Raw genomic sequence first — 144,179 nt, forward strand, 5'->3', positions numbered from 1 at the left:
GGATTTTCCAGGCTACAGTACTGGAGTGGGGTGACATTGCCTTCGCCGCAAAGGGTCTCCTGTGTTGCTTAAATACTAGTTGGGGAGAGAGAAGCATTCACTTAAATGTGAACGTGAAAGGCGCCCCCTGTTGAAAACTACCTGAACTTCTGATTCCTGAATCCATCTCTGCCTCTGAGAAAAATTACAAGTGCTTAAGATGGTTCAAGGGCAACCCACTCCAGTACTCTTGCTTTGAAAATCCCATGGGCGGAGGAGCCTGGTAGGCTGCAGTACAGGGGGTTGCGAAGAGTCGGACACGGCTGAGCGACTTCACTTTCACACTTCAGTTTCATGCATTGGAGAAGGAAATGGCAACCCACTCCAGTATTCTTGCCTGGAGAATCCCAGGGACTGGGGAGCCTAGTGGGAAGCCATCTTGGGGTCGCACAGAGTCAGACACGACTGAAGTGACTTAGCAGCAGAGCAGCAGCAAGATGGTTCATAATAAGGCCTCTCTTCTTGCTTTAGCTTCTGCACTCCAGATTTTTGGCTGCCATCCTGATTTATTTAACATCAGCTCATTGTCAAGCTCCTTCTCTCCATTCCTCCTGGGGTTTGCACAAGTTGCTCCCTTTGCCAAGCAGATTTTTCCCCACTCCCATACTCCCTTGACTAAGTTCTTTGGTTCTTATAAGACTTAAGGAAGGATGAGGCGTCATTAGGCAAAAGTCATTTGCCTAATGACCTTTGCCTAATACTGTCCAGGGTACCAGCTGGAAAATGGGAAGCTGGAATGGAGGACCGGTGTCCTTAGAGACCACGTTTTTAAAAAGAATTCACCGTATTTCCCTAGTATTCAGCACAGTAAGTGCTAAATTCTCTTAAACTATGTGTTAAAAATATGTGGTGAAATGCAGCCCTTTCAGGCAGGCCACAGCCGAAGTTTCTTCAGCTGCTTTGGCTTTCCTGTCACAACCTGAGGACTATTCTCAGCCAGGACTCCCAGGCTGCTCTCATTCCCGTAACCTCGGGTGCATGTGAAGCCTAAACTGCGTTCCCTCAGAGGTTCATCTACGTCTGACCTGTCTGGCCCCTGAAGAAGAGAATTCGCCTCAGAAACGGGCCGTGCGAAGGAGGAGCGTGCGAGGCACACTAGTTCAAAGCCAGACGGCCAGCAATGGAAATGCCGGGGCTTGGTGACAGCTACATGGGTCTCTCAGGTCGTCCTCAGGCCCAGCCCCCGCGGAGTGTGTCAAGGCCTGAGCATGAGGAGTCGGCCGCTTCGCCTCAGAGAAAAGAGCAGGGCCTCTCGCCGCCGGCAGCGGGAAATCTCGCCTCGCGCGGGCTCCCGCAGGCTCCCACGCGCCTTTGCGCGCCCGCGGCCCTGGCCGACTAAGAGGCGGGAAGCCTGGTCCCGCCCCCAAGCTCCGGGGAGGGGCGTGACCGCTGCAGGCTCCGCCCACGCGGCGCGCACGGCCCCACGGCAACCGGCACAACACAACAAAATGGCTGCTGCGCCGCTGGGCGCCTGAAGGGAACTGCCGGCACCTCTCCGCCCGGCCTCGTCCGGCGGGCTTGCTCGGCCTCGCTCTTTCGTGGTGAGTGCCAGGCCTGGTCTAGGCCGTTCTCCGGCCTCCAGGCGGAGCGGGTGGGGACCAGCGGCGAAGGCGGAAAGGCCTGGACCCAGCGAGGGATGGATTCGGGGCGGGGGCGTGTGCCTGGGAGTTGGGATTGGATGGGAAGGAGGGAGGGCCCGGAACCGGCGTGGGGCGGGGGAGGAGGATGGAGGGAGGTTTGGATTAGAAGTGAGGAGGTCACGGGGTGGGGGCTTTGGGATGAAGGGCCGGAGTGTGGGGAGGTGTGGACGCGGGGGTTCGGCGAGTGAAAGGTAGGGTCCCGCTGCTGAGCGGAGCGGGGTGGAGGTGTGCCAGGTGTCTGCGGGGAATGGCTGGGATACAGGATGGTGTGGGTACCCTGACGGGCGTCCTGAAATCGACCGGAACACAGTACATGGAGAAAAAAGAGAGTTGGGATATGGGGAAGAAAAAGAAGGGGAAGAGCAAATACTTTGTCGTATAACGGTTAAGGGACAGGTGCATTTTCAAGTCAAAGCTTGGCTTCACGTCTTGATTCTGCTACTGTGCTACTGACCGTCTGTGAGATTTGGGCTTGCTAATGTTTTCTCGTTTGTGAAAATGCTCGCTGACTGCTTTTGAGTGTACCTTGTGTGCCAGATTCGGTTCTACATCCTTTAGTCCTTCCCATTAACTGATTTAGAATTTAAAATAACTTGAACGAGGTCATCATTCCCATCTTAAAAGTGATGAAACTGGATCAGAGAAGTTAAATAATTTGTCTATGTCACACAGAAAGTGGAAAATTAACCTTTGAACTCAGACTTAATTGTAGAACCCAAGCTCTTAGTTCTTAAGGATACATTGTCACTTATAAATGAGGTTAATAATTATCATAATATACATTATCTGCAAGAATTTGTTTGGTAATGTCTTTAGAGTGCTTAGCACAGGCCTTTCTTCACTCATTCAACAAATATTTATTGTGCACCAAATCATACAGCCTCTACTGTATTGTAGCCTAAACTCTAGAAGGAGAAACAAGCAATAATCAAGTTGTTTCACAAATAATCATTTAATTCTACTTGTAAGGTGTTGGGAAGGATGCTATTTGGGGCAGAGACCTGATCCTCTTGTGTGTTTTGAGTGTGGAAGTCCTGCCTTCCCAGCCCTGTATTCTTAGAGCCTCACAGTTCTTGGTGCCTTAAAGTTGTGGAATAGAATTGAATGACTGAAAAAAAATAAACTAATGAAAAGGTTTGGGAAGCTTTTTTTCTCCCATACTTGAGTAGCATGGAGAGAGATGTGAGAGGAGAGCTCCGGATGTTAATAGGATACGGAGGGACACAGATGTCAGGGTGTTAGAAGAGAGAGGCACGTAGATAGCCAGTTGGGTTGAGATGAAGTGGAATGGATGGAGACTGGAGTGTTTTGTTTGAAGAGGGGATAATTAGAAGCCAGAGTATTTGAATGAATTAGGATGTCAGAATATTTGCTGTGATGAGCAGTTTGGGAAATCAGGATGAATACAGAAATGTGGAGGCAGGGCACTGGAGAGAATTGTAGAGAAATGGAGAAGACTAGTACAGTGTTAGGGAAGAGACTTTGTGGGAGAACTTGGCAGTCAGAATGGGATGAAGGGTGGGAGGCAAAGGTTGACGAGCACAGGATGGGAGAATTGCCCTTGGTGAGAAATAGGAGTCAGGGTATTTGAAAGGACTAGTTGGAGAAAAAGAGTGTTTAAATGTGTCAGAGGGTATGGGATGAAGTCGAATTATAGGGAAAGTACTGAGATGTGATTAAAGGGCTAAGGGGTGCCATGGAGAGGGATATGGAGGTCAAGAAATGGGGATGGATATTTGCTTATTGGAGTAGCTGGGAAGAGAGATGGAAGGTTTGGGAATTATAGAGATCTGCTTCATTTGGATGGAGAAGGCAATGGTATGCCGCTCCAGTACTCTTGCCTGGAAAATCCCATGGATGGAGGAGCCTGGTAGGCTGCAGTCCATGGGGTTGCAGAGTTGGACATGACTGAGCAACTTCACTTTCACTTTTCACTCTCATGCATTGGAGAAGGAAATGGCAACCCACTCCAGTGTTCTTGCCTGGAGAATCCCAGGGACAGGGGAGCCTGGCAGGCTGCTGTCTTTGGGGTCGCACAGAGTCAGACACCACTGAAGTGACTTAGCAGCAGCAGCAGCCTAATTTGGAAAAGATAAGAGATGATGGAATCTTAGAAAGGCTGGATAGAGGTGAAGGTGTAGACTCTACTAAGCTGTGGTGGAGGGGATTGTTAGATCAAGGCCAGTTTCTGAATCTGAGGACAGGATGCTCAATCATATGACTTTGATTATCACATCATTCCAGTGGCTTTCTTTTATTCTGCAGACTTACCTTCTGGGTTTTCAAAATGTATCTCCAGCTCTGGACTTGTTTTGATTTCAGTTTATCCTGCCCCTTCACACACACCAGCCCTGCCTCTCGTCTCTGTCTTCTCTTTTCTATTGCTCGGCCTTTCTGTTGTTTATGTAATTGCAGACCGCAGCCTTGGTCAAGCAGCATCGCTCGCTCTCTCTTAAACTCGTGGTTCAAGGTTTTACTGCTGCCAGGTGTCCTTCCTCAAGTACAGTAAATCCTTAAGCCCATATTACTGAGTTAGCTCTTCTGTGAGATCGTATGTCCAGGCTTTACAGGGGCTATGGCGACCCAGGGAGGAGGTCTGGGAATGCACTGTGACTTCAAAGCCATCATTTAATCTTTCAGGTTACAATTCATTAAAGGAAGGAGTTGATTTTGATTTCTGGAATCCATTCTAATATATTTATTTAACTCTATTATTGAGTAGGGCAGAGTTTTTCTAATCAAGAGAGATCTCATGATATTCTAGTGAGGCCCAAAGAGTCTTGGTCATTAGGATGTTGTGAGAGGAATTTGGGATGGTTCAATATTTTAAGAAGTTAGAGATAAGACTAAAGTGCAGGGTATAAAATAATTGTGTTGCATAAAAATGTAGGATGTACATGCATTTTTAAACCAAGAAACTAAAAATGTGTATAAAGCATATCTCTGGAGCATGCAGCATGCTGTCATTCTAATCTTATCATTTTCTGTCATGCTATGAGATAGAGAAGGACATACAGAAGTGGGAACTGGGCGCTGTACCACTCCTCTTTTATTTTTTAAGTCCTTTGCCCTTATGAAAATTGTATTTAACTCAGGAATGAATAAAATTGTGTTATTAAAGCACATGCCTCTTAGCTCTTTCAAGCTTGAGTATATCGTTATTTAGAAAGAGAGCACCAGTACAATCTAACACAGAATGAGGCGTATTACAAAGAGACTTTTTGCCTTGGCAGAATGTTAAGATAGAAATTGTTTGCCACACTTGTGAAATTAGGTCCTAAAGCTTTGTGGTTAAGACATCAATAGCAGTTGTGTGAATTGAGGGAAGCTTTTCTGACCTTTGTGGATGATTTGACATGAAAAAAACTAAAGAGAAAGTAAAGACATAGATTTGCAGTTTAAAGTGATCTAGATTGTAGAACAAGGCAGTTGTCCTTGTTGTACTATATACCTGTGAAACAATAATCACTTTTTAAAAAAATTTAGCAGGTTTTTGCTACCTTCAAACTAGTCTCCAAGACGCTAGATCGTGAGTTCAGTGGTGCTTTCGTTGTATTAAATTTTCTGTTTTTCCTTCAAAAAAATTAAAATGTTTTAAAAAGCTACCATTTATTTTTATTTATTTTCCTTCCTTCCTGTTTTTATTTTATTATTTCTTTTGGCCATGCCTCACACAGCCTGTGGGGCTTAGTTCCCTGACCAGGGATCGAACCCACAGCCCCTGAATTGGAAGCATGGAAACTTAACCACTGGACAGCTGGGAAAGTCCCTGGCATTAGGATTTGAGCTATCCAAAAACTTTGGGTTGCAGATTACTTTTCTAAAAATAGTTTGTGTTTTGTCTCCACACTTTAGGGCTTCCCTGGTGGCTCGGTAGAGAGTCTGCCTGCAGTGCAGGAGACCCAGGTTCAACCCCTGAGTCGGGAAGACCCTCTGGACGAGGGAATGGCTACCCACTCCGGTATTCTTGCCTGGAGAATCCCATGGACAGAGGAGGCTGGTGGGCTGCAGTCCATGGGATTGCAAAGAGTTGGACCCAACTGGGTGACTAACATCTACACATACACACACTGCATTTTCAGTAGTGAGGGTATGGGAGATTATGGATACTGAGCAAAGTAGAAGCATTGTTAATGCAGCTTGTTCAAGACCTATACATCTTATAACATTTTTTGGTCTAAAAGTTTGGCAGATTTATAATTTTTGCAGTGTGCTTATAAGAGCAGTTGTATATCATGAAAATCTTTTTTGCATAAACCTGACTTGTAAGTTAGGACTCTTGGTATTGAGGACTGATACTGCTCATGAAGATAGCCTTTTGTTGAAGTATTGAATAGCATTTTATTGTTTCTAGGTTCTTTATGAATAATGCATTCTATAAATAGTAATTATCTGCCATCTTCTAAGCTCTGTTCTTGGCCTGGAATACATCAGTGAATAATATCGCTACTTTCGTGGAACTTAAATTCTACTAGATTAATTGTGTGATTTGACTTACAAGTTAATTTGAGAGAAGAACTGATTCTCATCATTACTCCAGCTAGCGTTCTATCTGAGTTTGGACTTTTACCTAATACCACTGGATTTGGCAGTGATTTCTTGGATATGAAATCAAAGGCACAGGCGGCAAAAGGAAAAATAGACCAGTTGGATTTCTTTAAAAATTTTAAATGAGTATCAAATGACAATATCTCAGGGACCTCCCTGGTGGCTCAGAGGTAAAGAATCGCCTGCCAGTGCAGGAGACACGGGTCTGATCCCTAGGCCAGGAAGATCCCACATGCCACAGAGCAGCTAAGCCCGTGTGCCACAACTACTGAGCCTGTGCTCTAGAGCAGAGGAGCCCCGGTGAGTGAAGCCGGCGCACCCTAGAGCCCATGCTTCGCAACAAGAGAAGCCGCCACAAGAAGAAGCCCCCGCACTGCAGCTAGAGAAAAGCCCAGGCAGCAGCGGAAGACCCAGCACACTAAAATAAACAGTTTTATTTTTTAAGACAGTATCAATTAGTAGAAAGGAAACCACAGGGTGGGAGAAAACTTTTACAAATGATTTATTTGACTAAAGTTAATATGCAGACTATATAGTGAGAACTCCTGAAAAGGTTAAAAAAAAGAAAGACCAAAGGCAAGCATTTGCACCAGAAATTAGATATAGAGGGCAGTGCGGCTCCAGCCCACAGAGTCTGGGAAAGTAGTGACAGATGTGAGGCTAGAGAGACAGGGCCACATCCCGCGGGCTCTCATAGATCGTGATAAATATTTCATTTATTACAGACCCATAGATTAACCTTTTAGATAGATCACTCTGGCCACAATGTAGTGATGGAAGAGGAAGGGAAGAGAGCTTATAGACAAATCAGCTAGAAGCTGTTATAGTAGTCTGATGAGTGTGTGAATTAGAGTAGACGAGAGGGGAGATGGAAAGAAGGGGACTAATTTGAGGGATACTTAGGAAGTAGAATTGACAAAACTTGGTGACTGATTGGTTTTGGGAAGAAGGAAGTGACTCCCAGTTTCTGGCTTATTCCCAAGAGCACTGTCCACTCGTAAGGGAACGCTGGGGGAGGAACAGGATGGGAAGAAAATGAGGGCGGGATGAGGGAAATGATACGTTCAGTCTGGACATGTTGATTCAGGATGCCAATGAGATGTCAGGTAGACAGTTGAGAATAGGTGTCTGGACTCAGAAGAGTTGGATTGAAAATATAAACATCAGTAAAAAGGTGGCATTGGGAATCATGGGTGTACATTAGGTTGTCTCAATTAAGTTTAGAGAGAGATCAGAGGAGACCTGAGGAGCTCTGACATTTAAAGAGTGAATGGACGCGCCTTGGCCAGGAAAGGAGGCTGAGGAGTGGCCAGGGAGACGGGAGGAGAGTGTGGTGTCCCAGAAGCCAGAGGAAGAAACTGTTGCAGGAACGAGAGAGCACTGATCAGCGTGAAATGCTGCTGGTTGTCAAGTATTTCCAGCTTTATGCACTCTAGAACTCTTTGTAAGTAGAAGAGGCACTGTGACTAGTTTGGTCCCATAAACTGAGAACGAAAGTGACAGATGAGGCTTCTGGCTGGAGTACATGTCAGTACAAGACCTTCTGGAGGTCTCTCTTCCCTCTGGTAAGGTAATCAGCAGTGTCTGAAATGATGTCTGCTTCCATCAGCTTGGAGTAGTGTGGGTTCTAGCATCTATAACTTCTGAATTTAAAATTTTGTAGGCTTGAAAATTTTAGAAATAGACTAATAGTTTTGATAGCTCTAAAAATTAACATTGTTAAATATACTGGAAACTCTTACAGGTTTTGATGGATACCTGGCTTTATTCTTGCAATGAAGAAAGGTGCTCAGCAAAAAATTTCCAAAACAAAGATGCCATCATCATCTCACTCTCCTAGTCCATCATCTCTTACGTCCAATATGAGATCTAGGTCACTTTCACCTTTAAACGGATCTGAGACTCTGCCTTTTCATTCTGGAAGACAGTGGTATGAGCAAGTCGAGATTATAGGTGAAAACACTATGCTTTTGGACCACCATGACCAGAAAGGTAATGCTTTTTAATCTACAAATTTCACCAAATACTCTTCTAAGTACAGATGGAAAATATTGAACTTACATTTTTGGTCCAACTATAACATGTATCCATCCTACTAGTAACTTGACCCATTGTTTTTGACAGAAATTGTCTAAGGACAGTGGAGGATGGAGGCTTCCGGTTGAGGGCGAAGGGTTAGAAGAAGGGTTTCCGGAAAGAGGAAGCTTTATCTCCTGTGGCAGGAGAGTACTTTAAAGTTCATGTGCCAGTTTACCATCGTCCTTGGTTGAGGGGAAGGCATATCTGCTCACTTCAGAATGGAGTGCCTTAATTCAGTATAAACATGTTGTCCACCCCTGGGCTGTTCCAGGCTGCTTATCGGCAAGCTACCAATCTGTGAATGGACTGATTCTCACATCAGGGACACATATGAATGTTCACCAAGGTTTTTATGTTTTTCTTAAAAGCATTCTGTCAGTCTAGGAATCTGTTTTCAAAAATGGGTTCTTTTCTTAAGAAATTTACTTACTGTGATTAAATACAAAGAAAACTTTTTTGTGATTTCTTTGCTATGTCATGAAATCATGGTCATCAAATTCTATTGATGAATACTGCTGCTGCTGCTGCTAAGTTGTTAGTTTAAAAAACTAACATTAAAATACTGCTAAAAACCTCAGTGCTGCCCATACTTAAAAGTATAAATTTTAGATTCATCTGCTAGGTTCAAGTCCTAGATTTGCACATTTTTAGCTGTAAGAGTTGAACAAATTGTTTTTCTAATTTTTTTTATAAAGGAAAATAGTAATTTCTATCCCAAAGGTTTGTTGTACAAATTGCATTTTTTAATGTAAAGCATTTAATACAAAGCTTACACACAGTTAATATTTATGAAGTATAACTTATTGTCATCATTATGAAATGCTACATAAAGTAAAATATTAGTTAAATATTCCAATTAGAACTAGCCAGCTGTTTTTACAATTGCGTGGTCTAAATTTTTGTTGTTGTTGTTTAACATTAAGACAGTTTGTTTCTCAAAGTATTCATGTCTTCCTCTTTTGATAATGATCTGTTTGCATAACTTCAGAAGCTGATTCACATGCAGGAGTTCGATATATTACAGAAGCCCTTGTTAAAAAACTTACTAAACAGGAAAATTTGGCCTTGGTAAAATCTCTGAACCTTTCACTTTCCAAAGATGGTGGCAAGAAATTTAAGGTAGGTTACCAACATTTCTGAATACAGACATTATTTTAATTTTTGTGCTTTAAAATGAAAAAATAAATATATATGGGATTTACAGTACTATTTCATCCTAATGTCGCTGGATTTGTTGCAGATCTTTTACTGTTTCTAGTGACAGTTCTCCATCAGAAGTGTGAAGTGTGACTTCTTCAAATTCATAACCTCCTGTTATTCTACATGTTAGTGATTCTCTCTAGAAAGCGTCAGCAAACTACAGTCTAAATGCCAGGTTAGGCCTACTGCTTGTTTTTGTTAATAAAGCTTTATTGGAGCACAGCTACACTCATTTATTTCCATATTGCCTGTGGCTGTTTTTGTGTTACAATATCAGAAGTAAGTGATTGTCAAAGAAACTATATATGCCTCACAAAGCCAAAAAATATTTACTACCTGGCCTTTTGCAGAAAAAGATTACTGATCCCTGCTCCAAACTGTTTACTACTTTATTCTATTCATAAACTATACACCATGAGTACACTGAAATTTAATTTTTATTTTTTTAATAAAAATAATTTCTTATTTATTTTATTATTATTTTATTATTTTGTTTATTATTTTTTTTATTATTTATAACTTAATATTTTTGGTTGGAAAAATATAAACTTAGATGCCTCCAGTCACAAAAATTAATTCCAGGAGATTGACAATCTTAATGAAAACAAAACAAAAATCAACCAACAAAAGCGCTATCAAAGTATTAGGAAAGAGTGTGTTTTTAATCTTAGAGTTGGGAAGGCTCTCTAATCGAACACTAACCCTAGTACCACAAAGAAAAATACTGACAGATTTAGCTTACATAAAGATTAAAAAGTGGTGTTTAACGAATTATTATCTTTTAAAAAGTTAAAGAAAAACAACAAGCTGGCAGGTAGTGTCTTCAGCATGTGTAACAGTATCCGCATAATATAAAGAGCACCTGTGATTCAATAGAAAGAGACACCAAATGGTAAATGTGCAGAGGATAAGTCTGTTCACAAAAGTATTATAAATGGCTGTTAACATGAAAGTATATTCAGTTTCATTACTGTCAAAGAGATGAGAAATAGAACAGTGGTTTGATGCCATTTCTCATCTTGTATGTCTAATAGATAAGAATTAAAAAGATTATTTCAGCATTCAGAAAGATGTGAAAAATGGATCTTCTCATTTGGTCTTAGTGGATGTATAGATGGGTACAGCATTTTAGGAAAACAGTTTGATAGTATTTATCAAAATTTCAAATGTACTTATTTGATCCAGCAATTAAGTTTATACTAACTGAGTTTATACTCACCAACATAGCAGTTCTATTTCTTGATGTCTGTTAATATTTACACATGTATCCAAAAGTATCTGAAAAGTAATGTTTATTAGGCATTATTTAAAATAGAAAAATTGGAAATAACCAGTTGTCTGTCAGTAGGGAATTGCTTAAAAATTATAGTGCAGTATACCATGAAATGGGCTTCTCTGGTGGCTCAGTGGTTAAGAATCCATCTGCAGTGCAGGAGTTGCAGGAGACATAGGTTTAATCCCTGGTCAGGAAGATCCCCTGAAGGAGGGCATGGCAGCCCACTCTAGTATTCTTGCCTGGAGAATCCCATGGACAGAGGAGCCTGGTGGGCTATAGTCCATAGGGTCACAAAGAGTTGGATACAACTGAAGTGACTTAGCATGCACGCACACCATGAAAAACTTTCAAGTGTCTTGGAAAACAAGAACAGAAACAAACTCCCAGAACTCTTACGTATTAATGTGGGGAATGGTCCAGTATATTTAATGGAAAAAACAAATTCTGAAGTATTTTTAGTAAGGTCTCAAAATACTTTTTTAATTCATTAAAAATACTTTTTTAATATATTAAAAATGCTTTTTTAATGAATAGAAAGGTCTGTGTGTATATACGTTGGTCTGTTAACAAGGGTTACCTTTGAGCAGTGAGATTTTTTGGTGGGGAAGCTGAACTGGAGACCTGATGAAGAGAGCTTTTTATGTTTTGTTTTAAATTTTAATTAGAATATATTTATGTTTTATGTAATTAAATAGGAAAAAAGGAGACATCCTGGAGTTTAAAGATTGTAAAAATAAAATACCAAGTTAGTAAATCCTTACTGTGTGGTTTCTATATACGCCAGGTATTACATTAGGCTGTAGGAATAAATATAGAAGTGAATAAGCTTAGTTTCTGATTTTGGGAACTTAGTGTGAAAAACGCCTATTCTGATTTTGGGAACTTAGTGTGGAAAATGCCTAGAATTAAGAGGAGAAATATTGAGGAGGAGTCAAAGGAAGTGAGTGGGTCTGGGAGAGACAGACCCAGTGAAAAAGTCTGAAGGCGCTGTTGGAATAGAAGATCCAAGAGTGTGATGGATGGAGACCAGAGGAGGAAGAACTTAGGAGAAACATATGTGCTGTAAAATGTCAGAGCAACATCTAACAGCATGAAAACTGGGAAAAAGTTGTTTGATTTGGCAGTGTAAAAAGCCTTCTCCATTCTTGAAGCCCACCAGCTTCATTCTTTTAGGGTCTTTGCTGTTTGTTTTTTTTTTCTGCCTGGTATTCTCTGTCTCAAGAGAAGACTCTACACATGGACATCACCAGATGGTCAACACAGAAATCAGATTGATTATATTCTTTGCAGCCAAAGACGGAGGAGCTCTATACAGTCAACAAAAATAAGACCAGGAGCTGACTGTGGCTCAGATCATGAACTCCTTATTGCCAAATTCAGACTGAAATTGAAGAAAGTAGGGAAAACCACTAGACCATTCAGGTATGACCTAAATCAAATTCCTTATTATACAGTGGAAGTGAGAAATAGATTTAAGGGACTAGATCTGATAGAGTGCCTGATGAACTATGGACGGAGGTTCGTGATATTGTACAGGAGACAGGAATCAAGACCATCCCCATGGAAAAGAAATGCAAAAAAGCAAAATGGCTCTCTGGGAAGGCCTTACAAATAGCTGTGAAAGAAGACAAGCGAAAAGCAAAGGAGAAAAGGAAAGATATAAGCATCTGAATATAGAATTCCAAAGAATGGCAAGGAGAGATAAGAAAGCCTTCCTCAGCGATCAATGCAAAGAAATAAGAGGAAAACAACGGAAGGGGAAAGGCTAGAGATCTCTTCAAGAAAATTAGAGATACCAAGGGAACTTTTCATGCAAAGATGGGCTCGATAAAGGACAGAAATGGTATGGACCTAACAGAAGCAGAAGATATTAAGAAGAGGTGGCAAGAATGCACAGAAGAACTGTACAAAAAAGATCTTCACGACCAAGATAATCATGATGGTGTGATCACTCACTTAGAGCCAGACATCCTGGAATGTGAAGTCAAGTGGGCCTTAGAAAGCATCACTATGAACAAAGCTAGTGGAGGTGATGGAATTCCAGTTGAGCTATTTCAAATCCTGAAAGATGATGCTGTGAAAGTGCTTCACTCAATATGCCAGCAAATTTGGAAAACTCAGCAGTGGCCACAGGACTGCAAAAGGTCAGTTTTCATTCCAATTCCAAAGAAAGGCAATGCCAAAGAATGCTCAAACTACCGCACAATTGCACTCATCTCACACACTAGTAAAGTAATGCTCAAAATTCTCCAAGCCAGGCTTCAGCAATACGTGAACCGTGAACTTCCAGTTGTTCAAGCTGGTTTTAGAAAAGGCAGAGGAACCAGAGACCAAATTGCCAACATCCGCTGGATCATGGAAAAAGCAAGAGAGTTCCAGAAAAACATCTATTTCTGCTTTATTGACTATGCCAAAGCCTTTGACTATGTGGATCACAATAAACTGTGGAAAATTCTGAAAGAGATGGGGATACCAGACCACCTGACCTGCCTCTTGAGAAATTTGTATGCAGGTCAGGAAGCAACAGTTAGAACTGGACATGGAACAACAGACTGGTTCCAAATAGGAAAAGGAGTACGTCAAGGCTGTGTATTGTCACCCTGTTTATTTAACTTATATGCAGAGTGCATTATGAGAAATGCTGGGCTGGAAGAAGCACAAGCTGGAATCAAGATTGCCAGGAGAAATATCAATAACCTCAGATATGCAGATGACACCACCCTATGGCAGAAAGTGAAGAGGAACTAAAAAGCCTCTTGATGAAGGTGAAAGAGGAGAGTGAAAAAGTTGGCTTAAAGCTCAACATTCAGAAATCGAAGATCATGGCATCCGGTCCCATCACTTCATGGGAAATAGATGGGGAAACAGTGGAAACAGTGTCAGACTTTATTTTTTGGGGCTCCAAAATCACTGCAGATGGTGACTGCAGCCATGAAATTACAAGATGCTTACTCCTTGGAAGAAAAGTTATGACCAACCTAGATAGCATATTGAAAAGCAGAGACATTACTTTGCCAACAAAGGTCCGTGTAGCCAAGGCTATGGTTTTTCCAGTGGTCATGTATGGATGTGAGAGTCGGACTGTGAAGAAAGCTGAACTCCGAAGAATTGATGCTTTTGAAGTGTGGTGTTGGAGAAGATTCTTGAGAGTCCCTTGGACTGCAGGGAGATCCAACCAGTCCATTCTGAAGGAGATCAGCCCTGGGATTTCTTTGGAAGGACTGATGCTAAAGCTGAAACTCCAGTGTTTTGGCCACCTCATGCAAAGAGTTGGCTGACTGGAAAATACTCTGATGCTGGGAGGGATTGGGGGCAGGAGGAGAAGGGGACGACAGAGGATGAGATGGCTGGATGGCATCACGGACTCGATGGATGTGAGTTTGGGTGAACTCTGGGAGTTGGTGATGGACAGGGAGGCCTGGCGTGCTGCGATTCATGGGGTTACAAAGAGTTGGACACAACTGAGCGACTGAACTGAACTGAGTGGCAAATAAGGGTGGTAACGTGAAAGCTGAGTAGGAAACAGGTGTTGTGTGAGGTGATTTGTATCATATAAAGGAGACTGAGCTTGTTTCCAATGGAAACAATGAAAACAGTGACAGACTTTAATTTCCTGGGCTCCAGAATCACTGCAGATGGTGACTGGAGTCATGAAATTAAAAGACGCTTGCTCCTTGGAAGAAAAGCTATGACCAACCTAGACAGCATATTAAAAAGCAGAGATATCACCTTGCCAACAAAGCCCCGTCTAGTTAAGGCTATGGTTTTTCCAGTAGTCATGTATGGATGTGAGAGTTGGACTATAAAAAAGCTGAGCGCTGAAGAATTGATGCTTTTGAACTGTGGTGTTGGAGAAGACTCTTGAGAGTTCCTTGGACTGCAAGGAAATCCAGCCAGTCCATTCTAAAGAGATCAACACTGAATATTCATTGGAAGGACTGATGCTAAAGCTGAAACTCCAATACTTTGGCCACCTGATGTGAAGAACTGATTCATCTGAAAAGACCGTGATTCTGAGAAAGATTGAAGGCAGGAGGAGAAGGGGACAACAGAGGATGAGGTGGTTGGATGGCATCACCAACTTGATGGACATGAGTTTGAGCAAGCTCCGGGAGTTGGTGATGGACAGGGAAGCCTGGCGTGCTGTGGTCCATGGGGTTGCGAAGAGTTGGACACACTGAGCGACTGAACTGAACTGAGTGTGTTGAACGTAGATTCCAGTGGCAGGGAAACTGGTGCACTGGTATGTTGCCATTGCCTGGTGCCACATCTGGCATGTAGCAAGTGTGTAGTGAATATCTGTTGAATCGTGACTGTTTTTATTCTTTTTTTTTTTATCTTTTGGCCATACCACACGTGGCATGTGGGATCTTAGTTCCCCAACCAGGGATCAAACCCATGCCCATTGCATTGGCAGCTCGGAGTCCTAACTGCTGGACCATCAGGGAAGTTCCAAATAGTGACTGTTTCTAAACTTGAGGGAAGACCCAGGAGAGAGAAAGGTTGAGGATCCAAGAACACAAGGAGAGGAGATGGGGAACATTATGGCAGAGCATGAGTACCTTAGCTGAACTTTGAAGAAAGGAAGGGAGAGAGGGAGAGGCATAGAAAAGTGGAGAAGGAGGAAAGGACTGATGGAGAAATTTCTCGCTGAACAGTCTTCAGTTTCTTAGTATGGAGGAAGTGGCATCTCCTGTAGGGCAAGAAAAGTTTGGCAGGTTGGGGAGAGTGGCCCCTCCTGACCAAAGAGAGCCACACCAGGGTACTGTCCAGGGGAGCAGTAATGGCTTAATCTCCGGTGACTGATCAGAACAGCCCCTGATGCATATGCTTATATGTCGAGCTTATGTCAAGGCATCTGTTGTATAAAGCATTTATTCATTTGTTTCCAATTAGTATATCGAAAATTTGGAAAAATGTACTAAGCTTGAAATACTGAATCTCAGCCATAATCTAATAGGGAAGATTGAGAAGGTGGACAAGCTGTTAAAGTTACGTGAACTCAACCTATCATATAACAAAATCTGGTGAGTAAAGCCTCCTCCGGGTGGCACTGCACGGTCTTTGTCTTTGGTAATGAGGTGGGTCCACACTGCCCGTGTTACTGCAAGAAGCCTTTGGAAGAGCCAGCACTTTGGTTACTCACTTGTAGTCTAGCCCTTCACGTAGGATAATTGTCATGTTTTGGCATTTCTAAAGTACAGAATAATACCTAGTATTACCAAAGAAGGAGCTACACTTTTTGATTACCAAATTTTATCTTTGTTCCATTTTTGACAGGAAGTTTTCCCAGCTGCAGTCTGTGATGAACTGCCTTATTCATTAAGAAAGTTGGCATGAAGCAGAGTGTTTTAACCCTGTCATTTTGATCCTAAAGATATTTTGACCTGTTTTGAGCCTATGCATTTTATCCTGATGTTCTTTGCTCATTTCTGTAGTAAATATGCCTTCAGTCTTGTTTCTACTTCATAATATATATTACTCTGAGAAATAAACATAATAAAACTGACAGAGGCTAAAAGTACACATAGAAAACTCGTTTTAGGCAAAATGATACAATTGTCAAGTGTTGAAAATCTTTACATCTGTATATTTTCCCTCCACGTAAGACTTGGTATATATAATGGCCAAAGAACAAAACAGCCTAACTGTAGCAGAAGCTCTAATATGGAAAAAATGAAATGGTGGGAAAATATGATTAATGGATTAAATCCTTAATGTAAAGTTTGTATAAAAAAAAATTGATCCTGATGAAAATATTTTCAACAAAACAAAACTGTAAGTAAGTTTGCCCAGTATAGAGAATTGACAAACGAATTAAATTGCAATCAACTCAGGAAAATATTTCATCAATGAAAATTCACCAATGCAGGTGATAAATGTTTTCTTAAATATTGACTAAAACATCTTTATTCATAAATACAGTACATTCTGGGGTTCCACCCGCTCACAATGGCAGCCGTATCTCATGGCTGGCATAGCTGATCTTTGGTGGTGACTTAAGGTCGTAGTTGAGGACCTCTTCTCGAGTGCAGGGCTGTGGAAGCCTGTAGAAGGCTGCATAGCAGGGTGTGCTGCTGAGCTTCCTGGCTCTCCCCTTGCTGTCCACTGGCAGTCTTCACAGTGTTTGGGGAGACTTTCCCAGGCGGCCTCTTCTTTTCTGTGTTGTGGGACACTAAAGTCCAATAGGTAAGATAGTTGGGATTCCTGGGCAGGAAAGTAATGAAGAGTTTACTGGAGCTGTTCTGCTAAATTTGTTTTTAGCCAGTATTTTAAAATTCTCATTTGTAAATTATAGTTATGAAAAGCAACTCCACATAAAACCAAGCCTGTTTATTTTTAAAATACAATGAAGGGACACTATCATTGTACTTACTAAGTTTGATTTTACCCTTTGGTTTCTAGCAAAATTGAAGGCATAGAAAATCTGCACAATCTACAAAAGCTGAACCTTGCAGGAAATGAAATTGAGCATATTCCAGCGTGGTTAGGGAAGAAGTTAAAATGTTTGCGAGTCCTCAATCTGAAAGCCAACAAGATATCATCAGTAAGTTGTTCAAAGTAGCAAGAATATTTACATTTTTTGGACTTGTTGAGGTAAAAAGATTAAAATCTAAGTGTTTTTTTTTTTAATGGGACTTCTTCTGATGTCCTTGACCAAACATCAAATATAACTTAGTATTCTCTATGGTAATTAAATATACACAGACCTGGTTTTGCATGATTACATGGTAACTGGGAGTTGATCCCATAGCATTTTCCCATCTTTCATTTCACTTGAGCCTCTGAGTACTTTTCTTACAGAGACAGTGCAAGGGTTATTTTTATAATTCTGTGAATTAGGCACCATTTTTTTATTCCCATTTTTAAGTAAAGTCTTGGAGAGGTTAACTCTCAAGTTAACCCAAAGTCTTTCAGCTTGTGCCGGAATCCATGTCACTGAATGCCTGGAGCAGAGTTCTTTTTTTTTTTAATTTATGAGTTAATCTGAATTAACCTTGATTATAGTATTAAGTGTTACAGGAATTGTTAATCACTAGCTTTTTGTAGTAAAGCAACTTTATCACGGTTCATATAAGCTGATGGTGACATGTATTTTTCTCTGTCATAAAATATATGAGTATATTTTATAATTTTCTTGTAACATTTATACAGTTAGATATTCAATAAACATTGCAAAGTGAAAGCATTAATTTATTTAAATCTGTATTAAAATGGAAACAATCCTCCTGTAATTTAAAGAACTTAAGCCTTAGAATAGAAAATAAAAGAGGTGACTTCTAGTATGGGTCTAGATTTGCCTTCTGTGATCTTTGGATAAATTTTCATCTGTCTAAAACTCACTGTTTAAATTGGAAAAAAATAGTTTCTCCCCTGCCTTCTTTATGGAAGTGGTATAGGGCTCAGATGGAATGATAAAATGTGAAAATAAAAACTTTAAGGAATATAGCCTTAGAGTTATTTAGTATTTTACACTTTTACCGGCATAAGGTAGTAATAATAAGTAACTTTTGTTTAAGGCTGTGCAGTGTCTCTGCTTTCCTGTTTCATCTTTATGAAGGTCTGATAAGGTGACTCTGCCATTTCACTGTGGCAGCCCAAAAGACTCAGACCTGAGCTCCATGCCACGTTACACGGCGTCACCGTGGAGATCTCGCAGTTTAGCGGGTGATGGGAGGAGGTAGCCAGGAATTCATCTAACATGGCCACACACGTTCCTAAAGTAGTTGATCCCTAGATAGTACTGTTAGCTATCAGGAAGCTCATTCAGTAAATGCTCATCTATTATTATGTCTAGTTTTGTCCACTCTCTCGTCTGTTCGTGTTTGAATTGGCTTCAACGAGAGCCTCCGTTCAGGGAGATTTGTCTGCACGGGCTATTAGTAGTAGTATTCTCAACCTTTTAAAATCCCTCTCTGGATAAATGTAAAACCTCACTTCAGAACTGTGAATGTTTCTATGTATCCTTATTTCTTTTAAATCAACTATAACAGTTATCTGAAGATTTACAAAACTTCTTTTTTATAGCCATTTATGTTTTTGATTTGTTCATTCAGTGTAATGAAAAGATAATAGGATTAGAGTTACCCAGTCTTGAATTCAAATCCTATTTCATTCACATATACTCTTTGAGCTTTGAGCAAGTCACCTAAACTCTTTGAACCTCAGTTTCATGATCTATAAAATTCAGATGCTATGTCATAGGTTTCTGTGAGGAGTCACAGATGACATGGCATGTGGAAAATGCCAAATATTGCTCTTGATACATTCTAGATCCTCACATATTCCTTTCTGTTCTCCCTTCAAACTACCATTGGATAATGGGTGTTATGAATAGGTTCCTTGTCATGATAATAGCAATTTCCTTGACTTATTACTTTCCTTATGTATGTTTATGATGTTTAAATTCAATTATGCCAATAATATTATTAATATCATTTTAGCTCCAAGATGTAAGCAAGTTGAAACCACTTCAAGATTTGACTTCTCTGATCCTAGCTGAAAATCCAGTTGTGACCCTTCCCCATTACCTTCAGTTCACCATTTTTCACCTCCGATCACTGGAAAGTTTGGAAGGTCGGCCAGTAACCACTCAGGACAGGCAAGAAGCTTTTGAGAGATTCAGTTTAGGTAAAGTGACATATTTTTTAAAAAACTAAATTCGGATGGGAGAGGAATTTATTTTCAGAAATGATCCAGAAAAGATATATTTGTTATTAACTTTATAATGCTATTAAAATTTGCATAGAAAATGGCACCACAGATCAGTGAACTCAGCGAATACTCATCAGGCGTGTGCTGTGAGCCAGGCTCTGTATGTGGCACTAAAGATAGGGCTAGCAAGATGTAAGGCACTGGCCTTCAGGCAGCTTCTGTTTCAGTGGAGAAGACAGACAAAAGACAACTAAACCCAGATAAAGTAACAGAGCTGAACCCCTTTTATGGAAAGTGGTGTAAAGGAATGGCTGTCTGAGGAAATGACATATAAGCTGAAGGCAAAGGCGGGAGAGGATGAGGGAGAGGGAAAAGCTTGTACTTTGCCATTGGGAAGATGCTGGTGAGTTAAGAGACAGAAAGAAGATCAGTCTGACAGGAGGATAGCGCAAGTTGATGGAGAGATGGGGGCGAGATGACACGGGGCCTGGGCTTTGGGTGTGTTCCAGGCGCTGCAGAAAGTACTGACAGCATTTAAGCAGGTGTTATATGTTAAGATTATTTCTGATGCAGGATGGAGAATGACTTAAAGCAGGGCAAAATGGTGATAAAGGGGCATGTTGGAAGGCTATTGGCTTAGGAATGTTGGTGGCCTGTATTTAGATGATAGATGTGGAACAGACAGATCCACTTTGGAAGTGGAGTCAGCAACACTTTCTAATGGATTAGATAATCCTCAGGCTTCTGGCTTAAGTAAGTAGTTTGCTGGTAATATTGTTTTGAAAAATGGGAGAACTTAGAACTCTGAGTTTGAATGTCTGTGAGGTAGTCAAGAAGAGAATCAGAAATGTGTGTCTGGGGTTCAAAGAGATCTGTCCTAGAGATGTAAATTTGGGAGTCGTCAGCATAAAAATGATACTTAATTCCATCTGAATCAACTAGCTCTCTCGGGCAGGGCAGCCGTTGGGGAGAGCAAAAAGGGGAGCCAGCTTAGAAAACAGAAAGAGAGGCCATCAAGGGAGGACAAAACCAGGAAGTAGTGGGTTGCAAAAGTCTGAAGTTTTCAGAAGAGGAAGTGGTCAACTATGTTGAATGTCACTGAGACGAGAAGAAGAAAGATGAGCGCAGAGAAGGGCTTTTGACTGGCAACATAATGATGAGCTCAACAAAAGCAGTTAAGTAGTGGTTGGAACAAATGCTAGATTATAGATTGAAGAATGAATTGGGAGGAAGACATTTAGATAAAGATTTGAAATTTCCTCCCACAGTTTCTCTCCCCTAGTACCTAATAAATGAGTTTTAAAAAGTTTAAAAAATTTTCGCCAATCACTTCCACACCAGGAAATTGTCAGAAGCATCAGAGCTGGTAATCAAAGACACAGAACATTCGAGAGCGAAGTGGAGAGAGAGATCGTGGCTTAGTTTCTTTGGTCCTTGGGAGGCCAAGGAGATGAGACCAGAGGAGAAGCATAAAGACTGTCTCTTGATAAGTGCAGTGGGACACTTTCTCCATCAGAAGGAAGAGAAGATGTGTGTAGGTGTTAGTTTTGTTGCTTTGGTGGTAAGAAAATGAGGAGTTTCTTCTGGTGGGGTCTGTCTAAAGTATGAGATCATCAACTGAAAAAAGAAAATAGAAGTATGGGAGTTTAGAAGGGAAGAGGAGGTATGAAATAGCCTAACACAATAGTTATGTAATAGTTACAGGCTATGAACCTATATGTTCAACCACTTGAAACTGACATTAGTCCTTGTTTATTGATAAAAACAGCAGTTTCATGTGGTTTGATCCAACACTTGAGAAATGTGGTAAACTTTGATTAGTTTGGGATCCCCCTAACTCAACATTTGTTTCCCAGAAGGTGATGTTTTGGAATCATTAAAAAACATAAATGATGCAAAGGGAAGTCATGTTGGGGGAAGTGTTTAAAGTACTTATGATTCATTCTCAACTCTGAATGTTAATTAGGAGCTTTTAGTGATGCTGAGCTCTTGGGATCCAGTGGTAACACAGACAGATGCAGTTTCTGCTTTCATAAAACTATAGTGGGCAAGGCAGACACCAACTCCCCCTGTGACGAGGGCCACGGCAGAGGTGCAGGGTGGCATCATAGCATTCCTGAGAAGCATCTTATCTGGGGAGGGTAGAGTCGGGGCTGGGTTCTCATAGTGTTTTATTTTAAAAAACCAAACCTAGAAGATGCAAAAGAGGCCAGTAGGAGATGGAGGAAGACAGTTCCAGGCAGAAGGTGTAGATGAGAACAGGCATCAGAAAACTGAAGAAGTGGAATCATTTCAGAAATGTGTGCTTGAAAACAGGACTGGAGAGGGGATTTGGGACCAAATCATGAAAAGCCTTGTCAGTTCTTGATGTAAACCTTTTGGATCCTATCCCAAGCATCATAGGAAGCCTTAGAAGGATTCTTAAGATGTCTTCCCTGGTAGCTCAGCTGGTAAAGAATCCACCTGTCATGAAGGATAACATGGTATTTTATTTTGTAAGCATGCTTGCAGCATCCTTTAAAGTGTAATCACTAATATCAAATAAAATTTTGCATGTTTTTTTCTAAGAGACTTGAAAAAAGCCGCCTCATTTATCAACACTAGTTAAATGCTAGGAATTAAAATGTTATCTTTTAAAATCGTTATCCAGATGATTACGCCTTCCTTCCTCTTAGTATAAACCACTTTCTAGCTCAAAATAGTCTTTTTTTTCCTAAACCATAGTGAATAATTTAAAAAGTAGAATTGTATTTTTACTGTTCTAAGACTTCTTTTGCTGTTATTTAAGAAATAGTCCTGCCTTTCTTCAAGTAGAAAATATAATGATTCATAAACTATTCAATTTGTACTGGTAGAAGAGGTAGAAAGACTGGAAAGAGACCTGGAGAAGAAGATGATGGAAACTGAAGAGCTTAAAAGCAAACAAGCACAGTTCCTTGAAGAAATTAAAAATCAAGATAAATTGAACAGATCATTAAAAGAGGAGGCTATGCTACAAAAGCAGAGCTGTGAGGAGCTCGAGAGTAACCTTACCACGAAAAATGAACTGGTACGTCCGTGTTTTACATTGCCGTGACTGTATTCTCTTGAAATAGAAAATTCTCTGTTCTTAGGGCTGAAAACACAACTTCCTGGCCGTAGAATGGGGAGGATGTGGTTTAACGGAAACAGCGTGCTGCAGTCCTGACGCGTCGCAGTTGGCTGCGCGCTGCGTGGTACGGCTGCCCAGAAGACGCGTGCTGTCTGCGACTGTGCCCGGAGCCTGGTAGTCAAAGGGCTGTTTCATGGAAGAGGGGCTGGAGTTACTGATGAAGCTCCCACGAGATAAAATTAAATGGCAAATAGTATTATAGGGAAGCAGGTTTTCATTTGGTAACGAAGAGGAAATCTAATAGCTGTCTTGAGATAAAATGTGATGACTCTGGATTGTGTTCCTCTCATTGAAACAGACATGTACTCAGGGTTTAGGAAAAAGATTAAAAAAAAAGTTAGGGAGATGACTAAAATCACCTTACAAGACTTTTTCAACCTAGAGAATCTGATCCTGTAAAATTATTAGGCTACTTTCCTTGAAGGAAAAAATAGCTGATGGTACTCTTTTTTCTTTTTTTTTCATTTGACAGTTCTTTCTCTGATCTAAGCATAACTTTAGAGAACTATATTTCTCATATAATTAATAGAATCCTTTATACAGTTAATTTTTTTTTTTTTTTTGGCATCCCTCTTTCAAAATTAGCATTCTGGCTTAATTACTTGGTTTGTTGACAAGAATTCTGCCTAAACACTTGTATTTTTAAACAAGGGGGCGGAAAAAGCATTCCCTTCTCTGTGTGGAGAGAGAAACTGTTGCTTGAAGTCTACACACCTCTTTCTTGAGCGCTTCTTTATCAGTGGGGACATGGTAAAAATCAGGACAGCTTCCCCAGCTCTGTTAGCCAAACATTCATAACGTTTGTGGCTTTCTTCACATGCCTTTTATTCGAAGGTAGTTTCAGGTATGCCTACCGTATTCTGAAGGCACATTATATATGATGTTAATAATTCAGTGATTGTCAATGGTCTTATACATACATCTGTTGCACTCCTTTCCAGAATAGAATGGATTGATAATTAAGTCGTTGAAGACGTATTACAGTCAGTTTTATTTTAGCAGTGAACTCTTTGTGCCGTCACTTAATGTTTGTATTTAAAATACAAAAAACAGTACTTACTGTGGTAAGGTTTTGATATCACATTACATTGGTGAACATTTAATGAATTTTCCTGAGTTACTGATCTTTTTTGGTAATATAAAATTCACTTTTATTACTAAGATAAAGGAAGATTTTAATTTCCATATGCTGAGATTTTCCATGCATGTTAGTCAACCTGTTGGAAACCTTGGCAAAGTATTGTATGTATTTATTTATTTGTTTTTAATTGAAGGATAATTGCTTTCCATGCTGTGTTGGTCTCTGCCAAGCATCAACATGAGCCAGCCACGGGTCTACCCATGTCCCTCCCGTTTGTGCTCTGTATCTGTGTGCTATCCCAAATTATGAGTTCTTGCACTTACCTAGTTTTCTCTTTTGTTTGTTTATAATGTTGCTATGTTTGTGCTGTAAATAAATGTTTTGTAAGTCATCAACAGTTTTTGCTGTTTCTTTTCTGTAACTGTTTTTGGTTAGAAGGCAGACTGTGCTGTTCTTTAAGTCTTTATGTTATTTTTATCATTAACTATTTAAAATACATTATACACAAAGTTAATATGTTTATTATAACAAATTCAGACAACACAAATGTATACAGTGGAAAATGAAGATTTCATTCTTTCCTATCCCATTCTTTGGAGGTGAATATGTATCCATTTTGTTTTCTATGCTTATGCAATATATATTAATTATACATGTAATTGAATATATATACACATATATATATATATACCTTTGATGTTTTCTGATTTAAAAAGGATCTTACTGTATATTTTTTAAAATTCTGCCTCTTATTTTTTATAAAAATAAGAGTATATCATTGGACAGCTCTCCCAAACTACATGCACATGTACTTGTGTGCACACATACACGCACACACGGAAGTTCTCTTTCTGTTCAGTCTGTATTGTGTTCCGTTATGTGGATTTTGCGTAATTTATTCAGTCTACTGAATATTTAGGTTGCTGCCACTTTTTTGTTATTAGGAACAGAACTGTAGATAAAATCTTATTTAAAAAAAAATCTTTATGCCTTATACATTCATACTAGTAATTCCTTAGCATAATCTCTGTAAGTTTAAAATTTTTTAATTTTGATAAATATTAATGTACCCCTCAAAAAGCTTATAATTGCTTCACACTTCTATAGGAATGGGTAAAGGAACCCAATCAGTTGATATTATTCAGTTGATATAATTCAGTTGATATTATTTTGAACTTGTAAATAGGGTAGAAAAAAAAATAGAATCTCACTGCTTTAATTTCACAATGTTTTTAGTTATTGAAGTACTGCATATATGTTTATTAGCTATTTTATATTTCTTCTTTAAATTCATCTTGTTTTACTTGTTATTTTATGATTCCAAAGAACTGTTCTATGTTTTAAAAAAAGAATTCTGTGTCTTATTTTAAGAACCTACATTTGAAAAACAGTTTCCATTATCTTATGCAGAATGTCTGGTGGTAATATCATCTATAGTTGTAAAATATTCTAGTTTCATAAAGTAATTCCTCATGTAGTATGCGGATTAACTTCTAAGTGAAACATCATAGCGTTGAAGGAAAACTTGGTGGTCATTTAACCTGTAATGGTCCTTCTCTCCTGCCACCAACAAATAATTAACTTTAATATTAATATTTCTCATTGTCTTTTTCAAGTTATTTAAGTTATTTAACTCTTGTTGTTTCCTCAGTTTTAAAATGAGGACTATTTACCTGCCCTATGACTAAGTGAGGTTATGAGTCTGAAAATGATTTAAAAGGAACTAAATTAAGTAATATGGTAGTAAATTTGAAACTCATAGGTAGGATAATGATAAAATGCGTCCATATAAAAATAATGCAGGTGTTAGTAAACATATCTTCCTAAGGTAAGCTGTCAGTAAAGAGCAACTTACATTGTCACAGCCTCATTCTCTAGAATTCTCCAGGTGACGCTGTCTGTCTGCTTCTTCCTCCTTTTAGCCCTTGTCTCGGTTTCTTGCAGACCCTTGTCTGCCGATTCTTTATTCTTCCTTAAAGGTAGTTTGTTCAGGGCTGAATTGTACACTGTTTTTCATGGTTTGCATGATAACTTGTGTTAATATACTTACGTCCATTTTAAGTTTTGAAACTGGCTTGCCTTTTGAGAAATGTGCTTGTGTGTGTACATATTTTTTTTTAATGAATGTATACATAGGAGAGTGAGTATGAATGTGGGGGAAAGAATTTGTATTATTTTTCCTACTGGTAAATATGTTAAATTCAGTCAACTCTTGATTATCCACAACTGATACTGTGACTAGCCTACTTTCCAGGGCCTTAGACTCCCAGCTGTTCTCATTTATGCATTTCTTCAATGGACATTTACTGAGTGCTTACTCTATGCTAAGCCTACTGCTGTAAAAGACACAGAGCACAGAGTATTTACTGGTAAAGTTGGCCCTCGAACAACATGGGAGCTAACCCACGTATAACTTTTAGTTGACCCTCAGTATCCTTAGTTTCTTGGTATCCGCGGATTCAGCCAACCACTAACTGTCTAGTCCTACAGTAAATACTATTGGAAAATACGTGTAAGTGGACCTGCTCAGTCAAACCCACATTGTTCAAAGGTCAGACTGTATTTGCCTGCAGAGGCCAATTCATGTATCCTCCATGGTTCAGTCACATTTGTTTTTCCCCACTGCCACCAAAGAAGGCAATGGCAACCCACTGCAGTATTCTTGCCTGGAAAATCCCATGAACAGAGGAGCCTAGCAGGCTACAGTTTATGGGGTCGCAGAATCGGACACAACTGGGCAACTCAGCACACTGCCGCTGATCTTTGAGGAGAAGAGCCCAAGAGTCGTTGACACTGTGGGTTGTGAGTTGCTTTCTTGAGACTAGGGACTCGTGAGCACTGGTGAAAGCATCTGTGTGGGTGATGTGCTTGGCACCCACAGCAGGACACGGAAGGCAGTGTAGTATAAGAGTTAGATTTGAAATCAGGAGACTTGGAATTGAGCTCTGCCTCTTCCGCTACCAGCCGGGCAACTTATTTAACCTCTCTGTGCACCTCCGTCATCTCATAGGGTGGTGGTGAAGATTTAGTGAGATAGCACATGCCAGATGCTTAGCGCAGAGTCTCGCATACCGTGAGTTCTCAGTCAGGATGGCCTGTTATCCACGGTAGCCTTTCTTCCCCTCAGGTGGATAGTCAGGAGATGACTGAAAGCTAAATCATGCACGACTTTGATTTCGTGGGCCTTATAAAATGTTTTGTTTATGTTTTACTCTCTTCAGCTTGCGTTTTTGTATGAAAGAAATTTTTCTGCATGCATATTTTTTGTCTAGTGTCTACTATTGGATGCTGGGGGCAATGAAAAAGCAGAAATCACTTAGTGGACCTTTGAAATAAATCAAGAATTGGTTTAATAGAAAGGGAGCTGGTACTGGTAGTTAATAAAATATTTAATTTCTACCACTATTTAACGTCTGACAAGTCAGTTAACCAATCTGGGATTCAGTTTCTTTTTTAAATTTATTTATTTTAAATGAAACAAAGATGAGTGTTTTTAATGATAAAAGGTACAATTCACAAAGAAGATATCATAAACCACTGGACACCTTAACAGCAAAGAAACAAAGATATATAAAGCAAAAGTCAGAAGAAATATAAGGGAAAAGAAAAAATACATAATCATATTGATACATTTCTCTGAGAATATTTTATCAAGTGCAGAAAAAATAAGAATAGGAGCATCTTAAGTGATGTCATTAATAATTTAAATATAGTAGATTTATATTTAACTACTCTATATTAATCATATCCTACACAAATATATTTAAAATTTTTTATCTCATGCATTGTTATTAGATGTCCATAGGACATGTAGAAAAACTAGCAAAAAGATAAGCATTACTAAATTTCAAAAAGTAGAATTCTTTTTTTGTGTGTGTGATTCAGTTATATATATATGTGTGTGTGATTTTGTAACACACATATATATGTGTTATTTTAAAATTTATTTTCCATATTAGGTCATTACACGGTATTTACTGTAGTTCCCTGTGCTGTATAGTAAACCTTTGTCGCTTGTTGCATATTATTTTAAATTAGAAATATAGCATTCTATTCATACTGTCAAACGTGGAATCAAAATGTCATAAATTTTTTAGTTAGGCAAGAATTCATAAGTTTTCTAAAATATATATATTATTCATATATTTATATATATGTATGTACAAAAGCTTTTCTATTATGCTTGATAAAGTCTGCTACTGCTAAGTCACTTCAGTCGTGTCCGACTCTGTGTGACCCCATAGACGGCAGCCCACCAGGCTCCCCCGTCCCTGGGATTCTCCAGGCAATAACACTGGAGTGGGTTGCCACTTCCTTCTCCAATGCAGGAAAGTGAAAAGTGAAAGTGAAGTCGCTCAGTCGTGTCCGACTCCTAGCGACCCCATGGACTGCAGCCCACTAGGCTCCTCCGTCCGTGGGATTTGCCAGGCAAGAGTACTGGAGTGGGGTGCCATTGCCTTCTCCCTTGATAAAGTCTTGAGAACATCAAAAAAAAAAAAAAGATGGAGAAATTGAAAAACATAAACTAAATGAAATGGGAACACTGAATATGAAATAGAAAGAGTGAAACAAACTAGATAAAAGTAAAAGATCCTCATATAGTCCAGTTGTTTTTAAACATGGCTGGCATTAGAAACAAATCTGGAGCTCTGGCAAAAAAAAAAAAAAAGGCAATACTTGGGCATTTGTAGTTTATTTATAAATTCAGAAGATTAGATGATTTGTTTTCTTTTAGCTCCTAAAATTTCCAAGAATAACTAAAAAGTTGTAGTAGAGTAGGATCACTTTATTAAAAATTTAATAATATCACATATTTGGATCTGATTGAGCTTATTTATATCCCTTATCCTCTATTACAAAAATAATGTTCTGAACACTTAAAACCAAGATGTTGTTAGCCAAAATATGACAGCAAGAGCAGCACAACAGTTAAAACCAATTTCCTATTTTCATCCTTCTCACTCCTTCTAATTTCTTTTTAATTAATGTCTAATATCACGCCTATCCATGAGGCTATCGTAAATAAATTAAGTGAATTAGTACCAATTATTGGAAAAATCAGGAAGCAGATCCTTGGTAGACTAGTTACTTAAAAATAATTGATAAGAATTATTTTCACATTTGGATTAAACAAATTTAAATGATTTTTTAAAAAACTTTTCATTGTATCCTAAAATAACATAATGAACTTCAAAGGTCTCTTATGTGATCTCTTATGAAATGATAGTTTTGTATTTCATTTTTTATAATACTTTAGAATTAAGATAAAATGCTCTTAGTGTTCTGTGTGCTGTGGGATTTTTTGAAATCAAATAATCAGTTATGATCAGAACTTGCCACACCAGTCTACCTTTATACTAACTTATTGAATCTGTGTGTTGTTTCTTATCAAATTGGGCCAACAGCTAAGACAGAAGACCATGGAACTAACGCGAGCGTGTCAAAAACAGTATGAACTGGAACAGGAGTTGGCTTTTTATAAAATCGATGCTAAATTTGAGCCACTGAATTATTATCCCTCAGAGGTGAGTTATTTTAATTTTGTAGTAATCCAAATTGAAGTCAGGATAGAAGGGGGCAGGGGAGGGCAGGGTAGTGGTGATGTTTAAAAAAATTTATTGTTAATCACATTCTTGTTATGAGGATATCAGCAGAGTAAATGTATTTTGGTTCAATCTGTGAATGATCTAGCTCAGTGAGATAGAGCAGTGTCCATAAGAGTTTAAAAGCCCCAAAAGGATATTTGCCCACATCCATATTTGTAACCTGGAGCAACCTTCTAATCCTCAGTTACCTCACTCAAAAGTGTAGTTTGATCCGCTTCCTTAAATCCAAACTTCCAGGAAAACTGCACTGCCTGCTTCGGTGTCCATGGCACAGTCATCTCCCTGTACTGTTTGTTCAGGAGTCACTGGGTTCACTATTCATCGGTCATTATTTATACAAATATCGTGAATGTCACTGCAATCGACAGCCATTTAACTTCCAAGATCCAGTGATTCCAATCAATATCATGTATCATTTAGTAAAAGTTCAGTAATTAAAATTTATTAGACTGAGATTTTACTTATATGCCAGCCAAGAAACCAAAATACAACACCTAGACTTCTGATTTGAGAGATTCAGCAGTACTTTAAAAAAGCACATATCTGTAGGTACTTCCATAATCAATCAATCCAGCTCACTCTTCAGGGATAGGAAGAGGAATCTTTTTGAGACCATTTTTTTTGTTCTAGTTCCTTTTTAGTATTAAGAATACGATACAAGAATTTTATATATAATTATATGTATTTTTTTAACTTCTGTATATGCAAGATTAGTATTTAAACAATCCTGGGCTGTATTCTTCACTAATAACACGAAAAATGTCACTTGACTGCATAGCGGTTACTTACTAAAGCATAAGCTCTGTTCATCTTGTTTTTAGTATGTTGACGTTGATAAAGCCCCAGATGAAAGCCCTTACATTGGCAAGTCCAGATACAAGAGAAATATGTTCGCCACAGAGAGTTACATTGTGGATAATGCCCAGCCAGTTGAGATCAAGAGGATGGAGCCAGAGGAAGGGGAGCAACTTAGAAACGAACGTGTGAGCTTGAAAGCCCATATGCCACTGGACACGGAGCTGGAAGACAAAGAGAGCAAAATAAGTGCAGGTGAAGACGAGTCACTCTGAATACTTTAGATATGTAAAAAGACTGAATATATGTGCTGGTTGTTTAAACTCTTCTAGTTAAACATGATGAAGATATTTATTATGATGGCGTTTACACGAGAAGTTTAAAACAAAAGTAGTGATTCATTGAGCAGGTTATTTTTTAATCATTCCTGTTACAAGGGAGAATTATAATCTGACTGTAATTTGGCAACATGTCCAGGGGCTCCAAGAATGCTTAAATCTGGTTGTCGTGACAACAGATTCTTCTTACCATTGGACCTGCACATTCAAAGGCACGTTTAGTAATGACTGAAGCAAGTACGGTTATTGATTCCTATACATGTTGCTAAAACCTGAAGCAGTGCTTTGGGTAAGCCAGATTAGTGTACTCTTCCTAGGCTTGGGTCTAAGGCTGACTTCTGACTCTTCCTGACCTGTCCCACACTCCACCTCCTCAGTTGCCTCCCAAATCATGTTATTCAAGGAATCTTAGCACTTCCTGGCAAGTCATAAAGAGAAAGAAATCAACCCAAGGGGACACTTAGAGACCTTCCAAATGGCAGACTTTGAATGCACTTACCCACTTAGCTGTATGCATATGAAGGAATTAGAAAGCAGTCTTGAGTTCATGCATCTATCTCACTGGTAATCATGGCCCATTGTGAGATTAGTGGTCCATCTTCTCTTGGTTGGCAGCTAAATGGAAAAACTCAGAAGGCCTATAGAGGTTGACCTGGAGACAGGAAAAAAGGGCTGGCTGTCTATGTCTGCATATACTATATTCAAGGCTCTGGAAGGGAAAAGCAAAACTAAATCAGATATATGTACTGACTAGCTTCAAGGGGCTCATAGTTTTACAGGAGATGGGGAAGGAGGAAGGGAGAGATAAATTAGAAATATGAGGTAGAAAATCATTGATTTGTAAGTGCATACTTTCAAGTAAAATCCTTAGTCTCTCAAAAGTTCCTTAATTTTGGGACTATCAAGTAATGCCCCTTTTATGTTAATAATTTTACAGGTAAATGGATCAGTTATAGCTCTATGTCATATTATGAAACTATTCTATAGATTAATAGAGAGGAAAACCATCATAAGCAATTACTTTTTTATTCATGTGATGTATAATTACAGAATTGGGGTAGGGGAAGTTATTGCTAAGAAAAAGGTAGAAATTTGAGAATTAAATATTTTTCTTGTGTGTGTCTGTGTGCATGGTTTTTAAATTTGTAGCACAAGCTCGATTATCAGAACTGCATGATGAAATAGAAAAGGCAGAACAACAAATTTTAAGAGCCACTGAAGAATTTAAACAACTGGAAGAAGCCGTACAACTTAAAAAGGTAGGGAAAAGTAAAGCTGCATTGCTAAGAGGAAAGGCCAAGAATGGAATGTGCCTCCCTCTTCATAAATGTGTAAAGACTGTCTTCAAACAGTCTTGAAATCAGTGCTGCCTACTTAATTGTGGAATAACAAATTTCGAGTCAGACATGGTTCTAGCATTTTCCAGTTTCATTTCCTACCATTCAGGATGACATCCTATTAGCATTTTATAGAGTGTACAGGTATACATTACTTTTACATAAAAAAGATACATTCCATTTACTCTATTATGAAAGTGTCTAATTTATTAAGGGAAGCTGCTTCCTAATATCTTTCTTAATTTAATTAAACAGTCCCCACCATTAAGATCCTGGGACCTAGATTAAGAGCCAGAAGACATCTCTGTAATAACATTATTAAACACAGGTGGCAAAAATATAAGTGATATAAAATGCAGTATATAAAAAGATGTTGTTTATAAAGAAGTAAACAGCTCAAAACCTGTGACGTAGTTGAATAGGAAGAAAGTTCAAAAAAGGAAGTATTCTGACATTTTAGTTTTTAAGTATGTAAAAGGTTTTAATTATTTGCAACTTCTAAAAATCAGTATTTCAAAATTATGTTGGTAACTGTATTCACACCATAGTAAGTAGAAAAGAACATGAAGTCCAAGTTATATATTCTTTTAAAAAGATGCCCTGTGTTGCTACTTCCAGACTGTTGAGTAACCAGAAACTGAGTCGGGTTTGTGTGGCAGTTGCTGACTGGCTGCGCCCTGAGTAATGAACAGCTGTGTTCCCCCCACAGGGACAGGAAGTAGGCAACAGATAGTAAAAATGAGTTTAGAAGACATGTGTAGATAAACAGCACAGGTTGTAGGGAGGGAAAAACGAAAATTAGGAGAAACGATAAAAAGTTTGTAGAGTGTGGCAGCCCACAGAGGCCTCACTGAGGGGGCGACACTTAGGCTGAGAAAGGATGACAGGGAGCCAGTGAGGCCTTCCAGGCAGAGGTGACAGAGTGTGCAAAAGGCTTCAGACTGAAGAGTCCTCTGCAGAGTGAGGGAGAGTGCAGTGGCAGATGAGGTTAAAGCTCATGCCAGGCATCATAGACCACTTTAAGGGGTACAAGTTTTATCCTGAATGGAATAGGAAACCTGTGAGGGACTTTAGGTGGTAGAGTGGCTGATCTTATTTGTATTTTTATAAGGTCACTCTCCTACTTGATGAGAGTGAAGCGGGCTGAGAGAGGTGGGAAGAATGGAGGTGTGTACATTGGTTTGGAGGCTGTTGTCTAGTACAGGCAAGATACGATAACGGCTTGGACTACAAAGGTGATGGTAGTCATGGAGAGAAAGGAGATTAGGTGAAAATCTGGCAGGAGAAATGATGGGATGAGGCGGACAGAGCTGTCAAGAATAGTTTATAAGAATTTACAATTTAAAAGAATAATTAAATAAGAATGTTTTAAAACAGCACTGGCCAAAGCTTTATATAGATAAATTGATAGAAGTAAAAAATGTACAAAATACTTAATAGATCCTTATAAAATGTACTTAGGGAAAAAAATAGCTATTTTGTGAGTTATTTAAATATTTTTAAAATATTTATATTTTTAAATATAATAAAGCCTTATAATAAAGGCTTTTCATTACACTGTCAGTTAGTTTTATATTCTAATACAAGGGTAAGTGTTGTATAAAGTCAACTACCATTAAGGCTATGGTTATTATTATTAATAATTTATGTTATTTGTACTAGAATGAAAAATTTCATTACTACCTGCATTTATTTTTTCATATGCTCTTATAAAATGCTCTTATAAAATAAACATTTTTACATGTAATAAAGATAAAAGTATACGATATCGTGGATTGCCTAGATAACTCTTACATTTTACTTTTACTAAAAAAATCTGGCAGAGCATACGATTATACTTTTTAAAATTGTACTAGTTGTTTTCTGTAAATTTGAAAATCAGCGTTTCTGTCCTTTGCTAATTGTGTATTGGGGTGTGGGGGGAACTAGATTTCAGAAGCAGAGAAAGACTTTCTTCTCAAGCAGCTGAGTGGCAGGATACAGCTTCTAAATAAATTACGCCAGGAAGCTCTTGATCTAGAAGTGCAGATGGAAAAGCAAAGAGGAGAAATTGCTGAAAAGCAGGAGGAGATCAAGGACCTCCAAAGAGTTATTGATAGTCTGGATTCCAAAGACCCAAAACATGTAAGTAAATGAAGAGAGCTCTGGCTTGTTCTGTGGGAGTGAGAATATCATTTTTCTGTTAATAGATATTATGTCTCATCATTTTTGGCCTCAGAGTCCTTTCTGAAGACCTCTTGCTTTGGTGCACAAATGTGAGCGACGTGTTTGATGTGTGTGTGTATATAACGTGTGTATATACATATTGTTTGTTGTTTGTATTTAGTCACTAAGTCATATCCGACTGCTGCGCGACCCAGCTGTAACCTGCCAGGCTCCTCTGGGATTTCCCAGGCAAGAATACTGGAATGGGTTGCCATTTTCTTCTCCGGGGAATCTTCCCAATGCAGAGATCGAACCTGATCTCCTGCACTGCAAACGGATATTTTACCACTGAGACACTGGGAAGCCCACATGATAAATTAGAGACTTTAAATAATATATAATATGGCCTATAATATCTTCCCTTATCACATTTATTTGCTCAAAAGTCGACCACCCCATGTAAGGCCCCTGAGGACAGGAACTGTATCCCCGGGGCCAATCCTATGTTTAGAATGATTGCATTAAGGAAAATAGCCTCGAACAGGCGTATAGGTACTACCCAAAGCTCCTTTTCTCCCTGTTTGACTTCTGTGACCTATGAGTATAATTAGACCCTGCTGCTGCTAAGTCACTTCAGTCGTGTCCGACACTGTGCGACCCCATAGACGGCAGCCCACCAGGCTCCCCCGTCTCTGGGATTCTCCAGGCAAGAGCACTGGAGTGGGGTGCCATCACCTTCTCCGAATTAGACCCTAGATTGTCTATTGCTTTCAACAGACACCTGAGATGGTCTTGGCATACAGGGAGTCTAATACACACTGGATGTCTGTAAAGCATTACATATAGAAAGAGGTTAAATGACAAGTAGGAAAGGCATGCAAGTTTGGAAGGTAGTCAAGATCAATGTGTTAGTGGAGATGAAGCCTGCAGGCCGGATTTTAAGACTCCTGAAGTTTAGTTCTAGGGTTGTAGCTTTAGTCTGAGTACCAGAGGATGTCTCTTTTTAATTCATTTATCCAGAAGGAGCATCTTTTTTCTAGTTTGCACAAAGTTACCTTATTGGCTAGTGTCTGGCACCCCATTTTATTGCTGCAGAATGTGAACATTTTAGCAAGAGGGAAAGAATCAAGCATGGTATTGTGCATATTTTTCTGCAGATATAGACTAACTTTTATTATCTAATCAGATGAAGTATTTTTCTGAATTGCAAATAGAATTTAAAAGTAAAAGCTTGAGACATCAGAAAGCAGTAAGTGAGATATGATGAGAAACATGTATTAAGTGACAATGATGTGTCTTGCATTGGACTTGGGTTTAGGCATACACTGTGAGGAACTTTATTTTATTACAGCATCCAAATGAGATTGGTGACTTTTTAACTTGCATAAGATTAAAAAAAGGGGGGGGGGACTTCCCTAGCTGCTCAGTGAATAAAAAAAAATCTGCCTGCTAATGCAGGCAATGTGGGTTCCATGCCTGGGTCGGGAAGATCCCCTAGAGAAGGAAATGGCAACCCACTCCAGTATTCTTGCCTGGAAAATTCCACGGACAGAGGAGTCTGGCAGGCTACATACAGTCCATGGGGTCACAAAAGAATCAGACTCAACTTAGTGACTGAATAACAACAAATAAGATAAAAATATGATTTAGAAAGATTAAATGATTTCCCAAGTCTCCCTTTTAGGAAGAGGCAGAGCCCATGCTTATGCTGTTAGATGACTTTCTGCTCACAAAGGAGTTACAAATCTAAAGAGATTAATTACTTTTAAAATTAGCTCAGTGCCAAGCCTAATCAAGTTTTCAACAAACGTAAGCATTTAACTAGTTTTCAGAAACAAAAGATACTATGTGAAAATCAAATCCCCTTTTAGTTAGAGAAAACGCTTCACAGCTAGCTAGAAGCTGAAGTATCAGAGGAACAAGGGACAAACGGAATGAGGGGAGATTTGTATCCCTGTTCACTATCTAGCTATGCCCTGTGGAAGCAAAAGGTACCGGTACCCCTAGAGGGAATCCGCCTGTAGTAATCTGTTGCAGAGGTTTTCGTGATTGGCCTGGGGCAGCTTCCTGTGTTGTGATTTAAAGCGTGGAGGGTGGGGCCTGCTTGCAGAGGCTGCTTGCGATTGGACGGGCTGGGTTGCCGCTCAGTCTCCGCCAGGAATGTGGTTTGAAGTGCTGGGAGGTTAGAGGCTCCGAGGCGCTTACAAAAATGTGACTGTCAGAGAGGGAAGTGCACATGAGTTTCAAGGCAACATTAGAAAGCGTTCCGCTCACAGCTTCTCTGTTCTCAACGGCTCAGTTTTAACAGGACACATTCTAAGTTAAGGTATGATCATTTTCTCTCTCTCTGTACAAAGGACTTAGGAGGAGGAGTCAGAGATGTAAGTTCCTGTTTTTACAATACCTCTATTGTGAGCTCCACCATAGTGAAAATCGCTGAATATACTTTTGCTCCCAGGTGTTTAATGCAGATCATTGACGTATTGAACTAATTTTTTGTCCTGCATGTAGAGATTTCAGTAGAAGTTTTAATGGTGAATTTTTAAGATTTGTTTATACAGATATGAGGCAGAAGATTTTAAAAATTCACTCTGAGCCACAAAAATCCTAAATTTACTTAGAATTTAAGCTTTTATCTTTAGTTACCTTTTGAGAAAGATTTCAGGGAGAGTAGGAGGAGTTTTGAAAATCCCACTGAGTCAAGCTGGCTCTCATCTGTGCTTCAGAAATGAGGGGAGTTTCTTGTCTTTGGAGGCAACAGCGTGTAAAATTGGGGACTGTTGTTTTGTAGTCAGATTACAGTCTTAGACTTGAGAAGAATGGAGTTTGTTACTCAGATGGACATAGTTCTTTCTCCTGATAACTTTCTCTTGAGTTATTTTTGTTCTGTTCCTCTGGTCCTGTGGGGGCAAGCTAGAGCTGTGCGGGTGTGAGTGGGAGGACACAGGTTCTCTGGGGAATTGTTTTGTCTCCACATGAACAGTTGCCTGAGGAGACCTGGGCGAGTCATGTGGTGGACCTGAGACTCAGTTCTCATGCGTGAAAGAGAGTTAGACTAGATCATTGGTTCTCAGTTTTTTATCCCAGCACACCTGAGAAATACAATCCAATCCTTTCAGTTAACAGTAGCTCCCTAAAGCAATGACTGTCAAGGTACATGTGGGTGTGTGAAAGCTCTTTTTGTACCAGGAATATATGTAGCGGATGGAGGAGAAGGGAGTGCCTCCATAGGGCCCTCCATCTTGAGGATCACTGGCCTAAATGGTCTTTGAGGCCTCTCTCAACTCCCAGTTTATAGAACTTAAAAGCAAAATGTTTCTTTGTATAAAGAATTGAAAATAAAATTGAATTCTAAGGAAGTATTTATTCCATGTCTCTATCTCCCCCAAAATATTATAAAAACATTACTTTGCCGACAAAGATCCATCTGGTCAAAGCTATGGTTTTTCCTGTAGTCATGTATGGATGTGAGAGTTGGACCATAAAGAACACTGAGTGCCAAAGAATTGATGCTTTTGAACTATGGAGTTGGAGAAGACTCTTGAGAGTCCCTTCAACTTCAAGGAGATTAAACCAGTCAATCCTAAAGGAAATCAGTCCTGAATATTCATTGGAAGGACTGATGCTGAAGCTGAAGCTCCAGTACTTTGGCCACCTGATGCAAAGAGCTGATTCGTTGGAAAAGACCTTGATGCTGGGAAAGATTAAAGACAGGAGGAGAAGGGACGACAGAGAACAAGATGGTTGGCATCACTGACTCAATGGACATGAGTCTGAGCAAGCTCCAGGGGTTGGTGATGGACAGGGAGGCCTGGCGTGCTGCAGTCCATGGGGTCGCAAAGAAAACTGCTCATGTGGAAACAACACAGTGTCTGACACAAAACAGATGCAAACTGTTACATTTTCTTTTCCATTCTTCCTTAGAAATGTTATTAAGGATTATTATCTTTATAAACATTAAAAGAATTTTGATTTTTTTTTTTTCAATTTAGTGCCATATGAAGGCTCAGAAAAGGGGTAAAGAACAACAATTTGACATTATGAACAAGCAGTACAAACAGCTTGAGAGCCGTTTGGACGAAATACTTTCTAGAATTGCTAAAGAAACTGAAGAGATTAAGGACCTTGAACAACAGCTTACTGAAGGTGAGAATTCTAAGCATGATTTGAGGTGTACCGGTTTCAGTGTTAGTAAAAGACAAATGACAGGCGTTAATCCACATATTAGCTGAATATGCTTCAGCTGTTAGTGCTAGTATTTAATAGGGAAATACTTACAGAGTTCTTAAAAATGTTTAATAAAGGTAAACATTTTTATTTTGGTTTTCTTGGGTTGATGTCCTACTGAGTCAGGTCACTATGGCAGGAAGTCCGTACGTGATCATGATAAACACTGGCACGTGATTGTCTTCTTCTAAGGCATAAAATCCTTGTCACTTATCCCTGCTATCAAGCACTCAGTGTCTGGTTATAAGGAGAGTGCAGAAAGAATTTTTGAATCTATTTTTGCAATGCAAATTTAAATTGTGACATTGCCAAAATAGAGGAAGAGGAAGATACTAGACCGTAATGATAAGAACCTTGGCTTGGTGTAAAAATATCCCAGTCCTTGTTTTGCCGTTATCAGCTGTGTGACCTGGGACAAGTTATTTTTGTCGTGATCATTAGTTTTGGAGAGGATTATATGAGAAAGTGTTCATAAAGTGCCTGGACATAGTAGGTACCCAGTATGTGATTGGTGGTTGTTTTCTGAAGTCTTCAGGTTATAGGTTAATGTTGCTCATCTTGGATTTGACTTGGTTTTGTTTCATGTGTCCAGTAGTAAGATCTCAGTTTTGTTGCACATTCTTCATTATTGTATTTGGAAATTACTACTTTAAACTTTTTACAGCATGAATTAAGCATTTCATAAGCAATGCCAATGACTACACTATTTTTATTGTATACATGCTTGATAGTCCTGTTCCATGGGTAATAGGGGGAAGCTGTTACTGTATCTTAAATATGAAAACTAAGATAGTAGGAAATAATTGGAAGCTTAGAATTTCATTCTTAGCTAGTAACAAATAGCTAAGGAGTCTAAATGCAGTAATAATATATCCTGAAAGCATTTTCTTTTGTACATCATCACCTTCCCTTTCTCTGTCTTGCTTAGGCCAGATAGCAGCAAATGAAGCCCTGAAGAAGGACTTAGAAGGCGTCATCAGTGGGCTGCAGGAATACCTGGGGACTGTGAAGGGCCAGGCCGCGCAGGCCCAGAACGAGTGCAGAAGGCTGCAGGATGAGAAAGAGGCGCTGCTGCAGAGCTTGGCCCAGGTCGAGCAGGAAAGGGACCAGCTGGAAATAGTCGCCTTAGATGCAGAAAATATGAGGAAGGTGTGCTTCGCTTCTTCTTGTCTGTTCTTAGCCTCAGAAGTAGGCGGTGTCCAGATGAAGCTAGTTAAGGGCGTTAGCGACGCTGCAGTTGTGAGTGACGGAGCTGGCAGTGGCTGTGCAGGGCTTTGGGCTTTCCCCTTGTGATACGCTTGGAGTCTTTTTTTTACTTTACTAAGAAAAGGAAGATTATTTTAGCAGAATTTCTATCCCTGCAAAGTACTGTGTTCAAATAACTTGAAAGGATAAGAAAGTGTAGCTTTTATAATTACTATATTAGATGTTCATATTTTATTATTTGTGCAGCAAAATTAAGTACAACATAATTTTTCTTATCCCTGTTGTTATTGCTTCGTAATGTTAGTGTTGTTTTACAGATAACAAGGCGGGCACAGCGTTGTAAATTAAACCCTTCCGCGCTTGGTTTGCTGACATTCATCCAGAGATTTCGTTTGCTTTGTCTTAGTTGTTTGGCAGACTTCATGCTGCAAGAGGAGCCAGGTTCCCAGACCTCACCCCAGTAGGGATGTCTTTGGAAATTTGAATTAATGTGTTTTAATGTTATGAAATTTATCAGGCATATAAGAATATCAAAAATATTTAGCACCATGTACCAACAACTCAGCTTAAAAAATAAAACATACAGACATCCTTGAAGCCCTCTGTGTACTGCCTCCTAGAAGTAGCGAAACCCTGAGTATGGTTATTATTTCCCTCTATATCTCTTCTTTTATTTTATGTGTGGCCATCTATAAAAATATGTAGTATTGTTTTGCATAGTTTTAGGATTTATATAAAAAGCACATCGTGTATTCTTTGGACACTTCCTTTCTTCCTTCATGTTTATGTTTTTGAGAATTGTGCACATTGATGCATTTAGAGCTCTACTTTATTTTTTTTGATATATGTAACATCCCATTGTCTGTGCATACCGCAGAATTTATTGCTTATTCATCCTCTTCTTGGGGGATATTGAGATGGTTTCTAGTCTTTCACTATTATGATACTGAGAGTGACATTCTTACATATATCCAGAGCATGGGGACTGTGCTCACAGGGGGCTGTGGGTCAAAGAGTGTGTGCCTCCCCCAGTTCACTAGACATTATCAAATTACTGTCTGTAGTCATTCTGTGAACTTCTGTTCCCACCAGCAGTGTGAAGGCTACCATTACACCACATCCTTGCCATGACCTTACAGTTATCTAACTTTCATTTTGTAAGCCTTAATTTTGAAATAATTTCAAGCATACAGGAGAGTTGCAAGAATCACTCTGTAATTTCCATTCAGAGTCACCGATTAATACTTTACCACATTTGCTTTATCTCATATTTAATTTTACATGATTTTATGTACATTTTTATATTACTTTTTTTCCTAATCATGTTAGAATTAGTTGTAGGCAATCATGGTCTTTAGCTTTGAAATACTTCAGCATGTCTTTCCTAAGAACAAGGACATTTTCTAACGTAAGCACAGAATAAGGATCAAATTCAGGAAATATAATATTTTGCCAGACTTAGTGTTTGCCAATCTGCTAGGTTTGAAATGATCTTTGTATTTTTTTACATTTACAGGACAGTTGAAAGAAGAGTTCATTGAGCTTCTGTGTGTTCTCCTAAATTAAACAAATAGTTTACCATATATATATATATATAGCTGGGTCATTTGAAAGTTGCAGGTGTTAAGACATCATCCCTTTAGTCCACATCTCTTTAAAACGAGGCTATTTTCTTCCATCACTATGATACCATTATTACACCTAGAAAATCAGCAGCAGTTCCTTAATACTGTTTAATATCTGAGCCATTTTTTCTGTTGTTTATAGCTTGTGTGTGTGTGTGTAGAATCCAGCTAGTGGTTCTGAATGGCACCCCAGCATCTAGATTCGTCTGATTGTTTCCTCACGCGTGGTTCAGCTTGTTCCTCTATGTTCTGTGCAAAATACTGTCTTGTTTTAACTACACTTCCCCCGAATTACTGCAGAAGTTAAGTACTTTTCATCTGTTTATTTGCCGTTCAGTTTTTGTCTTCAGTGAATTCCCTCTTCATATTCCTTGCCCATTTTTTTCTGTTGGATTGTCTGTCTTTTTCTTAATGATTTGTAGAAACTCTTTATATATTCTGGATATGAATTCTCTGTTGGTTATGTGTAGCGTCTGCATCCCAGACAAGTGACCCCGGTGATTCAGATGCAGGGTGGTCTTTTATCACCCGCTGAGAAACTCTTCTAAGAAGTTCTCATCACAAGGTTCTCCTTTGTAATCCAGAGTAGTTTGGTCTAATTCTTCAAGATCCCAAATAAATAGATGAAAATTATAATGTTTAATCATAAAAAAATGGCCTAAAGTGGTCAGAACTGTGGCGTGCTAATCAGTGTGTACTACACGTGTTGACATGGGTTTACATTTCTCCTTCATCCTTAATATTAGAGCGTGCTCGTCCCATTTCACTCTCTGGTCAGTGAACATACTATGGTTTAATAGAAAGTCTGGGCTTTGGAGTCAGAAATCCCAGTGCATATTCTGACTCATCGTTTTTTTAGCTGCACAGCCCGGTGCTGTTTACCTCGATGTTCATTCTGCACTTCCTCATCTGTGAATCGGGGATAATACCTTGCCTTACATAGTTACTCTGAGGGTATAGTGAAATAACGAATGTGAAAATGTTTATTCCTGTGTCTGAAGGAAAATAGGCCTTAAATTTTATCCTCTTTTCTTTTTCTTCTTATGAATACATAAGACTCGTTTAAAGGATCACACATCTGGTTACTCTGAAAAACACGTTGTAGCTTGCTGATTTTTCTGATGACAGTCAGAGTTTTGTTTTCCAACCTGGATTCACACAGCCTGCGGCCTCCTCATATGGCTGGTGAATGCTCTCTGCGCCTGGGCAGCAGTGGCTGGCCAGCATTTGGTTTAAGTGCTCGGGTTACTTATAACGACTTGCAGATGCTTCAGCAGCACAATGAGGGTTCTGTACTTAAACATACACTGAATCTTTGCAGGAGCTTGCAGAGCTAGAAAGCGCCCTTGCAGAGCAGCATGAGGTGAACGCGTCCCTGCAGCAGACCCACGGAGACCTCAGTGCCTACGAGGCTGAGTTAGAGGCGCAGCTGAGGATGAAGGATGCTGAAGCCAGCCAGCTCAAAAAAGAGCTGGGAGAACTAGCAAGGCTCAGCCAGGTGAGTAAGAGCAGAAGCCATGTAGAAACCAAGTAGCCTGGGCCTTAACATAACAGCTTTCCTTTCATTTACTCTAATATTAAACACTTTTTAAGCCCATGTGGACTGATGGGCTTCCCCAGTGGCTCAGTGGTAAAGTATCCACCCACAGTGCAGGAGATGCAGGTTTGATCAAGCCCTGGGTTGAGAAGATCCCCTGGAGATGGAAGTGGCAACCCACTCCAGTATTCTTGCCTGAGAAATCCTATAGACAGAGGACCCTGGAAGGCTACAGTCCATGGGGTCGCAGAAGAGTCAAACACAACTTAGCAACTGAACAACAATGTGAAGTGATGAGAAGAGCACATGTTTGGAGTCAGACGGTCTGAGCCTAAGTATGACCTCTTTGAACATGGGCAAGTCACTTCATGGCTCTGCGCTTCTGACAGATACTGACCTCTTCTGTCATGTGGGTTATGGTGAGGATAAGTGAGACAATGGACAGGAAGCACTGACAGTTGGTGATCAGTAAATTCTAGTTTTTCTTTCTCAAACCAGCTCCAAGAGACCTCTTTTAAGTTGGTATTACATTTTACTGTGCTGCTTTCTGTTTTGTTTGGGTGAAACATCCTCTACTTTAAATTATACCTTGAAAATTAGATAAATATTTATTCATCCAATAAACACTTATTGATTGGCCATTAAAGACCAGATGCCCTGGTTGCTGCAGAGAGCAGCACAGCCGTGGTTACACTGTCCTTGTGAAGCTGACAGTCCGGTAGGTGAAACAGGTGTTAGAGGGAGAAAGGGTTAGGGCCCTGTGCTAGGGGAGCGGTGGTCAGGGAAAACTGCCCGTGGTAATGACATTTCAGCCGAGACTTGGAAGGTGACTGGGTTTGGCCGTGCAGAGAGTGCAGGGGTGAGATGAGCAGAGGTTAGGGATGTGCTCTCGGCAGAGAGGCGAGGAGAGAGCGCATAGTGCATTTGAAATGCTGAAAGTGTGCCTCCAGTATGCCAGGGACGAGGAGACGAGTAGGGAGTGAGAGTGAGAAATCAGGGCAGAGAGGCAGACGGTGACCAGTTATAGTATATTCTTGATCGCATTAAAATACAGTTTTGTTTAGCTTTTAGACAAATGGGTTGCATTTTCCACCAGGAGGCCCACTCAGACCTTCCACTGTATCTGCTGAAAATCTGGGTTCAGGACTCTGATTTTCCTTTACCTTGTGCTCAAAGCATTTTATCCTGCGTGTGAAAGCATCTGTTTAGACCGTCCGTCTCTCCTGCTAGACTCAGCACAGTGAATGCCCAGACTGTAGGTGCCTGTCCAGCACCCGCACCCAAGCAGGCTGATAGCTTCTCACTGGGTGAGAGTTAGGGAAGATAGTTGGAAACGGGCACAGGAAGAGATGCTCAACACTGCTAATTATTAGAGAAATATGAATCAAAACTACAGTGAGGTACCACGTCACACTAGTCAGAATGCCCATCATCTACAAACAGTAAATGCTGGTGAGGGTGTGGAGAAAAGGGAGCCCTCCTACACTGCTGTGGGGAGTGTACGTTGGTGCAGCCACTGTGGAGAACAGTATGGAGGTTTCTTAAAAACCTGAAAACAGTTACTATATGATCCAGCAGTCCCACTCCTGGATCTATATCTGGGAAAGAGGAAAACTATTTGAAAAGATACATGCGTGCCAATGTTCACAGCAGCACTGTTTATTGGTACAGTAACCAAGACTTGGGAGCAACTTAAATGTCTATAAATAGATGAATGGATAAAGAAAATGCAGTGTGTGTGTGTAATATTAGTTAGCCATAAAAGGGAATGAAATACCATTTGCAGTCAAGTGGAGAGGCCGAGAGATGATCATACTAAGTGAAGTAAATCAGAGAAAAGCAATTAGCATATATCACTTACATGAAGAATCTAAAAAAAATGATAGAAATGAACTTATTTACAAAACAGAAATAGACTCATAGACATAGAAGACAAATTTATGTTTACCAAAGGGGAAAGGGAAGAGGAGAGCTAAATTGGGAATTAGGTATTAATATGTACATGCTACTGCATTTAAAATAGGCAAGCAAGGGCCCACCCTGTAGCACAGGGAACTGTGTGCAGTGTCTTACAATAACCTGTAATGGAGAAGAATCTGAAAAGAACAGGTGTACGCTGAAACATAAATCAGTTATATGTCAGTTAAAAATAAGGTAGTTAGTTAAAAAATGAAGTAGTTTGAATCCCAGGAATTCATGTAAAATTGCTTTCATATGATTAGAAAAGGAAATAAAAATAGGTTGGCTTATTATAGTAATTGTGTTACTTTCCATTCGTTTACTTATTAAATACTAAATGACCATTTACTGGTTGACAGCATTATATTTCTTAAGAGTACCAAGTTTTATAAAACTGTAGTTGACCTGATCAGAGTGTGGAAAAGAGGAGATTGGGAAGAAAAACAATTAAAATAGCAGTAAATATTAATATATTTTGTAACTAATAGTAAATACAATTTCTAGATGGTATCTCCTTTGAAATAAAATTTAAATGTTTAAGCCAGCCCTTACTAACTTAAAAATCTTTTGTACTTCCCTTGTCCTTCTTTAATTTTTCTTATAAGTCTTGACAAAAATAGGCCTTTTCACAAATTCATGTGGCATTTAAAAGGGCATTCCCTTCCTTGGCATCAAGACTACCAGCACTGGTCTTCCAGCCGTACACTGAGAGCACGGGCGTGCCAGACCTTCTCGCTCGGCTTTACAGGTCTCTGATTGGCACCTTTTAGTTATTGAAGTCACTTGTTAAATGCAGGTTCCTGGGCCTCGTCCTAGAGACTCTGGCCCATCAAGTCTGAGATGGAGACCAGGCCTCTGCGTGTTTAACAAGCGTGCCCAGTGATTCTGATGCAGGTGGTTGAGGACCACGGTGTAAGAAATGTTGGTCTAAGGGAAGGGAGAGTGGTAATTGTTGACTCCCTCACAGAGCTCCCTCCTGTATCTGGTATCTGGGCTCCCTCCTGGAGATTCTGATGCTTACCCTTCCTTATGTATTAATAGTTGAAGGAGGCCTGTGGAAAACCTACCTTGGGCCTTTTAATTTGGAGGTACAAACATAAAACTGAATTATAAAACCAAAGCTCCCAAGGGATTTATGTGTATGTGCGTTTATGCATGCGTGCTAAGTCCCTTCAGTTTATTTATGCCTTATTAGATCATAAATCATTGCTATTTTACTTTTTTGTATCATTGCTTCCTATGGCAATAGCTAGAACAATCAACTCTACAAACAGAACTTGAGAAAGAAAAACAAGCCCTCAAGAACGCCCTGGGAAAAGCCCAGCTCTCGGAAGAAAAAGAACAAGAAAACAGTGAGCTCCGCACCCAGCTTAAACAGCTGCAGGTAGGGACTTGCTGGCTCCAGATACATTCTGACTTGGGACGCCCACAGATGTTGCCATCCATTAGTCAGACACCCTACAACCTGCTCTTACATGCAGTAAGTTATTTGGAAAAAGGAATTTGAACTAGGATAGCGCCGTAGCTTCTGTTGCTTGTGACCCAGCGTTCTGAGATGACTGCTGTGCACGTCCTTTGTGTTGTTACGATGGTGCTAAGCGGAGAAGGCAATGGCACCCCACTCCAGCACTCTCGCCTGGAAAATTCCACGGACGGGGAGCCTGGTGGGCTGCAGGCCATGGGGTCGCTAAGCGTCAGACACGACTGAGCGACTTCACTTTCACTTTTCACTTTCATGCATTGGAGAAGGAAATGGCAGCCCACTCCAGTGTCCTTGCCTGGAGAATCCCAGGGATGGGGGAGCCTGGTGGGCTGCCATCTATGGGGTCGCACAGAGTCGGACACGACTGAAGCGACTTAGCAGCAGCAGATGGTGCTAAGAGATGGAGGCTGTGTTGATCATAAACGGAGAATACTGTAAACTGATGGATCACAGCAATACCCTGCATTTCCCCTAATAATACCATTATTACCGGACTGGGCTAAAGTAAGCAGTTGGATGCATTCTTCCTCCACTGAAATATTTTTGTAATTATCCAGGAATATAACTAGAATGGGTTGCAGTAGAACTTCTTAATTGTAAAGGTTTCACAGTCCCTTTCTCAGAAGTGACGTCATTAAAAATGCAGTCATTTTACATTTATGGGAGTTTTCTTGGGCAAATTAATTTTACAGCTATTTTCGCAATAACCTGCCCCATAAACTGCAGGAGAAGCAGGTGGACAGGATTTTCCAGGTAATGAAACATTCTCAAAGAGGACAGATGTCTGAAAAAATGAGTACCTGGACCAACACACAGGTTTCCAGGTCTGTGAGGTCGGGGGCCTCACAGCTGAGGCGCCAGCTGTTCCACGTCACCAGAAACCAAGGGGCAGAGTTGTGTTTATTTGTGAGGAGGGCTCCAAAAATTCATGTAGGGGGTTTGTGACAAGTAAGACTATATAAGCTCACCTGAATTCTCTCTCTTTTCTCCCAGTGCATAGAATATTTTTTTCTCGAAGTTTAAGGAAATCTAGTTACCTAGAATCTCGTTTTTACTGCTATCATTTCAGCTTCTGAAGTGAATATCATAAAAGATATACATGCTTTCTATTCTTGTGTGAGTTCTGTTTGTTAGGTATTCATTGTATTATTTTTTATTTTTACTATGGAAATTTGCAAATCATTACAAAATCAGAGAAAAAATAGCCTCATGCCCTTTTGTTTACTCAGCTCACAGTCTTCAGCATTCTGCCATTCTTGTTTCAGTTAGTCCACTTTTTTTTTTTTTATTGCTGGGATACTTTAAAGAAAATATCATACCTCTTTATTTCAACCCTAAGTACTTCAGTATATATCTCTTAAAGAAAAGGACTTCAGGAGCCTTCTCTGCAAAGGAGAAACTGAGAGCAGCTTTCCAGAATGCTGGTCCATGCTATGAGATTCTCTTAGTTAGAACTGGGTCGTTTGGTTGCTTGGCCTTCTAAACTCCTGATACGGAGTTCAAGTTAAACTCATTGCATTTATCTTTGTCAGAAATGGTTTCGCTGCTGTGAGCCAAAACCTCCTAGTGCTGGCTCGAGGAAGGAGACAGGCAGCTCACCGGTGACCAGGGCTGCGCTGCCAACTCCCGTCCAGGTGGCTCTCGCTTCTCCCGCTCTGTCTCCCTGGACCCAGCATCGACTCCAGCCCTGCGCCAGTGTGGCTTTACAGGACTAGCTCTCCTGCAGACTTGCTGGACTGGATTTTGGTTCTAATGCTGGAGGGAGTGAGAACTCGTCTTCTGTCTAGTCAGTGGGTTGGCTTTCCCTGGGTCAGGTCACCTGTGACCAGGATTAGATAGTAGTGCAAATATGGGTGCCTCGGGGCAAAGGGCAGGGACAGTTAACAGATAAGAGAGTCCAGGTGGACAGACCTGTTCATTGTAATGCTGAATTCACCATTTGAGTTAACAGTGTTGAAACAAAAAACCCAGTATTATACCAGGTTTAAAGAAGATTAATCACTGAAATAGCATATAGGTATTCGGGGGAACTTAGGATGTAGAACTATTTTTCTGTCTAATTTAGGGAAATTTTATCAGTTTTTTTTTTCACTTGAAAGAGACTTTATGTGGATTTAATTCTGGGGTCTAGATATGTTCACTAGTTTGTTCGTGAAAGTATGCTCGCAGATAACGAATACTCCCACAGAGCATTGTAAGCTGCTAGAGAAGCTTCGGTGTTACGCGGAGCTGGTTCTGTTTCTGTTTTTTCTAACTCTGAATTGTGTGCGTTCTCCAATGTATACCAAAGTAGAGTACCAAAGTGAGCCCGAATGCATATATCACTCATCTTCAACAGTTGCCACACATGGCCTATCTTACTTCATCTGTAACACACATCCAGTCTTATTTAATCTGTAACGTCCTCCACCTTGAGAGCTTGTTTGGAGGTTCTAGAATGATGCTGTGAAAGTGCTGCACTCAATATGCCAGCAAATTTGGAAAACTCAGCAGTGGCCACAGGACTGGAAAAGGTCGGTTTTCATTCCAATCCCAAAGAAAGGCAATGCCAAAGAATGCTCAAACTACCGCACAATTGCACTCATCTCACACGCTAGTAAAGTAATGCTCAAAATTTTCCAAGCCAGGCTTTAGCAATACATAAACTGTGAACTTCCAGTTGCTCAAGCTGGTTTTAGAAAAGGCAGAGGAACCAGAGACCAAATTGCCAACATCGGCTGGATCATGGAAAAAGCAAGAGAGTTCCAGAAAAACATCTATTTCTGCCTTATTGACTATGCCAAAGCCTTTGACTGTGTGGATCACAATAAACTGTGGAAAATTCTGAAAGAGATGGGAATACCAGACCACCTGACCTGCCTCTTGAAAAACCTATATGCAGGTCAGGAAGCAACAGTTAGAACTGGACATGGAACAACAGACTGGTTCCAAATAGGAAAAGGAGTACATCAAGGCTGTATATTGTCACCCTACTTATTTAACTTCTATGCAGAGTACATCATGAGAAACGCTGGGCTGGAGGAAGCACAAGCTGGAATCAAGATTGCCGGGAGAAATATCAATAACCTCAGATATGCAGATGACACCACCCTTATGGCAGAAAGTGAAGAAGAACTAAAGAGCCTCTTGATGAAAGTGAAAGAGGAGAGTGAAAAAGTTGGCTTAAAGCTCAACATTCAGAAATCGAAGATCATGGCATCTGGTCCCATCACTTCATGGGAAATAGATGGGGAAACAGTGTCAGACTTTATTTTTTGGGGCTCCAAAATCACTGCAGATGGTGACTGCAGCCATGAAATTAAAAGATGCTTACTCCTTGGAAGGAAAGTTATGACCAACCTAGATAGCATATTGAAAAGCAGAGACATTACTTTGCCAGCAAAGGTCCGTCTAGTCAAGGCTATGGTTTTTCCAGTGGTCATGTATGGATGTGAGAGTTGGACTGTGAAGAAAGCTGAGCGCCGAAGAACTGATGTTTTTGAACTATGGTGCTGGAGAAAACTGTTGTGAGTCCCTTGGACTGCAGGGAGATCCAACCAGTCCTAAAGGAGACCAGTCCTGGGTGTTCATTGGAAGGACTGATGCTGAAGCTGAAACTCCAGTACTTTGGCCACCTCATATGAAGAGTTGACTCATTGGAAAAGACTCTGATGCTGGGAGGGACTGAGGGCAGGAGGAGAAGGGGATGACAGAGGACGAGATGGCTGGATGGCATCACCAACTCGATGGACATGAGTTTGAGTGAACTCCGGGAGTTGGTGATGGACAGGGAGGCCTGGCGTGCTGTGATTCATGGGGTCACAAAGAATCGGACACGACTGAGCGACTGAACTGAACATCCTCCACACCCCGCCCCCACATGTGTTCACACTGAATTATTTTGAAGTAAATCCGAAACATCTGATTTTATCTGTAAATAACATACTACTGTATGTGCCTCTGAAAAATAAGGGCTTTAGCAAGAAGCGTAAAGGAGTTCCCTGAAGGCCTTGTGGTTAGGCTTCTGGGCTTTCACTGCCGTGGTCAGGGTTTAGTTCCTGGTTGGGGAGCTGAGATGCCACAAGCTGCGTGGCATGGACAGGAAAAAAAAAAAAAAGGCGTAAACATGGATGCCATTGTGATACCTTAAAATTATAGTCACCCCCTAATATCGCCAAATACCTTAAGAATATTCAAATTGTCTCATAAGTTTTTAGAAGTGCTTTTTGGAATCCAAACGATGTGTACACAGTGCATTTAGTTGACTTGAGTCTTAAGCCTCTTGTAATCGATGGCTTTGCTCTTCTTTGACCTTTGTTCCATACTGAAGAAAACCAGGTCTTTGTCTTGTAGAGTTTCCCGTGGTCTAGATTTTGCTGGCTGCATCCCCGTGGGGTTGATTGACATGTTCTTAGTCTAGATTTTGCTGGCTGCATCCCCGTGGCGTTGATTGACGTGTTCTTATACAGAGGTTCATTTAGATTCACAGTATTTAGTTTTTGGCAAGAAGAAGGTAGTGTCCATAGGCACTTCCTTTTGCGTCACCAGGACACACATCATCATGCCTGTTTGTGTCTTTTGTGACTTTGGGTTAATCAGTAGATTCAGATATTGTCAGCCATAGTGGAAAAGGTTTTTAAAAAATTGGTAAAAGAAGTTGACGAGAACTATTATATGGTAAATAATATAGGCTGTGTGTGTGTGTGTGACTGTATTTTTTAATTTTGTTTTGGTAACTTTTACCCCTCTTCATTTTGCCTCCTTCCATAGGATGACAATAACCTGTTAAAACAGCAACTTAAAGATTTCCAGAATCACCTTAATCATGTAGCTGATGGTCTGATTCGTCCAGAAGAAGTGGCAGCTCGTGTAGATGAAGTAAGGAGAAAATTGAAATCAGGAGCTGGAGAGATGAGGTAATGGAAGGTCAGGACCGCCAGGTGTAGAGTGGGCTGAGTTGTGAATGTGGGCTTCAGTGACAAAATCCCCTTTCTGCAACTGTGCATGGCTGATTTCTTTTGTAAGGTTTTCTCCTTATCGTATGACCATGATTGAGACACAGATTACTTAATTCAAGTTGTCCATCACTGATTTTTTTAATCTTTTATATGTTTTGTTATTATTTAATTTAAAAAACATAAAGGTTTTATGAGTAATGCATTCTTGCAAGCTTACTGCAGATGGTCAGGAAGTAGAGTTACATTATACACTTTAAGTAGAAAACAAATAGCTAAAGAAAAACAGGCTAATTTGAAAATGTGAAATGGGCGTTTATTCTTTGAACATACATTGTTAGCCTGAAGGTAGCCTGTGCTCTCAGAGTGGCAGCAGTCAGTTGATAAAACAAAGCTTTGCACTCCAGAGGTGCACAGTGATTTGCCGTGGATTGACAACAGCTGCCGTCCCACACAGCCCTTCTTAGTCGTGTACTAATGTCACTGGCATGCCTGCGTCCAGCGTCAAAAATGAAATGTCACATTTATAACATCTTTCCTCTCCCCCCTTAGCAGAATCCACAGTCCTTCAGATGTCTTAGGGAAAAGTCTTGCTGACTTGCAGATACAATTCAGTGAAATGCTGACACGTTCTCAGTGGGAGAAAGAGGAAGCCCAAGGGAGGGAAAGAAAACTCCAAGAAGAAATGGCTCTGCATCAGGAGAAGCTGGCGGACGGACAGGAAGCATTCAGGCAGGCCTGTGAGAGAGCACTAGAAGCTAGGGTAAGAGGTGGGCAGGAGGCAGCCGGAGGGGAGCGTTTAGGAAACGTGCGCTTTTCAGCAAGTCACAGCGCTTCCCTTTCGTGTCAATACAGAGTCGGGCGTTCCCTGGTGGCCCAGGGTTAAGACTCCTCACTTTCGTGGCCCAGAAAGTGGGCTTGGGTCCCCGGGCGGGAAACTGATTCCGCAAGCAGCACGGCATGGCCACACACACAGTGCTCGCTCTGTTCATTACACCTTGATAAGGGGTTATACCTTTACGGTGTAATGTTTAAAAAATACAGTAATTGCTGTTAAGTGTCACTTCTAGTAAGTCAGACTGTGTGTGACCGAAATGTAGCCCTGAGTGTGGTGACCGATGTCAAAGTCAGGCTTTGGCATGACACTGTGTTTTCCTTATTTTGGAAGCAAGTGAGCTGTTTCTTAATGTGCAGGTCAGTAACACCACATTGCTGGAGCATAGTATAGTGCAGGAATCTGAGTTCTTGATGTAACTATTCTAAGGATGAGGCACATGTTAAAGTGGATCCTAGAGAGCAGTTGTGACTAACCCATCCCCAGTAAGCCATTAATACTCTTTAGTAAAATGAAATACAATTCTCCAGAAGGTGTTTATTTTGCTCAAAAAATATTTTGCTTAAAAATCATTTTTGAAACTTGATTTCCTCACAGATTAATTTTGACAAGAGGCAACATGAAGCAAGAATTCAGCAGTTAGAGAATGAGATTCACTATTTACAAGAAAATCTGAAAAGTATGGAGGAAATCCAAGGGCTTACAGATCTGCAACTGCAGGAAGCTGATGAAGAGAAGGAGAGAATTCTAGCCCAACTCCAGGAGTTAGAGAAGAAGGTGGGCAAGACCAGGAAAAAGACACACGAGTCCCTGCTGCCAGGGTCCTGCTCTCAACGAGGGGGCAGCTGAGAGGGCTGTGGTCCACGGTCACCTCTGGCTGCACTGGTGGCTCAGAGGGGGCCTGCCCTAGAGAGAGTTGGATGCAGATCACTGGATCTGGAGCCTGAGATGAGGGAGCGTGGTAGATGGAAACAAGGGAATTGGGATGTAAGGAGCGAGTGAAGAGTCTGCTGGGTGGTACTTAAATGCTTTTGGGATAATTTGCCTCCTTCTACACCCCTTTCCAAACTGGACATGTCTGTGGAACATTACTTTCCAACTCCTCACTTTTCCTTCTGATTTCCTGCTCTCTTTTTAAGCTTCTCTTTTCTTTCTGATTCCCTGCTCTCTTTTTAAGCTTCTCTTTTCTTTCTGATTCCCTGCTCTCTTTTTAAGCTTCTCTTTTCTTTCTGATTCCCTGCTCTCTTTTTAAGCTTCTCTTTTCCTTCTGATTCCCTGCTCTCTCTTTAAGCTTCTCTTTTCCTTCTGATTCCCTGTCCTCTTTTTAAGCTTCTCCAAAGCTACCCCAGCCACTACTCCCCTTGTCACACAGTGTCCGATCCAGAAGCTGCAGCCAGCGTCTCTGAGGTCATGAGCTGGAGCACCCTGCTCTGACCACAGCCTCCTCTCCTGTCAGCACCCTCGCGCTGGACGATCCCAGTGCCTGAGCCCCGGCTTTCCTGGTGTACGGCCTTCCTGTCTTTACTTTCTTCCTCGTCCAACTTAAGTTCCACGGCCTCCCACTATCACCATTGTTTGCAAATATCCTCAAATTCCTAGCTCCTTTCTCCTATCTTCTGTGACAAAACAGCAGCTGTCTGCTTTCTTTAGCCCTACACTCGTGGCTGACTATTCCTGAATTAAAAACCACCCATCCGGGCATAGTGGTGGCACTGAGTGTCTGCAGCCTCGGTTGGCAGCCGCTTCACTGCTCTCTGGAAGCGTGCTCTCAGGCTGCACTGTTCTGTACCTTCTCCCAGCCCCAGCGAGTGGCCTGCTTCATGCTTCAGTGAGAACACACCAGTTCCCTAGTCTTACGAGTCTGCCTCCAAAATCTCTCTGGAATATCTGCACGGTGTCCTTCTCCAGGGCCGCCACCCTCATCCATCCTGACGCGTCGTCTCTTCTGGACAACGGCTGCGGCCACGGGACAGCCCCCATTTCCACTTACACCGGCTCCTCGGAGCAGCCAGCACAAAACACAAATAGACCCCTGTCAGTCCCTGCCATCTTCCCTTCTCTCCAGCAGCCTCTGTTGTTTCTAGGATAAAGACAAAAGCGCTTTCGCCTCTGAGGCGCTGTGCGGTTGGCCTCCGTTAGCGCTCTCCTCTTCTCACTGTGCTGCTGCTTGCAGTTCCCCAGACCCCGAGTTCTGGCTTGCCCCCTGCACCGTGTCTCCCCCCTCTCTTCTCCCTGTTCTGGCTTGCCCCCTGCACCGTGTCTCCCCCCTCTCTTCTCCCTGTTCTGGCTTGCCCCCTGCACCGTGTCTCCCCCTCTCTTCTCCCTGTTCTGGCTTCCCCTGCACCGTGTCCCCCCCTCTCTCCTCCCTGTTCTGGCTTGCCCCCTGCACCATGTCTCCCCTCTCTCCTCCCTGACTCCCTCTCCCACCAGTCTAGGTCTCTCCTGCCAGCCTCTCACAGAGGTGGGTGCCTTGTTCTCTCCCTTGAGAGCAGCAGTCACAGTTTCAGTTACACGTTTGCTCAGCATTTGTTTAATATGTGCGTCTCGTAAGCCCCTCGAGGGCAGCAGGCAAGTCTGTTTGGTTTACCACCACATGCCCCAGTGATCACAGGGGCTGGTCCATCGCTTGGCAGTGGTGCCAAGAAATGTTTTTCCAACAGATGAATGGGTTTAGGAGCACAAAGCCTCCAGACTAAGTGTACTGATTTCATTCTTAGTTACTGTACAGTGTGGAGGCGTTTTTATTTTTCACTCGGAGCCCCTGCTGTGTACCTGGCATTGTTCTAGGCTTGGGGCTTGTGAACAGAGTCCCTGGGGCTTGTGAACAGAGTCCCTGCTCGCGTGGGGCTTGCATCTTAGTTCATTGCTACCAAATGAGTCATCTCTCTGTCTTTTTTTTTTTATCTCAGAAGAAACTTGAAGGTGCTAAATCTCAGGCGCAGGTTCTGGGTTTAGATAAAGAATTGAAGAAACTAAAGAAGGCTGTGGCCGCCTCTGATAAGATAGCCACGGCTGAGCTCACCATCGCCAAAGACCAGCTCAAGTCCCTTCATGGAACTGTTATGAAAATTAACCAGGAGCGTGCAGAGGTGAGTCCCATGCACAGAGCAAGTGCCCACCACGGCTGCCCTGCCGAGATACCTAGCCACTTGTGTTTTTGAGCTCTCATTAGAGACTCTGGCTCTTGCGTAAAGTTGTCTGCTTCTCTTCAGACCTGATGGGTGCAGTTCCCCATCACAGCCCTGCCATGGGTGTGGTGCTCTAGGCAGTCCCCAAAGAACCATAAATGAAGCGCACCGTCTTCACCTCAGAGTGCAGGGGTCCGCTGAGGGAGGCAGCTGTCAACGCACAGCTAAGCAGAAGTCTTCAGGCCTGCGGTGTCATCCTTCTGAACCTCAGCCCTTTCATCATGTATAGAGGATCGTATATCTCTTCACAGTGTTATTATGAGTCCTGCCCGAGATAAGTCTGTCACAGCCTGTATAGGATGAAAATGCTGATGCGATTAAGACCACAGGTCGAAGGAGGGAGAAGCCTCACCAAGGGAGCCCAGAGTCCCCCCCCAGTCATGGGAGACTGTGGGACAGGGGAGGAAAAGCTGGTCTGTGCTTTTCTGATGTAGCACCCTGCCTACTTGGACCCCACAGAGGGGTTGTGGGGGCTGCCAAGTGATGGGTAGGCGAGGTGGGGCCGGGCGCCTCCTGTGCAGGGGGTAGCCAGGCGTGCGAGCTGATGAGAGCAGAGACTGAGTCTGGGAGGGAGAGAGAAGAAGAGCACAGCCCACAGTGCCGTGCTGCCTTCCCCGCGCCTCCGTCCCAGCAGGACCTGCAGGAAGCAGAGCGGTTCAGCAGAAAGGCAGCACAGGCCGCAAGGGATCTGACCCGAGCGGAAGCGGAGATCGAACTCCTGCAGAACCTCCTCAGGGAGAGAGAGGAGCAGGTCAGTGCCGGCTCCCCATGAGACCACCTCCTTCTTGGGTCCATCTCAGTTCCTAAGCAACTGAATTGCGGTAGGGGCCCTCTCCAAGGGTTCTGAGGTCCCGTCGGCAGTCAGTACTCGATCCTCTGCTGGGTGCCAGGCATTGCAGGGTTTAAATGTCTGGAGTAATGGGGTTCCTCATTAGTAAAGTAGAAGTAAAAAATCAGGGGATTATAAATCATACTGCAAGGAGAAATGCATCTGGAAAAGAACATTCACTGGCAACTTCTCATATGTGATTTTTTTAATATCTTCGAATTGAGATGGAGAAAGTAGAGGCAGGCACCCAAGGAGCAAGCTCACAGGCGCTGGAAATCGAGAGGTGGAATGAGACCATGGAGAGACAGAGGAGAGAGATCGCAAGGCTGCGGGACTCACTAGACCGCACCGGGGCGGGTAAAGTACTGGGCTTTGGTTTTAAAATCAGATCATTCTGTTGGTTTTTTCCCTTTAGCAGATTTATTTGTTACCAGTCAAGCCCATGCTTGATTTATAGAGCTGTGATAATTAGCTTAATAAATAAAGAACTTTTTCCAATGTATGTAAGTGCAATATCCAGGGACTTGATTACAGAGGAGAAGAGATTCATTTTTGTATTTTCAAAAAAAGGAATGTTTACAAATCTGTTTCTTTCTCTGGCTCGCTTTCTAAGTGAATAGCAGCAGGATATGTCTGTCCTCTTTAAGTGTCAGCAAACACTTATTACCAAAGGACAGCTGTGAGGAACTAAGAATCATTGGCTCTCATGGAATCACATTTGAGAGCGAAAGGAAGTAGATGATTTCATGCCCAACTCATGGAATAACTTTCCTTTACAGATAACAGAGGAGGCATTGAAAATATTTTGGAAGAAATTGCTGAACTCCGATGTGAAGTTTCTTACCAGAATGATTACATCAGCAGCATGGCAGATCCTTTCAAAAGACGAGGCTATTGGTACTTTATGCCACCACCATCATCATCAAAAGTAGGAAGTCTGTGTTGTTGGGAATATATACTAAGTTTTCTTTAAGAAAATGTAACAAAGTTGCCTTCCGTAAATCTGTGATCAAGTGTCAAGAACAACCTATCTAGGCTAAGCCATGCGTTGAGGTTCTTAAGTGTTTATACTGAGATGGAAATGGGGCATTCCCAGGAAACGTGGCACTTGCCCACTCGTGCTCAGGTGTATGTGGTGGGGTCCTGGAATAAGGATCCTGTAAGGGAGATTAAGTGACTTGAGCCCAGAGAGCCTGTTGAAACTGTTGAAAATGGCAGTAGAATTACACAGAGGCTGAGACAGAAACACAGGCACCTGCATTTCATTTCCGTTTAACGGACATTCACTCAGCGCTTATGAGGTCTAGGTCAAGTGCAGGACTTGGTGGGAAGCCGTGATGAGCAATAGAGCCCCTGCCCTCCAAGAGTTGATGAGCTGGGGAGGAGCAGTTACACCCGTGCAGTTACGAAGCAGTGACAGGCACGTCGCAGAGAGTTACAGATTCATCTCATGGGGATGTCTAGGGAAGACGCCTTCACAAGCAGGGGCGTGAAGTGAGCGCTAAGCAGCCCTCACGGGATGTGCTCTCAGGAGTGAGGGGACAGCCCACGAGGACGAGGAGCGTTGGGTCAGCCATGGCAGGTAGCCTTGCGGGGCTTGAGGGTGGGATGGGAACAGTGAAAGGCAAAGTAGATTGGGGCCATGAATTTTTTTTTAAAGGGACTTCAAAATCCCTTACCCTTAATTACGTAGGCCTTGGGAAACTGCGGCTGTGTGTGCTATGATCAGAGCTCTAGTTTCGGAGGAGTAGTCTGGCAGAGTGTGAAGGCTAGACTTGCAGTGCGTGAGCTGCTCTGGTGGGGCTGTTTGAACTCATTCGGGTGCAGGATGGAGGAGGCTAGAGCAGAGGAGCTGGAGGAGAGGAGGGTTAAGGGGTGTCAGTGGGCACAGAGTGAAGGTTTGGCCTGAATGTGGGAAGGAAGGAGAGGCTCTCCTCCAGAGCTGAGAGCGACATCCTGCTGGAATCTGCTGACAGCCACAGTCAGGAGAAGCAGCCCTCACCCGCTGGGATCCCAGGGCCGTGTGGACTTCCTCAAAACCCCAAGAGCGGAATCTAAGATCCTCCTCCCAGACCTCTGAGGAAGCCAGACATCTTGGCACAGCCAGGGCCACAGGGGGAAGCAGCGCAAGTTAGAGCAGAGCCCGAGTCGGCTGAGGGCTTGGAGGGCCAACCTGCAACTGGGAAGGAGAAGGATCGCAACGGTAGAGCTCTAAGGCCAGGCCTGGCCCCCAGCACCACAGGAGACGGAGCACAGGCAGCCTGGAAGGCACCTGCTTTCCGTGATCTTACCAAAGGAAGAGAGACCACTAGGAAGGATGAGTACGGGAGCCAGGAGGCTGGCACACATGCAGGTTATATGACCATGTGACCACGTCTCACTTTCCCCTGTGAGAACGAGAATTATGATGTGGGAAGAGAAACCAGCTCTTTGTCGGCCTTGCTGTAGACTCTGATCTTTCTCCACATCAGCCTTTATTTCTAAGAGACGCTGTGCTCCTCTGTCATTTGTCTAGGTTTCCAGCCACAGCTCCCAGGCCACGAAGGACTCTGGTGTCGGGCTGAAGTACGCAGCCTCGACTCCTATTAGAAAACCACAGCAGGACGGGAGGGAAGACGGCGCCCCTCAAGCTGCCTCCGGATACTGGGTGTATTCTCCCATCAGGAGCGGCTTACATAAATCGTTTTCAAATAAAGGTAAGTCAGATCACATCCCGGAAGTTGCATTTCTCTTGCCTGGTTAATGACTTTTGGTCCCCTGAAATCCATAAAGTACAGTCCAGTCTCTCAGCCTGCTCGGGAGCCCTCTGTGACCTGGCCGTGGCCAGTGGCCCCTTGCCTCCCTTCCTGTCCCTCTCCCGCCTGTCAGCCACACCCAGCTGCATGCTGTGTTTCTCACACCTCCATGTTTGAAGCCCTCTGTTCGGAACATTCTACTTCCTTTCTCTCCCAAACTGTTCCTCCGTGCCCACTGACACCCCGTGACTTCAGCAAGACGCAGGTCCTCGAGCAGCACTCTTCTGCTGGACCTTCGTCCTCTCTGCCTTACCCAGGCGTGCTGAGCAGCTCACCTGTGCTCCTGGAGCGTGGCAGTTTACACCCTCGTCTCGGGGCGTTAATTACCAACTGAAGTGAAGTGTTGCGAGTCTGTCTTCCAGAGCCCCAGAGGAAAGAGTCTGACCTGGGGTAAATCCCGGCTCTTTCACTAAGTAGCTGTGTCATTCTAGGCAAATTATTTAGCTGCTCTCGGAGAAGGCAATGGCACCCCACTCCAGTACTCTTGCCTGGGAAATCCCAGGGACGGAGGAGCCTGGTGGGCTGCAGTCCATGGGGTCGCTGAGGGTCGAACATGACTGGGCGACTTCACTTTCGCTTTTCACTTTTGTGCATTGGAGAAGGAAATGGCAACCCACTCCAGTGTTCTTGCCTGGAGAATCCCAGGGACGGCGGGGCCTGGTGGGCTGCCGTCTGTGGGGTCGCACAGAGTCAGACACGACTGAAGCGACTTGGCAGCAGTAGCAGCAGCAGTAGAGTGTTAATCTGTAAAATGGGAATATTGCATTCTGCGAATTTGTTCATTCAGGAAGTGGAGTGCCGGCTGTGTGCTCGGTCATCAGTGGCACACACAGCTAGTTCTTGCTTCCTGGAGAGATGAGTGAGCAAAGCCCCGAGAGAGGCTGTGCCCGGATGTTGGAGCTGTGGGTCTCGTAGTGCTTCTCTGCTGGCCTCCATGTAACACGGAGCAGGCACCCAAGTGTTGCTGAGTGATGAGTGAATGAAGACGGGAAAAAAGCAAACCAATGGATAGGTGTTGGAGAAACTCGGGTTCACCTGGTGGAAAGAATTGGAATCTCTGTCTTGATCTACTTTTCAAAACTGCTTTTGATGTTTTTTACAAAATTTTATTTTTGCATCTCTGATATCTCGGCCTGAATGCTGCTGTTCTCTGCTAAGTGTGTTTACCTAGTAAGCCACGGGAATAACACACGCTCCTGTGTTTCTGTTTGAAGATGCAGACAGTGGAGGAGAGAGCCGGGAGGAGAGCGAGCTGGATGACCACGATGACCGCCCATTTGTCCCTCCTCCTGGATACATGATGTACACCGTATTCCCTGACGGCTCTCCTGTGCCACAGGGCATGGCCCTCTACGCACCGCCGCCTCCCTTGCCCAACAATAGCCGACCTCTCAGCCCTGGCACTGTTGTGTATGGCCCGCCCCCTGCTGGTGCCCCCATTGTGTACGGGCCCCCACCGCCCAGCTTCTCCGTCCCCCTCATCCCAGTGGGCGTGCTGCACTGCAACGTCCCGGAGCACCATGCCTTAGTAAGTGGGGAGGTGCGCGAACCCGGTCCACACGGCCTCCCTGGAGCCACCCCAGAGCCCGCGTCCCAGAAGTGTGCTTGTAAGGCGGATGGTCAGAACCCAGCGAACGTTCTCTTATTAAAATACTGTTCTGGTCAGAAGTTAGGTGCCAGATCACTTTGTGGACCTAATTTAACCATTTTATAACAAAAATGCTTTCAGCCCAGAAATTAGCCATTTTTAAAGAAGGCTTCTTATGCCTGTTCTTGTTGACAAGCACTGTGTGAGTGTGTGTGTAGGCGTGTGCTTGCTCAGTCACCGTGGTTGTGTACGTACCTGCCTGTACGTGGGCGCACACGTGTAGACGTGTGTTCACGTGTAAACACGTGTAACAGCAGCACACAGTGAGGCTTTGCTGGGGATCACCCCTTGGTGGTGAGATTAATGATGATTCTTTCTTTCTCTTCACAGTTCTCTTCTTCTTGCGCCCATAATTTTGTGTTCTGTTTTTCCTACTTCATGTTACAAGCATTTTTCCCATGGTTTTCATAGACATTTTTAAGCAGTATTTTAATGACTGCATAACACTTCTTTATTTGCAGGCAGTGTAGTTCATTTAACTTAGTATAAATTTTACCGTATTTCATATTTTTCCTCTAGGCTAAATTCTAGAAATGAATCCTTCCTAGTCCCTAGCTTACTTTTCAAGCTTTTGGCACTAAAGAAATAAAATGCATTACAAGTACCTCCTTCTAACTCAGGATACCTGGATCCTGATGTTTTCCGAGCTCTTGATTTTTTTCCTTTTCCTCTCAGCAAACTGAGAGGAAGGTAAAGGATTCTAGTACCTGGGTGTGAAGCCACCAGTCCAATTTTAATCGCTCAACCTAGTTTCAGAGCTGTAGCTGTTTACATGGTTACAAATGGTCGTTACTCCTGTTAGCCTGCGGTGCCTCAGCGCATGCTGGCTTTGTAACAGTTCTGTTGGCTCAGCATCTGTTGATCTCGTAACTGGCTCTTCTACCCTCAGCTAGTACCCAGCTGTCATATGGCTCCCAGGTGTGCCTTTATATCTCCTGTGTTTGTACATTACTTCTTCGGCTTAGATTTTTCCTATTTCATTTGTTCTTCAAAACCAAGCAAAGCACCCCTTCCTCTAAGTAGCCTTCTCAGCCCACTGCCCTCCCATGTGTCCAGAGGAGGGGGTGACGTGTACGTCTGTGTCTCTGTCAGATGCTGAACTCTGGGACCAGACAGTACCCGCAGGAGGTGCCTGCTGACTGTTTATCAGGCAGCCATAGCTGGACTGGTGGAAGAGTCGTAGAATCTCTTGGTCCATCCATTTCATCTATGATTTGTGAAGACATTGGCTTGACTTAATTTTTCTTTTCAAACTGAAGTCTTAGGAAGCTGCCACTATTTTCAGGGCATAGATATCACTTTAACCACAGTTCATTTCAGTTTGGAGCAGGAAAAAGGGGAAATGACCTCGTGATATTTCAGTATTGCGTTTTTTTCTTTATTAGGAGAATGAGGTTTCTAGATTGGAAGACATAATACAGCATTTAAAATCAAAGAAGCAGGAACAGAGGATGAGAGTATCCAAGCGGCAGTCTGAGAAAGAAATAGAAGAACTGCATCATAATATTGATGAACTTTTGCAAGAGAAGAAAGGCTTAGAGCATGAAGTAGAAGAATTACATAGAACCATCCAGAAACATCAACAGCGAAAGTAATTATTAGCCATTTTATTTTTATGATTCAGATGAATTAGTTCATTAAGGTAACCAAAATCAGTGTTGTCCCGTAGCACTTTCTGTGTTCTTGGGAATGTTCTAGATCTGTCCCGTCCGGAACAGTAGCCTTAGCCATGTGTGGTTATTGAGCACTTGAAATGTGGCTGATGAAACTGGGAAACAGAACTGAATTTAAATTAATTTAATAGCCACATGGTGATTTCTAAGTTCTCGTGGCCGATAATCCACATCAGCGTCTCCTGTGGTCGCTCTTGGAGAATGGCCATCCCTCCCCGTTATCCTGGCTGCAGGCTTGCTGGTGTCCTCACCACTCCCCTTTCCCTCCACTCCCCTAGGCGTCCAGCTGCTCTCCCAGCCCGCTGACGCTGTGCACGAAGGGCGGTTCCGCTGGCGCCCTTCCTTCATCTTCGCTGCCCTGGCCTTGAGGCACTCGTATCCTGTCAGGTTCTCCAGGTCTAGTCTCTTCCGCTCTGCCCCTCCCTCGACGTGGCTGCACACCTGGCCGTGCGTGCTCCCACCAGCGGACATGCTGCTCTCCAGGGCCTGAACCCTGCCTCTCTCTCATCTTTCTCTCCCCATACAGTGTTTGTTCTGGCCCTGCGCCCTGCGTACTTGGTTGCAGTTTCCCTGAGCACCACCTTTTCTCCTGCCTCCCCAGCTTTGCATGCACTGTTCTTTGCCTGCAGTGGCTTCCCAACCTGCCCCGCACAACTCCAGTGTGTCTCTCCAGGTGAAGGTCAGGGATCCCCTCTGATATAAGAGGCTTCTCATCTCAGGCTCCCACAATTAAGAGTTGGCAGCATGGGGCGTAGTGCTGCTCATACTGTGTTGTAAGGTACCCAGGCGGGCAGGCGGGCAGGCACAGGGCCTCCCTCTCTGTGCCCCAGTGTCTGGCATAGCGCTCATTAGCCAATGCAGTATCTGCTGCACGGGTCAGTTACACAGAAGCCCATCTTCTGCACTAGACCATGAATTACGACAGTTCCTCAGTTTTTGTCCATTTAGCCAGACTGGCCCGTGTGCCAGGGATGGAGGAAGACCTGTGGAGGACCTTGAGGTGGGTAAGATACGGTCCCTGCCTTCTAGGAGCAAATGCAAGAGTGACTTAGAGACCTGGCCGGAAAGAGCGAGGGCTGCCGAGAGAAGGGTGGGCCTAGGTGTTTGAAGGCTTACAGGATGGTTGTTTCATTTTTGTAGGTGTACATGAGGGGGTGAAGTTTTTGAGGGGGATGTAGGCCAGTGGGACAGCCACTTCTTTTCCTAGTTATAAAAATAAATTATCATTTGGGGGAATTTGGATAACACAAAAATGGTCAAAGAAAAAAGTAAGAATTGTCTGTATTCATTTAAAGACAAACTGTTAACATGTTAAGTTTATTTTCATGTTTTTCTGTATAGATAGTCCCATTTTCAAGCAATTTTGACTTTAGCCTTGTGTTACTAAGTCCTGTGTTATGCTTTTTGATTTGTCAGATATCATCACCATAATTTTACTCTGGCAGAAATGTAGAATAATTTTGAGGGAAATGGATGGTTGTCTTGGGAGTGGCTTGCTTTATTTTTATACCACAGAAGAGGTGAAGTTATCAGCATTGTCTTGACTAAGTGCTGATTAAAAAAAAAATCTTTATATTTAAAAGGACAAAACAGCAGCATCATACATTATACATATTATTCACTGATTGTCAGCAATATGCCACGTCGAGTAAAAATATGGTAACATAACCTTAAACTTATGTATACTTAGACCTTGAACCAAGGTAAACATAGAGCTTGAGCTTAATCAGATGTAGCTGTCTGTCCCATCCCTTCTCGTATTAGAAAGTCACCATGCATCTTTTTATCACTAGGCTATAGGTATTAATATGGTTACATTTAAAATCTCTGTGTGTGTGTGTATGTGAATTTTTTTAGAGACTTCATTGATGGAAATGTTGAGAGTCTTATGAATGAGCTAGAAATAGAAAAATCACTCAAGCACCATGAAGATATTGTAGATGAAATTGAGTGCATCGAGAAGACTCTCCTGAAACGTCGAGCAGAGCTCAGGGAGGCTGACCGACTGCTGGCGGAAGCCGAGAGTGAACTTTCATGCACAACAGAGAAAGTATGTGCTGTGTGCTTGGATGGAGGTGGCTTACTGTCATCAGCAGGATGGGTTAGAAAGAGAACGTGTAAGAGCGCAGTCTTCAGAGTCAGGCTGCACTCTGCTGGTTAAGGAGCTTCGAGGATTTGGGCAAGTCACTTACGTCTCCGAGCTTTGCTTTCCTCAACTGTAAACTCAGGCTACGAAAATCTAAGCTGGGGAGCTTCCCTGGTGGTCCATTGGTTAAGAATCCGCCTTCCAGGGCAGGGAACACAGGTTCGATCCTGATCAGGGAACTAAGATCCAACATGCTGCGTGGCAACTAAGCCCGCACGCTGCGACTGCTGAACCTCTGAAGACCCAGCACAGCAAAAACAGCCAGCCTAGGCCGTCCAGTGTGAGTGAGATGAAGTAGGATACTTAAAGCTCCTGAAAGTCGTTTAGTTCCTAACAGACCCCACCTCCTTATCCTGTGTGTTTTAAAAGTTACTTGGGCTGTAATGTTTATTAAACGGGTTACTCTTATAGTCTTAGAAAATAACAGTGCACCTCACAGTCAGACTCTTAGTTTATTCTCCAAGTTGATAGTTGATACAAAATCAAGTATTTTTTGGCCTGAAGTAATATTCTTGAGACTTAAATACAGAGTAATTTGGGGAGGGAAAGGAACTGCCTCTTATTGAGCCTGTTAGGCCACATGTTGCCTGTTTTATAAATACCTCTTCGTTTAACTTTCCTGGCAACCCTGTTAGATGGTCACAGATGTAACTCACAGAGCCTGGTCTAGCCTGTGGTCACACAGCTGAAGTCCTGCCTCACCAAAAGAGCTTTTTAGCTAGATGGGAATTCCAGGATTAAAAAAAAAGTCCCTTTTCCATATGGGGCACCTCAGGAACTACTATTTTTATATTATTGTTTCAACATGGACCAATTTGAATGAATAGAAATCTGTTACCCAGGAGCTGAAACGAAGGATTTATGTAAGTAATTCTGAGTGGTGGCTTTATAAGAATGGAAAAATGTCCCCATCTTCTTGGGGGACATTTTTCCATTCTTCTGTCATATGGTAGATCACTGGGAGAGCAAATAGGTGTGAGCAGGACCAGAGAAAAATCTGTTGGTGGTGTATAAAAGATTACTGAGACCGGTAGTTGGCAGAGAGAGGAAGTGAACCTAGGTTCAGGCTAATAAGCTTCTCCTCCTTCATCCTCCCGAAATGACTCAGGGAGGCAGCTTGCTCCAGAGGAAGAAGAAGGAGAAAGTGCTGCAAGGAATGTGCCAGACTTGTTAAAACCTGACATACACGGAGATAAAAAACTGCTGGAGACATGCTGGCTTTCCGTAGTGGGTCACGAGTTTTGTCCAGTGGTTTGCTGATGAATCTGGTCGAAACTGGCCGTCCAAAGTGGAAAGAAGTGTGGTGAAATATTTAGCACTTCGGGAGCCAGCCAAACCCTGTTGCATCCACACAGAGTATTTACTAGATGAGTGTCACATATAGACATCTCTGACTTGAGTGCAACGGCAATACAAAGTGTTTCCGCTCAACAGTGAGTCACTGCTCAACCAAGTTCTAACGATACTCTGCTTTTGGATTTCTCATGACATTGTTTTTAAGCCTCTTATTTTAGACAGAAAAAGAAACCAAGCTGATAGGAAAAAAAAAAAATGCTATTTTTGCCAAATCTTGTATAGGAAGGTTTTGAAATACTTCAGAAGTATTAAATATTTGATTCCCGGTCATAATTAAATTATCCTTAGAGTAATGGAATTTTACTTAAGATAATATCGAGAGCAAAGGCAGAGTCTCTAGGGACTCCCACGGTCTGGTGGTTAAGAATCCACCTGCCAGTGTGTGAGACTCCGGCGCAGTCCCTGGCCCGGGAGGCTTCCACGTGCCGCAAAGCAACCAGCCTGTGCGCCACAGCTGCTGAGCCCGAGCTCCGGTGCCCGTGCTTCGCAACAAGAGAAGCCACTGCAGTGAGAAGCCTGCAGCTGCGACTGGAGAGCAGCCCCCCTCACCGTGACTAGAGAAAGCTCACGTGCAGCAGGGAACACCAGCTCAGCCAGAAATAAACTAGTAAATGTATTGAAAGAAAAATCTCTGTGGAGGGAATCTTGGTAAAATAACGTCTTTGCCACTTAAATGGGTAGCTATTTGTTCACTTTTTTCTTCTCTTTTTAAATTTTTTTTTGGGGGGGGTGGTGGTTTTGGTTTAGATAATTTTTAATTGAAAAAAATAACAATACTACTGATTATTTTTAAATAGAAGATCATCTACCATCTCACCACCCTCAAATTACAATGTTTAATTTTGCAAAGCCTTTCTCTTTGTTGACAAGATACAGCTTTGTATAGTCACTCTTATAGTGCTTGTACCCCTTTGAATTTATTTTTTTCAGCTAACATTTTATCATTAACGTTCTTCCATGTTACTACCTTGTCATCTTATTTTAAAGACTACACAGTATTGCATTGTGTTGATGCATTATCAGTTAATTCAGTTATTTGTCAAGTCTTACGTTATCTCAGTATGCAATGAGCAGTTTTATATAGCAGTTCTTCTGAATTCTTTTCTGAGAACTGGCGGGTCCAAGTGAATGAACATTTTTATCACTCTTTCTGTATTGCTGCTTTCCAAGAGTTGTGCCAATTTACAATAGCAACAGTTGTAAGAGAATATTGCAGCTGACTTGCTTTTAATGACAGTTTCTTTTCTAGACGAAAAATGCTGTTGAAAAGTTCACTGATGCCAAGAGGAATTTGTTGCAAACTGAGAAAGATGCTGAGGAGTTAGAAAGGAGAGCTCAGGAAACAGCTGTTAGCCTTGTCAAGGCTGATCAGCAGCTCAGGTAGGCAGACGCACTCGGCCACCGATATACCCAGTGAGATGAATGGGAGGCTTGAGTCTAAGAGGATGGTAATTGCTTTAGGATAAATAACACGTCAAGTCTAAGGAGTCTGGGGGAAATAAAGCGATGTGTTTCAGATTGTTGCAGGCGGACACAAAGGATTTGGAGCAGCACAGAACCGAGCAAGAAGAAATCTTGAAAGAGATAAACAAAGTTGTTGCAGCAAAAGACTCAGACTTCCAGTGTTTAAACACGAAGAAGGAAAAACTAACAGAAGAGTAAGTACGGCCTCTGCCCGGCTTCGCAGGCTTGCGCTGGGTGGGGGCTCCTGGGGCTCGGTCTCCCTGCCGATTTGCTCTGGTACTGCTGGCGCTTTGTAGGCTGCAGAAGCTGCAGAAAGACATCGAGACGGCAGTGCGCACTGAGGATCACCACCTGCAGGTCCTGAGAGAGTCGGAGGCCCTCCTGCAGGCCAAGAGAGCGGAGCTGGACAAGCTGAGGAGCCAGGTATGCAGCAGCCGCCTTGAAAACCAGTTCATGCTGCTGGGAAGCCTCCATTCGTGTTGCGATTATAAAAATGATATGTGTCTGATTGTAGAAGAGACTGGCAAATACATAGTAAAGTACGAATGAGGCCATATATCCTAGCGGATAAGAATAGAGCCCAACCCGAATTTGAATCTCCTCAATACAATATCTTATTGAATGAGTGAGTCTCAAAACATGATCTGTTCTGAGATCATTTATGTTAAATGTGTGTATAAATATTTGTGTTTGAATTTTTAGTCTCTGCCAAAGTACAAACATGGTCATCTGATGAAGGAGGGTAGTGAATGTTGTCTGTTTTCTTCCTTTCACGTGTCTGCATTTTCTGCTTTTCTGTAACTGAATATGTATTGCCCTTAAAATTGTAAGTTTTAAATTTACAAAACGAGTAAATTTCTTACATCCCTGCCTAACTCTCATTGCCAGGGTGGTGTCAGTTGGAATGGAGTACAGGTAGGGCAGTGCCAGGGTGCTGTCAGTTGGAATGAAGTACATGTAGGGCAGTGCCAGGGTGGTGTCAGTTGGAATGAAGGACAGGTAGGGAGGTTCTTTGAAAACCGTAACTCGAGGGATGGTCGAGGGACAGTTCTCATGTTCCTGTTTTGCTGTGATTTGAGTGAGCTCAGGGCCTTTATCAGGCGTTTCATGCCTGCGTTCCCCAGCCCGGCCCCCTGACTCTTGCAGCTAAGATAACTAAAGTTAGAGTACCACCTCCGCACAGCATTCGGCTGGACGAAGTGTTCTCCATCTCAGCACTTTTGTCAAGCTATGTATTCCTTCCCTCTCTTTAATGCAGGTAACGGGTCAGCAGCAGGAGATGGCTGTCTTGGACAGACAGCTGGGGCATAAGAAGGAGGAGCTGCATCTACTCCAGGGAAGCATGGTCCAGGCCAGAGCTGACCTCCAGGAAGCGCTGAGGCTGGGAGAAACTGAAGTAACTGAGAAGTGCAACCACATCAGGGTATGTCTCGCAGTAGTGTTTAAGAGTCCTGTAGTTCTGTAGCTTTATTTTGAGATATTTTCGTTGGTTCCCCCCAAGATGCAAATATGAATCCCCGAATCTCGCCGCCCCTGTCCCGTCAGCTTGGTGGTCTCTAGCCGCGTTGGGGCTGCTGTGTGCAGCTGGCCTTCCATGTTTTCTGGACGTGCCGAGGTTTTCTGTTTTCTGCCTCTGTGTTTCCCATGCTGTTTCTTCAGGAATCCCTTTCTGGGAATGCCCGGATCTGACCTAGTTGCATAGTTCAGCTTCACGCCACTAAGGGGCTTCCCCAGCTTTTCCTGGAAGTGATTTATCTTGCTTCTGAGTTTGGTGACGCTCTACACTTTTCCTACAGAACCTTAGCCTTTCTTGATCATGTTTCTGTTCCCGGCCTTACTTCCCCAAAAGGTGCTAACAGCCCCTTGAGGGCAGGAGATGGATCTGAATCAGCCTTTTCTCTCTGTAACATACAGCCTTGCCCATAGTAATAACTGCATATACATTTTAAATGTAGATATTATATTACTTTTTTACTTGTATTATACTAGAATATGTTAGTGTAAATACAGTGCTATTCTTAATGTAAAACACAAAGATGAGCTTGTTTTCAAATGATAATTTATATGCGGGACAGTTAATAACAGAATTGATTTTATTTTATTTTATTTTTTTTTTTAATGGCCATCACTTTTATTTTTTATTTGTTCAATATTTTTTGTTTATTCTTACTTAATGTATTTGTGGGAAGTGGGGGGATTGCTTTTATTTTTTTATTGGCAAAACTAATACAATTATGTAAAGTTTAAAAATAAAATTAACAGAATTGATTTTAAAGTATTTTCTATTCATAACTTGGTAGAGGTGGGTTGACTTTTTTCTGTTTTTTTTTTTCTTTGCATAGGAACTAAAAGGTCTTCTGGAAGAACTGAGTTTTCAGAAAGGAGAACTGAATGTCCAGATTAGTGAGAAAAAAAATCAACTTTCACTTTTAAAGCAAGAAATTGAAAAAGAGGAAGAAAATCTTCAGGTAGTTTTAGGGCAGATGTCTAAACATAAAACTGGTAAGTTTAAAGTTTAACCTTATTTCTAATCAAAGGAAAGCAGATTATAAATGAAATATTTAAATTGACTGAAAGCAGAATTTTCATTGCTACCAGAGTGTGATGAAAGAAGACCACTTATAGGCTATTGATTGAATTATAAAATGAAACAACCTCCCAGTGTCTTAAACTCTTAAAATACACAGCTGTTAAACTTACTAGGTAGCTATTTCTATTTATCTAGAGAGGGCAAGCTCCAGTACTCTTGCCAGGAAAATCCCATGGATGGAGGAGCCTGGTAGGCAGCAGTCCATGGGGTCGCTAAGAGTCGGACACCACTGAGCAAATTCACTTTCACTTTTCACTTTCATGCATGGGAGAAGGAAATGGCAACCCACTCCAGTGTTCTTGCCTGGAGAATCCCAGGGACGGGGGAGCTGGTGGGCTTCTGTCTACGGGGTCGCACAGAGTCAGACACAACTGAAGCGACTTAGCAGCAGCAGAGAGGGCAAGCATTTATGCACATCACAGCAATATTTATTTCTCTTTTTCAATTTTATTAAGAAATAAGCCTTAATTTCCTTGTTTTACAAATTAAGCTGAGTTACTTACAGTAGAATTTATAATGACAAAATTTGGAAACGACCAATTTAAAAACCATAGTTTAACATTTAATGGCATGCAAAAATACTGATAAAAGAAGAGTGAAAAAAATAGATAAAAACTAAGCATTGAATGTCGTCTTAATCTGTTTTAAAATATGTGCGTATGGGGACCCCTGGCAGTCAGTGACTAAGCCTCGTCTCCCAGTGCAGAGGCTGCACGTTTGGTCCTGGTCGGGGAGCTAAGGTGCCTCACAGCTGAAAAACCAAAACATAAACTAGAAGCAATGTTGCAGCAAATTCAATAAAGACTTTAAAAATGGTCCACATCAAAAAAAACTTAAAAAAAAGAAGGCTGTTGAAGTCTCAAGTGAACTGAAAGTCACTCAGTCGCGTCCGACTCTGCGACCCCATACACTGTGTAGCCTGCCAGTTTCCTCTGTTGATGGAACTCTCCAAGCAAGAATATTAGAGTGGGTTGCCATTCCCTTCTCCAGGGGATCTTCCTGACCCAGGGATTGAGCCTAGGTCTCCCACAATGCAGGCAGATTTTTTTACAGTCTGAGCCACCAAAATATTAAAAAATTAAAGTATGTGTGTGGGGTGTGTATATGCCCGCACAAAAGCTTCTGGAAGGAAATTATCAAAGTGCTATTGCAGTAGTGATCATCTTTGGATGGTAGGATAATGATGGGTTTTAATTTTTTTCTTTTATACTTTTTTCAAAATTTCTGTAATGAACAAATATAATCAGAAAAATAGTTAATATTTAGAAATCTATATTTCAGAGGACAAAAGAATTGATATGTAAATTTCAGCTGATACAGTTTGAAGTTTTTGTTTGATTTAAATTCTTTTAGGTAGGGTAAGTTCTTTTAGAACTAGATCTTTTTTGAATATGTGTTTAAATTTTTCCAGCAATTTAATGTTTAGCAGTACTTTTAAAGGATTTTTTTCGCTCAAAATGCAATTAATTAGTTCCATTAATTCAGCACAACAAATATGTATTTTATTACCTATTTTTATATCAGCCAATAGCATTATTTTCTGTTTATTTTGTAAATGTTTCCGCATTCAATTAATAGCCTGGACCATGCTTTGTTTCTCTTAGAACTTAAGAATATTCTGGACATGTTGCAACTTGAAAACAATGAGCTGCAAGCTTTGAAGCTACAGCATGAGCAAAAGATGTCTGAGTTAGAGAAGACTCAGGTTGACGTGCTGGAGGTAATACACACAGGCATTTTACTGGGAGCAAACCACTCGGTCTCCATTTGTACAGCTGAGTCCTCTTTTCTCTTCTTTAGGAGAAACTGCAGTTGGAGAATTTGCAGCAGACAGCCCTGCGACAGAAAGGGGAGATGGAGTGGCAGAAGCAGGTCTTAGAGAGGGACAAGCGCGAGACTGAGCGGGTAACTGCTGAGGCCCGAGCGTCGCGGCTGTGTGTTGAATCTTTGTGCAAACAAAAGGAAGATCTCGAGGAGAAATGTGACAGCTGGGAGAGGAAGCTGGCACAGACCAAACGGTGAGAGCAGGAGCAAATAAGCTTGCAAGGCCCCTTCTGGAAGGCTAAAGCATTATAAACACACTATTTTAAAAATTGGAAAAGACAAAAAAAAATACAAAATACACCACAAACTCAATATCACAGTACAATTCACCAGTAGCATTTTGGGATGAATTTTCCTTTTAGGCTTTTTTTCCCTCCCTTAAAGCACTTTTTTTTAATAACTTGTGATTTAAGTAAAATAATGTATGCTTGGAATATGTAAGTCAGTAGAGAAATATACCTTGTTGTGGGTAGGAAGGCCCAGTATTAACCCATTGTTAAGATTCAGTTCTCCTCAGATTGATCTGTAGATTCAAAACAATCACAATTAAAATCCCAACAGACTTTTTAAATAGAAAGTGGCCATCTGATTCTGAAATTCATATTGAAATGCAGAGGACCTAGAATATAAAGCTTTTTAGATATGACACCAAAGCAACTTTAACAAAGAATAAAAGTTCAGAGCTAACACTATGTGATGTTAACACAGTATACAACCGTGATGATCAAAACACTGTGGTGTTGGTGTAAAGACAGGTGGGTGCTGATACGTCACTTCAGTCGAGTCCGACTCTGTTCGACCCCGTAGACGGCAGCCCACCAGGCTCCCCCGTCCCTGGGATTCTCCAGGCAAGAACACTGGAGTGGGTTGCCATTTCCTTCTCCAATGCATGAAAGTGAAAAGTGAAAATGAAGTCGCTTCAGTCGTGTCCGACTCTTAGTGACCCCATGGACTGCAGCCCACCAGGCGCCTCCGTCCATGGAATTTTCCAGGCAAGAGTACTGGAGTGGGGTGCCATTGCGTTCTCCAAAAGATATGTAGGTAGGTCAACACAATGGAACAGAAAGTCTGCAGGTGAACTCACAAATACATGTACAACTGATGCTGACAAAGATGCAAAACAGAGAAGAGATGGTTTTTCAAAATATGTTGCTAAAAGCACTGCAAAAAAATGAACTTTGTCTATACTCACACTAAGTATAAAAATTAACTCAAAATGGATCATTAACATAAATGTAAAACTTGTAAGAGAAAAAACATAGGTAAAAAAATCTTCGTGGCCTTGGAGTAGGCAAAAATTCCTTAGATAAGACACTGAAAGCATGATCCGTAAAAAAGTAAATTGATAAAATTGAACTTCATCAAAGTTTAAAATTTCTGTTTCTTGAGAATTCCCTGGTGATCCAGTGGTTAGGATTCCATGTTTTCACTGACAAGAGGGCAAGTTCAATCCCTTATTGTAGAACTAAGATCCCACAGGCTGTACAGTGTGGCTGGAAGAAAAAAAACTTGTTTCTCAAAAGACACTTGTTGAGACAATAAGAAGACATCTCAGACTGGGAGAGAAATCTTTGCGACTGTGTGTCTGATGCAGGACTTGTACCCAGGATGTATGTACGTGTATAACAAACTCTCAAAACTCAGTAATTAGAAAATGAAGAAACCAATTTTCAAATAGGCAAAAATTTGAACATTTTATTTAAGAAAATAGATAAATGGCAGATAAGCACATGAAAAGATGCTCAGTGTCATTAATAATTAAGGAAATGCAAATTAAAACCACAACTAAATATCATTACATCCCTATTAGAATAGATTAAACACTGACCATACCAAATTCTATCAAGGAACTTTCATACACAATTGGTGGGAGTATAAAATGTCAGACCACCACTTTGGAAAATAGTTTGGCAGTTAGACTTAAAAATGCAAACATACACCTACCAGAAGATCTAGCTTTCCCACACCTAGAGGTGCAAACGAGTAGTGTGTGTGTGTGCGCCCGCACGCAAGCACGCTAAATTGCTTCGGTTGTGTCCCACTCTTCACGACCCTGTGGACTGTAGCCCACCAGGCTCCTCTGTCCATGGGATTCTCCGGACAAGAAGACTAGAGTGGGTTGGCATGCCCTCTCCCAGGGGATGTTCCCAACCCACGGATCAAACCCACGTCTCCTGTGTCTCCTGCGTTGGCAGGTGGGTTCTTTACCACTGGCACCGCCTGGGAAGCCCAGAGGTTAAAGCTGACGTCCATACAAAACTGTGCACTGACGCTCATAGCAGCTTGACTCGCAGTGGCCATAAACTGGAAACATGATAAATGCCCATCAGCTGATGAATGGGTCGGCAGATTGTAGTGTATCCATACCATCGAATGGACTTTCAGGTGGCACAGTGGTATAGAACCCACCTACCAATGCAGGAGACACAGGTTCAATCCCTGGGTTGGAAAGATTTCCTGGAGTAGGAAATGGCAATCCCCTCCAGTATTATGCCTGGAAGATTCCATGGACAGAGGAGGCTCGCAGGCTGCAGTCCATGAGGTCACGAAGAGTTGGACATGACAGAGCACACACACAGGCATACCATAGAATGGGCTTCCCTGGTGGCTCAATGGTAAAGAATCTGCCGGCCGATGCAGGAGACGTGGGTTTGATCTCCGGGTTGGGAAGATGCCCTGGAGAAGGAAAGGGCAGCCCACTCCAGTATCCTTGCTTAGGAAACCCATGGACAGAGGAGCCTGGCGGGCTACAGTCCATGGGGTCACAAAAGAGTCGGACATGACTTAGGGACTGTACAGTAGCAACATGCCATAGAGTACTACAGGGCAATAAAAAGCAATGGGTATTAACAACACGCAACTCCGTGGGTGCGTCTCAAAGTGACTGCTCAGTGAGAGAAGCCAGACCAAAGCCAGTCCATAGTGTGTGATTCCTGTTCACGTAAAGGAACACATGCTCATACATACATTTTTTTTTTTTGACAAATCTTAAACAGAGAAGGCAGTGGCACCCCACTCCAGTACTCTTGCCTGGCAAATCCCATGGATGGAGGAGCTTGGTAGGCTGCAGTCCATGGGGTCACTAAGAGTCGGATACGACTGAGTGACTTCACTTTCACTTTTTACTTTCATGTATTGGAGAAGACAATGGCAACCCACTCCAGTGTTCTTGCCTGGAGAATCCCAGGGACGGGGGAGCCTGGTGGGCTGCCATCTATGGGGTCACAGAGAGTTGGACACGACTGAAGTGACTTAGCAGCTTAGCAGCATTATACATAAAATTGTGTTTTTTGCTTTTTCACTTATAGTTAAGTCCATTTTAATCACGTTTGGAATTATAAGTGCTATCCATGTTATCCCTGATTTTTATAAAACTTCAATTTTAGCAAGTCACTTTTTGAAATGACAAACATTTCCAAATGTTCTATTTGGAAAGCTGAAAATAAGGGGTTTTTTTGAGAATGAGTTGAAGAGCCTTACAGTTTGTTAATACTTATTAATGTTTGTTATTTTAGTAAATTATTAATATTATTAACTTATTAATGTCATCCAGACTCCACAGCTGTGCTGTGACACATAACACTGCTTGTTAGTTGTCTGGTATTTGTGCTTGGACATTTTGTGTTTGATGGTCTCACTTGTATCGTAGGGTCTTAGCAGCCACAGAAGAGAATAGCAAAGCAAAGCAGTCAGACTTAGAAAAGTTGGAATTGGATATCAGAAAACTGGAACAGGAGCTAGACCAGCTAAACAGCAGCAAAGTCTCCCTGCACAGAGACGTCACGGCCGTGCAGCAGCAGCTCAAAGGTAAGAGAGGGCGCGGCGGGGGCGGCCGTCCGCCTTCTGCTGGAGTCGTGTTCAATGGTTTGCTTTCTTAGTACAGAAACAGAAGTGAGAAAGTGTCCTAATACTAGGTATGGTGATGGTTGAGCAACTCTGAATTTAGCAAAAGCTGTGAAATTGCATACTTTAAATGGGTGAAATGCATTATATGTGAATTATATCTCAATAAAGCTGGCTTTTTTGTTTTTTTAATGAATTCATATTCCTTAGAGAACAATTTTAAAAACATAGCAAAGTGACAAAAATCACTATTGACCACACTCTTCAGAGATAATTTCTACTAGCAATGTGGTAAATATCCTTCCAGATTTTTCCTTGAGGGGTGGTGTGTGTGTATAGATTTAAAAACAAAAATGGAAGTGACGTATTTATGACCAAATCTTTATGAATCTGCATGATTGTTTACTTATAAGTTACTAAGTAATTCCAGCCAACAGTATACTTGTTGAACACTTCCTGTGTACCGGGCATGATTGTAGATGTTTCCTATGCATTTTATCGTTTAATTCTTATAACATTTTTATGAGGTAGAAACTATTGTTTCACCCATTTAAAGAAGCCAACGTAAGCCTAGTTTCCTTGGGACTTGCTTGGTCTCACCCAGTTAGTAAGGGACAAAACCAGTACAGATAATAAAATTTACTTTCAAATTGTCTTCCTGAAGCGTTGTACCAAATTTACATTTTTATCAGCAGTGTGGAAGGCACCTGTTTTTAAACCACACACCTCATCAACAGTAGGTATTGTGTGTGAGTTTTTTTTTATCATGAGGTTTTGAACATGTTAATCTTTTTTTTTTTTTAATATGTTAAGTCTTTAAAAAACATAAGGCTCCAAGCCCAGATCTGGCTTGCGCATGTACCTCTCTCTTGGCCTTGAATAAGGTAGGGTGGCATAGTCACCTGTTATACCCTAACAGAAGGAAGTATAAATTCACTTTCAGTCTACATTTTTAAGGGGACTGATGGGAAACTGGAAAATGTATACATATGTATTTCTTAGTCTATGTAAATGTTATTTCTGTAGAAAAACGAGAAGCAGTAAACTCATTACAGGAGGAACTAGCTGATGTCCAAGACCATTTGAACCTAGCGAAACAGGTAAGCCTAACAGATGTCATCTTCCGGTAATGTCCTGCAGGTGTGCAGATAGCTGCTTGAAGTAACAAATCAAAGAGGCTGGTTCCTTCTCATATGAGCAGGTCCTCTAGAGCCATTTATCTAACACAAATGTAATATATACAAAACCTTTGATGCAGAGCAGTAATTTTCTAGTTTATTTTAGCCCTAGAATTCTCCATTCAAACAGTGTTCTGCTCAAAGCTAGTAAGTCAGGGGTGTTGGCTAGAAGAGCCCCATAGTTGGTCAGCCGCCACTCTGAGGGCTTCAGGGACCAGACGGACCTCTCTTCCCCGTGGCACAAATGAGGCCTTGATGCTTCTCAGCGTCTTCCTGCAGTGATTCAGTGTTGTCCTGTGAGAGTACTGCTGTGAGCTGAGTTCCAAAGAACCTCAAGCAAGTTTTAGACCTTAGTTCTACTCTGTACGTTACGGGTTAGACATCTAAATTCTCTTCCTTCTACCTTGAAGATTCTGTTTCTAAGATGTATAAAGCTTATTCTGTCCTCTAAAAAGTCTTAACACGGGTTCTTATGAACATTTTCTATGTTACTAGAAATATGGTAACTTTTCCAAAAGTGTTTAATTAGGGTTCTTTGAAGAAGGAAGTATTTATTGTTTTGTGAATTTTTTAACCTGTATAAATATTTCAGATGGTAACAAAACCATGACTTTAGGCTCATTTTCAGTCCGAGTTAAGGCTTGTTCACAGCTTTTCTTAATCTTGGCAATCCTTTGAGGTGGGTGCTGTTTATTCCCACCTCAGTGACAAGATGGCTAAATTTCGGAGGAACTGAGTCTCTTGCTGAGGGTCTGCCATCTTAGGTACTAGGCAGAGGGATCGGTGGTCACACTGAGCTCCGGGCGCCTTCGCCTGTTTACTGCGATGATGGAGGCTGTGGAGCTTTCAGGCTGTGTCCGCCGGGCTCAGGCGGTGCGGCAGTGCCACTAGCCCGGTAGAGAGGGTGGCTCTGTCCCTGGCTGGAGCTTGTTCTTTGACCTGAAGGACCTGCTCCACACCACCAAGCGCCAGGATGTCCTGCTTGGCGAGCAGACCAGGCTGCAGGAGGACCTCCAGGAACGCAGAAAGAAGTTGGAAGTCTGCCAAAGAGAAGAGGCAACAAAGCGGCAGCACCTGCAAGCGCTTCAGACGGAGGTGGAGGCGAAGGAGGCCGAGCTGGCCCGGCAGGACACGGTACCGCACCCGCGGGCACGCAAGGGGGGCGCTGCCGCGTGCGGAGCGCTCTTCCCCTGGGGTCTGAGGTCTGAGGTGGAGGCGAACGAGGCCGAGCTGGCCACGCGCGGAGCGCTCTTCCCCTGGCGCGGGAGGGAGCGCTCTTCTCCTGGGGTCTGAGGTGGAGGCAGACGAGACCGAGCTGGCCCAGCAGGAGACGGTACCGCACCCGCGCGGCAGGCAAGGGGGCACTGCCACGAGGGGAGCGCTCTTCCCCTGGCGCGGCGCTGCTGAGAAGCTCCCGCTTGGGGTCTTGCTCACCCGAACCTGCCCTGTGTGACCTGAGGGGCATTTCACACCAACTCTCTGACTCCCTTGGTATTAATATTATGGACCATTAAGACTGTAGAACAGGCCCCATAAAGAACCGTGGTGGCCATGTGTTGGTTCCTGCATATCCCCTCCTCACATGCTAGCCAAATCATTTTCCGTCCCCACCTGACCCCCTTTGTAAAGAGAACTCCCTGTCTATCACCGTGGGCTGCTCGCTACTTTCTGTTTGAACTGGAATCCGACTAGTGCCCATGAAGATTCCTGCGGGACACAGTTAGTTGATGACTAACAGGTTGTTCTCTAATAAGACGTTTCAGAGACTCCAGAAAGAGAGAGAAAGTGAAGAAAAAAAGTTAGAAGCCAGTCGAGCGACCCTGCAGGAGCAGCAGCAGCAGCTGGAAAAGGAAATAGCAGACCAGAAGAACGCCCTGGACCAGGTGCTCAGCCAGGTGCTGGGGGCCGAGGAGCGCGCCAGGACTCTGCAGCAGGAGGAGAGATGGGGTGAGACCCTGGAGAAGACGCTGTCCCAGACCCGTATGTATCCCGGAGCGCTGCCAGGGGTGGGGCGCTGGGGGACCCGCTGACTGTCAAAGGCGTAGAGGAGGCCCGGCCTCGGCCGTGGCCCAGGCAGGAGGCAGGAGCGGCATGGGGGCCGCCCTCACTCGGTCCTCCGGGTCCTGCGAAACGCTGAGGAGGCGGGCCCAGAGGGAGCAGACTCTCTTTATGGAGATGGAATTCGATCTCGACACAGTCAGGTGTTTGTCCTTGACTGTGTCACTGTCTTTGAGAACGCTTTTTCAAGGAAGTGGAATATTAAGGCAAAGAAGTGCCACAAGGCGCCCTAAAGGCTTTCTATAAAAGTGCATTAATTCCGAGCTTTGGAGCAGTGATCCATTTCATCTCAACCTGTTACAAAAAGCAATATTAACAGTTCTGTGATGCAGTTGTTGGCCATTCGGTCTGTTTATTCTTTTGAGCCGTATATTAATGAACTTGACTCAAGGGCAAAAGATGGTTCTTACGTCAGTAAATGAATTTTTTTCCCTTAGACTTCAGGTTTTAATAATGCTCAGAAAATGTTGTTGTCCCCTGCGGAAACTTTGAGGACTTGGGTTTTGAAAGGATTATTACTCCTTTTTCCCTGGGAACTCTTGATTCAGACCCAACCCTTTTCATTTTGAAACAAACCTAAATATGCCGAGTCTGACCATGCCAGAGGCGTGAGAAGTGATATCTGGGCAGGGTGTTGCTTTACACAGGTGGATTAGAAAAATCTGTGTTAAATATCACTGTTGTGTATGAGCATCGTTTATTGAGTGTACTCACCATGCACTGGGTGTCTGCATGCACGATTCCCATTAAATACCAGGAAATGGGTTCCTCTATAGAAAATAAGACTCATGCCATTCCAAATCCTCTGTTCTTTTCCTGCACGGCCTCCCATGGAGGAAGAAATACTATGTACCTCCCTTTATTTAAAAGTAGGTTTATAAAAAAGCGTTCCAGGGACTTCCTTAGCTGTGCAGTGATGAAGACTCTGCACCTCCAATGCAGGGGGCACGGGTTCAATCCCTGGTTGGGGAACTAAGATCCCACGTGCCTCATGGAGCAGCCAAAAATTTTAAAAGTGGAGGAAGGACTTGAATAGATGTTTAAATAAGCAAGTGAATAAATAAATAGCATCTCAGTAGTCTCCTCCGTGTTCCTTGCACCTCACAGAATTGGTGCTCTCCAGTCTCAAAGACTCAGAAAATGGTGGCCGCCTGTCACTTTGGAATCAGGTCCTTCAATAACAAACTACATCAAAAGGCACCCTTCTCTGAACCTTTTTCTGGGCCGCCGCTGTGGGTCAGGGGAGAGTTAGACAACTGGCTGGTGGAAGAAAGTGCCTGAGTGAGCGTCTCGTCCTTGTGCAGTCTGCCCTTAGCCAGCCCAGGGCCTCGGGCTAAACTGCCTGAAATGCTGTTTCAGAACAACAGCTCTCAGAACGGGAGCAGCAGTTGTTGGAAAAGTCAGCTGAGCTGCTGGCTCTTCAGAAAGAGGCGGACTCGATGAGGGCAGACTTCAGCCTCTTGCGAAACCAGTTCTTGACGGAGAGGAAGAAAGCTGAGAAGCAGGTAGCCAGCCTCAGGGAAGCGCTCAAGACCCAGCGCAGCCAGCTGGAGAAGACCCTTCTCGTGAGTGCCCCCGCCCCACCCCGCCGGCTTGTGCCCCCCGCCCTGCCCCGGTGGCTTGTGCGGTGACGTACCCCCTGCCCCACCCCGGCGGCTTGTGCCTTGACGCCTTCCATGAGAAGACCCTTCTCGTGAGTGCCCCCGCCCCGCCCTGGCGGCTTGTGCCCCCTGCCCCACCCCGGTGGCTTGTGCCATGACGCCTTCCATGTAGAGAAAATAAATGACCGGGCAACCCAGTCCCTAACCCAACTGTTGTTTTGGGTACATTTGTGCATAGTTTGTGCCTGAAGCTAATGGGAGATTTTGCCTGCGTCTGGGCTCAGCCCTAGCGGAGTTGGCTGTCTGGCTGGAACGCTGATCACAGGCTCAGACAGCACCCTCGGCGAGCCAGCCTCTGCGCACCTCTCCAGCGGGGGTGCAGGGGTTTGGGGGCGGGCGAGCTTCTGAAGAGCCTCTTCCCCAGCTGCAGTCTGTGCTCACAGGTTTTCTCATCATGCCCTTTTTGGTCAGCATCAGCTTTAATTAATCATTATCCTAAAACTAGGAGGTTCAATCTGTCATGCTCTTATCCCTGAGATGAATTGTGGGTGGTGGCACTCAGATGCCTCCAGACCAACAGGCAGCGACAGGTACTGTCCCAGAAGAGGATTTTCTAACCCCCTTTGGAGGGGTTCATGTCGCCCTGCAGTGTGAATGTGGCTTTGCATCCGGATGTATCTCCCAGAGGGCGATACCACGCACAGCCAGTGACGTGCAACAGGACTGTGACGGGAGTGGGCAGATGTCTAGGTTTTAACCCTCCCAGGAACCCTGTGATGGTGGCTGTTGTTCACGTCTCCCAGACAGGGGAGGGTCACCTGATCTGTGCTGACACGGCACACCCAGGGTTCAGGCTTTCTGCTCCAGCTCTGCCGCCGCTGCTGCAGGAGGCCGGCCGATCATCCCTTTATAGCTGGAGGCCAGACAGGAAACGAAGGCTCAGAGATGGCGAGTGCCAGGCAGCAGCGCCCACCTCCAGAGTCGTTCTCCTCCTCCCTTGCTAGGAGCAGAAGCAGGAGAACAGCTCCATGCAGAAGGAGATGGCGACTATCGAGCAGGTGGCGCAGGACAACCACGAGCGGGCCCGGCGCCTGATGCGGGAGCTCAGCCAGATGCAGCAGGAGTACGCGGAGCTCAAGAAGCAGGTGCGCCCGCAGCCCCGGGCGCGGGGCGCGTCTCAGCCGCGCTCGTGCAAGGAGCGCGGCTCTGTGAAAACTGTCAGACTAGTGATCAGATTGTTCTTCTAGTCTTGAAATTTAGAACTTGCCACAAGAAGAAAGTATTTGTTCAAGATACACTTTTAAAATGCCCCCAAGATACACTTTTGAAATGCGTTAAGTTCACCAAACTTGTTAGTTTTTGAAAGAAAAATGACACTTCTTCAGCATAAAATTTTATCAAGTCCCAAAGTGCTGTGTTGAAATACTAGATTTTATGCCAGAAACAAGTCTGTAAGAGACAAACTCCCAAGGAAACCTCTGATCGCCTGTTGTGTAGCCAGGCCGAGGAGAGGAGAACGGTTCGTCCTCGACAGAGGGTCTCACCCTAGACCCCGCCGTGTCCCTCAGCCCGTGTCAGGGGCTGGCCCACTCCAGAGCTGTCTCGTCAGGCTGCTCAGGCCCCTCGAGTGACCCTGCTACACTCTGTCCTTTGGATGACCCCACGTGGCCATTTAGTCTCATCTGTTCCTATAACCACGCCCCCAACACACACACACGCGCGCGCACACACACACACACCCCTTTGGCTCAAGAAAAAATTACTTGAAAGGCCCCCTGGCCTCTGTAAATTTGGGAGGGCAGTTAGCAGTGAGTATGACTGTGGTATCTTCACTGAGCTCTTTATGGACAGAGCCATATAGAGTGATCTCTCCCACACCACCAGATTCTTCATGTGTAAAATAAAAACATTCAAGCAGACCTTTTCTAAGCCCCTTTAAGTGCTAACATTTATAACCTAGACCACTTAAAACTTGTTTCAGTAAATGCCCCTTTTCTCCTTTGAGGACCGCTAAGGTGCCTCATATAAATTCTCACGTAGCTCTCACGTTGCAGGATACAGGAGGTTTAGAAGTTAGCTAGCTTGCCCTAACTCGCACTGGTAATGACTGTTGGAAGTGAGCCTGGAGCCCAGCGCTGCCCCGCTGCAGCGAGACGGACTGCAATAGTGTGGGCCATCTGCAAGCAGCGCTGCCCTGGGCTTCTCCAAACAGGCATGGCTCCAGTTGGAAGGCCAGGAAATCCTTGACTCGGTAGCTTAGACATACTTGGGTAGCTGGAAAAATCACAAGTTTTTACGGTTCTAATCATAATAAGTAACATTTGTAGGTCTTTCGGTGTATTATACCTGTATTTAAAATATTAAATCATTAAATAATAATGCTTCAGTTCTAGTACTTGGTGGTATTTGACTCTCACTCGCTCTGTAGATGGTAAACCAGAAAGACCTGGAAAGAAGACAAGTAGAAATCAGTGAAGCGATGAGGACACTTAAGTCTGAAGTGAAAGACGAGATCAGAGCCAGCCTGAAGAACCTCAACCAGTTTCTACCGGAGCTGCCAGCAGACCTGGAGGCCATTCTGGAAAGGAGCGAACACCTAGATGGAGGGCTGGAAAGCTTGAAGGAGAACTTTCCATTCGCCCTGAGTGAGAAGCCATCACCTTTTGAAGAGAAACTACATTTTTCTCGCGTTCACATAATGGTAAGGGCTTGTTTATCCTGCTGTTCCCTGGACTTCCTAAAATGGCCCTTTGGTCCCCACCGCCCCAGATGAGTTCTGACATGGACTGGAGGGTGGGAGGAGGGAAAGGCGGGCTGGTTGTGACGGTGCTGCTCACTCTCTGATGGCTCCCTTTTCCTCTGAAAAGGATGAGCACTGGCGTGGAGAAGCGCTCCGGGAGAAGCTGCGGCACCGTGAGGACCGACTCAAGGTGGCCCTTTTGAAAGAAAAAAAAGTATAAGATGCTTGGCCTGTTGAGAGCGGGGAAAGTGCTCTGTCGCAGCCGTCACAACAGATTTATAGGTTACATGTTCGAAGCTCAGAGAGGTTGGCATCACAGTTAGTCAGCACCAAGGTCAGGGTTCAGACCCACGAGCTCTGGTGCTCAGCGCAGGGTTCCTAACCCTGGGTAACGCTGCTTTGCCTCAGTTGAAACTCACAGGACCTGCAGACAGAAAATACAGATGCGCTGATCAAAACACAGCTCACAGGCCAGTGATCGGGGGAGGGATTGGGGAAACCAGAAAAGTAGGCTTGGGTGTCAAATGAGAAGCTGTTTGGCTCAGGATATGTTGAGCTTGAAGGCTTCATGAGACACAGGGAAGGGTGTCTGTCTGTAGGCAGCTGAAAATAGGTGTCTAGGATTTAGTCGTAAGTTCAGTTCAGTTCACTCGCTCAGTCATCCGACTCTTTGCAACCCCATGCACCGCAGCACACCAGGCCTCCCTGTCCATCACCAGCTCCTGAAGTCCACCCAAACCCATGTCCATCGAGTCAGTGATCCCATCCAACCATCTCATCCTCTGTCGTCCTCTTCTCCTCCTGCCCTCAATCTTTCCCAGCATCAGGGTCTTTTCAAATGACTCCACTCTCTGCATCAGGTGGCCAAAGTATTGGAGTTTCAGCTTCAACATCAGTCCCTCCAATGAACACCCAGGACTGATCTCCTTTAGGATGGACTGGTTGGATCTCCTTGCAGTCCAAGGGACTCTCAAGAGTCTTCTCCAACACCACAGTTCAAAAGCATCAATTCTTCTGTACTCAGCTTTCTTTATAGTCCAACTCTCACATCCATACATGACTACTGGAAAAACCATAGCCTTGACTAGATAGACCTTTGTTGGCAAAATAATGGCTCTGCTTTTTAATATGCTGTCTAGGTTGGTCATAACTTTCCTTCCAAGGAGCAAGCGTCTTTTAATTTCATGGCTGCAATCACCATCCTCAGTGATTTTGGAGCCCAGAAAAATAAAGTCAGCCACTGTTTCCCCATCTATTTCCCATGAAGTGATGGGACCGGATGCCATGATCTTAATTTTCTGAATGTTGAGCTTTAAGCCAACTTTTTCACTCTCCACTTTCACTTTCAAGAGGCTCTTTAGTTCCTCTTCCCTTTCTGCCATAAGGGTGGTGTCATCTGCATATCTGAGGTTATTGATATTTCTCCCGGCAGTCTTGATTCCAGCTTGTGATTCCTCTAGCCCATTGTTTCTCATGATGTACTCTGCATAGAAGTTAAATAAGCAGGGTGACAATATACAGCCTTGACGTACTCCTTTTCCTATTTGGAACCAGTCTGTTGTTCCCTGTCCAGTTCTAACTGTTGCTTCCTGACCTGCATACAAATTTCTCAAGAGGCAGGTCAGGTGGTCTGGTATTCCCATCTCTTTCAGAATTTTCCACAGTTTATTGTGATCCACGCAGTCAAAGGCTTTGGCATAGTCAATAAAGCAGAAATAGATGTTTTTTCTGGAACACTCTTGCTTTTTTGAGGATCCATCAGATGTTGGCAATTTGATCTCTGGTTCCTCTGCCTTTTCTAAAACCAGCTTGAACATCTGGAAGTTCAGTGGTTCATGTATTGCTGAAGCCTGGCTTGGAGAATTTTAAGCATTACTTTACTAGCGTGTGAGAGGAGTGCAATTGTGGGGTAGTTTGAGCATTCTTTGGCATTGCCTTTCTTTAGGATTGGAATGAAAACTGACCTTTTCCAGTCCTGTGGCCACTGCTGAGTTTTCCACATTTGCTGGCATATTGAGTGCAGCACTTTCACAGCATCATCTTTCAGGATTTGAAATAGCTCAACTGGAATCCCATCACCTCCACTAGCTTTGTTCGTAGTGATGCTTCCTGAGGCCTGACTTAAAATGTAGGAGTGAAGAGTATAGTGGAGAGCTGGGAATGAGTGAGGCGGTTAGAACCAGAGAGGACAGCGTGCATCGCTGGGGAGCAGCCACTCGCCTCGAGGGCTGAGAGGGAGCCACGTGCAGTCCCGAGTGAGAGAAGGCGCTTTATATCAGATAGCCTCTGGCCACACGTGGCTGTTTAAATGGAAATTCACTGTCATTAAACCAGGTTAAAAATTCAGGTACCACATTTCACGTGCTTGGCAGCCACACGATTAGCGGTCACCATAGAAGGCAGCAGATGTAGACCAGGGAACATTCCTGTCATCACAGAGCGTTCTGTGGGACAGTGCTTGCTGGCAGCGTTAATTAGAGGATCATTTCAGAGGTGCCGTGGGGAAGCCAGGAAGCAGTGTGGGGTTGAGGATTCCAAGCACTGGGAGACACTGACGATAGCACTGTAAACCCATCGTCTGAGTCTGAGCAGGCGTCCAGCGAGGAGGGTGCGGAAACCCCGCGTGTTGTGACAGTGGAGCGCACAGGCTGAGTTTAAGGTGCAGTGACGACACGCGGAAGAGCCGTCTGGCACCTGCCCGCCTGCTCCGCCTTTTTAACTTTTGAAGACAAGGGTTTTCAGCAGCCACTTCTGTGTTCTGACAGATTTGCCTTTCAAATGTTAAACGTGAGGAAGCTACTCAGTACTAGTTCTGGCACATTCCCCCTGTAAAGCCCTAAGTCCTCCTGTAACGCTTCCAGGCCCAGCTCCGACACTGTATGTCCAAGCAGGCAGAGGTGTTAAGCAAAGGGAAGCGGCAGACCGAGGGCACGTTACACAGCCTGAGGAGGCAGGTCGACGCCTTAGGGGAGCTGGTCACCAGCACGTCTGTGGAGTCCACGTCGTCAGCCACTCTGTCTCAGCTCGAATCTTCCCTTGCAGAGGACTCCCATCTTGGACCAAGTCAGGTAGGAGGAGGCTCTTCACAAGTGGTCTGGCTTGTACATGGAAAGTCCCTGAAAGCTTTGAGGCCCACAGCCTAGAGTTAGACTCAGAAGGACACGAAAAAGTGAAAAGTGAAAGTCGCTCAGTCCTGTGCAACTCTGTGGTGCTGTTGACCACACAGTCCATGGTTTTTCTCCAGGCCAGAATACTGGAGTAGGTAGCTGTTCCTTTCTCCAGGGGATCTTCCCAACCAAGGGACTGAAGCCGGGTCTCCCACATTGCAGGCGGATTCTTTACCAGCTCAGCCACCAAGGAAGCCCAAGAATACTGGAGTGGGTAGCCTATCCTTTCTCCAGCAGATCTTCCTAACCCAGGAATCAAACCGGGGTCTCCTGCATTGCAGGCAGATTCTTTACCAGCTGAGCTACTAGGGAAGCCCAAAGGGCATGAGTTTCCCCAAGATTTGAAGGTGGAAGGACACGACTGTCACCTTCAAATCTCGGGGAAACTTGTCTTAGGGAAGACTCGCAAAAGTTGTCATGGTCCCTGGGAAACTGGAATCAACTGGTTGGTAGTAAATGCATAAAGAGGACAAGCTGCTGATTTAGGAAATCAACTAGGAAACAGGGACATAGTTAACTCTCCCATGAAGGCTCTCCACTTTGGATTTCCTTATTGTCTATTTGGTAAATACGAGTTTAGGGAATTCCCTGGTGGTCCAGTGGTTAAGGATTCTGTGTTTTCACCACCGAGGGCCCGGGTTCAGCCTCTCATTGGGGAGCTAAAATCCCATAAGCCATGTGGCACAGTAAAAAATAGAAGAGTTTGGACCTCTGAAGCCAACTTGTGTCCCAGTTTAGTCTGTCCACTTGGGAAAGGTGACTGTGCCAATTGTTAGTCCTAAGCGAAGTTTGAACTCTTAATTCAGAGTCTATAAAAAAAAAAGCACAACACAAGATTTCACAGGTTTTCTGTGTGAGACCTAGATGAGGTTAGTAATTATTTAGGAGGAACGTAAAATATATTCATGGAGTCCCTAAATAATAAGACAATATTCCTGTCAGACAGATAATAGCTACCATTTTGCATGCCTAGTGTGTGGGTGTGGTGGCTCAGCGGTAAAGAATCTGCCTGCGATGTGGGTTCAATCCCCGGGTTGGGAAGATTCCCTGGAGGAAAGCATGGCAACCCAGTCCAGTATTCTTGCCTGGAGAGTCCCACGGACAGGCGCCTGGGCAGGCTGCAGTGCGTACGGCCGCAGAGTCAGACGAAGTGCCTCTGCACGCCTGTGTGTGCACCAGACTCTACGTGTACTGCCTCACTTACTCCTGGGAACTAGCATTCATCCTTCTATATGAAGAAACTGTAGAAAACAAGAAATGTCAAGGTCACAGCGAAACACAAAACGAGGATTTAGAGGCTGATCTCTCTCTACCACAGAGCAGTGTATTGTCTGTGAGCCCAAGAACATCCAAGGCCAGTCTGCATCTTTAATAGACCATAGCCTGCTCATTAGCAGCAGAGCCAAGATGTGAATATGATCACCTTAAATCTTCCACGGTAGGACCCAAGTCAGATAGAGGCCAAAACCGTCATGGGCCTCAGGGCAGGAAGAAGGTCAGAGGCAGAGAGCTTTGTAGAGATGACTTTGGAGGTGAGCCCGGAAGAGCGGGAGACGGGTGCGCAGGGGTGTGGGCGCCAGCTGAGTTCTTCAGCTCCAGTGGCAGCCGGAGACCTGAGGCGCCCCGGGTCCAGGAAGGGAACAGAGGTGGCGCGAGAGGCACAGCGCGTAGAGAGGGGTTTGTTAGAAGTACGTTGGGTCCCTGAGTCTTAATCTAGGGGTGTGTGGGATGAAAATCTGAACTAGGTTGGAGTTAGGGGGCTGGCTTCTGAGCCTAACGTTTTATCTTCCTTCTTCCAGAGCTCCTTCCATCAAGTTCCACAAGGTCCATCACCATCAGCAGGCAGTTACCGACACTGATGCTGTCCTCAGCTTCCTGCTCACAGGGTACATGTTACAAAAAGTTCTTTTATTTATAAATAACTAGCACTTTCAATTGGCAGATGTTGAGTTGTAGCTTATCATAGTCTTAATCAAAGTAACCATCTAACTTTTATCCTGGGTAATTTTGTATGGTGGTTCATCTTAAAACATTTTTCCAAAGAAGTACTCAAATATTACCTGTTAGCCATGATGCTATCATCTAGTTCTGTGAATTTAGCTAAAACCTGTTTTTACTGTTGCAGAAATTCACCCTTAGTCCTTTCTCATCCTGTTGTAGGATGAGTGGCTCAGCCAGATGGAGGAAGACTGTCTTGCCTAAATATGAGGAAATAACTTTCTCCACTACCTCACTAACTTCATTAGAATGCCACTTGGTTTTTATCAAGATCCAGTCAATTCAGATGCTGAAAACTCCACTGTAGCTTATTCCACTTCTACAGCGACTCTCAGCATTTTTGTTAAGTCACCTGTACATATGGGAATATCGTATACTATTTAAACCAGGGTCTTACATGGCTGAGGGTTTTCTTTTTTTAACCTTTGAAATGCATTATTATAAAACCAGTGCTGATCTGAATCTATAAACTGGTAAAATCTATAGTTAGGTTAAAAACAACATGCTTAGGCTCCTCTTTATTTATAGTGCCAAAAGTTATTTTTGGATTTTGTTTAAAATCTATTTTCATATGAAAATAAAAGATAAAATAAATGTGGGTCTGACATCTGACTTTACATTTCACAGATCTACAGTAAAGCCATAAATTTTTTACCCTAATTTCAAGAGAACGTCAAGTCTTTCCGATGGCTTTCCGTCTCTGTCTGCAGGTTGAAGTATGTTGTATGTCAATGCTTTGAAAATACTTGTCATAAAACTGTAGTATATACTTCAGAAGCCTTTCTTCAACGAGAAACATTTCTTTGGTGGAAAATTAGAACTCTGGAAAATCCACACGCATTTTTAGTCGTTCAGTCACGTCTGACTCTTTGCGACCCCCATGGACTGCAACCCACCAGGCTCTTCTGTCTATGGGATTATTCAGACAAGAATACTGGAGTGGGTTGCCATTTCCTCTTCCTGGGGATCTTCCTAACCCAGGGATCAAACCCATGTCTCTTGCACTGGCAGCTAGATTCCTTACCACTGAGCCACCTGGGAAGCCCTTGGAGAATCTGACCCAGTGGTAAATTCAAACTGTGTTCAGACTTGGGAATATTTTAAAACAATCCTATTTTCTAGGTTCCTAGACAGCTTTTGAACCGAAACAGGTATTATATACCATGTTATACTTTATATAGTACAGCACTATTCTCTGACCACCTGCTGAGGTTTATATTCCTAAGAAGTTGTTTGCCTAGAGCTGGACCATTAAGATCTGGGCTAGGGACTGACATGGGATGAATATAAGACAGTGAAAATGTCATAAAACTAACAGCCAGTAAGTTCTAGAAAACATCTACTTCCGATGTAAACTTGATTTGATGGTGTCTTTTTTACTTACATTCTTTGTTTCATTTTCACAAGTCTTGGCAAAATGCTTAGAAGCCTGGCCTAATTCAACAATTATTGAAATCCTTCAAGGACAGTTTCCTGGTCTGTCCATGTGCTGAATGAGAGTAAAATATTTTCTTCCTAAACTGCCACGTGAACAGGAATCATTTGGTCTTCTGTTAAGGCTGTGAACTGAGCCACATGTTTATAAGAAAAGAGCACACTTAAAACAACAGATGTGGAGAAGTTCCCGAAACTACAGTCTTATTGACCTAGAAGGTGATTCGTGTATGAAGCCAAACACCTGGTCTCAAAAGACGTCTTTCCAAAGAAACTCTACTCCCTCCAACTAGGATTATGTAAAAATCACCAGCCACCCACCCCCCCGCCCCCAAAAAAATCAAAATCACTGCATCAAACACTTTATTGTCCATGAAAAATACTTGAACATCATCCCGGAATGTCTAACGCACAGAGTACCGAGCACCAAGTACTACTCAGGAGGGCCTCATAGGTGCAAGGGCAACGAGGAACCCAGAAAAGCAGGTGACCACACAAGTAATAAGCTCTCCATGGATTAAAAATTAAAAGAATTTCACATTCTCCCCAAGGTACTTGCCCAATGTCTGGCACACAGATGTTTACAACAGTCTGCCTCTCTCTGAGCACCCAGGTTTATTACAGGGGATCACACATGCAAATACCAGAATCTGGTCCTGAGCAGAGTCAAGGGAGAAGTGTCAGCCACCAGGCGTGCTGACCTCACACTGAAAAAGGCCAAAGAACACCGCGAGTGGGATCTGAATGCACGGGTCAGACCGGAGCTCCATTACCGAGTGCTGTGGATTTATATACTATTTACGCAGACGTCTCTTTTTAAACAACAATTAAGGGCAGTTCTGCAGTAAAAACTGGCAACTTAATGCCAAATAGCTATTTGCCTGAAGAAAATATGAAATCCTGTTATAATTTAGAAAATAAGGCAAACAATTTTAATCTAGATACAGGTACTTTATTTACAAATATTTAGATTAATAGCATTTTGTTACATCAAATGAAGAGTACAGCAGTCTGAGTAAATCTGTCACAGAACAATTAAGACCCACTGTAGCTGACTCTGGGAACCAGGGTACTGCACCTACACAAGCCACAGACTTCGGTCTGGGATGGCTGCCTTGTACCCGGGGGGTGGTTCGTTTGTTTTGATTTTGTAAATATACACACACACGCCAGCAGGTCATGGTCCCTGGGTGAGTCCCTCGTGATGCAACAGTGTAAGCAGAACAGATCACTGTGCGTCCTTACCAGAACATACCCGATACACTCCAGGTATCTTGCTCTTTAAAAAAGTTAAAGACAAAAATAAAGATGAGTCCACAAATTAACCAAATCCTGTTTTCTGCACATTCCAGTTGTGGCTTTTATTTAACATTGACTGTACAAGACTCTGGTACTACCACGCGTTTACAACCCAGAAAGCAGTATTTCTTACTTTAGTGTCTGTAAATAGGGATTTAAAATGTGTATTTTAAACACAGCAGTTGAGCTGAGGGTGCATTTTATATAATATACTGAGGTTTTACCTATCCTACTTCAAATAACTTCTCAATTCCCAGCCTGAACCATAAACTCAATTAGGAATCAATCAACAGAAGTAAAGAACTTGGTAAAACGTAAGTTTGCTGTCTACAGAAATGAGATCGTTTCCTTGCAGTACAGTATTCTTCAGTGGCCACACCGCCTAGTGCAAAGTAGTAACTTACTTTCTATCAGTACAAACACTGAAACAGGGTGAGAAACACCTTCCCCTTCACAGAACAACTTATGCCAACATGACATAAATACACTAAGAATACAAGCGGTATCTTAAATTATTTCACTGTAGTGTTAAAAATGCACTATTTAAAATCCCTTAACAGCAGACCTGCGGTTCTGGCTGTCTGGTTCAGAATCTTACCATTCTGAGATACAGGTATAAAAGCTTAAAATGTGCAATAAGAAACCAGCCTTTTTTCTTCTTCTATACAGTAAGGCAAGAAATGCAGCCTGTAATGCAAAATGTTTACAAAAAGAGAAAAGCAGGTTAGCACATTGCTGATTGCACGAGAACAGTTAAGAAAACCAGCAGGTAAGCCACAGCGCAGAGACGGAACAGAATCTGCTAGTGTGAATCGTCTCGCGCCGGGAACGCTCTCCAGCGTGATGTCCCCAAACCCTGCCAGCACCAAAGGGCGGAGCCAGTACATCGTGTGCACAGAAGCTGTGTCTGTTTCCTCGTGTGAAATGGAAGGGAGTAACATGGTCACATACAGGTCCTACTGTACAAACTGGTATTTTATACTGTTCCAAGGCCAGTAATCAATTTATTTTCTTCATTAAAATAATATACACAGAATGTATTGTTAGTTCGGTTCCTTCAAATTTTATACATATTTACTTTCTGCTAAAGAGAAAAAGATAAAATGGTGTAAAAAAAAAGGATAAAGCTATTAATTAAGCATAAGAAAAAAGATAAATGGATATTTTCCCTGCGCAAGGCTAAGACAGAAGCAAACCGCCTTAAGAAAAATGCCACCCACACAACAGGGAATTTATCCGACAAAAACAAAAGGCTTTGAAGAACCCTTTCTATCATCAGAAGTCATTTCACAGCAATAAATGTATGGGTTACAACAGACATACCTGAACAGTTAAAGATGGGAAGAAAGCTTAAGATACCATCAAATTAAACCGTACAATGAGACAAAGCCTTGCCAAAAGAGGGAGGGGCAAAAAAATCAAGTCCAGCATCAGTGCTCAGTCTAAATCGTGGACTGGTGACACACCTATCACGAGGACAATCGGGGGGAAAGTCTCGATTTGCCATGCAGGAGAGACGGATTACTCTACTTGCCTTTGATAACCTGATTACATCTAGTTGTTTAGCAGTTTAGTATTGTGTTAAACTGTTTTTACAACAGAGTTGTTTTTTTCTTTTTAATTAAACCCAGTAAGATGTACAGAAGACAGTGAGGCAGTAAAAAGTACTGCTTCCAACAGACAGAGGTGAAAGGTCGAGTGAGAGCCACGGCGAGGAGCTCACTAGCAGCCGCAGCCTTCCCTCTGGGGCTGGGGCTCGCTGGTTAGCCGGCCCCCCTGTGGGGCTGAAGGTTTGTGCTGTACACCCGACTCGGCGGCGTTCAGATCCAAGCTTCCATCCTGAATGTTCTGATAGATCTTCTTGGCAGCCTCAAGGAAAGCATCTTCTACGTTCTCTCCCCTAAGAGGCAATCAACAACTTTATTGGCAAACCATAGCTTTCTACAAAACATAAGACATTACACACTGACCTTTTGCTAACCTTTGCCATGATGTCTTCAACTTAGCCACTGTCATCTAATAAGGGATTACCAGAAGACTGAGCTAAAGAACAACATGGGAAAATATTTTCTTTGGAAAGCATATCAACAATACTAAGAGCTCTTTCTACAAACCCAATGTGAAACTGTACGTGCTCTAATCATTAAAATGCTATATAGTAATATATAACAATAATTAAGCAGGCCATAGTAGGGGGTGTTCTAAACCGAAATAAAATTATCTCCAATCAGTATTCCAGGATTTGTATGGTCTGATTAGCCAAGCATAAACTGTACTGTTCTTATCATGCTTAGCCATGTTCACGTTTGACATTGGCCCTTTTAGGACCAACAGTACAGATGAGGCTAAACAAAAAGGGGCCAGCTTCTCAGCACTGCAAGGAGTATTTGGCTTAATAAATGAAGAACTATGACAGGAGTGCTGGGGTTCAATAATGAACGTGGAATAACAATGAGAAATGTTACTTATGCTTCTAATTACTCTTAAGACATTGAATATTTCCTAAAGTCATGCTTTTACTAAAATGACAAGTATTAAATCAACAGGTTGAACAACCTTGAGTCCAAGATGCCCAATTCAGCCTTGGTTGTAAAGGTCACTTTTAGCCTTTACACAATTTGTGTTAACACAATTTCATTTATTAACCTGTATTACCAATGAGTATAATCAAGGTATAATATTTTAGGAAAAGTAACAAAAAACATTATTTTGAAATGTGAAACAAGCAAAGGGATTTTTGCTCTTTTCCCTGCCATAAGCATTACACATTTACATATTATACACTATATGTACATATACATTATACATTTATATATATATGTGGTTCTGCTTTGAGAAATTTGAATATAATTTTAAATGATCTACTGATTTTAGTCATACTTACGTTTTTGCACTTGCTTCAAGGAACAATAAACCTAAAAATAAAATTCAGACTATGAAACACATTTCAAATTAACTCACAAGGACATTCTCTTAAGTGACTTCTGAGTAAAACGTTCCCATCAGCTTTCAGTACTACCGCCACAGTATTTTATGAAAGACTATGAGTCTGAAATGGAAGGAATCTTTATGTCATTAAATAATTCTATTGCCCTCAAAATGAATCCCAAATACAAACGCATTTTGTATTTCCTCATTCTTCGATTTGAGCAATTTGCACTTAAGAAAAGAATAAACTGTCAAATCATCTGCATTGTCAAAACCCCACTTCTCCTTAGAAATCTCACATGTGTGACCGAACGCCATTAAACCTCACAAGAAACCCACCGTTTTCTTCAGCAAACTGTTTGGCTTCCTCATACGTCACATCCCGCTGAGCCTCCAGATCTGCTTTATTCCCTATGAGGATTATCACCTGGATTGTAACCGAAAGAGAGACGTCTTACACAAAAGCAACCTTTAAATCAGACATGAAAACTCTAAAATCCAAAAATCTGGAGGAAAAAACATGCAGGTCTACAAAGGAAACTAAATACTACCAATTACCCATCGGACGATGACCACAGAATCGTGAAGGTGTAACTATGAAGAGGCACAGAGGGTGTCTCCAGGACACTGCCTGGAAGAGAAGGGTTCTGCCTTTCATTAGATTTTCCTAAGTTCCTGGAATCCACAGAAAGCTTTAAAACTACTAGTTCAACTTCTGAGGCTACACGTAAGGAAACTGATACTCAAAGCAAACAAAGACTTGTTAGAAGATCACTCAAGAGTCCGTGGTAGGCGGACATCAGAATTCAGGCAGAAAACCCGAACTGTGACCTTCCAATCCTGTCCTCCCCTACACTATCCCTCGGTTAGACGAGGTCTGTAGCAGCTGATAACAATGACTGCATCCAGGAGAGGGGACAGCGGGGGTGGGAGAACGTCTGTACAGCGACTTCATATTCAAAGCAAAATATGTTCCCCTTCAAAACTGATGTGGTAAATCCAGATACTTTAGAAATGGATGGTTTCAACTAAAAGGGTTGTCCATCACTAACTTTTTTTCACGTGAAATTTCAGCCCCTGGCTGTCCTTTCAAAACATGGTGTCCATGAACTGTAACTATTTTGACCCAAATGTCCACCTTTAGCGTTCTTCAATCAGTGTGGACAGGTGCCCACTGAGGATGGGAAAACATTTTCACATACGGTCAGTCCACCTATCCAGTAAAGAGTAAGGCAATTACACTTAAAAAATGAAATCAAGTTTTTTAAAAAGTCAAAGTTGGTAAAGTCACAATGGCTAAGTAGTACAGGGCCTTATAACACAGGCACTCAGTTTAAGAAATGTTTGCTTAATGGAGACAACACTGCCTGCTTTCCATTCCTTAAGCATTTCCAAACCACACTTCCCATCTTCGTGAGAGGGGAGGCACAAGGTGGCATGCTAACAAGACAGGTACAACAGCACTATCAACAAAAGTAGAAAGTATGCAACTTGCACATAGAAATCAAAGGCAAAGTTACAGAAAATGTAACAAATTTTTTTTCTTTCTTCTATAATGAGATCTGGTAAGATTTTAAGAGGCATAAATGAAACAAGAAGGACATGGCTAATTTTTTTTTATTATGCTCCTCTAATGACTCTCTACAATAAGTTGTTTTCTTGATGTTTTTAGTATTTTACTTACATAACAAAAGAATCACAAAAGTTTACAGAAGAGTAGAGCTCTTATATCCCTTTCACCAAGCGTCCCCAATACTAGGATCTTAACACACTCTCAACACCAGGGAACTGACACTGGCACAATCTACAGTCCTCACTGAGAGTTCAGTTTTACTGTGTATAGCTCTATGCAGTTTTACTGCAGGTATAGATCTGTGTCCCCACGATCAGCTTCTTCACTACAAAGGAACTGGACTGTGCTGCCCTCTTTACAGTCAGCTCACACCTTTCACCCCCGTCACTAACCCCTGGCAACCACAAATCTGCTCTCCAACTCAGAACTTTTCTTTTTGAGAATGTTTTATATAAATGGAATCATACAGAATGTAATCTTTCGAGACTGACTTTTTTCATTCAGCACAACGCCCATGAGATCTATTTATCTACAGGTGATTCCCTTGTATGGCTGGAGAGTATTCCCAAGAACAGATGCACCAAATTGTTTCACCGTTTACCTACTGACAGCCATCTAGGTTGCTTTTTTGACTACTGCAAACAAAGCTGTATGACCATTCACCTATAGATTTGCATGTATACCTACAGTGGGTTTACTGTGATAATGGATAGGAAAGTCCCAGACACAGTCCCTGGCATAAAAGGCAAACCATGTTAACTGACTCTTAAAAATAATTAAGTTGCTGTTCCCTGATGAAAGCCAATCTTAGCACTGATTACGTATTTACTAAACCAGGCCACTGCCAGGCTCTGGGGCACAAAGCTAAGTGAGACCCAGGCCTTACTCTCACAAAGCTCAGTCTGTTCCTGCTCAGGGCCTTCCCTCACTTGTTCCTGGAATACCCTCTGCAGAATCTACCAAAACCTTCTACTCCTAAGTCCCAGATCAAACAACACCTCCTTTGTCAACCTGCTTTCTCCAGACGGCACTGTTCACACTGGCTGCCCCCAAACACACCACTAGCAAGCGCTACCCCGGCCACGCTGTGTCCAGCCTGTTTCACTCTGCTTCCCAGTAGTTATCTGTATCCCCACAGGTGATCTCCCTGCTGGACGATGACCTTGTATTGGCCAAAGACCCACATTCTTTTTTGTATACTGCAGAGCCTACCATAGTAGCTAGTCTTTAAAATCTCAAATAAATCTTTTCAGACTGGCTAATTTTTTATAATACGCAGAACAGTTTTTATTTTTAATTGACATTAATAAAATTATGGAGACTCATGTAGTGAGAAATAATAGATCCCAGTACACTTTGCCCAGTTTCCTCTAATGGTAACGTTTTATGAAATTAATGCAGATTAAAGTGAAAGTTTCAGATTTCATAGTCTCCATGTGACATGAGATCACCACCCCACTAGTAACTTTCATTTTTCTTAAACCACAAACATGAACAAAAACCAACTGTAAGTGTGAAACCTGGCATAGTCCATATTCGAAAAAAGGTTTTACATTTTCTTCAATTTAAGAATAAAGACTCTCTCATTCTTAGTACCCAAATACAAAAAGTCCACTTAGCAAGTGGCTTTCCTTTCTGGGTCAACTTAGATCTTAAGCTTTTTGTACAATAGACATCATTTAACTTACAGTATTTGGATTGGTGAGATTCCTTGCATCTGTCAACCAGCTGCTTAAGTGATTATATGTACTTCTTCTGCAAAAATTAAAGTTTATTTTTGTGACTGCCACATACAGTTGCCATTTCAATAGGAAAAAAAGAAACTTCATCAAATATATTTTAAATATATACTTAAAAAATATTTTTGATTTGACTAGACTGCTGCCCTAGAGAATTGTGGAATGTAAACACACACTTTTCAAATATCTAGCCAAACCTTTTGTTTTAAATAACTCAAGAGTCAACAACTTTGCTAATGACTTATACATCAGGAGTAAATTATTTACATTTAAAAACATAAACAGACCAATAAGCAAGCAAGAACAAGATAAAAAATTAATGGAAAATAATTCTGAACTCTGAATTTTAAAAATCGGCTTTAAGAAGATTAATACATTTGACTGGAAACTGAAGTCCCCAGGTATATCAGAGGGTGAGTTTATCCTAACTGTACACTCTCATTTACCAGCAGCTAAATCATTTGAGGATTCATAATGCCTTATTTCTTCATTTTCTCCAATCTGAGAATTTAAAAACTCCTGGCTCCTTTGCATTAGCCAAGTAGGACCTAAGACAGCAAACAAATCCAAATAATTTAAAATAATACAGAATATACTACCACTATTAGACTTTACAAAAAGGTCAAAACATTTTTTTAATTTTGATGGTTAAAAATATTTCTAATTTATACAGACTCATAGAACATTAATCTATTAGGTGAGGCAACAGAGGCCCATAAAGAGGCAGAAATGATTTCAGAGCCAGGTGCAGGACCTTTTACAGACACTGTGTCCTTGAAGTGTTTCGAGTTCAGTCTAGTGAATATATTCCATCATCTCCAGCTGCCAGTGTTCATATAAAATCTGATATACCAAACAGAATCTGATATATTCCTTTCCCAGAGAGAACTGAAAAGAATTCCTTACTCAGAATTTCTTTTTACTGTACTATATCATGTTATACACAAACCACCACCTACATGTCAAAAAAGTCACATAAAAATTTTTTTCCCAGTGTTTTCAACTTGTCCAAGTAAACAGTGATCAAATATAAATTTTAAAAAGCACAAGCCTTATCACTCATATCTCAATAGGCTGGAATTAAAGAACACACAAAGAAAAGCAAAACAATCTACAATCTATAGATACACTTAAGTACACATCACCATAGTTAGATTTTAATAATGAATGCAGTCTTCAACTATGCAGAGCCTTCAGGAATGCATCCCACATAAAAGGATGTCCGTACAAATGGCCAGGTTCTTTACCTGTCTTCCCACAAAACTATTTACCAGTTGCCTGGCTCCAGTGAAGAGCCTTAAGGCTGTTCCCTCTGTTTTGCCCTGAGACCACCCAATTCGAAAATTTAGTAAAACTACAAGACTATAATCATAACCATCCACTATCTTTATTCTAAATAAATAAAATAACCTTGTTGCTGCTGCTGCTGCTGCTAAGTCGCTTCAGTCATGTCCGACTCTGTGCGACCCCATAGATGGCAACCCACCAGGCTCCCCCGTCCCTGGGATTCTCCAGGCAAGAACACTGGAGTGGGTTGCCATTTCCTTTTCCAATGCGTGAAAGTGAAGTCATTTAGTCATGTCCGACTCTTCACGACCCCATGGACTGCAGCCTATCAGGCTCCTCCATCCGTGGGATTTTCCAGACAGGAGTACTGAAGTGGGGTGCCATTGCCTTCTCCGAAAATAACCTTAGGAAACACTAAATTAAACAAACTTACGACTGAAGCGACTTAGCAGCAGCAGTAGCAGCAGCAGAGTCCCTTTACTATAGAACTTCTCACTGTGACTCTTCAAAAGCAGGGCAAAGCATTATCCAAAAGGAAATACACGTGAAAGTCTATCACTTGGTCCCACTTACTGATTCCTACCCGCTCGAAGGTGAGACAAGAGTCACTCTGCTTTAGACACTCTGCATTAATATGAAAGGTGGTCTAGTTCATTTTCTAGCTTAGAGCAGACAAACAGCACAGCGTTTAATGAAGTGGCTCAATTTTCCCAAATCAAACATTTAAAGTCCAGTTTTGTTATTCCGTATCAATTACTTTTGAGTTTCCATAAATAGCAGAGTTGAAATAAATTTAATCTTGCAGCATGAAGTATCATGAGCTACTTCAATCCATTTTAGGACACAAAAAATTTTAATATTTCAGATTCAAGTATGAGAATTTTTTATAATCTACCACGTTGGATTAGCAAAACTACTTAATTCCTTTGCTTGGCCTTATTTTGAAAAGACATGAACTTTAACACTGCTGCTGCTAAGTCGCTTCAGTCGTGTCTGACTCTGTGCGACCCCATAGACAGCAGCCCACCAGGCTCCTCCATCCCTGGGATTCTCCAGGCAAGAACACTGGAGTGGGTTGCCATTTCCTTCTCCAATGCATGCATGCATGCAAAGTCGCTTCAGTCGTGTCCAACTCTGTGACCCTATGGACAGCAGCCCACCAGGCTCCTCCGTCCACAGGCAAGAGGCTGAACAGAGTAACTCTTAAAGATTTGCTTGCTTTCTACTGAAGTAAAAATACTTGGTGTGAAATATTTCACCTCAAATAATTCAACTGATACTGCTTTTCAGAAGAGTCTTCTTTCACTAGCTCCACCAGCATCTCCTAAAGTTTTCTTTAGTCTTACCCACTTTCAGATAATATATCTGAAAATCTCACACATAGCAATTTAGAGAAAAAAAAACCCATAAAACCCGAATAATAAGTCATTTAACAGATACACAATTACAAACTATAGAATGCCTAACAACTTTAAAAAAAACCCACTGCCTGAAGTAGATTTCCTTGCTCGAGTATGAAGGCTGGGAACCATGGGCCCCTCACCTAGTGATGTCGTACACCATCAGTGCTCCCGCGGCGCCTCTGTAGTAGCTTCGGGTGACAGCTCTGAACCTCTCCTGTCCTGCCGTATCCCAGATCTGCAGTTTGATTTTTTGGCCACTAACTTCAATTATTCTTGTACCAAATTCAACACCAATTGTGTGAGGACAGTCAGCCATAACTGTTAGGGAAGAAAAGAAATAACAATATTCCAACTTGCAGAAAGCTTCAAATTAAGATCAATGGGAAAATGATGTACTAGACAACCAAAAGACTCATTAATGCTTATAGGCTATAAACAGGTTAAAGCCTGCATGAAAAGAAAAAAATTAGCAAAAACCCTTAAGGAGTCACAGGGATGTGACTGGAACAAGGCTTAGAAATTTCTGCAAGGAACCAAATAATAAATATTTCACATTTTGCAGGCCAAAAGACCTCTGTTCCAAGGACTCCACGCTGCTAAAGCACAAGGGCAGCCACAGACAATACATAACATAGGCATGACAGCATTCCAGTAAAACCTTACTTCTAAAAACAAGCAGTGCCAGGACCTGGCCCACAGGTTACTATTTACTGACCTCTGGGCTACCTGCTAATTAAAAATAAGGATTTTAATAAACTCTTCGTAACAACATTATACTATTTAGCCTTCTGACAATTCTTACCTAATAACAAATTAACAGTTTTAAGACTCTAGGAGTTTTCAATCAAACAAGTATTTATTCTGTAAAACGTTATCAATACTTCAAAGACTGTCATGAAATTTAGTATTTATAATTATATATTTGCAAGTCTAATCCAATAGGACAAGTCTACTAATCCTTTCTTTATAACTAGGCCACTGAAAACCTATATCCACCATTACTCCTCTACAGTACACAGACTGCTAAACACTTCATAAAACGTTACATTAAGCTAAAAAATGCCACAGAAATAATCTTAACTATTGGAAACAATTTCAACTATATTTAGCCTATCGGTTACATAAAATAAAATGGCCCCTTCTCCTACCACACAAGACAGAGTAGCACTTTGAATCTAAAATGACCAGTCATGAATGCAGAAAGAATTCCATTTTAAATATTTCCAATCTATTATTATTTATTAGCAAATGATATATAAGCACATTCCCCCTAATAAGATAATTTCTACAATGGAAAGTCAGAGAACAAGAAAAAGATAATTTAAATTTGAAATTATATATTTTTATTTTTAATAGCATATATATTTAAAACCAAAGTTTGTATTATCAAAAATCTAGTCAATCAAACTATATATGGCATAAAAAACACCACCATACATACAAGTATATTTCATTTGTACCTATTTAAAAAAAAAATCACTTCCTAAAGACAAAAGTACATATACATAGGGAAAAGTTATATTCTATTGCATAGAGTGTACTGAAAAGAACACTTTTTAAAAGGCAGGAAAGTGACAGTAAGGATCCGCCAATGTTTTGTCTTACACACTGAACTTACACTTTTTCTCTGTAAACTGGTGAAGCAAGCAGGACTTTCCTACTCCCATGTCCCCTGTTAAAAAAAAGTTCCAATTTTATCCTCTTATAATTACATGCAATGATTGCTATACCTCTTTTACCATATTACATCACAAACCTCTGGGCACTTAAAAATTTTCATTTTCATCATTTATAATGAGTTCAAAAGATCCTAAAGGTAGGTTTTCACTGTGATATATAAATTGACTATTCCCAACATTCACTGGTGGTAGAATCTGGTTATGAATTATGTCAATAAATAGACACCAGCTGGGAAAAGCTTTTTAACAGAAAAACTGAACAGTGTTTTCTACTTTAAACTATTACAACTTTTTGTTTTTTCCCTTAACCCATGCATAAAAGCCAAAAACTCCTGGGAGTGACCAAAAGGGCAGCACAGAACAAGTAGAAATAATAAGCTTTGGAAATCTGATTCACTAGATCCCATTTTATCTCATATTTCTTATAGAAGTCCACAAAAGAATGTGCATCACATGAAAATCCGAATGGAACAGGTGTCATCTCTGACTGTACTGACAGCAATTTAACCTTTGGTGAAGGAAGCATTACCATATAGTCACATAAGCTCAATATTAAACCAAACTAACAGGAAGAATTAAAAGAAAAATACGTATATTTCAACTTACTCTTACATATGGATAAACAGCAAGAGAAAAACTACGATTTATTTCATGTATCTTACACAATTTCTGAATTTTTATCAATTTTTGGAATCCAGGGGGCTCCGAGAAATTTCATGATATTTTTGGAATGTATCAACACTCCTAGGAAATTAATCTCATTCCCAGTATTAACTTTCAGGTAGCCCTCAAGTCACTTCAAAGGTAGCCAGCTTTGTACCCAGGGTCACAAAGTAACAGGTCACTGATAAAAAAATCCTACCAAAGGAGTTTTAACTTTGCAGTGAAAAAGACAAGTATTCACTTCCTCTGGGGTACTATGTTAAGTATTAGCATATAAACATTTTGCATTTTAACCTTTGGAGAACAAACAAGAGTATAAGTTAAACAAACTTACCAATAATAATATATTTAAAGATGTAGGAGTAGTTGTACGGGGCAGTTGCCATGGTGGCACTAGAAACAAAGAAAACTGAGTTACTTCAGGGAAAAAGTATGCTCAAGTTATCCAAGCCGTGTGTCCTGTAAAGATATATAAAATTAACCACAGTGATTATAAACAAAATGGAGGTTACAACAGCAGAGAAAACTGCATTTCCCAAATTAATCAGATACGCAGACTCTCTCGAATGAACACTTCCAGCACTCTCACGTATCACCCACAGAAAGAGAACATGTGTCAAAACAATTCCAATATTTCACTTTAGGAAATACCAGATAAGAAATGCTACTCTGGAAAACTTCAATCAAGGAAATCTTTATAAATTTAAGTTTAAATAGTATCATTATCAATAGTCCTCCTCCCCTGTTAAGGTCTCCGTTGCAGCCGTTAACTCAAGTCTAATGATCTATTTGTTTGGAACACTTTGATTTTACAATAGAATGTCGTAAAAAGTAACCACCAACTTATAAACACAAAAAACCCTTTCACTCTACTTGAAATAATCATAGCATCCAAAGAAAAAGTAATTATATTATTTCTAAGTGAAATGTCAGAAATAGAACCACATGAAACTGTTTTTGTTGTAGATTTTTTTTAAGTCAATTATTGATCATTTCATACAGTTCCTAATACAGTATTTGAAGGTTAACAATATGTCTGCTATATATTTTTCCAGGAGTTAAGAGAAATAATGACATATTGTAGTTGTAAAATTTGAAAGTTTATGTATTACAAGATATGTTTGAAGATCACAGCTCATTTCTCACCCCCACAGAAGACTTTAACCTAAAGAAATCTAATTTCTCTCCTACTTTTAATAACTTTAAAAAAACCTCTCCAATTTATTCAAATGAATGCCTTGACTGTGTCTGACACTGTGCTAGGTCCTAGAGAAATAAGAGGTGAATTCTAATACTGGTAATAACTTACAATAAACTTTATTCCCCAATAAAACTGAAAGAAAAAAAAATTTATTCTCAAAGCAGTTTTCAGCTGAAGATGAAAATTCTTTATAAATATGAAGGTTTAACCTCATTTTTACAAAAACTGATTTTCCAATATTTTTTTTAATCTGGTTTTTACTGTTCTAGCCAACTGTCACATACGCAAGCCAGATACTTAACAGGATTGGGGAAACTCATTTACTGTAATTAACAGCTTACTATATGTTATATTTCAAATAAAATTTCTAAGTAACTAATAAAATTTAACTTGCAGAAAGAGTACATATTTAAAATAAGTGAATTATTGTTATTAGGGAAGAGAAAGCTGTTAATTATGGTAAATTACCAGACAATCATTTCACACAATATAGTCTTCCTGCTTAGCTGTATGAAATACATTTAACAGAACTGGGACATGCTGTAACACATTTGTCATCAGTCACATCACAGAAAACTCCCTTGACCAGTTCATTCAGAAAAGAAAGTGTTTCTAGTTAAAGTAACTGTGATTCTGAACATCATACATGAGTATGATTGATTCCCTTTTTCCAGAAACAAGAATGACCTTGGTCCCGAGGTTCAAACTGATCTGTACTATTCACCAAATTTTGAAGACAAGGAAAAGAATCATCTCTCACAATAAGAATGATATTTAAAGGTTATTAATTTCTTCTTGGGCTGCATTCCCTTCAGGTTCCTCTCTTCTAACTCATTTTTAACTTCTCTTTTAAACTTCTTTTTCCCCATTCAAACTTGGGGGAAAGTAATTAGTCATCTTTAAATGACTGCTACTCTCGTGGGTCTCCTCTGATGTTGCTGTATCTTTTCTTTCTTCTAACTTAGTTATAGCTGTACATACTATGCTTCCTTTCATTTTATTATGTTAAAACTGTGGACTCTTAACAATCCCAGTTTCTATTTGAAAGGCTCTAAAGGCTAATCATGAAATTATAAACCAGTTCTAGTTGTACTAATTTGTGTACTTGCTAATTAATCATACAAGCATTTGTTAATATTTGAGATGACTGATTTTGAAATTTTATTTCCAACCATTAATTGGTAAGCTATTTACAAATAAAAGAGAATTATCACTATTTCAGACTGAAAGCCAGCACCCTGTTCTCCACCTCCTCACCCAATTTTCTGGTTAAGTTTCTTAAAAATTACAATAAAAATCCTAAAAAGCAGAGTTAAAGGAGAACTAGTCAAACTAACAAATTGCAGTAGACAGGCAGGCAAAAACTACCAAGCACTGTAGCCACCAACAGAAGGTTTAAAAAGGTTCCCAGAGTTAACTGACAGAGGTCACTCAGAATTTCGTATTTGCAACAACCATGTTCAAGGGGCCCCCTGTAACTATGCTTGGGGCTTCCCTGGTGGCTAAGGTGGTAAACAATCTGCCCGCAATGCAGGACCCCTGGGTTCCATCCCTGGGTTGGGAAGATCCCCTGGAGAATGGCATGGCTACCCACTCTAGTATTCTTGCCTGGAGAATTCCACGGACAGAGGAGCCTGGTAAGCTACAGTCCATGGGGTCGCAAAGAGCTGGACAGGACTGAACACTTGCCCTTATTAATACTGTTTTAGCAAAGGACTTCTCAACCTCATCTTGTGAACATGAAACATACACCACTATTAAGGTAAGAAATGTATTTAAATGGAGTATGCTACTGAATGAAACTCTACAACGGGTGCTTTTTTTTTTTCACTTCATAACAGCATGGATCTATTTCCAGGCCAATACATATAGACCTAATGGTTACTAAACGCATGTTAAACACTAATCACTGTTGTGCCAAAACAGAATCACATTGTCTCCATCTACTGAATCAGACAGTGTTCCAAATAGAACTATACATATAAATGACTAGTTCTGAAATGTACAAATAGAGAGGAAGGTAGGTACTTTCAAATACTGCGCTTGTGGGAATCTGAAGTGCCAAAATATTTTGATTAAATAAAGTACGTCAGTCCTATGAAATGATACACATCTAATTGAAAAACCATTTAGATACATGCATTAACCCGGAAGCATGTTCATGATTTTAAGTGAAAAAAAAAAAACCATGCTGCAGAGTTCCATGAGATAACATATACCCATTTTTAAAGACATACACACACTCAATCCTACATGGATACAATATAGAAGGATACACACCAAACTAAAAAATTAACACATGGAATTAAAGAGAAAAAAGGAAGGGGAAAACTATTAACTTTTTTTTACATATCACTAAGAAAGAAAGAAAGTGAAGTCGCTCAGTCGTGTCCGACTCTTTGCAACCCTATGGACTGTAGCCTTCCAGGCTCCTCTGTCCACGGGACTCTCCAGGCAAGAATACTGGAGTGGGTTGCCATTTCCTTCTCCAGGGGATCTTCCCAACCCAGGGATCGAACCTGGGTCTCCCACACTGCAGGCAGACCCCCTGAGCCACCAGGGAAGCCCTTACATATCACTGGGAGAACACTATAAACATCTACTATATACTCTAAAATATTAAAAGTAAAAAAAAAAGGACTGTTAAAATATTTTAAGCATTTTACATATAATTCTAATGTGAAACAAGAACAAAAAAACCCCAGCCATATTTCCAACATTACTTCCACATTTACCAATAACGTGGGGAACAGCATATGAAGTGTCTCGTGATCAGAGTCAAAACAAATAAAAGGGGGGGGTCCCCCTGGCCGTCAGCGGCCATGACTCTGCTTTCACTGCTGAGGGCCCAGGGTCAGTCCCTGGTCGGGGGAACTGAGACCCTAGAAGCCCCCTGGTGCTGCCAAAAATAAAAACAAAGCAAAAAACAACAAAATACATAAAAACTAGAAACAGCTCTAATTCCCAATAATGGAGTCCATTTTCTCATTTTCTTATGGTTTGACTCCTTGCTGTATTAACTTACAGGCTTGTCTAATCCTTTCACAGCTGTTACACAGCTATTTTATTCCACTCTTAGGACATAAGGTGTTACTGTGTAATTTCTATGTAACCGATTCAAGACAACAAAGGAAAAAAGCAACCCCTAAATAAATATATTCTGGGTGACTTAAATTCTGACCCTTATAGTTTAAGTGAGGCTTTTTTATACATGAAAAATGCTGTTAAAAACACCTCAACCAAGATAAACTGCTTTTGTGATTCCAATATAAAAATTTTTAAATTATGTTAGGTTTTGACAATACAGTAATGATCAAAAAATACACATATAGAATCCCAGGGATGGGGGAGAGCCTGGTGGGCTGCCGTCTATGGGGTCGCACAGAGTCAGACACGACTGAAGTGACTTAGCATAGCATGGGCCCTCACTTCATACAACTCAAGAAGAGAAGCCCTTTGGTGTGCTTCCGAAACCACTGCAGGTCTCTACTTGATCTGTCAGTCGAGTGGACACAGAACTTTGGGAGGTAAGCTATTAAACTAATCAAAATCTGTGGTCAATTTCCTGTCCTCAACCTTAAAGCAACCTCTGAAAATAACCCACTCATTTCCGAGACCCACCTAAAAATCACCTCAGTTTTGACAAGATATTTAATGTCACACTTTTTTATAAATTAATGTGGTAAGAAAAGAGTTGATTTCTCCATGTGTCAAGAGAAAGACAAAATTTTTCTGCTAATTATGATGGCACACTGTGAATAGGAAATAAAGTAATACTGTACCTCTGTCCACAGAAGGAAAGTATTCACGAGAAAAAACAAAACTAAAACCCTGCACTTAGAATTAAAAGGATCAGAAACAGTGAAAAATTTACTGAGGAAAGGATGTCTGAGATTTGCTTCAAAATAATTTGGTAGATGGAAAAGAATCTAAAGTCGAGTGGAAGGACTTTCCCCGTGGCGCAATGGATAAGAATCCACCTGCCAACGCAGGGGACATTGGTTCGATCCCTGTTCCGGGATGATCCCACATACTTGGGAGCAACTAAGCCCACACACCACAACTACTGAAGCCCGAGTGCCCCAGAGACTGTGCCTCACAACAAGAGAAGCCACTGCAATGAGAAGTCTGTGCATGCCAACGAACACCCACTCAGTCAAAAATAAAAATAGAATTTTTAAAAGTAAATAAAAAATAAAAATAAGAGACTGGATGTATGTGTATGTATAACAGATTCACTTTTCTGTACAGCAGAAACTAATACAACATTGTAAACCAACTATACTCCAATGAAAAGTTTTTTAAAAATAACAATTTGGTGGAGAGGGTGCAAGTATATATAGATGAAATAAGACTGAGCACTGCCGACACTGGATAATGGGTATATGAAAGCTCAATATACTACTCTATTCTGCATACGTTTAAAACTATCTAGGAGAAAAAGTTTCTTAAAAGTATAGTATCTTTGATACTTCGACTTGTATGTACACTGCTGTCTCCGGTAATGCACAGCATCCTTAATCACAAAAAAATGTTTCAAGTTTTAAAAAAATGAAACATATCTCAGTAGACCTAGTTTTAAAGTAACTTATTTGCCTTACACAAAGTTTCCTCTAATTGTATAATATTTTACTAAAATTACGCAAAGATTTTTAATACTGATAAAAATCAGTTGTAAAAACACTCCACATTCTGGTGTAAGGTAGCAGTATGCACAACAATGAAGTTTACCATGAAATGTAAAAAAAAAAGTTTTTAAGTGTAGCTTTAATTCCAAGGGAATTTGTTAGGTTATTAAAATTCTAAAAGTTTTACATCTTTACAGTAACTGCCATTTACTGAGTGCCTAATATATGTCAGCTACTTTATAAGCAATCTCTAATTCTAAAAACTCACTTTACAAATAAGGAAGCCAGCTCAAGAGAGGAGATACACCCATGGTCATATACCACTAAAGGGAAAGCTAAGATTAAGGCTCAGATCTAACTCTATAGCTCTCCAAAGCCATGTTCCTCTCACTCACTCAACAAACCTTAGACACTCACTACTAGCCTGGCACTGTCAGAGACAATGGAAGCTGACCAAACTTTAAGCAATGTGCTAAGGGTTTTAAACCCCACTTAAATCTTCACAACAACTCTAAAATGGAGGTACAGTTATCCCTTGAATGGATAAGGACCCTTAGTCTGAAGAGGTGAAGAATTTGCTTGAAGTCACTAGGAAGTGCACTACTGGAGCAGGAACCCTCCAAAACTCCTAACCACTACAAGTCTCAAAGGCATGACCAAGTAAATGGGTGTAAGCAAAAAACTGAAGAAAAACTCTGCAACGTCTTGAGGAATGGTGGAGTGGGAGCTGGGTTACTGCAAGGTCAAATTTGTCCTCGACCACCACACCGAAATACTAGGCAGTTCGGACAGTAATGAAGCGAGCAGGACTTTGCAAGACTTCAAATCTGGACTCTCGAGAATTGCTGTGGGCCCACCAGGAAAGCATGTGCTCTCTGGGAACTCGTTTCTTCTTCAAACTGAAAACGGAAATCTTGTCATCTATCCTCTGGGGTTGTAAGAATGTGAACCAGCAGTGTAGTGGCAGACAGACTGGGTCATAAAGGAGAAGTCAGCTGTTATCCAAACGCAAACATAGGAAAAAAGGAATTAGACTGTAGCTACATGTTCAATGGTCATGTGTGTACCCCTGGCCTAACCTGAGTGTGCATGTAACATCGTTAATCGGCCACATCGCACTTCCACACCTAAGCTTCCTCACCTGGAAGACGAAGATCCTGTACTCACCACCCAGAGCAACGTGAAGCAAGCTAAACCTGCGGGTCTAAACACCTGAAATCCGCGTCTAGCACGCGGCAAAGAGCAAACCACCGAAACCACTTGGCTCCGCCTTCTTTGCTTACATTCTAGAAAGGCCAAAAACTTTTTGTCCTCGTTATTTCCACACGCTACCGACGGACGAGGCCGCACAGAATTCCACAGACATTACAGAGCTTCCCCCGAACCAGAGCCTCGCCGCACGGACCCCCAGACCCCCGCCCAGCCCGAGGCCACGCCGGTCTACCCCACGGGCAAGGACGCCGGAGGCGGGCCAGGACGCCGGCGGGGCTCCGGGCGGCCGGCTTTTGTGCCCGGGGCCAGAGTGGCCCATGGGCCCGGGGCCGCCACGTCCGGGGCTCCCGGGCTGCGGGGCGGCGCGGCTCGAGCGGACAGATGCGGCGGCGGCAAGGAGACGCCGCACCCACCCTTCCCCACGCCGCGCCCGGAGCCCGCCGCTGGGCGGGGAGGCCCGGGGCTCCGGCGGGCGCCGCGCGGGGACACCCTCGCCCCCGCACGGACGCCTGTCAGGCCCTGCGCCGCGGAGCCCACAGCCGACCCCGGGCTCGCTGCGGCCTGACACCGGCCGCCCCGCGGCGCCTCGCGCCCGCGCCCCCAGCCCGCCGTCGCCCCCACCGCTGACCCCGGGAGAGCCCGGCGAGGAGACCGGCCGGCCGGCCCCTGCGGAAGGCCGGGGTTACCTGGGGGGTTGCTGGTGGCTGGGCAGCTTTCCGGGCGGGAGGGGGGCGTCAGGACGAGGAAGAGGAGGGCGGGCGCAGCGGGACAGGGGCGGGGGCGGCCGGCCGGGGCCCGGGCAGGCAGCGGGCAGGCCGAGGAGCTGCAGACGCGCCGGCGGCAGTGGCGGTGGCAGCGGCGACTGCTCCCGCGGCTCCCTCAGGATCTTCCTCGGGCTGGTCCAAGATGGCGGCGCTCCCTGCACAGGGTTTCCTGTCACCCTCGCGATGGGTCGGACCACAAAAGAAGGGGGGGAGGAGGATGCGCGCGCAGCTGGGGGAGCCCGGAAGAGGGTAGCCGGGGCCCGGCCTGTTGGCCACGCCCCTTCCTCAGTCCTGCCCTCTGCACTCGTCGCGACGCCGCCGAGCCCGCCCCACTGGTCCTCGCGCCAAAAGGGGCGGAGGAGAGCACTCACGCGCAAGCGCAGTCTCGTGTCCTCCCCTCTTGGGGGAGCTACTGCGCAGGTTCGCGTAGGACCTGCTGAAGTACCTCTGGTTCTTGCGTGTCTAGGATTGTTGTGCTGGGGACTTTTTACTATTTTTACTGTCACTTAATGGACGCTTGCCGTACACCGGCCACTATGCTAAGCACACATTTACTGCACTCATTCAACATGTATGTATTGAGCGATTCGTACCTAACGGTGAACACGCTAGGTCCCTGTCCAACAGCCCCAGGATGTGCATATCCCGATTTTACTGATGGTAAAACTGAGGCTCAGACTGAGCAAGTCGCTTGTCCAAGATCATGCAGCTAGGAAATTACACTTTGTGCTCAGTTTCACCTCTGTCCCTTACAGCCTCCCTTTGAGGGGTACTTTTAATGAAAGAGAACTTGTGATATTTTTCAGAATTTGTCCACCACCTACCCTCTTCCAGCTTAGTCTTCTGTATCACCTCACTCGAAAGTTCAGTGCACACCCGTGCAAGACCGCATTCTGACTTTCGTGGGCCCTGGACACTTTTGCTTTGTGCTTGTGGATATATGTTGGCTTAAAACTCAACATTCAGAAAACTAAGATAATGGCATCTGGTCCCATCACTTCATGGCAAATAGGGAAACAATGGGAAAAGTGTCAGACTTTATTTTGGGGGGCTCCAAAATCACTGCAGATGGTGACTGCAGCCATGAAATTAAAGGGCGCTTCCTCCTTGGAAGAAAAGTTATGACCAACCTAGACAGCATATTTAAAAGCAGAGACATTACTTTGCCAACAAAAGTCTGTCTGCTCAAACCTATGGTTTTTCCAGTGGTCATGTATGGATGTGAGAATTGGACTATAAAGCTGAGCGCCAAAGAATTGATGCTTTTGAACTGTGGTGTTGGAGAAGACTTTTGAGAGTCCCTTGGACTGCAAGGAGATCCAACCAGTCCATCTTAAAGGAAAGCAGTCCTGAATATTCATGGAAGGACTGATGGTGAAGGTGAAACTCCAATACTTTGGCCACCTGATGCAAAGAACTGATTCATTTGAAAAGACCCTGATGCAGGGAAAGATTGAAGGTGGGAGGAGAAGGGAACAACAGAGGATGAGATGGTTGGACAGCATCACCAACTCAATGGACATGAGTTTGAGTAAACTCCTGGAGTTGGTGATGGACAGGGAGGCCTGGCGTGCTGCAGTCCATGGGGTCGCAAAGAGTCGGACATGACTGACTGACTGAACTGAACTGTGGACGTATGTATCTATGTAATATGTAATATTTGTTTAATATATAGTTCATACTTTATAACTGCATTGATATACAGATGAATAAATTGTTATATAGCAAGTCACTTTCTTCAACCTAAAAGTTAGTTTTTCTCTTCTGATTTTGAAAGAATTTAAAAGATTTTGTAGACCCCCTAAAAATATGGTGGACCCTATTCACTGTGGATAAGAGGGCCCTGCCTCAGTCCACCAAAATGAAGTTCAAGCTTGCTTTGGGCATTCAAAACCTTTTATAAGCTAGTTCTGTCATGGGCAAGCAAGATTTAATTGGAAAAAAATGTATTGAAATTTATAAGTATCTTTTTTTTTTCCTAGAAAGACTTGAGAGTGAATCTCTGCTCTACAACTTACTAATGATATCATGTCTTTGGGCATGTTACTTGAGTTCTCAGGTCTTCAGTCTCCTCAAAACTAAGAATAATAATAATATATATCACATGAGTCTTTGTGAAAAGTAAAATAATATATGCAAAATGCTTGGCATATGAGAATTTAATACGTGGGATTGTTATTGCATGATGGGGCTTCCTGGTGGCTCAGACAATAAAGAATCTGCCTGTGATGCCAGAGAGCCCTGTGTCAGGAAGATCCCCTGGAGAAGGGAATGGCTACCTACTCCAGTATTCTTGCCTAGAGAATTCCATGGACAGAGGAGCTTAGCAGGTTACTGTCCACGGGGTCGCAAAGACCTGGACACGACTGAGCCATTTTTCTATTTCACTATACTTGATAATCTAATATAAAGTAATATTGAAATCCATTCCAGCCCTGTAGGTCTATGCTTCTATTACTATATTCTTTAATTCCAATAAGTATAATTTGTTTGTGGTCACAGTTTAACATCTCTGAAATCAAATTTGCCTGTACCAAATAAAGGAGAAAGCTGTGAACCAACTGACATTTCTTGTCCAGCTACAAACTTGTGTCTGGCTAGTAAGGAACCCCACTCCAGTACTTTGCCTGGAAAATCCCATGGACGGAGGAGCCTGGTAGGCTGCAGTCCATGGGGTCGCTAAGAGTCGGACATGACTAAGCGACTTCACTTTCACTTTTCACTTTCATGCATTGGAGAAGGAAATGGCAACCCACTCCAGTGTTCTTGCCTGGAGAATCCCAGGGACGGGGGAAGCCTGGTGGCTGCTGTCTGTGGGGTCACACAGAGTCGGACATGACTGAAGTGACTTAGCAGCAGCAGTAAGTTTCTATATACACGATTGTCATCTGAACTGAAACCCCTAATGCTTATTGTGGGCTTCCCTGGTGACTGAGTGGTAGAAAATCCACCTGCCAGTGCAGGAGACTGGGGTTTGATCCCTGGATCAGGAAGATCTGCTGAAGAAAGAAATGGCAACCCACTGCAGTATTCCTGCCTGGGAAATTCCATGGACAGAGGAGCCTGGCAGACATGGAGGTCACAAAAGAATCTGACACAACTTGGCAACTAAACCACCACCACCATGCTTACTGAATCCTTACGGTGCTCCAGAAACTGTCCTAAGAATCACACATATTTTCTTATTGTTACTTACAACATCCTCATGAAGTCAGTGCTCTGTTCACCCCATTTTATGAATGAGAAAATTGAGTGTCATACAGGTCCAAAATCATGTAAGTAAAAATCGGTACTGGGATTTGAACTCGGGCACACGTGACTTCAGGTCGCCCATCCTAAGCACAACTTTGTACTTCATTGTTTATTTGTGTTTGTAGCAGCTTAAATGTAGATCCCTAAAGCTGCTTAAGTTTGTGTCAAAAGCGTTACACTTTGATGCTGCATTGAAGAGAAACATTGTTGTGAATCCAGAATGCCTATCAGTGCTAAGGGATGCAATTAAACATGGAAGAAATTGTCAATTCTTGTAATAATTCACAGAGTTTCCAAAGTAGGAAGAGGCTGTGTTTCACTAATTGCAGCATAATTAAGATGGAATGTCCCTTGGATGACAAACATTTGTCAGTGTTTCTGTTAACTTTTTCTTTAAAAAACAAAACACTGTTTGTATGAAAAGAGTGTGCACAAAATATCAGCACTGTTTGTGAAAGCAAAAGACTAGAGACCATCACCAGAGAACTGTTACAAATTTTAGTGTGTCCATATTGTGGAGTATATGAAGCAATGAAACAGAAAGAGACACTTGTGCATGTCCTGACACGGAGCCATCCCTAGGAAACACTTCAAGTGAAAAAACAAGATATGGAAAAGTAAATAGCAGGCCAACGCATATTAAATTTTAAAAGGAGAGGAAAATAGACATATAGTCTTGTGTAATTGGACATGGAGAGAGATTTTTCCTATTGTTCTGAAACTGCTGCTGAAACCTAAATCTGAACCGAGAAGTCCCTAAGGAGCCCACATTCTACATTTAAAGAGCTGCCAGTGGCTGGAACCCACTGTCTTCCAGCAGGGCATTGAAGAGCCATTTTCTACCAGCCCTTCATCAATCCTGATTCTACTTCTCCCCGCCTATTACCCATTCCTACCCATCTCCCCACAGACAAAAATATTACCACTGGTCAATGAAAAGAAGAGATGGAGAGATGGGAGGAAAACCAGGCTTAAAGACAAATATGGTTTTCTGAAAAGAGACCCATCTCTTCCCTCTCCCTCCATGGGAAGGGGTGGACAGGGGGAGTTGTAGTCTCTTAGACGTAAGAGCAAAGGGCTCAAGAGAATCATTAGTGAAGAGTGGGCATGCCTGCAGGAGGAGGAGGAGACTGGCAGCCCCCAGATGTCTGTTACTTACTAATCTGCTCTGCCCATTGCCTCCTAAGCAAAGGAAAATGCAAATGGAGAGAGACCACATGGAAGGTCTTTGGATGACATGCTGGAGGGCTCTGGGTGGAAGGAGACTGAAATTGGGATCACCATGCTCGCACAGCCCTTAACCTCCCCATCTTAGACTGAGCAGCACAAGCTAGCAGTCAGCTGGAGACACAGCCAGCGTATGAGGGCTCAGGGACTGGATCATCAGTCTTTCCTAGAGGAGATGCAGAGGAGCATTCCAGGGACCGATTCTTTGTCATATCTGCATGTTCTTGTTTCACTTATACCTGTATAATTTCTTTTGTAAAAATAGATGTTCCTGTAGTCTTTATCTTTTTCCAGAGCCGAAATGTTTAAGTTCGTTTTCAGATCTATTCGTTGTTTAGTTAAACCAAATCGATTCATCTCCTTGTTGGTTTTATAGGCTTAACTTTATTTGTTAATTTTCTTCGTATGTTTTAGAATTTTGATGCCTAGACTTATCTTGGATTGAACATTCTTTTTCCTCTCTCTCTTTGCTCACCCCATTTTTATGTAGTGGTTTTGGAGTTGCCATCAATCCAGAACCAAATATTAAAATATTGATGTCCCAGTCCCTGAGGTAATATTGAAGATACAGGAGAAACAATACAATTTGTACTCTAGTGTTTATTACCATGTGTTACCTAATTTTTAAAAAGCCAATATATATTCAAATGTAGTTGATTAATTTCCAGTGATACATAATTCAGTTGAATAAGGACGAATAATTTTAAAATGCTAGTTTAATCAAAAAAGAAGTGGCAATTTATGTACTGCACTCCACAATTTGGCAGACTGACCAAGAAATGAAAATTAAGACCATGAGATTCTTTAGTCTCTGGATATGGAAAATTATTAGATTCAAATTTATGGTACGAAAGAAGAAAAGGGATGTACAAATGTAAAGATAAGTACATGCTATACTGAATTGTAAAAGAAATTTTGTGGCTGTTAAAATACCCACCCCACACCTTATGGGGCTTCCCAGGTGGCATTAGTGGTAAAGAACCTGCCTGCCGATGCAGGAGACGCAAGATTCAGGTTCACTCCCTGGGTCGGGAAGATCCCCTGGAGGAGGGCATGGCAACCCACTCCAGTGTTCTTGCCTGGAGAATCGCATGGACAGAGGAGACTGGCGAGGTGCAGTCCATAGGGTCGCACCCCTATAATATAATCCTCTGGAGTCATAGCTTATGAGGGTGTGTTTGCATGCATGCTTAGTCATGTCCAACTGTTTGCAACCCCAAGGACTACAGCCCGCCAGGCTCCTCTCTCCCTGGAATTATACTGGCAAGAATACTGGAATGGGTTGTCATTTCCTCCTCCAGGGGATCTTCCTAGCTTAGGGATCGAACCCAAGTCTCTTGTGGCTCCTGCACTGGCGGGCAAGTTCCTTACAACTGAGCCACCTGGGCAGCCCCTTATGAGGGTGTAACAACAAAAATTATGTAAGATGAAAGGTGTACTTGAAAATGGCTTAGGAGAGCTGTCGATGGAAAACAGGTTTATTGCCTCTAGAGTTTCCTCCAGTATTTGATCTGAGAGCCTTCTCTTCAGTTGACCACCAGAAGTGGATGGTTTGGATTTAGAGGCCATGTTCCATGAAATAATATGCATCTTTGAACGTTAGAATCACACTCAGTATGGCAAAATGACCACACCATGAAATCCACATGAAAACTAAGATCTGGTAAGAAAAGGCAGGTTCAGCTCTTTCATCGCATGCTCTCTCCAAAGCATGCATTTATTCAGAACAAGGGAAGGCAGAGTGGCACCTGAACTTTATTGCTTCGTTGACCTTGCACATTTCGTTGGAGATTATGTAAGTGGAGAACATTGGTGATGTGACACAACATGGTCAGTCTTTCCGTGGCACAAACATGGCAGGTGCTGTCAGGAGCTAAGCTCTTATCCTAATTGCAAGTCAACAACTTAGCATCATACAGTTTCATAGATATGGGCAGAAGATATGAGACTTCCGGGTCAGAGACAAAGGACTTTATTATTCACAGCACCATATGCAGCATGAGCATCAGGAACTGAATGTCAGGAACCCTGAGCTTAGGGAAATCAAATCTTCTGTAGTGGGGAGTAAGCCTTTCTGTCCTTTGCTCTGGAGGGAAGTCCTGTATCTTCGAAGACCATTTGCTCTCCAGCCATCCGTGTAAAGACGGTCTGGGACCGAGAGAGTCAGCGCCTCTGCTCACAAGATGTGCAGAGACGGAGGAGATCCACAGAAGGGCAAGAGTTTATTATGTTCGTAGCACTGTATTTGGTGGAAGGGGAGAGTGAGTAAATGGTTTGCTGTGGAGGAAAGAAAATGGTTTGGGGAGTCACACTGACCCTAGCTCCATGTCTAGCATAACTTTGAAAATTTATGTATTTATTTTTGCCTGCACTGAGTCTGCGTTGCTGTGCACAGGCTTTCTGGAGTTTCGGTAAGCGGGGAATGCACTCTTAATTGCGGCAAGCGGGGAATGCACTCTTAATTGCGGTGGGCGGGCTTCTCCTGTTGTGGGGCACAGTCTCTAGGCTCGTGCGCTCGGTAGTTGGGGTGCATGGCCTGAGTTGCCCCTTGTCATGTGGAATCCTTCCGGACAGGCACTGAACCTGTGTCCCCTGCATTGGCAGGCAGATGCTTAACCAGTGGACCACACGGGAAGTCCTAGCATAGCTTTTTTATAAGCTAAATGACCTTAGTCAAAGCACTTAACTTCTCTGAACCTCAATGACATAATGGGATAATAGATCTTCCCCCATATAATTGTGGTTTAAATCAACTAGGAAAAGGTAACAGAAAGAATTAGTCACAGTATCTGGAATATTCTAAGCATTCAACAAATGCCCAATCCTTCTATCTTTCCCTCATTCACTGATTTCCTCAGATATGTGAATCAGATGCAGTTAGACCCCTGCCGGAGCCTTAAATCCCTCCCCCTAATTGAGAAGGAAATTTTTGGGTCCCTTCTTGACTTAAGTAAGATACATGGGTTCAGATGTTGTACCTAAGAGATCCCAAAGTGATAATGGATTTCACAAGTGAGAAGTTTAAGTCCTCTGTCACACAGACGTCTGTACCAGTACAAGGGCTACCATGGCAGGTTGCTCATGACAATTTTTAAGCTCTTCCTTAATGGTTGAACTGCCAGTCAAATACACAGTTTTCATCACATGGTTCAAAATGCTTATTCCAGCTGCCAAATCCTGTCTCGTTCCAGCCAGCAGAGGGGAGAAAAAGAAGTGGATGGCATAAACCCTCCCTTTCATATGATCCAGAAGTTGTGCTTATCACCTCTGCTCACATCTCATTAACAAGTCAGGTGGCCACACCTCGCTGTGAGGGAGGCTGGGAAACTTAGTCTTTATTCTGGAGAGGGTTGTTAAAAATAGAGGAAGGGAAGAGTGATCCTAAGAAACAGCTGGCCGTCTCTTCCACACCACCCTGCTTTGCTCAGGAGAGGGCAGGCCTGAGAGCGGGGTTTACACTCTGAAGCCACCAAGGCAAACACTTGAGCCAGCAGTAGGTCAGAAACGCTCCCATCAGTGAAATTCCCTCAGGGAGACTCGGAGTGAACAGCATCCCATTTGCCTTGCCTGAGTTCTGAAAAAGTTGAGCAATAAAACAAAGAGAAGCAGAGGGAGGCCAAAAGATCACCTTGATCACTGACATAAGGTTGGAGAAGCCACTCTTAGACTGGTAGCCAATAGTGAATCCCAAAGCTGGGCTATAAAGACCAGGGCCAGCTACCTGCTGTTGGGGTGGGGGGACTCTAGAGCAGTCCCCCCCCCCCAGTAAGAAGGATGATGCCGAATTGAGCATGACCAAGTGTTCCCATACATGACCACTGGAAAAACCATAGCCTTGACTAGATGGACCTTTGTTGGCAAAGTAACGTCTGTGCTTTTGAATATGCTATCTAGGTTGGTCATAACTTTTCTTCCAAGGAGTAAGCATCTTTTAATTTCATGGCTGCAGTCACCATCTGCAGTGATTTTGGAGCCCAAGAAAATAAAGTCTGACACTGTTTCCACTGTTTCCCCATCTATTTGCCATGAAGTGATGGGACCAGATGCCATGATCTTCTGATGCTGGGAGGGATTGGGGGCAGGAGGAGAAGGGGATGACAGAGGATGTGATGGCTGGATGGCATTACTGACTCGATGGACGTGAGTCTGAGTGAACTCCAGGAGTTGGTGGTGGACAGGGAGGCCTGGCGTGCTGGGATTCATGGGGTCACAAAGAGTTGGACTCGACTGAGTGACTGAACTGAACTGAAGTGTTCCCTAGTTTACCAAGCAGATCAATCCCTCGTCTACTCAGAAGTAGATGAAGTAAGGAGAGGAGTCAGAGACATACTCAGAAAAACAAACAAATGAAACCCTTTCTCATTGAAACCAGGACTAGAGAAAAGGGATTCTGCTCTTCCAGCCATGGTGAGCAAAGACCGCAGCGTACAAATAGCCTGTCTGACTCTTTGCGACCCCATAGACTATACATTCCCTGGAATTCTCCAGGGCAGAATACTGGAGTGGGTAGCCTTTCCCTTCTCCAGCGGATCTTCCCAACCCAGGTCTCCCGCATTGTAGGCAGATTCTTTCCCAGCTGAGCCACAAGGGAAGCCCAAGAATACTGGAGTGGGTTGCCATTCCCTTCTCTAGAGGATCTTCCTGACCCAGAAAGGGAACTGGGGTCTCCTGCATTGCAGGCGGATTCTTTAACAACTGAGCTATCAGGGAAGCTAGAAACAGCAGATGAGACAAATGTAATAGACTCTGCAAATAAAAGAAGACCCAAGTGACAAGTCGGAAACTGCCCCACACTGTAATTGGACTCGAGTCCCAACCTTACTTCTTAGTAGCCGTGTGGCTTCGGATAACTTGCTTAAAGTCTCTCAGTCTTCATTCCTTGCCTCTAACATGAGGCATTAGACCCTATGGCAACCCACTCCAGTACTCTTGCCTGGAGGAGTGGAGGCAAGGTAGGAGCCTGGTGGGCTGCCGTCTATGGGGTTGCACAGAGTCGGATATGACTGAAGCGACTTAGCAGCAGAAGCAGGATCTAATTCCTCAGGTAATTGTGAAGAGAAACGAGATAAAGCACGAAAAGTTCTTAAAGAGTGCCTGGTCATCAGCAAGCCCTCAGGAAACTGTAGCTGCAATCATTATTTCTGAGAGTCAATCAGTAACTCCTGAAGCAGTTCCTCCATATAAATTGGGGGGGGGAACCTTTATCTGCTCTCATGGAATGCAATAGAGACCCGAAATTTTCTGCAGGAGAATAAAAATTATTAGAGAGAGAGGGGAGAGGAGAAGAATAGGAAACAGGCTCCTGTAGGTATAGCTGGTTTGAAAAATTGAGTGGAAAAGAGTCCAGGGCAAACTTGGCTAGGTCTGTCCTTCCTATTCCCACTGTGTCTCACACACACACACACACACACACACACACACACACATGCACGCGCGCGCATACAGAACCGTAGACCAGCCAGTACTCATCCAGGGTCTGAAGTCACTATTCCCAGGAGAGGTTATTGTCTTTACAGATGTATTAGTTAGGGCAAACTAGGTTTTGCTGTGTAACAAATGACCCCCAAGTCTCAGTGGTGTACAGCCACAAAGGTGTATTTCCTGATCACCCTCATGTCTGTGATGGGTCCTGTCCCATGTTGTCCTTCCGCCAGGACCCAGACTGAGGAAGTTCTCTCTCTCTCTCTCTGGAACACTGCCATAGCAGATGGAAAAGAGACATGGCGAAGAACACCCTGGATCTTCAAGCTTCTGTTCCAGAGTGATGTACATCACTTCTTCTCATGTTTCATTGGTCAGAGCAAGTCTTGTGGCCTCACGATGACAGATTTGGGGCGCATAATTCTCCTCCAGGGAGGTTACATAGGCAAGGAGAAATCCAATCTACCATAGTGGGCTACCTCCCTATCCAAACACACTCGAATGCCTGAGGGGTAGACAGCCATGAAGTGTTGCTTATTGGCTGACCCTGGGCCTTCTCTGAGCCTCAGTTTCATCCTCTGTGAAATGGAGACAGCAATACTTGTCCTGTGAACCTCACCAAAAAGGGGTAAGAATTCAAAGGAGATCACAGGTATGAGTGTGGTTTGTAAAGTGTACAGTCCTGCCCTTCCATAAAGGGGTTTTATTGCTACTATGAGTCTAATAAGACAGATAATGCTGCTGCTACTGCTGCTAAGTTGCTTCAGTCGTGTCCGACTCTGTGTGACCCCATAGACGGCAGCCCACCAGGCTCCCCCGTCCCTGGGATTCTCCAGGCAAGAACACTGGAGTGGGTTGCCATTTCCTTCTCCAATGCATGAAAGTGAAAAGTGAAAGTGAAGTCGCTCAGTCGTGTTCGACCCTCAGCGACCCCATGGACTGCAGCCTACCAGGCTTCTCCATCCATGGGATTTTCCAGGCAAGAGTACTGGAGTGGGGTGCCATTGCCTTCTCCGAGGACAGATAATAGTGCCTCTCAAAAATCAACTGAGTAAGGGAGTCTCTGACGACTCTGAAGAAGAATAGGAAACTCTGAGGTTCTCTTACTGAGACAGCTGTGAGACCCACTCAGGAGAGGCTGCCAGGTGGTCACATATCACAGATAACTAAGCATTCGCCCATCAGGGATTCGCTCAGCAGTGCCTGAGGTTCAGACTTGGGCCCCTGTCTCCTTCTGACCGCTGGCGCTCCTCAGCGCTTCCTTTCTATTTTTCTGTTTGGGCCCTTCAAAGGAAAGACCAGTGGATGCCTTTCTAACCGAGCCCCTGGTATGCACAAGAGAAAAAATAGAGATCCAAGTTGTCAAGTGACTTGCCCAACTCGACAGGTGTGTTCAGAGCTGGGACTGGAAGCCAGACTTGGGATTCCTATTCTACAGCTTTTCCAAGACTTAGATTCCAACAGTACAGCCCATTAGTTCTGAAATGTGGGCAGGCACCTTAATCTCTCTGGGCCTCAGTTTCCCCATCTGTAAAATAGGTCTGGTGGCCCTGCTTTTTGAATTGCTGTGAAGGTCAGACACGCATATAAAATCCCTCTTCCCCAAACCCTCAACCCCACCCCACGTTTCACCCCTCTATCCCCCTGCCGGGCATCAGTTCCCTCCTGAAAGAGGCCCCTGCAGCCTTCAAGGCTGATACTGGGCACAGCTCCTGTCTTCCCTGCAGGCGAAGGGATTCCCTCCCTCCTGGTGCCTCAGTCCAGAGGAGGATTTAGTTATTTTCCAATTCCCAGGGTATCCGTGAAACAAATGAAACTTTTGAGAGCAGATAGACATTTGTTCGGAGAAGGCAATGGCACCCCACTCCAGTACTCTTGCCTGGAAAATCCCATGGGCAGAGGAGCCTGGTGGGCTGCAGTCCATGGGGTCACGAACAGTCGGACACGACTGAGCGACTTCACTTTCACTTTTCACTTTCATGCATTGGAGAAGGAATGGCAACCCACTTCAGTGTTCTTGCCTGGAGAATCCCAGGGACTATCTATGGGGTCGCACAGAGTTGGACACGACTGAAGCAACTTAGCAGCAGCAGCAGACATTCTGTTATTTTTAAAAGTCTACATTATTCTTAAAAGTCTCTCTCTCTCTCTTCTTGAGTCTTGCCAAAGATCCTTTTCCCCTCCAGATATTGGAAAGAGAGCTAAGGAGAAAGGGGAGTATGAAGGAGGAAGAATTCTCTCCTGCCTGTGTATTCTGGGTTTTACAGGTTTAACGTCTGACCTTTCACTCCAAGTGCAAAGGAGGAGAGGTGCCATTTCTGTTGGGCTCACTGCTTTATACCCGACACAAGTATGTGCAAGCTGTGGACTTGTTTCATCAATAAATGAGCACAGGCAGCTCCAAGCGGCTCATGCCTTCAATAAGTCTCCATTTTAGAACAAGAACCGGGGCCACTGGTTTGCAAAAACCGCTGGGAAAACCGCTTCCTGCTTCCCCCAGTGCCGACATCTATTGCGGTATCAAAAGGAAGGAGCTGGCAAAGCAGAGCATTTCGGACGTGGTCCACAAGAGGGCGTCACAGGCCCGCGCTGGTCCAGCTCCCCGGTCGGAGCTCCCGGCTTTGGTGCCTCCCGTGTCGCTCACACGAATCTGGCTTGACAGTACTCCTTCAGTCTCTTTTTTAGTTCTCTTTTCCTGGCCCAGGAGGAAGTGAAGAAGTTTTGGAGTCGGGTGGACTTGGATTAAAATCCTGGCTCGGTCATTTGCTGAGACACTGGAAAATGAGTTAGCATTGTGAGCTGCTGTATTAATAATAATTGCTCCATCCTTCCCAAGGCCAGGGAATCACTGAATTACAGTGCAAGAAGGGCCCTTCAGGATTGGCCAGCAGAGCCCCCACGCTTCACAGACGGGGACACTGAGGTCCAGGCTACACCAGAGCACAGCTGCCTCCAAAAATATGACAGGGGCTTCCCTGGTGGCCCAGTGGTTAAGACTCCACACTTCACTGCAGGGACACTGGTTCGATCCCTGGTTGGGGAGCTAAGATCCCACATGCTGTGCAGCACAGCCCCCCCCCAAAAAAGTACATAAGAGCGTTCATCAGTGAATGAATGAATCAATGGATGAAAAGATAAGCCAGCAAGGACTCTGGATCCAGACAAAAACACAAACTTGTGTTATCAGCCATGTAGCTTCACTGTGAGTAGCTTGACCAGGCTGCTGACCTCCTGCGCCTCTTGCGCTGCCCTCTCTCCTCACCTCAGTGGGGAAGGGAAGGGATAATCAGGGATAATAGCAGTACCTGCTTTATAGGGTGTTGTGAGGATTCAGCGAGCTCGGACAAAAAGTGCTCAGCCAGGTGCCTGGCACCTCGCTGATGTTCTATCTTATTTATAATCCAGGTCTCAGTCATGTAACCTTTCTGAGCCTCAGTGTTCTCACCTACAGAGTGAGAATTTTACATAGCACTGGGGGGAGGATTAAATGGCACCTTATAAAAAAGCCCTCAACATAGGACCCGGCTCAGGGTAGTGATATAAAATGCAGTTTGTACTAATAGGGACTCCCTGGTGGTCCAGTGGCTGAGACTCTGTGATCCCAATGCAGGGGGCCTGGGTTCAACCCCTGGTCAGAGAACTAGATCCCACATGCTGCAAGAGTTCACACAGCACAGCTGAAGATCCCGCATCCCGCAACTGAGACTCAGGGCAGCGGAATAAGCAGGTATTATTATTCTCACTGTATTCCCATGCATGAAGTCAAGAATAATTGTTTCTAAGAACAAAGCTTTTAACTCACACACACCCTTGTTATTGCGTCAGTTGAGACCTCTCGTCTCCCTGGACTTTTGCTGCAGTCTCCACCTTGAGAGGAATGACGGAGGCCAGCCGGCTGGAGGCTCCCCTCCAGGGGGCACCCTTCCTCAGCTCCAGGCAATTGCCAGGGGGACAGAGAGGTTCCGGGTTGAATCTGTGTCCTGTGGCTGCTGTAACCAAGTACCACAAGCTGGCACTTAAACAACAGAAATGCATTCTCCCACGGTGTTGGGAGTTAGAAATCTGAAATCAAGGTGTTGCGGAGCCCTGTACCCTCTGAGGTTGGGTCAGATCCTTCCTTGACTCTTCTGGCTTCTGGGGGTCAATCATTGCTGCTCCTTGGCTGACAGCTGCATCACTCCCAGCTCCGCCTCCATCACCAGCCACATGGCATTCTCCCTATTGTGCATCTGCCTCGCTTCTCTTCTTAGCAGAACATCAGTCATATTTGATTCAGGGCCCATCCTATTCCAATAAGATTTCATCTTAATTTACATCTTAATTGCCTCTGCAAAGACCCTATTTCCAAGTAAGTTGAAGTCAGTCACCACAGGTTTGCACTTCAACAAATCTTGTTGGGGGGATGCAGTCAACCATGAACACTTGTTAAAAGATTTTTCAAAAACTTTGAAATTTTGTGAGCTCTTCCAGTTTATCAGTATTTATATATAAAGTATATCAGCATAATTTTCTTTTATTAGTTTCTGTGAAATTAATATATTATGAATTATATAACTATTATCTAGATTCAAATCATATCAATAAATTATTAATTATATTATGAATATAAATTATTTATAATTTCTGAACTATTAGAACAGTTAATTTTTTAAAAATAGCTACACAAGTCAAAGAACACGTCCCCGTGGATGTGAGAGGCCTGTGCCTGTGTATGTGCTAAGTTGCTTCAGTCCCTCTGAAGCAACTTTACGACCCTCTTAAGACCAGGCAGCTACACCTGAGCACAGACTTCAGCACAGACTCTAGCCCATCAGGCTCCTCTGTCCATGGATTCTCCAGGCAAGAATACTAGAGGGGGTTGCCATGCCCTCTTCCAGAGGATCTTCCCGACCCAGGGATGGAACCCACGTCCCATGTCTCCCGCACTGGCAGGTGGGCTCTTTACCATGAGTGCCACTGGGAAGCCAGAAGCCGCACGGGCCGTGCCTTTTCGACTCCGGCCTCATGGACTCCAGGCTGGTCTTCCTACTAAGAAGACGAGCTGTTGCTCCCCCTGTGGTGGCCTGCAGCTGTCTTCAGTGGCTTCAGTTGCCTCTCGCCCATGGCCCCTGGCGCGGTCTGCACTCAGCTCTAGCTGCCTGGTCTTAATCTGACTCAGAACAGACCTTCACAGCCGGCTTCTGTGTTTCCTGCAAGAACGATCCCATCTTCCCTATTCCCCACCCCAACCAACCCACCCAGCACCACCACCCTCCCCGGCCCTGCTCCCCGTTTTCTCCACTGCTCATCATTCAAGGCCCAGCTCAGAGGCCACTTCCTCTGTGAAACCTGCCAGGCGTGACACTTTCTCCCGCCCTTAGTTCCCTAGTATCTTGCTTCTGCATTTTGCAGCACTTCTCCCACTTTTCCTGGAATCATAGTGAGGCGGTACTATTAACGTCTTCTCCCACTAGGATGGGAGCTCCCAGAAGTCAGGAGCATTGCCTTGGTCGCTGCATCCGTGTACCAGCCTGTGACAAAGATTCCTTGCTCGACCAAACCGTAGTCAGCCTTCTGCGCCTGCTCCTGGTGCATCTCTGCGCTTCCCTCTAAAATCTACTTTTAGCCAGAACCCCGCTAAGTCAGTTTAACCCAAATCCCCAGCCCTCGATATCTGATCAGGTTCCTTATCGTCTACCATCTCTCAAGTGACGTCTGATTCTCCCAGCCCGCCTTCAGCAAAAATCCTGTTGGGTTTCTCTGGCCAGAATTCCTCTTACCCTCGATACTTCCTCCCAGTAATTTTCCACTGACCCCACCCTGCTCCCTTCCCACTTGCCCCTGCTGTATTTGAGTTTAGCCCAGTCTCTCTCCCACATTGTGAAATCCCAGTGTAATCCCTATACCTGTCATTATGGTCCTGAATAAAGTCTGCCTTGCTGTCTTTAACAAATACCATTGAATTTTTTTTTTCTTTAACATCTTCCATAACAAAGATCACAGACTGGGTAGCTTGAACAGCAGAAATTCATTTTCCTCACAATCCTAGAGACTACAAGTCTGAAATCAAGAGGCGATTCCTTCGGAGGCCTCTTTCCTTGGCTTGTAGATGGATGTCATCACATGGTCCTCTCTGTGTGTCTGTATCCTAAATTTCCTCTTGCTGTAAGGACACTGGTCAGATTAGCGTGTATGTGGGTGCTCAGTTGTGTCCAACTCTGTGACCCCACAGACTGTAGCCTGCCAGGCTCCTCTGTCCATGGGATTCTTCAGGCAAGAATCCTGGCGTGTGTTGCCATTTCCTCTTCCAGGGGATCTTCCTGACCCAGGGATCAAACCCATGTCTCTTGCATCTCCTCCATTGGCAGGCAGATCTTTACCTCTGAGCCACCTGGGAAGCCCTATGTCGGACTATGGCCCACCCTAGTGACCTTATTTTAGCTTAATTACCTCTTAAAGGCTCTGTTTCCAAATATAGCTGCTTTCTGAGGTACTGGGGGACAGGACTTCAGCACAGGAATTTGTGAGGGGACACAGGTGGTGCTCTGGTAAAGAACCCGCCCGCCATTGCGGGAAACAGAGAGACCCGGGTTCGATCCCCAGGTCGGGAAGCTCCCCAGGTCGGGGAGGGTGTGGCAGCCCGCTCCAGGATTCCTGCCTGGAGAGTCCCATGGACAGAGGAGCCTGGCGGGCTACTGTCCTTGGGGTTGCAAAGATCTGAACACAACTGAAATGACACAGCAGCAGCAGCAGAATTCAGCCGGTTAACAGTCATCTACTTAAAATTTTTAAAATCTAAAGAATACAGAAATGTGTAAGTAATATTATCTCAAACAATCACAGGTAAAACTAAAGTCCTCCTTTCCCTTCAACTTCACCCAGCTGTGGACACTGCTACCAGAGCTGTTTGTAAGCTTTTATAAACACAGGTGAGTGTACATAAAGAATAGCTTTGCTGGGTTTGTTTTCTTTCATCTAAATAAGATCACATTTTCTATATTGTTCTGCAAATCTTCATCTTACTATTTTTTTCATGTATATAGCCACCCCACCTCCTGCCCAGACCCAGAGGTTTCTGGGTGCTTAAGCATATTCGGAACCTTTGTTGCAATACTGGAGAGAATGAAGGCATGAGAACGGGTCTGCTCTGTGTTTTCTGGCAAAATCACCTGATATTATGGTGTCATTGTCTCATTGCTGGAGAGCAGTAATTATGATACTCATCTCCTTAGGTCCGTAATACCACGTATAACCATCAGGACACCTCAGCGTTTGCAGGACCGGAATGACAGATTCAGATGGCTTAATTTCATTTTAAATGTTTTCTGAAATTTTTACCCAATATAGTATTTCCCATCAATAAGGTTGAAGCGATCTTTTAAAATGGTTGTTGGTTATCTGTCCACGAAACAAAGTATATTCCACAAAATTCATTAGGCACTGTCCAGTAAATTAGCTGCTAGGGGAAAAAAAGAGGGGGGGGGGAGAAATAGTGGCCCTTTAGCTCTTGGGAGCATGATTTCTGAAGGTTGTGTGAAGGCAGCTCTTTGTCACAATGACTGAAGCTTACTGACCCTCTCTCGTGGCCTCCTGGCAGCACCACGGGATGGGGTAGGTTGTTTGTTATGGCACTTAGAGGTCACCGTTCACTTTAACGGGCTTTCCTGGTGACTCAGATGATAAAGAATCTGCCTGCAAGGCAGGAGACCTGGGTTCGATCCCTGGGTCAGCAAGGGAATGGCTACCCACTCCAGCGTTCATGCCAGGAGAATCCCATGGACTGAGGAGCCTGGTGGGGTCACAAAGAGTCAGACACAGCTGAGCGACTCACACTTTATTGCTCGACCAGTCCTGTCTGAGCATCTGTCCTGCACGACCATGGGAGTCCAACATCTTTATTCAGTTTCACTTTCTTGATAATTCTGAGAGTCTGAGGAATGCTTCCATTTTCCACAAATCCACCTCGTGGAAGTTAATTCTGTGGACCACGCAGCCTTCTGCTGGTCACTCTCCCCTTCTTCACTAAAGCAAAGACCCAGACTGTTCATTCAGTTCCCCAAAGCAAACCTAATGTCTGAAGGTTCAGCTTAACGAATTTTACCAAAGCGTTTCTAATAGTATCAGACTTCCCCGGTAGCTCAGATGGTAAAGAATTAGCTCCCGGCAGGGGAGCCGGGTTCAATCCCTGGGTCAGGAAGATCTCCTGGAGAAGGGAATGGCTACCCACTCCAGTATTCTTGACTGGAGAATTCCATGGACAGAGAAGCCTGTGGGCTACAGTCCACAGGGGTGCAATGAATCAGACATGACTGAGCAAGTAACACTTTCAATTTCAGTTTTTTTTTCCTAATAGCATCACTATCATCCTCACCTTTATCGCCATTATTCCCTTTCAGAGGAGGTAATACATCCTGTCAATATATCCCTTTTGCAAATGAGGACTCTGAGTTTCCGAGAGGCTGAGAAGCTCCAAGGTTATTCAGCTAACGGGTCAGGGGGCAGGTCTCAAAGCACTGTCCAGAGTTTGGCTGGGATCACTGGTAGAGCCAGAGCACACTTAAGCTGTTTCACAGCGCCATTAAGTAACTGAACCGCATGTGAGATAGTTAGTCTATTTTCAGTTACCTTTCATTTCCTTCTGATTAAATCAAGGAAAGCCTCGGGTTGCTTCTAATAGCTTTTAAAAGTTCTCTAACACGTGCCAATCGCCCAGAGCACAAGCAACAGAATCAAGCTGGAATTTTATGACACCACTTTGCTTCCTTTGTATTTATTTTTAGGGAAAGAATATCGATTTCCCATGGAGGTAGCTATATAAATGCTCTTTATATATTTAAATTATTATAAGTGAGTAGATTTACAGAAAAATGTTGAAAATGGTGAAAAAAACTCACCACCATAGTGTGGTGAGTTCAATGAAATGACAAAAACTGTGAGATTTGCAGCCTCAAGTCTGGGGAACAGTGCGTGTTAATAAGGAGGAACTTAAGAATGGCCTGGCCTCTCCAGTCCCAAGGGGCCATCTCTCTCCTCCATGGCTGGCAGGGACCCCGAGAAGAAGCCCCTCGACCCAGCCCAGCTCCAGCCCCAAGCAGAACCAGTTAACCAGTTAACATCTTAATATTCCAGACCCACCTGGAGCACAGCCTTCCCTTTCTGATGGCTTAGGGTCCCAGCTTCTCCGTTTCAAAGGGGATTTCCAACTCTTTTTGCATAACAGAAGTCCCCTAGACATTGTCTTCCCTCAAGCAAACAAAAAGAGCAGCCAGGTTTCCCTCCAATGCATTTAAACGCCCGGCGGTCTGCGAAAGGCCTAGTTACTTGTGTTCAGTCCTTCAGTGTCCGACTCTCTGCGATCCCATGGACTGCAGCACGCCAGGCTTCCCTGTCCTTCACCATCTCCCTGCTTAAAGATACAAAGATGTACTCTGTATATAAGTTAAATAAGCAGGGTGACAATATACAGCCTTGGGGTATTCCTTTCCCAATTTGGAACCAATCTGTTTTTCCACGTCCTGTTCTAATTGTTGCTTCTTGACCTTAATACAGATTTCTCAGGAGGTAGGTAAGGTAGTCTGGTATTCCCATCCTTTTGTATATTAATATATTAATTAGTATATGTATAGTGTGTGTGTGTGTGTGTATATATATATATAATATAGGTCTCAGTTCAGTTCAGTTCAGTCGCTCAGTCGTGTCCGACTCTTTGTGACCCCATGAACCACAGCACGCCACGCCTCCCTGTCCATCACCAACTCCCGGAGTTCACTCAAACTCATGTTCATTGAGTCGGTGATGCCATCCAGCCATCTCATCCTCTGTCGTCCCCTTCTCCTCCTGCCCCCAATCCCTCCCAGCATCAGAGTCTTTTCCAATGAGTCACCTCTTCGCATGAGGTGGCCAAAGTACTGGAGTTTCAGCTTTAGCATCATTCCTTCCAAAGAAATCCCAGGGCTGATCTCCTTTAGAATGGACTGATTGGATCTCCTTGCAGTCCAAGGGACTCTCAAGAGTCTTCTCCAACACCACAGTTCAAAAGCATCAATTCTTCGGCACTCAGCCTTATTCACAGTCCAACTCTCACATCCATACATGACCACTGGAAAAACCATAGCCTTGACTAGATGGACTTTTGTTGGCAAAGTAATGTCTCTGCTTTTCAATATGCTATCTAGGTTGGTCATAACTTTCCTTCCAAGGAGTATGCGTCTTAATTTCATGGCTGCAGTCACCATCTGCAGTGATTTTGGAGCCCCCTAAAAATAAGGTCTGACACTGTTTCCACTGTTTCCCCATCTATTTCCCATGAAGTGATGGGACCAGATGCCATGATCTTCGATTTCTGAATGTTGAGCTTTAAGCCAACTTTTTCACTCTCCTCTTTCACTTTCATCAAGAGGCTTTTTAGTTCCTCTTCACTTTCTGCCATAAGGGTGGTATCATCTGCATATCTGAGGTTATTGATATTTCTCCTGGCAATCTTGATGCCAGCTTGTGCTTCTTCCAGCCCAGCATTTCTCATGATGTACTCCGCATATAAGTTAAATAAGTAGGGTGACAATATACAGCCTTGACGTACTCCTTTTCCTATTTGGAACCACTCTGTTGTTCCATGTCCAGTTCTAACTGTTGCTTCCTGACCTGCATATAGGTTTCTCAAGAGGCAGGTCAGGTGGTCGGTATTCCCATCTCTTTCAGAAGTTTCCACAGTTTATTGTGATCCACGCAGTCTAAGGCTTTGGCATAGTCAATAAAGCAGAAATAGATGTTTTTCTGGAACTCTCTTGCTTTTTCCATGATCCATTGGATGTTGGCAATTTGATCTCTGGTTCCTCTACCTTTTCTAAAAACAGTTTGAACATCTGGAAGTTCATGGTTCACGTATTGCTGAAGCCTGGTTTGGAGAATTTTGAGCATTACTTTACTAGCATGTGAGATGAGTGCAATTGTGCAGTAGTTTGAGCATTCTTTGGCATTGCCTTTCTTTGGGATTGGAATGAAAACTGACCTTTTCCAGTCCTGTGGCCACTGCTGAGTTTTCCAAATGTGCTGGGATATTGAGTGCAGTATATAGGTATAGGCAATCAGTAATGCAGAAATCGATTTGTTAACAGACACAAAGTTGGCTATTATCTTTAGTACAATAACATGATATTTGAAGTTATCTCTTAATTTTTAAATTACAAGACAAAGTCAATTTGCATTTCTGTGAGCAAGAATAGAAACATTTTTCTATAATATACAGAGTTATGAAATAACCTAGTCCAAGACAGTGAAAGATTCAGGCCTCTATGGTATTAGGGGGCCCCCAACGATAAAACCCAACATTCCACGAAAGGACAGTCAATAAATTTTCAGTTTTTCATCTGAATATATATTGTAGTTATAAGAGCTAACCCTGGAGAAGGAAATGGCAACCCACTCCAGTATTCTTTCCTGGAGAGTCCCATGGACAGAGGAGCCTGGTGGGCTACAGTCCATAGGGTCGCAAAGAGTTGGACACGACTGAAGCAACTTAGCCTGCGTGAATAATAGTTCACTTCATGAGAGTGCTTGATGTGTGCCAGGAACTGTTGTAGGTACTTTTATAAGAGTGTCAGCTTATTTAATCCTCACAACTAGTCTGTGAGCTAGACCATGCTATCATTCTGCTTTGAGCCGTGAGAAATGCAGATACAAAGAGGTTAAACACCTTGGCCAGCGTCACGCACGTGACGTGAGAAGCTGCTACACGGCATCGCTATTAGTCTGACTGTTGACTGGGGCCACCCAGGTTGTCTCCACTGTTTCCTATCATGAAGTGAATATAATATCATTATTGAAAGATAGTATATCATTCTTCGCATCTCAGAATTTCTCGAAGTGGAATGGCTAGGTCCAAGAATACGTGCTTTTTACATTTGATCAATGTGAGCAAATTGCCCTGCCCCTTGCCAACAATAAGTATTATCAGTCCTTTTAATATTTGCCAGTCTGATAGGTGAACAAATTTTCTTCTTGGTGTTATTAAAATCTACATTTCTTTTTATGGCAAGAATTCTTCAGTACGTTTTTAGAAGGATAATTATCAGAGCTAGAGATTATCTTGCCCCACTTCCCTACTGCCGCCCCCCACCCCCACCTCTTAGTAGAGCTGGGAACTTAGAGCCAGGTGCCTGGAGGGGAGGGGACCTGTCCAGGGCCATCCTGTGACTTAAGGGCAGGCCTGGGACTCTCCTCAGGGTCTGACTTCTTTTTGGAATAGAGTCTTACCTGAGCCTCCCTGCCCCTCAAGTTGCTTTCAGTCTGAATACAAGTGGGTATTCTCACCCATTGGAAGGAAGCTCTTCTTGGAATTCCCTGGCGGTCTAGTGATTAGGATTCCCAGCTTCCACTGCAGGGGGCACAGGTTCCATCCTTGATAGGGGGAGTAAGACCCTGCGTGCCAGGTGGCACAGGAAAAAAAGTCAGCTCTTCTTTGTATTAGACAATCAATGGAGATGATTAGCTAATTAGCTACGCCATTTGAAAAAAATAAAATTGAATTCCTAGCTCATCACCAGTGTACCAAGCACCTAAATGGAAGTAAATTAATGTTAAAAATGTAGGTTATAAGAAAAATATGAGTAAATCAGTTCGGTGATTTATAAAACAAGTCATAAAGATAAGTTTGACACATTTGACTAAGCTGTTGTCAAGGCAGCCGAGAATTACTTGGAAAACACAGATTAAACGCTAATAATGGCTAATAATCGCAATGACTACTAACCTTGGTAGTCCAGTGGTTAGAACTCGGTGTTTTCACTGCTGTGGCCCCCAGTTCAATCCCTTTTCAGAGAACCAAGATCCCAGAAGCCACTCAGCACAGTTAAAAGAAAAAAACAATCCAGTAATATTTCAGAAAAATCCCATAAAAACTATAATCATATTCACTTGTTTACCACTCAGCCCTATGTTACCAAATCTTGATTTTAATTTTGTAAATAGTCTCGTGAAGCCGTCAGACTTTCCATTCGAATTCTTTAATTTCTCCCCAGTTCAGCAGTGTGGCCTGAGGGTTATCAGGACCCTGTACTTGACAGAGTCTTCTGTGTGAATCTTCTTGAAGAGGGAGCATTTTTTTGCAGAAGCATCAAACGATACCTGTTTTTGTTTGTTTTGGCCCTGCTAGGTGACTTGCGGGCTCTCAGCTCCCCGACCAGGGATCAAGGCCTTGCTCTCAGCAGTCAAACCAGAGTCTGAATCACTAGGCTGTCAGGGAATTCGCAAATAATAACAGTTTACAGTTTACCTGAATGCAGGTCAAGAAGCAACAGTTAGAACTGGACAGGGAACAACAGGCTGGTTCCAAATAGGAAAAGGAGGACGTCAAGGCTGTATATTGTCACCCTGCTTATTTAACTTATATGCAGAGTACATCATGAGAAACGCTGGGCTGGAAGAAGCACAAGCTGGAATCAAGATTGCCGGGAGAAATATCAATAACCTCAGATATGCAGATGACACCACCCTTATGGCAGAAAGTGAAGAGGAACTCAAAAGCCTCTTGATGAAAGTGAAAGAGGAGAGTGAAAAAGTTGGCTTAAAGCTCAACATTCAGAAAACGAAGATCATGGCATCTGGTCCCATCACTTCATGGGAAATAGATGGGGAAACAGTGGAAACAGTGGCTGACTTTATTTTTCTGGGCTCCCAAAACCACTGCAGATGGTGATTGTAGCCATGAAATTAAAAGATGCTTACTCCTTGGAAGGAAAGTTATGATCAACCTAGACAGCATATTAAAAAGCAGAGACATTACTTTGTCTAGTCAAGGCTATGGTTTTTCCAGTGGTCATGTATGGATGTGAGAGTTGGACTATAAGGAAAGCTGAGCACCAAAGAATTGATACTTTTGAACTGTGGTATTGGAGAAGACTCTTGAGAGTCCCTTGGACTGCAAGGAGATCCAACCAGTCCATCCTAAAGGAGATCAGTCCTGAGTATTCATTGGAGGAACTGATGCTGAAGCTGAAACTCCAATATTTTGGCCACCTGATATGAAAAGCTGATTTATTTAAAAAGACTCTGATGCTGGGAAAGATGAGGGCAGGCAGAAAAGGGGACGACAGAGGATGAGATGGTTGGATGGCATCACCAACTCAATGGACATGGGTTTGGGTGGACTCCGGGAGTTGGTGATGGACAGGGAGGCCTGGCCTGCTGTAGTCCATGGGGTCGCAAAGGGTCGGACACGACTGAGCGACTGAACTGAACTGAACTGAACAGTTTACAGCCAAAAAAGACTTCAAAATCACGGTTAGAGGTGTGACTACAACACAACTGAGAAAGAAATGTGGTTCCTGCTACAACTCACAGCATTTTAAGATGATAAGTATAATTACAACCAATAATATTTTATCAGGGTATGATCAACTTTTAGAAATTTCATATAATTTCTAGAACATTAATATTAGTAACATTAACCCATACAATATAACCTAAGAAGACTCTTGAGGGCCCCTTAGACAGCAAGGAGATCCAACCAGTCCATCCTAAAGGAAATCAGTCCTGAATATTTATTGGAAGTATTAATACTTAAGCTGAAACTCCAATACTTTGGCCAACTGATGCGAAGAACTGACTCCTTTGAAAAGACCCTGATGCTGGGAAAGATTGAAGGCGGGAGGAGAAGGGGACGACAGAGGATGAGATGGTTGGATGGCATCACCGACTCAATGGATGTGAGTTTGAGTGAACTCCGGGAGCTGGTGATGGACAGGGAGGCCTGGCGTGCTGCAGTCCATGGGGTCGCAAAGAGTCAGACACGACTGAGAGACTGAACTGAACTGAACTGAAGAAGGTTTATTTGACAATGCTTCCCGTATAATTTAACGTAACAAATAAACCTAATTAGTTTAAGATTTCTTTCTCTGAGATGCTTCAGGGGCCATCTTAGTTTCCCAACCAGGGTGTGAACCCATGAACAACTTTCTGAAGACAGCGTGCTGGGTCGAATGTGGGCTGCTTCTAGGTCCAGCTCCCCTGGACATTACCCTCGGGTATGTTTAACTCTTACGTGTCTCGGTTTCTCCCTGGGAAAGTCTAAAACCTCCGTGGGTGCTCAGAGCACTTGATCGGTTCTTAGCTCCTGCACCCCCGGAAGAGCACTGTTTACTTAACAGCTGTACCGGGGTCCCCTGTGGAACCGCAGGATTGTCACAGGGATCAATCCTCAGACACGTCCTCTGGGCCCTCATTTGCTTGAGGACACCTTGTGGCCAGAGGGAGCAAGTGTCCCTTGTTTTTTTGGAGTTGAATCAGTCTTACATTTCAAGCAGTTTTGTTCCGACCATATAGCAGCTTGTTTTGTTTTTCCATTTAAACCAAATTTAGCAAAAACTCAGCCACTCATGTTTCCCTGGGCCTCTTGCCAGTATCCCCTGACGCCTCTGGGAGATGCACTGGTGCCCTTTAAGACTCCGAGTCTCAAGTAAAAACAGCTCGAATAAAACGTTTAGGATCATCACTTGAAAGCAACGAAATCTAGATATCAGGAGAAACCCCTGGAATACCCGAGGGGCACTGAGAAGCTGGGGGGCTCAACGGGGTCTGTGTTGGTACCAAGCACTGGTTCAGGGCAGACTCCAGGTGAACTGTGGGAATCACTGACATCCTGCTGACTGTGCCGTTCGTGTGTCGATGAAAAAATTAAGAGTTGATCTAAGAAAGAAATGGAAAATTGTATTTGAGCCAACTTGAAAGGATTATAACCTGGAGACAGTCTTTCAGAAAATGCACTGGAGGTCGGAGCACAGTTATTGGTGTTTTTGAAACAGAAGGTTGTGCATCAAATGATGTGGTGACAGTTGACACGGTCCAGACCTCACAAGTAAGTAGTGAGTCACGTGGCCCTTACAAAGTGGAGAAAGAATCTTATCTCCCAGGAAGATCTGGTTAATGCACATGCATAATTATACTCTAAAGGGGAGGGAGGAGACCCAAACAAGCAGAGGAAAATTTTGTGTTTGTATTTTTCTGGTCTTTCCATAAAATACGAATTTACTTTCAGCACTGGCTACAAGTCCACTTCTAGGCCAAAAAAAAAAAAAAAAGGCGGGGGGAGTAGGGTTTTGGTGAACAGCTATCAATTTCTTCCACGCATCATTCCCACAGTCCACATTTCCCTGAGGGTCTGTATCCTAGGGCTGCGAAACGAAGTACCACAGACTAGGTGGCATAACACAGTAGAAATTTATGGTCTCACATTCTGGAGGCAAGACTCTGGAATTAAGGTGTCGTCAGCAGGGCATGCTGTCTCCGAATTCTACAGGGAAGGGACTGTTCTTCCTGTCTCTTTTCTAGCTTCTGGTTGCTTCCAGACATTTCCTGCATTCTAAGCTTGGGGACGTGTGGTTCCAATTCTCCACCTTAACGTGGCCTTCTCTCTGTGTCTGCACATTGTCTTCCCTTTGATTGTGTGTCTCTGTGACCAAATTTCTTCTTTTTAAGGACACTGATCATATTGGACTAGGGCTCACCCTAGTGACCTCATTTTAACTTAATTATCTCCGTGAAGATCTTATTTCCAAATAAGGTAAGCATTCAGAAGTATTAGGGGTTAGGACTCCAGCATATCTTTTTTGGTGGGAAGGCACAATTTAATCCATAGCAAGATATATTGGGACTTCCCTAGTGGTCCAGTGGGTGGGAATCCGCCTGCCAGTGCAAGAGACATGGGTTCAGTCCCTGCTTGGGGAAGATTTCGCGTGCCTCGGAGCAACCCTCGGAGCAACATGGGTTCAAGTGCCCATGAACCACACTACTTAGCCTGTGCTCTAGAGCCCAAGTACCTGAGCTTGAGCACCACCACTGCTGAAGTCTGCACGCCTAAGGCCTGTGCTCTTCAACAAGAGAAGCCACTGCAATGAGATGCCTGAGCACCGCAGCTAGAGAGTAGCCCACCCCCCCGCCCCCGCTGTCACAGATAGAGAAAGCCCGCGTGCAGCAACCCAGACCAGAGAGGCCAAAAAAAAGAAATTTCAAGAAAAAGACATATTATCTGCACCAACTCTTGGGCACTGATAATATTCTGTATCTTTCGCAACAAAGCAGACCTAAAGAAAGAGAATCTATCGGAAGGATATTGGGTAGCCTCTGGCATCAACGGAGCACTTAACTAGGCTTTGGTAGAGAAAGTCCGGGCAGAATCAGCAGTCAGGGCAGCCCCAGGCAAAACCTCAGGGACATCTTAGGGTCTGCCTTCTGCAGGGCTCAACTCCAGCATCCTACCAGCCAAGTATCCCTTCTCTCAAGACACGAATTCTTGGAAGAGTCATTTGGGTCAGACTGTGGTGGAGCTAGGGCCTCTTTAGGGGGTTGTGAATGGGACAGACAGTCCTGCTGGGACCTCATGGGGATTGAGGAGAGAGGCAGACACTCCAAAGAGACAGGGAAGGGACTGCTACAAAAGATGCGAGAGGAATGTGTTTTGCAGGCAAAACCACAAACTGTTTGCTACACATTGTAATTCATCTGAGGAAGATTTTCAGCTCAGACAGTTATATTTCTAAATATTTTGGCACTTAAAGAAGCCATTTAGTCATCTGGAAAATGCAGAGTTGTGGAAAAATGGCTTGTCATGTGGTAAAAGGAGCACTCATGGTGGATAAGGAGAGCAGGTTTTATTTTTAAAAAATATTTGCAGACGGTATAATTCTGCCTTGGAAACTGAATAGAATCCACTGAAGAGCTCTTGGAAGCAACAGGAAGGTTATCACTAACTGGAAAAAAAACATAACGGATTATAAATCAGCTAAAGGGAAAGCATAACAGAACCGGAGGCGGCGTCCAAATGATCGACCAAGGCAATCTATAAAGGGGTCAACTCAGCGAAATGCAAAGCTTAAGAAAATGCTTTTTCTTTACTAAGAAAACACATCAGAGACGTCCCTGGGGGTCCAGTGGTTAAGAATCTGACTGCGAATGCAAGGAACACAAGTTCAATTCCCGGTCCTGGAAAATCCCACATGCCTTGGGACAGTTAAGTCTATGCACAACTCCTGAAGCCTGCCTGCTACAGCCCATGCTGCACAAGAGACGCCACCGCAGTAAGACACGCACGGAACCAAGAGAGTGGACCCCGCTCGCCACACGAGAGAAAGCCCCAGTGCGGCGGCAAAGACCCAGGGAAACCACTGGTGTCACTATAGGGGCCTCCGAGTCATTTCAGGAGCGCGCTGAGGAGCTCCGGCACCACAGTCCTTTATGTCTCAGCGTAGAAAAGAATTCAGAGACAGACAAAGTGATACATGAGAAGTGATTTAGTGGAACAGTACGCTTGTGAGGTTTACAGGTGGGCGGGCAAGACGCGCTGCACCCTGAGACCTTAGTAGGCTACCGTTTTAAAGTCAGACAAAAGAGAGGAAGGGGGAAAAGAACTTCCTTTTCTTTCTCGAGGAGACGTCAGGCTGCACCATCATTTCCTCCTCTAGGTTGAGCACGCGAGTTTTCTTGTCCCTAGATGGTCAAGCTAGGTCCACAAATTACTGTTTTGTGCGTGTGTGTGTGTGTGCGCAGGGCATGTCCTAGGGATCATTAACTTACGGGGCTCACTGGGCCGGTCGTGGGTCTCATGGCGTTGTTGTTTTATTGCTTTGGGGCGTGTCTGATGTTGCATGATCTTGTTGCTAAGCAGGCCTGCTTGGTTTTGTGGTTATACAAACCTGCTTTCTTGAGTAACCATTAACTTACAGGGGTGTCCCATATTTTCCTGCTTACAGTCCTTTGCTGCTAAGTCACTTCAGTCGTGTCCGACTCTGTGCGACCCCATAGACGGCAGCCCATCAGGCTCCCCCGTCCCTGGGATTCTCCAGACAAGAATACTGGAGTGGGTTGCCATTTCATGGATTAATTATTTAATCACTTACTTTGTCCCTTTACTCCGCCTCTATCACCAGCACAGCGAAAAACAAAACCAAACCAAAACCCATCAGATTTGCTTTGGAGGCATAAAAGATGAAGGATGGCAGACTTGACATTTAAACTTGAACATATGAGTCTAAAATTCACAGGAAAAGTCCTAGTCCTTGGACAGCAAGCCTTCATAGCCAACAGGTTTCCTTGCAAGGGACAGGGTCCAGGGCTTGATTCTGCGTCTGTCACTCACTGATTTGTGAGACCTTGGGCAATCTGTGAAGTGGGATAAGCATATCTTCCTGCTTCAAGAACTGTTGCAAGGATCATGTAAGAGAAATTATTTGAAAGTGCTTTATAAGCTGTAAGGCAGGCTTCGTGTTATAACTACAATTTTTGAAATCCCCCAGTGAAGCCGGATAAATGTGACAAAATCACAATGAGAAAGTCTCTACTTCACTACTTTCATTTTGCCAAAAAGACAAACACATTTTATCTCATTAAACTCAATTAAAAGTTGATTTGTAAATAATTTTTTAAAGCTTTTTTAAAGGATTTGTTTATTCATGGCGGCTCTGGGTCTTGCTGCTGCACGCTGGCTTGTGTTTGGCAAACGGGGCGATTCTTCGCTGCAGTTCACAGGGTTCTTATCGCAGTGGTTTCTCTTATTGCGGAGTGATAACCTACACCTTGTTTTGGGGTCTCAGATGAGCCCCCAAGATGATAGACGAAAGCTTATGGTGTTCCACTGGATTTGTGGTCTTCGAAGATTTAACTCCAGGACCAAAGGCAGTCTCCATCAGCAGAGCTTTGTGCAGTAGAAATTCTATTAAAGTGGTAGAGGCAGAACAAGCTTCTGACACAGACCTCAGAAGAGGGTGGGAAGATTATGCGCCTCCCTCGTGTAAGCAGAGTATTATATCCTGGTCTGCTAGCTGCTGAGAACAGAAAAAAACACCTCAAGGCTGTGAAAATGTTGCCCAGAGCCTGTCCCATAACATACATCCTGGGGTGACGTCAGCACGAGACTAGCCAGAAGGAACCGGTTAACCCAAAGCTCAAGGCTGTGGAAGTTTTACCCAGACCTTCTCCCATATCATACGTTCTGAGCTCAAAAAAAAAAAAAAAAAAGCATGTCCTTGAGCAGCAGATACTGCTGCCTATGAGGCCTATGTGCCTAAAGCAAGAGAATGTTCACCTCCTCCTTGAAGGGCCTTGGGAGCCTAAGTTAACGCCCTCAGGAGCATGGGCTCTGGGCGTGCAGGCTTCAGTAGCTGTGGCCCGCGGGCTCAGCAGCTGTGTCGCATGGGCTCTAGGTCTCAGGCTCAGTAGCTATGGCACAAGGGTTTAGTAGCTCTGTGGCATGTGGGATCTTCCTGGACCAGGGATCGAACCCATGTCTCTTGCATTGGCAGGTGGATTCTTTACCACCGAGCCACCATGGAAGCCCTTTGTAAATATTTGATTCTTCTAGAAGAGAGAGCAAAGCTCTGTGAGCTACTGGCTACACTAAAGGGGCAGTCATCCCCTTGCCCACTCACTGGACACGTGGCCTGAGCAGGGTGCTCGCACCTCCTAGTACCCTGTCTCCTCCGCTCCCCCACCCCAAGTTATTGCCTCCCACCCTTAGAAAGAAGGTTTTGGACTTCATGCGGTTTGAGAGCAAAAACTCTGGAATCTTCACAGATCTCAGTTTGAACCCTGGTGTCATCACTTATCTTGGCTAAGTCATTCCCTCTTCTCCTGCGTTGCAAAATCTATTAGATGGAGATGATAATATCTACTTCATCAGGAAGACTTGAGGATTAAACGTGATAACAAATACAAAGTGCTTGGAATATAATAAGTGCTCAGTAGATGTAGCTGTTGTAGTTACCACAACAATAATAAACACTATTGTTATCATATATTATTATTATTATTATTATCACCTTTAAGGGACCTGACGTTCTAGGATAATGTATCAGAGAAAAGCCAAAACAGAGAGAGAACAGAAAACATTCCCTTAATAGGCCTTGAGTCAGTATTGCAAGTGGGACATTTTTCTGGAAGGCGGGCCAGTGTGTTCTTGGGGCCTTGTTTAACCTTGGTGACTCACAAATAGAGCTCAGCTAGGCCCTACCTCCTGTGGAAAAAGAGAGAGGAGGGCAAAGCCAGATGGACATGGGAAAGCCTTGGCCTGGGAGGCTGCAACCGATGGCCCCTCAGAAAGTTTAGCCTAAGGGTTTTTAACTTTTATAAAATATATATTGAGCTGAGGGTTTTTCTTTTTCTGCAAATAATTTTTGAGGTAGGCACCATTGGTAGTTAACCCAAAGCTATGCTCTTCTCCTTCCTTGAGGGGAGAAAGCTGATGTGGTCAGGATCAGGCAGCTGCGTGAGTGGTGAAAGAATGGTACAGCCTCAGGGCTAAGCCAAGGAAGGAAGTCTGCTTATTCTTGCCAGTGACTGGTTTAGAGAAGACCATGTGACACAATTCTGGCCAATGAGATATGAAGATGTGCTCTCCGGGGCTTCTGGGAAAATTTTCCTCATTCTTAAAAAAAGGACATGCCCTACACATTGATGGGACTGCAAAAACTGCCCAACTCATATGGAGGGCACGTTAGTTTCCAATTGCTATGGTAACAAATTACCACCAACTGGGTGACTTAAAACAACGCAGATAACTCTCTTAAAGTTCCAGAGGTCCGAAGCCTCATTTAGCTGTAACCAAGCAATGGCACCCCACTCCAGTACTCTTGCCTGGAGAATCCCATGGAAGGAGGAGCCTGGTAGGCTACGGTCCATGGGGTCGTTAAGAGTCGGACACGATTGAGCGACTTCACTTTCACTTTTCACCTTCATGCATTGGAGAAGGAAATGGCAACCCACTCCAGTGTTCTTGCCTGGAGAATCTCAGGGACGGGGGAGCCTGTTGCGCTGCCATCTATGGGGTCGCTCAGAGTCGGACACGACTGAAGTGACTTAGCAGCAGCAGTAGCAGCAAGGTGATTGGCAGGGCTGTGCTTCCTCTGGAGGCTCCAGGAGAGAACCTATTTCCTTTCCTTGCTCTTCTTCTAGAGCCTCATTCGTTCTGTTCCTGGGCTCCTCCTTCCATCTTCGAGGCTAGCAATGCAGCATCTTTAAAACTCTCTCTGCTCAGTGTTCCAATGGCCGTCTCCTCCATAGTAGAGTCATCTTCTGCCTCCCCTTCTATGTCCCTTATAAAAGGGACACTTATGATTGTGGTTAGGGTTCACCTGGATAATCCAGGATACCCTCCCTACCTCAGGATTCCTAATTTAGGGAACTTCCCAGGTGGTCCAGTGGCTAAGACTCCATGCTCCCAACACAAGGGGCCCAGGTTCAATTCCTGGTCAGGGAACTAGATCCCACGTGCCCCAGCCAAATAAATAAATACAAAAGAAATAAAAAAGATTCCTAATTGAATCTCATCTACAAAATCCCTTTTCCCATGAAAAGGCAATACCCACGGGTTCCAGGAATTAGGACCTGGGTATCTGTGGGAGCCATTAATCATCCTACCACGGAGGGGATTTGGCACTAACTGGGAAAACCACCTGTGCACTCGTCTTTTTGGAGGGGAGTCAGGTTTATTGAGATGTAAGTTACATATAGTAAAATTCACTCTTTTGAGTACACAATTCTACGAGTTTCAAGGAGCACATATAATTGCATAGTTACTACCACAGTGCCATCGCCCCCTCCCATCGCCCCCCCATCGCCCCCTCCCATCGCCCCCTCCCAGATTCCAACATGCAGCCCTTTAGGCATCACACTGTCCCCTCACCTCCGCCCTTGGCAACCACTGATGTGTTCTCTGTCTCTGTGGTTTTGCCTTTTGGAGAATGTCATATAAATGGAACCATGGAGTATGTAGCATTTTAAGTCTGACTTCTTTTTCTTAGAAGAATGCTTTAGAAGTTCATCCATGTTGTACTGAATCAGTAGCTGGTTCCTTTCAATTGTTGGGTAGCATTCAATTGTAGTAATGTGTCACAGCTTATCCATCAGCTGAAGGACACTTGAGCTGTTTGCAATTTGGGTCAGTTATGAATAAAGCCTCTCTAAATGTTCAGATAGACACAATTTTAACGTGAATACAACTTTTCCTTTGTCGAGTAAATACAGGAAAGAGATCACTGGGTTATATTGTAGTCGTGTGTTGAACTTTGTAAGGGACGGCCAGACTTTTCCAAAGCACTGCACCATTTTGCTTTCCACTAGTAATGTACGAGGGCTCCAGGGGCTCTGCGTTCTCATCATCATTTGGTATTATTACTTCTGTCTTCTCTTAATTTTAGCCATTCTGATGGGTGTACAGTGATATAGCAATCCTGCTTATGGAGATCTATGACAGGTTCAGTGGCAAAAAGATGAAAAGATGCATGTCCAAGGCTACCCAGTCTTTGTAAGGGCAAGAGATTGGAAACAACCCAAATGCCTACCAATAGGAGACTAATTGAATAAATTATGGTACACCCCCGAAATGAAGTCTAGCGAAGAATAAGAAAATTCTCTATTACTACAGTATGAACTCCAGAATACAGTTGTTTTTTTTTTTTTTTTCTAACTATGCTGTGTCTTCATCGTGGCCCTCGGACGTTCTCTTGTGGCCTGCAGGCTTACTTGCTCCTCGGCATGTGGAATCTTAGTTCCTGGATCAGAGATTGAACCCATCTCCCCTGCACTGACAGGTGAATTCTTAACCACCGGACCACCAGGGAAGTCCCAAGATATATTTTTAAAGCAAAATAAATTAAATTAAATTAAATTAAATTAATGGAAGAGAAAATGTGTAGAGTATGCTATCATTTACTTACAAATAAAAATTTAATACTGAACTGAACTGAACTGATCACCACCAGCAGCTCCAAGCCAACTACCAAGCTATACCAAGGTGGGAGCTTCCATAGACCCTTCTGAAACACCTCCCTTTATATAAAGTCACAGTTCAGTAACCAGACATGTGCATCTTCTGAATCTTTTCTGTGATTTCTGATCAGCCCACCCAAAACAGACTCTCTTGATTAGTGACTTTCGCTAAATTTCATTTCTCTTTCAGACCTTCACAGGCCCACATCCTTCTACATATTTGTAAGCTTTCACTTCCATAATAAAACTGTTCTACCCATAAAAAAATTTAAAAACATAAATATTACTATAGCAGAGGGAGGGACTATAGAGTAAAGGAATGGGGTAGAATCTACACTTAAAAAATATACTTTGTTTTGTAGATTTAACTTCGGAGCCAGGCAAGTATCTTATATAAAAAAATTTTTGTTTAATTACCAAAAATTTTTTGTATAATTACCAAAAAATTTAGAAAGCAATCCTTAGAAATTGGAAGTAAAATAAAATACAAATGTTCCTAAATGTGGAATCAATGGATGATATAACCATACAGAGAAGACTTTGAGTGACCTTAAATCATCATCATTAGATTCTGTATCCCTAGAGGGATGTGTCCAAGGACAAAAAGACTGGGTATTATGGGATAAAAAATATATATTCATATTGGCATCCTTGAGAACTGATTTATTTGGCATAGAGATACAGATTAGGATTGTTGAGGTTAACTGAAAACTGTAATTCTCCATTTCAATTGAAATTATTAGTATGAACATGTTATACCTTTTATCTTTAGAAAATAATATATATTTTCTAGTTATAACCACTAAAAAGAACTCAAAGTCAGGTAAACAGTGAAAAGGAAAACGCATTTTTTTAGACTAGTAGGGGAAATTGAACAGTTTTGCAGATTTGATGACAGTAGGAAATGGTTGACAATATTTTATTTGTGATCATGATATTGTGGCT

The 144,179-nt window shown here is 43.0% G+C and overlaps 2 protein-coding genes and 1 long non-coding RNA gene across 10 annotated transcripts; 1 reads left to right on the plus strand and 2 right to left on the minus strand.

Annotated features, from left to right (window-relative positions):
* The first annotated feature begins 1,462 nt into the window (after positions 1-1,462).
* Positions 1,463-89,326, plus strand: CNTRL (centriolin). Of its 8 annotated transcripts, none has more exons than XM_024996363.2 (44): positions 1,463-1,580; positions 7,972-8,219; positions 9,295-9,425; positions 15,679-15,809; positions 17,188-17,329; positions 19,227-19,413; positions 22,293-22,486; positions 29,075-29,194; positions 30,097-30,325; positions 31,558-31,667; positions 33,675-33,869; positions 37,883-38,036; positions 39,046-39,266; positions 42,270-42,446; positions 45,694-45,828; positions 50,677-50,822; positions 51,414-51,624; positions 52,294-52,473; positions 54,606-54,785; positions 55,519-55,635; positions 55,938-56,070; positions 56,493-56,641; positions 58,229-58,409; positions 59,723-60,036; positions 61,542-61,747; positions 63,687-63,879; positions 66,581-66,711; positions 66,849-66,989; positions 67,092-67,218; positions 68,054-68,218; positions 69,138-69,297; positions 70,990-71,105; positions 71,186-71,403; positions 74,859-75,016; positions 76,079-76,152; positions 77,176-77,364; positions 77,985-78,210; positions 79,648-79,853; positions 80,894-81,034; positions 82,318-82,590; positions 82,757-82,819; positions 85,491-85,697; positions 87,596-87,682; positions 87,957-89,326. In XM_024996363.2, the coding sequence occupies exons 2-43, from the start codon at positions 8,003-8,005 to the stop codon at positions 87,653-87,655; spliced, it is 7,008 nt and encodes a 2,335-aa protein (XP_024852131.1). In that variant the 5' UTR covers positions 1,463-1,580; positions 7,972-8,002; the 3' UTR covers positions 87,656-87,682; positions 87,957-89,326. The 8 variants fall into 8 exon arrangements, with proteins under 8 accessions (XP_024852131.1, XP_024852132.1, XP_024852138.1 ...); XM_024996364.2 differs by having other exon boundaries at positions 88,422-89,326; XM_024996370.2 differs by lacking the exon at positions 82,757-82,819.
* Positions 16,663-22,542, minus strand: LOC101906836 (uncharacterized). Its single transcript, XR_003036138.2, has 3 exons — positions 22,471-22,542; positions 17,159-21,900; positions 16,663-16,989 (listed from the first exon to the last, which is right to left on the minus strand). It is a non-coding gene; the product is annotated as an uncharacterized lncRNA (long non-coding RNA).
* Positions 89,327-90,164: 838 nt separating the features above from the next.
* On the minus strand, positions 90,165-109,748 carry RAB14 (RAB14, member RAS oncogene family). The gene is given in 8 exon segments (NM_001130754.1): positions 90,165-92,427; positions 93,412-93,442; positions 93,795-93,882; positions 96,717-96,783; positions 99,598-99,775; positions 101,076-101,129; positions 102,134-102,192; positions 109,527-109,748. Coding segments are annotated over 7 exon segments (648 nt in total). The 5' UTR covers positions 102,186-102,192; positions 109,527-109,748; the 3' UTR covers positions 90,165-92,249.
* Positions 109,749-144,179: the final 34,431 nt, after the last annotated feature.

The sequence above is a fragment of the Bos taurus genome, chromosome 8 (genome assembly GCF_002263795.3).
Source record: "Bos taurus isolate L1 Dominette 01449 registration number 42190680 breed Hereford chromosome 8, ARS-UCD2.0, whole genome shotgun sequence".
NCBI classification, from domain to species: Eukaryota; Metazoa; Chordata; class Mammalia; order Artiodactyla; family Bovidae; genus Bos; species Bos taurus.

Bases quoted from the DNA above. Each gene is read 5' to 3' on its own strand.
- CNTRL (XM_024996363.2), top strand. From the start codon at position 8,003: ATGAAGAAAGGTGCTCAGCAAAAAATTTCCAAAACAAAGATGCCATCA. The intron at 71,404-74,858 runs GTGAGAGCAGGA...CTTGTATCGTAG, and splicing joins AAGCTGGCACAGACCAAACG to GGTCTTAGCAGCCACAGAAG. The intron at 82,820-85,490 runs GTGGCCCTTTTG...TAACGCTTCCAG, and splicing joins ACCGTGAGGACCGACTCAAG to GCCCAGCTCCGACACTGTAT.